This window comes from Fundulus heteroclitus, chromosome 10, assembly GCF_011125445.2.
Source record: "Fundulus heteroclitus isolate FHET01 chromosome 10, MU-UCD_Fhet_4.1, whole genome shotgun sequence".
Taxonomy (NCBI): domain Eukaryota; kingdom Metazoa; phylum Chordata; class Actinopteri; order Cyprinodontiformes; family Fundulidae; genus Fundulus; species Fundulus heteroclitus.
In genome coordinates, this window is record NC_046370.1 from 7,132,090 (window position 1) to 7,276,268 (window position 144,179).

Sequence of the window (144,179 nt, forward strand, 5' to 3'; positions counted from 1 at the left end):
TATTGTTTTGGAAAACATTATAACTATAATCATATTAATTCTCTTCTTGCACAAACTAACCTTTGATTGTGATGGGATAATATCATATAAGAGCAATTGACTAATTGTAATCGGGGTCACTGATGTGTGCGCTGTCCGCGGTGCTGAATTCAGCAGCACCAAGTCCCCAATTTTAACTCCGGACATGCAGACACTGTGTTCTATGTTTAAGGTTTAAGAAAACCAAACAACAAAATCACTTAAAATGGAAATAGGTAACACATTTTTATACCTGGCTGTCTTGGTCTCTTGCCGCTTGTTTCTGCAGTGCTGACATGGTTGCAGTTCAGTCCGGACAGGAGAAAAAAATTACTTCTGAGTTTGAGCTCAGCACAGTCCCTGCTTTGAAACATGGAAGAACATTTGAAGAGGGCAGGGAAGGGAAGTAAAGGAAACAAATAAATAAAATTAGGCCCCTCTGAGAAATGTGTCTATACCTAAACACTGTCAGGAAATGACTCAACATGCCTCCATTCTTCATCGCTTTGCAGCTTAATGCAATTTGCTGCATGTCCTTGAATTCCAGCTGCGTCCCATCGCTCACTGCCGCAACGAGGCATGCAACTAAACCACTCATGCTCATCATTCATTCCTAAAGAGACTGACATGTTTAGTCAACAAATGGAGGAAATGCGTATTTATTATTTGAAAGGTTCACACCTCAAGAAATGTATTTATCAATGAAATGATTCATTCTTTTCAATTTAATTAGTCAGTTTGATGCAAAGTTCGTATTTTTTTTAACATTTGTGTTGTAGTTTTGATAGATTAAACTAGAACGTGCATTCTACAGCAAACAAAAGTTAGATTTTTACAAACTGTGGAACTGATTTAGGAAATCTTTTAAAACTGAAACATCTCAAAAGGTGACATTTAACCTAGATGCAACACAGTTGCGATCTCCAAACAGGTCCTTCAAATATGAACTTTACTTTTAACTTCCAGCAATGATTAAATATATTGAAAGTAGTAAATGGTTCTAACAAACACATTACATAAATTCATTTGATGGGGTAAAGCTGGAAAACTGTGACCAAAGCCAGTCAGAATGTTTTTAAAGTTGTTAGGTTGATGAGATTCTAATGTTTTTAACTGCATGCACATGCGTAAGCAATGAAGTGTGCACTATTAGGCAGTACAAATTGGTGAAATAATTGCATTAGACTACTTATTTAAAAATAACAATCAGTCATCGTCCAAACTGCCATTTTCAAAACAATGGTTGAAGAAACTATAAAATAAAGTCGTACAGCCCGTTGAAAGTTTAAATGATCTCCAAAATTAAAGATATAACTTTGGAGCATTAGAAAGTTTCAAAAGAACACATCAGTTATCCTAAATCACAAAGACCTATAGTCTTTATTCTTCAAGGAGCAAGCACCAGACGGCAGTCTAAATATTTTTCAAAGTTTTGAATGTTTAAGCACACGCATGCAATAACGGATCAGTAAACATTGTTAGACAGCAGAATGTTGTGTACACCTAGGGCCTCATTCAGAAATTCTGATCAATCAAATCGTGAGGAAAAGAGGGGGGAAACACTTACTTTGTTTCCGCACCACTCGGGGCGTCCGAGGATTCGCGCTGAAGTTCGCATCATTGCCACCCACGTCCACGCCATCCAGCTCTCCTGTCAGGAGTTGGAGGGGGGGGGAAAGAACACCAACTTCGCCGCGAAGCTGCGGCTCCACATGAAAGCGCAGCTTGAAAAGATGCTGAAGGTGTTTGCGCTCACATACTCCCCTGAGGCAACAAACTCCTCCCATCGAAATCAATTCGTGGAACATATTAGCTGACAGCTCACCACCCCCCCCCCCCCCCACCCGCACCCGATCACAAACCGGATGCATGGAAAGAGGATGGAGTCGGCTTTCTGAGCTCATGACGGACCCACTGGTGGACAATGGTTTCCGTACCTTAAATACATTAATTTAGCACTTGTCCTTAAACAAGCACGATTAACTTTTGTGGAAAACAAAGTAGTTTGTTGCAGGTCTCCATATTTTATTTTACATGCTTTTAGTTTTTATAATATGGTTTCTGTGCGTTTTCTGTTTAATTCTTTAGATATAGATAACAAATACCAAGTCTCTGTTCCAACTCTGATTTTTTAAAAATATGTTGAGTTATTTTACTATCTCACTGTAGGTTTATGTGATGTTAATTTCAACTTGTTTAATTTCTCTCTCTGTGTCTGTCTATCTATCTATCTGAATTGAAAGACTTCTGCCGATTTGTTCAGACATGCGTTTTCAGTTAACCTGAAATAAAAACGAAACCACTGCTGTCACACAGATCCAGAGATTTTATTAAACCACAGCTCATTCAAATAAACACGTTTGTTCATTTTCACGACATTGTTGCTTTTCCGTCTTCACAAAATGCGCACACGCACGCACACATACGCGTAAACAAGTTTACATTGTGCATATATCCCCATATGTACAGAACCCATGTATCATGACACATTTACCTTGTAACATCAAATTAAATAAATGGCTAAAATAAAATAAGTCGCTTTTGGTAAATAACTCACATAATCTTCGATCTACGGAGGCCTTTGAATGTGCAAAACTAACTAGAAAATAATTCTCTATTTTTTGTGCTGAAGGAGGGAGAGAATGTGCTGCTTAAAGTTTGGTTGGTCCCACATATGAATTGAGCTTTTCACCTTTATTATAATAATCAGTAATATACACAAATTCAACAAGTGCTGATAAATCTCTCACAATAAAATAAAAAACAAAAACAAATCTCCTGTTGACGAACGTCACGTAGACTTTTTTGACACAATGATATCACAAGGAAGGAAGGAAGAAAGAAAGAAAGGCAGGAAGGAAGAAAGAAAGAAAGAAAGAAAGAAAGAAAGAAAGAAAGAAAGAAAGAAAGAAAGAAAGAAAGAAAGAAAGAAAGAAAGAAAGAAAGAAAGAAAGAAATACTTTGGCAATTGTCTCACACAATCATGATTTTCTTGATTGAGTGTTTCAAATAGTACATACATAAAAGTTTAAATCACTAGTTTAGGACCTTTCTGCCTCATTCTGGGTGGAAAACTCCACACTGCTGGGATTGTTTAGGTATATTCCGGAGCGGAGGACTGTTGCGCTCTGAAGGGATCGAACCCATTTTCGTCCACCGACAAGCAATTCCCCGCCGTGCTGTAGCCCTTCTTTTTACCCCTCACCTCCTCCATCTTGATGGTGTCGTACAGCCCCTGCGGAGCCTCGTCTAACAGGTTATCCCTTTCCGAGTAGGACGGCTTCATTTGGCACACGTTGCGCAGCAGCAGCAGCGCCGGCGCGTAAAGCACGTTGACCAGACCCATGCCTAGATTCAGCTGGACGAAGCCCAGGTTGTGCACGATCTGCCCGGCCACTATCGGACCCATTGCGTACGCGATCGAATACGAGATATCGGCGATGGCATAAACGCCGCCGTACACGGATACGTGACGCACGTCGACCAGGAACGCGAGTGTCGGCAGGAGCGCCGTGTCCACCAGCGCAATGCCGAAACAGATGCCGCACAGCGGTGCGATGAGCTGTCCGAAAGTTTTGCACGCAGGGACCGTGCACGAGCTGGCCCCTATGATCACCATACCTAAAGCCCCGTAGAACCACTGCAGGTGGGGGTTCTTTGCAGCCAGTTTAACAGTTATATACACACCGAGGATGTGAGGGAAGAAGGCCGGCAGCCAGGTGAGTCCCATCTCCCACTGGGTGGAGTGCATGGTGCTCTCCATCCAGTTGGCGATGGTGGGCTCCAGGAAGGCCAGCGGGATGTTGGCAACAGTGAGCGCCCCGGCCACCACGGCGATGTAGGGGTCGATCATGAGTCTGTAAATGGGGGTTCCCACCGGCATGTTCTCCCGAGTCCTATTGGAGAAGGGCTTGATGACCGTAAGCAGGAGAACGCCGTCCGCCAGGCAGACGGAGGCGAGCACGATGAAGGGGACCCTCTTCCCGGCGAACTCGTACAGGATGCCCCCGAAGGGAGGCGCCACCAGGCTCCCGAAAGAGATGAACGCCAGAGAGATGCCGAGCGCCCGGCTCCGCTCCGTCTCCTCCGTGTACTTGTCGGCGATCATGGCGAAGCCGGAGGTGTCCGCGAAGGCAGAGCCCAGACCCTGCAGGCTTCTGGCCGCGAACAGCGTGGCGTAATTCTCCGCGAAGGCGAAAATGCAGGTGGACACGAACATCACGGTCAGCCCGATGAGGAGAGGAATGTCGTATCCGACTCGATCTATGAAAGTTCCTGAGAGTGGGTTGACCAGGAGCTGCAGGATGGCTTTAGATGCGAACAGGACTCCGATCTGGATGTCCAAGTTGTCCTTGTTGCTTTTGTCTTGATTTGTGCTGTTGGCAGAAGAAGTGTTGGGGTGCAGCACCAGGTGGACGTGCTCTGACTGCTCGCTCTCCAGATCAGCAAGATAGTCAGGGATAATTGGCACGATGACCATGTAGAGCATATTGTCCAGCAGCAGAGCCACGCAAACAATCACTAATATGATCCGCTTCTGCTGGTGAGGGTCTTTCATCGCGGAGCCCAGCTGCTTGGTTCTCTCGCCCATCTCTGATAGTTTTACAGCGGCTGTTTTGGCCAGCCCGAACGATCCTCCTTCTCCATCCATGATGTGCTTTTTTCCTCTTCTTTTTCTTCTTTAACAGAGAAGAGTTTTAATTTAAAAAAATTAGTTGTGCTTCCAATCTTTCAGCGTCTTGATGTAGTGGTCTCCGTCCTCGCCTCGCCTGTGCGTAAAAGGAGAGGCGCAGGGGAGCTTGGCTGCCTCATCGGTGAAGATGGCTTTCTTCAGCTTCCTCCACTTGTCCTCATGCGATGCACTTTCATGATCTTCCGAGAAGTGACGTGGCTGAACAGATTCAATATCTGCAACTTTGCAGAGGATTTTGTGCTGCTATCTTCACATGGCAAAGTTTTCGATCTAGAGATTAATTTGGCTGCTTACTACCAGCATACCCTGTGACGCTCAAAGCAGTTCATGTCTTCCATCACCTGTGGCAATTTTCGTCTTTCCGCTCTGAGACCACAAATGACTTGGTGGCCATTGGTGTACATTAAGCCGCAGGTTCTGTGCTATTTCAGTCCTGTTTTTCTTCTACTTCTATCTCATTTTTTTCTTAAGGAGCTGTGACGCATCACCAGCTTGCCACCGAGTGGGTCCTTTCACCACCTGCCTTCTTTATGGTAATCCCGCTATCACTTCAACCAATGAGAGCAAGTAATGGACAGAGAGCAAAGACAGGGTCAGAAAGGAGGCTTTCTGGTGTCTGTGACTCTCGAAATCCCGTTTTCTACTTTTAAGGACATAAAGAACCACAAGTGATAATTATGAGATTCATCATTTCTATTTCAAGTCATCGTTTTTAGTTTCACGTTCACAATATGTGATTTAAAGTCACAATTCTTATTTTGGATTTCATGCTTATTTATTTGTCTCTGCAACTTATGACTTTGAAACAAATAATTATGAAATAAAAGTCAAAATAACAACTTTGTTAGTATTATCTTAGCATGCGGGATTCAGTGCCATAATAGTAAGATTTAATGTCATTTTGAGTATAAATATTAGATGTAAAGTCAAAATTACTTTTACTGAATCTCACATACCAAAACAATAGATGCTAAATAAAAATTTAGCAACTTACATAATTATATTTACGATTACAATTGGGTATCAAAATCATTATTTGAGCTATTTAGAATTTTTAAGCTTTTAAAGTCATATTAATCAAAACTTTGACTTTCAAATGAATTAATATGAGATCTAAAGTCATGATTATGAAATTCTATGATACTATTTGCACTTTCAAAGTAATTGAAATGAGATACAAAGTAAAATGTATAACTTTGAATGTCATAATGGAATCCAAAATTATACAATTGAATCGCTCATACCAAGATACTAAAAACTAAATCAGAATTTAAACTTCCAAATTTATAATTATGAGGTTTCAAGACACAATTCAATTATTTAGGTAAGGATATGATATATAATAAAAGAAAATTACACTGACTCTCTATGACACAAAAAAATCTCAAACAATTAGGTGCTTAGTCAAGATTTTAATTTCAAATTAATAATTATAACATAATTATATTAATTAATTAATTAATTCATTCATTTATTTATAAAGTACTTTAAAACATCCTAAAAAGGAGACTAAAGTGCATACCAATAAAATGATAACACTCCAAGGGTCACAGAAAACAAAGTACTTCAGTCAAAATAGAATGTTCTAAGGAATACATTTTCTGAATAAATGTGTCTGTAATTTGCTTTTAAACAGGAAGCCCGTGTAGAGACTGTAAAACCGCAGTGATGTGCGTACATCGGAAGGTGCTGAAAGATGGAGGGCTGCATTCTGAACAGCCTGAAAGTAGTTTGGGCTCAACTGGGAGACAACATCACAGAGAGCAGTACAACAGTAAGTCTGTAGCTAATAAAAGCATAACTGGCCCTCTTCAGATCAGGACAGTATAAAAAAGGGCTTTACTTTGGCTAAAAGATGCTGTGGAACCAAAGGCTTGCCCTGACCGCAGTGAATTTGATTTTTAAATGTAAGATTTTTGTCTAGTATCACCCATACATTTTAAACATTTTTCTTTAGATTACGAGTCTAAACACTGACACGTAAAGTGGTTTTGCCACCAAATAAAAGAGATTCACTCTGTTGTCTGTTAAAAAAAGAATTGGCCTAATCGCTGTTTGACAGCAGTAGTTTATTCAAGTAAAGAATGGAGTGCAACGGTGGTGCAAGAGTAAGATAGGTTGTCCTGTATTTGGCAGGTTGCCGGTTTGATCCCCCGCTCCTTGGGCAAGACACCTCATCCACATTCCTGCTGCTGGTGGTCAGGGGGCTCAGAGGCGGCGATGTATGGCAGCCTCACCTCTGTCAGTCTGCCCCAGGGCAGCTGTGACTGCTAACATAGCTCACCACCGCCAGGGTGTGAATGGTTGAATGATTGATTGTAGTGTAAAGCGCTTTGGGGTCGTTGGACTTGATAAATCGCTATACAAGCACAATCCATTTACCATTTCTGCAACCTGGTTTCAGCAACAAGCGCATCTGTAGATCATCTATGTAAAAGTAGAAGGGTAACATGGTGCTGAGTTATAATTGCTCAATATAAAGTGAAAATATAAAAGGACCAAGATTGGAGCCTTGCGGCATCCCAAATGAAAGAGAAGAGGTAAAGTTATTAATCATGACAGAGAACGTTCTATCTTACAGGTAAGAGGTGAACAACTTTTGTCTTTGAAAGCCATACATATATTTTCGAATCTCATAATTATGACCTTAAGAGCTGAAATCCTGTTTATGAAATACGGCATCTAAGTTTTTTTCTTTCAAGTGGAGGAAAAAGGCTTCTGTACTCTTCAATTTTATCTTATCAAATTAAAACACATCAACCCCATATGCTTTTAAAGTTTCAATACAATAACATAAATGATAAATAAGATTTCAAATATTACGCTATATTACCATTCTTATTTTTCCCCCCACAAATATTACCAAAGTGTGTGCTAACTTTACGCCGTTAGCATACCTACACGTTTAATTTTCAGAATACTCCCGATCGTTTGCAAAGAATTTACACAAATTTAGATTCAAAAACCCTACTTTGTCATTATATGAAAGACACATGGCTAATATAGATCTAATCTCTTTTTTTAATTTATTTATTGATTTTACTAGTTTGCCATACTAGTTTTACTACAGGCCGATGGAGATAGGCTATCATCAGATATTCTGCTTTTATTGTTTTCAGCTATATTATTATTATTATTATTATTATTATTATTATTATTATTATTATTATTAGATGTTTTTTATCTGTTTTGTTCCATACAGTACTTTGGTTAAAAAATAGTTTTTTAAATGTGCTTTATACATCAAATGGATACCTCGCCTCTCGCCCATTGAGAGCTGGAGATGGGCACCAGCTCCCCTCGCGGCCCCAACAGGGATAAGCATGTAGGAGAATGAATGGATGGATGGATGAAATAAAATGGATTTAGATTAATCAGAAAAATAGGCAAGAAGCCCAAGTTACCTCTGGAGGAGCTGCAGAGACAATCCAGGGAGTGAATCTGTTGACACAACTATTAGATGTGTGCTCTACGAATATTGCCTTTGGGAACACGTGGGACGAAGAAAGACATCGTTGAAAATACACACAAAAAACAATAAGATGTGTGGTTTGCAGTTTGGCATGAGCCATGTAAGGAACTCAGCAAACATGCAAAAGGTGTTCTAGTCAGAGAAGACCACAAGAGAGCTTTTTGATTTGCATGCAAAACACCGTGTGTGGGCATAAACTAAACTGTACACCCCCCAGTAAAACATGCTGATGGCAGCTTCATGCAGCGGGGAAGCCTTTCTTCAGCTGGGACAGATAAGCTGACAGATTGGAGAATGAACAGAGCTAAATACAGGACAGTCCTGGAAGAAAACCTTGTAAGGGCTGCAAAAAACTTGAGACCTGAGTCATTCCAGAACTACAATGGTTCAGTTCACATTTATTTGTTAACCTCTTAAAAGATACATTTTTTGGTCTATTTTCCAAAAACAAAATGCATACTCGTACTTTGTAAGGCATTTCTCAACTTGTACAACGTCTAAACTGCTAATGTTGTTATCAACTAACATACATGTCCTGGAGGATGATGTGGATGCGAAAATTTGCGAGTGATTTATTCTGGGCCTTGGTAGATGAGATTGAAATGCCCCCCAAAAATAATTTTCGCCTAAAAAACAACAGATGTTTACATACAAAACTTCTTAATTTTGCTATAAATAAGGAAATAAACACAAACTCTTTGTCAAAACACCCTTGTAAAAGAGATTCTTGATTTCAAGGAGTCTTATCTTGGTTAAATAAAGGATGATGATGATGATGATGATGATGATGATGATGATGATGATGATGATGATGATGATGATGATGATGATGATGATGATGATGATGATGACGACGACAATGATACATTGTAACTACAACATCTTGGTTACATCTAGTGCAAGTTTGACATCCACACAACAAGCAATTGATATATGTTAAGATTGGAACAAAATCCAGACGGAGCCCCATTGTTTTTGTCCCATTTTGGCAAAGTTTTTGAAATTTGGAACTTATTCTTGAAATTGAAAACGTATATGGTAGATACTTTTGTAGGTGTCTCAGATGAAGATCTGGACATATAGACTAATAAGCGTGTGTCAGTTTCAGTTAGTCAGCTACAAGGACGTTATTGTTGCTAAAGAGCTCAAGCTCCATTAAAATGGGGCTCGTGGGCTTAAGGGGTTAAAGTGGCCAGGTCAAAGTGGTATCAAGACATTTACAAGGCACTCTGAAAACATGAAGTAACTTTCAGATAAATGTAACAAAAGCTTTAGACCTAATCTTTATGTGCAGTGCACAATTCTACACCAGGATTGATATAAGGTACAGTATAAACACACTTTGCAGCTAATTAGGAGTCTCTCCAGGCCTGGGGTCCCCAAGGAACTTGGGTTTACCCAAAACAGGCTTGCAAATGCATCAGACCTCCCAGGTTTAGTAATGTGGAAACATAGTTTGCAATAATCTATTTTCTGAAAACACGAACCTTGCAATAATCTAAACTATGAAATCTTGAGGCCTTTATTTGAAAATTGTTTGTAAAACTTACTGTGCCCACATGATCCCATCTCAGAACTGGTTTAGATCTATTCAAAATGTGATGCCTACTTTTGCAACATGAAATGTTGAAGCTCATATTTGGACGGATGTCTATAAACTTTATTTTGAAAGTCTTAATTGCTAACTTTGTTGGTCTACTACTACTACTACTATCCATCCATCCATCCATTTTCCAAACCGCTTCTCCCTCATGGGGTCGCGGGGGGTGCTGGTGCCTATCTCCAGCGTTCTACTACTACTATTATTGTCTATATTTATTTTATGTGTCTAAAGGATGGTAATGGTATACTGTTATAAACTGAATGACTTAAGTTTGAATAAACAAGGAACATACTCAGTCCCCAAGACTGGATATATGTGGTTGGCACTGGTTGCAGAATTTCATCCTGATATATCTTTCTAAATTAATTGCAAGTGTTGCACAATTTAAGAGGTAGTGGACAGTCTTTGCAATGATATAAGATTTATTGACCAGAACCCTTGTTACAGCAAAGAACACAACCAACTGCACATTTCCCTGCTTTTTGTGTTACATGAACAGAAATCCTCATATTTGCCACAGATATTTTAAGATGAGTGTTCACTTGTACCACAATGTTGAACTCTACATTCAAAGCCAAAGAAATATAGCTACACAAATGAACAAAGTGACCTTGAGGAATACTTTTTCGTCTTCTTTCCATTCATTTGTCTCTCATCTGTTTCCATCAAACCCTATCTTTTGCATCTTCTTCTCTCACACCAAATACCTTAATTATCTCTCGAGTACACCTTAAGTAATACTAAATAATAAGAACAATATAGGAAGCAACCTGTGTACTGTTAGTCAGTTTTACTGATTTTGGCACCCTGGTTCTTTGGGCAGTTCACAATATGGATTCAAATGGAAGAGAAATAGGGTTGAAGCACCAATTTAGTTATTTTATTTAAATCTAAAGTAAAAACCATTTATGCTTTGCATGGTTTACCCTTCCTTAAACTCAGTAGGTTAACCATGCACTGTATATAATTATTACTTTAAACTGGGTGTTTGCAAGTAAAACACAAAATATAATGCTGGGAATGACTAGGTTTGGAAGTACTGCTCTGTATTTATGTCAATCTTACTGCCACCTTGTGGTGAACTTTAAAAGGTACATACAGCAAAACCTGGATGTTACTGTTGCTATTTCTCTTTCCATTTCCAATTAATGTCTGACCCTTCCGAAAAGACGTATTCATTGGATAACGTATCTGAGGTGTTCGTTAATTTGTCTAATGTCTGTCTTACAAGTCCAGATCTCAGCATGTGTGGTCTTTTAGGAGTTTAATAGGTGAATGGTTGTTGAACAGTATTTCCTCTTTAGCATAGTCAAGGAGAACATCTACCAGGTTAAAACATAACGTAATAATGTCTTTTAAACAGCTCTGTAAGCAAAAGATATCTGTTTATGCAAGATGCTAGGATTGTTTCCATTATTATTTTGGATTTGCGGCCCCTATGTGCCAAAACAACCAAACAATTATATTGCTGTCACAGTTAATTAATGTGGGATTAACTTAGTTTGTTTCGTCTTGTTTTGAGTGAGCTTAAGTGGTTAATTGGTGTGATTGGGATTTTTTATTGATTCTATGAATTATCCCCTGACCTGTTTTAGCCATTTTCACTTAGCACGTCCTTAGAAAATGTATCATTGATTTAGATTAATGGAAAAGTTGGGATTCTCAAGATCAACCGTTTTATCTACTTAAAAAGTTAAAAGAAGTTAAATGGCTCCAAACCCAGTTTTAATATTCTCAACAAAATATCTGGCAGATCAAATAGTTGGGTCATGCCTTTATTGCCAGAGTAGAACAACATTTACTGTTTACGAGACATTTCCTTCTCATCCTTGCAGATAACGATCTTTGGACTGTGTAGGTATATTGAGGGTCTGCTCTTCTTAGCTCTAAAGTATCCGCAACATTTCCACAGAGCATAGTTTCATGCTCTTGCACAGCCAGAAACTCATATGTTACTCAAATGATGAAGTAGACCATGTTTAGAGTGGGCTCTCCTTGTCATCATATGGCTTTTGAAGATTTAGTTATTTGATTATTTCTTTTCACAGATGTAGTTCACTGTTTTTGGACTGCAGTCAGTATTGACAAGGGCCTTAATTTAAGCAAAAAATCTGTACTGATAGCTGCTAGATCCCCATGGTAAGCAGAAGTGCCTCTAACTTGACTTTTTCTGTCCCATAATTAAGATCCGTAAAGAAATTTTAAATGGTTGTTTCTCTGCATGCAACCTTTACAGCAGAAAAGGTTGCATGCCGCGTCCTTCCACTGCTGCTACCCAGATGACTACCGGATTTGCCTGGCTCTAAATAATCCATGTTCCATCCATCCTGCATTGAATAGTCTTGTTGAAGTCAAGGCTTGGATGGCGATGAGTTTTCTGTGTTTTAGTTAAAGGAAAACAGAATCTCACCAGTTTTGTCCTCTCTCCATCAACTCTGTGCACCACAGAATTTATTGCCATATCCTAACTTTGGCCTATAAATACTCAAATTGTCTCGGCTTCTCTGTACCTTTTTGATTTCCTCCTGCCTCATCTCACTTCATAAACCTTTAGAGTAACAGGCAAGCTGCTATTAGTTGCTTTTTAAAAAAACTAGGCAGAAACTTAGAGGAGATTAGGCTTTTTCAGTGGTAGTCCCTTTAAATATTAGTCAGACATTTCTACTTCCTGTTTTTGAGTCTCTTTCAAAAACACATATTTTCCAGTGTTAGTTAATATGCTATTTTCAGTGTTTTTATTTTCTGTGTCTTTATGTCTTCTTTATGTCTTGTTTTGTACAGTACTTTAGGTAAACTTTTTTTTAATGTGCTTTAAAAATAAATTAGACTTGATTATTTTAACAATCCTGCCGTGCTCAAAGTCAGAAAACATTTTTCCTTTTGCCATCTTGGGATCATGAAAATGCCAGTGCTTGGCAAAAAATGACAAAAAAGCCAGATTTGTCTTGAGATTGTGACCTTTTTGACTTAATAATCAACACATGTTCTTTATGCTTTAAACTTTTGATCAGCTGACGACTGAAATTACAGTTTTCAACAGATTACCCCCTCTGTTTTTGTTTCTTGCTCCTCTTTCTTGTTTTTGCATTTTAGCTGTGCTAAAAAAAAACTTGGTAAGGATCAAATGGGATGGTAAATAATCATGATTTTCATATTTTCTCCCAGAAGAGGGCAGCAAAAACTCACTCATGATCATAAAAAAGCCTCTCAGGCTCAGCACACAGTGTGACTAATGGTGCAGGAAGGTGAGTCCATTTAGATTCCTACAACAATACGCACTAAAATGAAATGATCCAAATGGAAAGTTGCTCTTTATTGGTGCTGATTAATACTGAATGGCAAAACAGAAGCCGTCTTTATATCCATCTATTGTTATGTGTGCAACATTGGTATTGAAGACTAGAAAATGACAGAAAGAAACACCACTAATAAAGATAAAAATCATGAAAATCAACTAAACCCTTCCCTTATGCACATTTTTTTATTATCATTGTTTCTGTGGCATGTTGCAGTACTTCTAAAGCAGTGGATTATATTGAACGCAGCTCACAGTATTCAGTGGATTATCTGGAGCAGAAAAGGCAGCATGACTACACCAACTGGAGGATTAGTACGCCACTGGAAATAACTGCCCAATTTTACTAATGACAGAGGCTTGGCACTACAGCAGCCATTACATAAACCTTTATCTATATGTTTATGGTAAAGTTCCATGCTGCAGCTATGCCTTGATTTTTTTTCTACACAGATCTGTCAGATGAGATGCATTAAAGAGATACGACTGCATGGATAATCTCTGCTCATTACTTGGTTGAAATTGGCACAATCAAAGAGACAAGTGTCAGCATGATCCTCTGGGTCGAATTACTGATGAACCGTTGTAATCTTAATGTGTGGACAATTTCAGTAAGTGGTTTATTACGTAAGAAAAGAAAGACTTGTGTTGTTTTATGCAAATTGGGTCTAATCCCATAAAATATATGACAAAAAATACTCAACAAACAAACAAACAGACAAACAAACAGGCAAGCAAACAATCAATCAAACAAACAAACAAACAGACAAATAAACAGGCAAACAAACAAACAAACAAACAGACAAACAAACAAACAAACAGACAGACAGACAGACAGACAGACAGACAGACAGACAGACAGACAGACAGACAGACAGACAAACAAACAGGCAAACAAACAAACAAACAAATAAACAGACAAATAAACCGGCAAACAAACAATCAAACAAACAAACAAACAGACAGACAAACAAACAGGCAAACAAACAGACAGACAGACAAACAATCAAACAGACAGACAAACAATCAAACAAACAGACAAATAAACAGGCAAACAAACAATCAAACAAACAAACCATCAGATAGACAGACAGACAGACAGACAGACAGACAGACAGACAGACAAACCAGGGTTCTGTAACACATGACTGAGCTTCAGATAACAGTTATTTCATGATGTCTCTTTCTGGTCTGTGATATAATCGGATCTGTAACATGTTGTGTGATGTTGAAAGGACTAACAGTGACCTTTGTTCCTTTCCTAAGTAGCTTTCATCCTTGTTCTAGATCCTCTTCCACATAAGTAAATGCTTGTTGCAGAGATTTTACCAAAGGAAAAATTGCTGTTTATAGTAATAGCAATAATAGCAATAAAAATCATGCGTTTTACTCAAAAGCCCTGTTGGGTTGAAATCTGTATGCTGTGAGTTTCAACTGTCTTTCACAATTTCATGTCTAGTAACAAAAAATATATACTTTTTTCTAACCCTAGCATGAGTGAATTATTATGTCCTCACTTAGAATTTCAGCCAAGTGTTTTCATTCGTCTTTAGGTTTACAAAAAAATCCATTTGTTTTTTTTAATATGTATTTTTCAAAGCTTTTCTTTTTTACATGTCCACTTCTTCACGTTTTGGGAGTCCCTCTATGCTGCAACTGTCCTGTTAACTGTCAACTGGGTAAATGATGCAGTGTTCAACAAACACTGGTGAGTTTAGAGATAAAATAAGAGAATAAATCCCCTTCATCCCAAATTGTCAAAATGTCTGAATATCATAGTATCTCATATTTGCATGATCGTATCTTGCTGATACGGACATTCAGGAGCATATTTTAAATTATCCAGCAATAGCTAAGTCTAATTAGCAATTAAATGTGTTAAACTCCAAAAGTGTGAGTTTTAGTTCATTTTCCTCAGAATAATTATATGTCGGAAGCCTTGAATGTACAAACTCCTGCCAGTAGACAGTTTTTCATTTACTGACATTCCTAATTCCTATTTTATCTCTATGTTTAAAAAATGGTATTGGAATCAAAAGGTAGGATACATTTTTTATTGGCTGTTTGATGCAGCGTGTTGACACATCTGTCACAACTATCTTGATTGTTTGTCATCAAAGTTTTTTCATTTTTATATATTTCATCGTACAACCAACATCCTGCAAAGTTTGGTTTTATTTTACCTTTACAACTCCGATGTGAGGAACATTATCCAGTGACTTTCTTCAAGTGCATCATCCAGTTCTGAATTGTGAAGCAGAGGGAAAAGATACATGCTTTTCAAAATTATTTACAAATAATAATAAAAAATGTTGTTTCCATTTGTATTCAGCCCACATGTATCAATGATTTGCTATGTCCAGTGTTTCTGTGTCTCCCTTTCGCTGCTATTCCTCCTCCAAGGCATTTGGGGTATATCTCTACCAGCTTTACACATTCAGAGAAAAAATTTTGGTCCATTCTTCTCTAAAACTCAGCTGAAGATCAGTCAGAGTTGTTGAAGATAAATTATGAACATATATGTTTGGTAGAGATCCTCATGTGAAATTAGGATTGGACATTTTAAACACATTGACATCCTTTAGTTGATACCAGTTTTTCCTTACAATATTGTCCATTCAGCTCATCCATGGTCCCTGCAACTCAGACCATTCTTCCGTGTCCGAGGTAAAGAAAAGTATCCTCAGAGCGGGATACAGGAAGAGCTCAAGGGGATGCGGAGTGTTTTTTTTTTCCCTCTTCACATGCAGTAGCGTTGTGCATGAGAGCACTTTTGAAAACTGTGTCATTTTTCTCCCACTTCCTCGGACAACTGTGCACTACATTGTGTTGTCCTTTCAAACAAAATCCAATTAAAAAGAACTGAAGTTCAAGACTCTACTGTAACACTGTCATTGATCCATAATGTTGAAGCACTATCCATTAATAAGCTTATTTTGTTCTTTATTCCTACTCCATCAAAACAGGATGTTGATGGAAGCCAAATCCGAACCAGAACGTGTTGGTAGCTTAACAAGGTTTAACCTGTCTGTAACAAAAGTAGCTTTTGTGTGTGGCAACTATTTTTATCCAAGGCTTTAACCGAATTAGACCACTGCTCCACACCCACTTATTTCTTACCAGCGATCAGCCAATCGGGCTGCTTTTTACCAGGAATTGGGTGCTAATCTGTTGGATGCTTTATTCTTGTTGGAGATCCTTCATAAACTCAGGTGGATAAGGTGGAAGCTGAAGTTTCCGGAAGGATCTATTTCCGCCGAGCATTTTTCTTGCACAGCGATAAGTGGCTTATTTGTGTGCTGCGAGCATCTCCGATGCTGAGGAGTCAGTTCTGTAAACAGTTTTCCCGAGTCAGCTTCTCATTAGGGCAGCCGTTATTTAACAAGTTTGGTGTTTTCTTCAAAGATAGAGCTTTTCAGAAGTTCCTTAACTCAATAAACCAATGGTGCTTACAAAGGCTTAATAGGTTCAGCCCGTCAGGTACCAACATATGTTAAATAGAAACACAGCACTTTTGATCAAAAACCTACGTTTATTAGTTCTCCTAAATTGTAGAGAATCAATGTCCGATTTGATAGTGTGAAAAAATACTATCAACATGTATAGGACTTATGCTTTCCCTTTTGTAGGTGGTAGTAAGATGTTCTGGCTTTGACATTAAAAAAACCTGAGTGGCCCCTGAAGTTGGGATTTTAAGTGGCAGAGTCAATTATCTCTTAAAGGTCTAAAATGGGATGTTGGAATGGAGTCAGACTCAAATTGTTTAAGCTCCTAGTTAGAAAACGAGTGGGATGTGTGAAACGTCACAACCCTAACCACTATTATTACCAAAGAGTGCTGGTACCTATCTCCAGCTGTCAATGGGCGAGAGGCGGGGTACACCTGGACAGGTCGCCAGTCTATCGCAGGGCATATATATATATATATATATATATATATATATATATATATATATATATATATATATATATATATATATATATATATATATTTTTTTTTTTTTTTATTTGTATTTTTTTTTTTATCAAACCCTGACGTATCGCGTTCTCTATCTAAAGTTGAACAAAACTTTGTGTCACTGTATGATAATCTACAGCTCGCCAAAAATCTAAGTAGAAAATTTTCAGCTGGATCTATCACCAGTTTTCATGCATGCTACAGCCATGTTGGATTCGTATGTTTGAATTGTTGAGAGACTCATTTGGGATTTCTTCTTCACGGATCATTGCTGTTGATTTTTTGGCCTTGGGCCTGAAACAATAGAAAAGCAGCTCACCAACCTTAAAATCCATGGTGGCTACCTTGCACACGAAATGCAGTGATAGAGCTAAGAAACAGCTTTAATACCATTTCCAAATCAGATAAACAACCCCACACAGCATCTGTTTGTAAAAGTGTTGCCTGCCACGTTTAAATGCTTAAAATATGAAGAGATTTATTAACAGCTACGGCTATGTGCAATTCCCTGTGGCTGGCACCGATTATTCTGTTTGAAAAGCATTTAAAAAACAAACATAAAAAAAAACCTGTACGCCGCTTGAAGTTGTCACAGCCCTTAAACTTATTCATGATTTCTCCCAAAACCAGAAACCTTTTCAATTTACTTAAACACTTTGTGCTCGTCTATCACACAAGATCCCCCCCCCCCCCAAAACTAAAAGCATGAGACCGGGCTCCCACCAAGTCAATACTTTGTAGAAATACGTTTCAAAGCTGTTACAGCTGGAAGACTTTCTGGGTTTGTCCCTACCAGCTTTACAGACATAGAGAGTAAATATGTCACCCCTTGTTATTTTTTTGTTATTTGCATTTTTTCCCCCAGTTTGATTTAGGTCTGGAGTTTGAATGAGCCGTTCTAACATAAGAATCAGCTTTGATCTAAACAATCCCATTGTAGTTCTTGTGCGTTTAGCTGGTTTCCTGCGGGAATTTGGACATTTGTCTCAAGGATTTTCCTATCTTTAGTTCCATCCCTATTAAAATATGCATCGCTCACAGTTGTGCATATCCCCTCTTGGAGTGGTGAACTACTGTTTAGAGCAAGGCGCTTGCATTCTGGGAAGGCTAGAAGTTCCCTGGTTCAAATCCCACAGACCCTGAGCCCCAAGCAAGGTCTTTAGCCCCAAAGTGCGCTCTGGACGCCTTACAGTGGCAGTCCACTGGTCTCCAAGGGTGGTTTAAAGGCAGAGAAGAAATTTCATTTGAATGTTTGTAGTGTTTGTAGTGAAGATGAAGATTATTGCACACTTTTAATTTTCTGATTATGGATTGAACAGCGCTCAGGCAGATGTTCACATACAGGGATTCTGTTTTATGACCTAACCTTGCTGCAACCCTCTCCACCACTTTCTACCTGACAAGTCTGCTGTGTTCCTTGTTCTACATGAAGCTGTTTGTTACCTAATGGTCTCTAATGAAGCTCTGAGACCTCCACTGACAATTTACTGTTTATGCTGAAAATAAATTACTGCAGGTTGACTAATGATATGAGTTCTGACTGGTTACTTTGGGTTTATTTAGCGCTATCAGAGTAAAAAGGGGCTGAATGCAAAGACAAGACACACTTTTAAAATTTTCACTTGAAATTTATCTGTGAAAACCACGTATCCTTCTACTACACAGTTATATGGGTGTATGTCTATTACATGAAATCCCAATTAAATGCTTCAAAATGCTCAACATTAGCATAGAAATAAAGACTTTCCCTGACAGGTAACACCTTCCTCCAAGCTGAGCTTTGAATGCCGCATTAGTGCTGCACATCAGACGACTTCTCCTCCAATAGGCCGAACCGCCACCGACTGAGAGGATTTCAACTGCTGACGACCAACTTCTAGGTCAGAACACTGGGGTTTGTGTAACTAAGACTTTGGTCCGTTGCAGGTCATTTATAGCCCGGGTATATTGAGCCGCTGACAGACAATGACCTACGTAAGTAATCCATGACCGGCGAATGCCATGGATGTTAAAAAATAGCTAAAACTTAGGTGAAACCAGAAATAGTTTTCTAGGTATTCTATTCTGTATTTAAACCCTTTATTAGCTTCATCTTTTATTTTGTTCTTATAAACTAGTGCTCCCCATATTATTTGCTTTCAACCAAATTGGCTTAAATTGACTCAAAAGTCTCCATCTGCATGGTTTAAAACCTTAAAAAAAAAAAACCATTTACTTGGATTTAAAGTAGTGTAAAACAACACAAAGGTTCAACAACATCTACTAATTTATTCGTCTGTGAAGATGCGCTAATAATCAGATAGTTTGAGTAAAAAAGCGTTGAGACCAACTGTACCTCGGGTTCAGTGTAATTGCATAAGAGTCTTAGCACAGTAACGGCCTCCTCTCCTTAAACAAAAGTTACGTCAGCAGGTTTATCAGCTTTAAAACAACGCACACAGCAGACAGGCCGCAGCATTCCTTTACTGAGGAGAATGTGGATCAAAGAGTTTGAAGTTGCTTACTGAAGAAAAAAAAAAGAAGTATGAGCTGGGAAAGGAGCAAACCAACCATGGTCTAAATAAGGGAGAGAAGAGCAGGCGTGCAGCCATCTCAATGGCTTTACAACACCTTAGTGTGTTAGTACAGGGAGCCTATCATAAGAAATTACGGTTTTAAATGTTTATTTTGACAGAATATGTTAATTTCTTTTATTTATTTGGACTTCTTGATGTCTGGCTCGACAATCTTCTGTCCAGTGAGGAAGTTCCAGACGCCGCCTCGGTAGAACTCATTTCCAAACGAGTAGAGGAGAGCATTGAAGAACGGATTTGTTTTTGCGACAACCGGAAGCACCTGTAGAAAAAAAAATAACAAAAAATTGTTAGTAAATTGTGCGCATTTAGAGTAACAAAGAGGTTTACCAGGGCTCCCAATTTAATCTTCAAAACTATGAGATTTGCAAATCTTATTGTCCACATCCAAAAAAGGTCAATGGAGTGTGAAAAACTGTTACCACACCTCCTTCCTTATTCTGCTGACCAAAAAAAAAATAATAATAATTTCCGGAATTTTAAAGACTAAAATGTTTCTGATTTATATTCAATTTATATTCATTATATTTGAACTGCCTCCTCTAAAACGGATTTTATTGTCAGTTGTTGATCAGTTAAACTTCACAGGGGCAAATAAAATCCATTTATAATTTTTTTAAACACTGCTGATTTTGTCTAAATGTTGCTTTTTCTGTTTTTTTCTTAATAGGATCTGACCACATTCGTTTAAAAATTGAGAGAAAATGTACTTTAAATAGGCAAAACTTAGTTTATATGGCCCTGCTTTTAGAGTCATTAAAGAAAAGATCCGGATCTTCTTAGAACTTAAAAACGGATCAGTGTCCGTCTTTGAAACTGGGCCTAGCTTAGACGTCTTACCAACCACTGAACCTACTAATTCTTTAACTTTTACAGATGGAAAAATGGTATGAAAAATTAATCTGTATTTACTAAAGGATAGTTCAGTGGTTGCGATTTTAAAGTACAAGTGATAAGGAATAAACCACACAAATGGAGAAGCCAACTTCAGTATTGTGTCCTTTTATGGTTTATAGGACATAAAGATAACAAAACCAAATGAAATATTTTTTAGATACGCAAATGTCTGGAAATACCTTGAAATCTGAATCTGGAACAATGGAATAAAAAGTGTAGGAAGCTTGAAACTATATAGTTTCCTATATAACCTCTTGTTTGCTGAAACAATTTTTTCAGATATGAGTTTAAGTGGACTGAACCTTAAAAGAGCTTACCATTCGCAGTTTTGGAGAGACAAGCTTCACATTCTCAAAGCAGGCATAGATGCACATGAGGACGTAGGGCCCCCAACACATCAGCATTACCCTCAGAGGCAAAGCGGTGTTAAACTGGAAAATAAGTGCACCGTATTAAATGATTTGTGAAAGAGCAATTATGTGCAAGAGAAAAAAAACTTTATTTTCATATATAGTCATATAAAAAAAGTTAAGAAGAAACAGAGAAGAACCTTAAAACAATTTGACAAAAAAATGTTTAAATGGAAAAAGGTACTTCCGTAAAGTCTTTTGGAGGCATCCCTAAACAACATAAACAATCTCTTCTAGTATGAAGAGCCAAAAATGGGCGGAGTCAATCGTTTGAGTCACCCTGGCCTAACCATTTAAGTCCGACCAAAGTTTGGATTCCAATCTGCCTTCAACCTTCAGACGTTTTGCAACACATCAAATTATACACTTTCTGCTTATGTTTTGTGACTGCAATGCTTATAACCTTGAAATAATCCTTTATGATAGTGTAGCTATAGGAACCAGCTAAGCAAAAAGAACCAAAAAGAACCTATTCCATCTCCATAGGAATAAAAGCTTTTAAAATCGACCCTTTTAGACCTAAATTTGCTCATACAGCATGCAAAGGTGAGAACATGTGTTCAGATCTCAATCCTGCCTGAAATGTACATTTTCAGTTTACTACATGATTGTAGCACACAATGAGCAAAAAATGTTCAGCCACCAAAATGTGATTACTATGGATGTCACTGGATTAGATGTGACAAATATAAATGTGCCAAACCCCTTTAAATATGCTTAACTTAGTGTTTAACGTCTTTAATCAACAAGTGTAAATATGCAGTATATGAGCAAATCCTGACCAAAACCTTTTAGTCTCTCTCTGGCTCTCTCTCTCTCTGTATATCTATTAATCTATCTCCTCCTTCCTATTTGTCTCTGCCTAAACACTTTTCAGCATATTTTCAGCATATTTACCCTGTGATTATGAATCTTCTTGAAGTGTTTGTAGATGGAATCATAACATGATAACATGGTGATGGCTGGGAAATGTCAGGTAGAGTACCACCAAGCTAAGCATGTACGTAATGTAGTCCCTGTAAGAAAAAGGAGAAAGCAAAAGGATTAAAGCGAAATATTTCATACAGCTGCTGTTCAACCAGAGCGTTAGTCTCAGTGTATTGGGTGATTTCACATAACTCTACCTGTCTCCTCTGGTGTAGTCCAGCGTGCAGCACGTCCTCATCGGCTCAAAGTCGTAGACACCCCACCCCATGAGTGGAATGGCGGACCAGAAGATGGAGAGAATCCAGATGATGCCGCTCATCGTCACTGTCGTGCTCCAGAAGAGCTTTTGCCCTGTGCAAAAATATTAAGTCAGCTTGGATGCAAGTAATATGTTTGATTTTGACATTATTGGAATTCATTGTTGTTTTTGTTTTTCCTTACTGCAATACAGATTAGTCAAATAGCCTTTTGTCAATGACAAAATGGCAGAATGTTTGTCATTTAGTTTCTCTAATTAAATGGAATTTTAATGTACGTTCAAAGTATGTGGACTACAGATAAATCAAATAAATTTTATGCCATAATTAATGTTAAATCATTTAACATGCTACCCGAAAAGTCAGCGCTATATCTTTATTCAGAGTTTGTCACTGTTAAGACCTTATTATTTAACGTTGTCAGCTTAGTAGGATAAGGTGTAAAGATGTTTAAGGTCTAATTATTGTGTATTTTATCATCTGATATGCTAATCCTGATGTTACTAAGTTACAAACCCTGCTTTATACTATAGTATAAAGCAGGGTTTGTGGCTTAGTGAGCTAACTCCATGTTCAGTTTGGCACAAAACTGGTTCAGTAAGCAACACATGCAAACGGTATTTATTTAGCACCCTTTTATACGTCAGAAATCACAAAGTGCTTTGTAGCAAACACTCCTACATCTGACGGGAATAGGATTCTGATTGAAGTGGCACCGTGAATGATAGACTTCGATTAGAGAATCAGGAGACTGGAGATCCGTAACGGCAGCTTTAATATAACTCCAAATAATGAACATGGTCCATTACAGGCTGAGTGGCATAATTACATGTAAACCACATGTACATGTTGGGGCTCATGGAGCATATGAGTGTGGTTTTATTTATTACGCACATAAATATTTACCATGAAGCACTGACTTTCAGCATGTGTCACACTGTAAACGGTCCGGGCGGAAACAACGAAACCTGACTTCCTCTCAGTCTTTCTAACATGCTTTACAGTAAATCATCATAGAAATTCAGGCTGGAAACCTACCCTGCCCAAGTGCACTTCAGTGTTAAAAATAATTTCCTCTCCACTAACCTTTAGATATTTAAGAATATATGCAGCATAAGATAAAAAATAAAGAATATAAGACATTAAGGCATAGAGGCTGAATGTTTTTACTCATCTGAGTCAGATGAGAGGATGCATCAACTCTCAGGTCAACATATGTCCCTTTTCCCCGGGCTGCAGTAGACCCAGCTCTATTCCGGTCAGCCCCCTTTGTAAGCATTTTGATTACCACATTTTCATACTGAACAGGCTTTTTTCACCCCTGCTCAGGAGATTCTCAGTAAGGCTGAAATACGACATGAACATTGGGCTGTGTAAAATATTTACAATTTTGCATGTGAAGTTTGTAATAGTGATGTACCAAATGTGCCAGAGGTATGCCATAAGCAGCAGGGGAACATTTTCTTTTTTTTCTTTTGGAGAATAAATATATTTGTAGATATGCTACAAATGAAAAAACACATTGTTCAAGTAGACCATGTAGATCATATTCAAGCTGTTTTTCAGCTTGTTCATTGGTGTTTGATGAGTGTTTATCAATAAAACTCTGTACATTCTTGTAAGCACGCCACAGATTTTAGATTATGAAAATTCATCTTATCTATGAATAAAACCATGTATACCACTCGACTGAAACTTTGAAGATGGTGTTATAGCACCACAATTAAATGAAAATAATCCAGGCGGAAATAGACCTTGAAGGGTAAAGGACCACCATGAATGGAGTGGGTCAAACCGAAATATAGTTTTACCTATTTACAGACCATAAACCATGCCTGAAGGAAACAAAAGAAAAGAATAAGGACACTTCAGCTTTATACACACAGAAGGGTGTGGCGTATTTAATACCCTATAATCCACATCTGCGGACTCAGTGAGGCTTTCTCTCATTTTACCCAATGTAGGCTGTCATTTCCCGAGCAACTGCTATCTTCGTTCTTCCTCCTCCCAGCAGACAGAGGCCGTGAACTAAAATATATATAATAATTTTTGTCTCTTAAAAGTGTCTGGTTCAAAAATCTGTTCCCTGCCCCTAATTGAAGCACTATGTGTGAGAGGTTAGAGATGGCGGAGGGTCTTTGTTCCCAGTTCTACAAATCAAAGACTTTTTGGCTGTAAAAGGTTGGGTTTCATGAAAATACTTCCACTTCATCCCTGTTGGGGAAGAAAAACTATTGGGGAAGGAAATCCAACTTGATTGCACCTTCTTGTGCTTTAGTAGCAATTTAATTTCACTTACTGGTGCAGTACTGGTGATATCTGTCCCAAGCGATTGCAGCCATGAAACTGATAGAGGCCAGGACTGATATCATCCCCTGGAAAGCATGATAATTACAACCCTCTTGCCCAAATGGCCAGTACCTAGAAAGTATGAGAAAACACGAGTGTTAGCCCACTTAACTACATAATTTTGACACAAAGAACAGCAGAAGGTTTCTTAAAAGATTAAACATTAGTTCAAATCTCGCTTACTGGTGATCCACAAAACAAAGGCAGCTGTACGTCACAGGCATCGTAAAACCGGGGGATTTATTTAAACGCATTACATGCTATGAACCTAAAAGAAGAAAATGTTACTCTTGCACTGTGTTGCAAGACGATAATATTACTCAGTGTTGGATTTGGTAACATACAAAAACAAAGCAAGTACCTACAAAATCCTTTAAACAAAAAAAAAAAAAAAAAAGCTGAAATTTGACATCTTTAAAATATAAACTGGTGTTCAAGTAAGATTAGGATTGTCAATCAAATCCTGACCAAAACTCATTGACTATTTTCCATTGCATCCACCCCTCATGTAAAGATTTGTTATCCAGTTACTAAAACTCCGCAGATTTGCTTGCGAAAGCCCAAGCAAAGTGGATTGGTGACTGGATTATGAAGCACAGAAACTGAGTTGTTCCGAGCAGAACGAGCTCCAGTATTCAAACATTAAGGGCATTAAGAATGGCTGCGTTATGCGAGCTGTTTCCCCTTTTTTTGTTACCTGAGATAGCTGGCGTAAGCAGCTGTGAGCCCGTTCATATTCAGGCTGATGTCAGCCAAGGCCAGGTTGAACACGAGGAAGTTGCTGGGAGTTCGCATCTCCTTCACCCTGAGGAAGGCCAGGATGCTGATGCCGTTGAGGAAGAATCCCAGCAACCCTGAAGGGGTAAACAAGCAAGAGAGTTCCCTTCATCACAGCAATAATTATCGTCACAACCTTTTCATAACTGTCAGAATTGCACTGAAGCAACACAATATGTAAAACTGTGATCATATTTCAATGTGTGTACTGCAATAGTTTTCCAAAACACATCAGAACTGACCCTTTCCCAACAAAACCCGCTTTATTCCAGGCCCTTTGAAAACATCCTTTTAGATTAGCCATAACAACAATCGCTTCCCCTATACCACTGGCATGCCGAGTCATCAAAATATGAATACTTTTATGACCCTAAATTGCTGTGATCAAATAATCTTACCGTTTACCTCTTATCCTACCATATGTTTAGACAGAAGATATTCTTATTACCAGGATAATAGTTTGTTGATTGTTTGTTTGTTCAAAATTGGGGATGGAAAAATAACAGAATCATTTTCCCTTGGCTGAAGGTGAGACTATAAAGTCTGCATTCTGATTGGTTGACCAGCACCTTGTGATGACTCCTTCCCTGGAAGCACTTGCTTTCAGCTCCAGTGGCACCGCTGAGTTCTTAAGTAAAAAAAAAACAAAAAAAAACAGCAAGACGTTTTTCCTGACTTGTTCCAAAGACTTGTCAACCTCTTGATGCTTCTTCCTGCAAAGTTTTCTTTTCATCTGCAACTTGAAAATGTTGGTCTTTTTTGGGTCACCCAGAATCAAGAGTGGGAAACTATTCACAGGCACCTAAACAACAGAAAGTGGGGCAACTGTTCCCACATTTTAGAGATTGGGGAGGGGAGGGGCGGTGGGAGGGGGGGTCGTCTGAGCACTTTCTGCAGTCTGACAAACTCTTTTTTTATTTTAAGTTTTACACTTCTTAAAACTAAAATAGTTAACCTCCTTCCTCTCTAAATTGGTCCAGTTTCACTCACCCTGTGCCCACTGCCAGGTTTGGAAAATAGAAGATGCTTAATCTCAATGGGATCTGTCCAGTCAGACAGCTATGAAGGCAAAGGTAATTTAAACTGAGTTGGCTTTTTTAAGTGTTTTAAGAATGCATCTCTCTACCTCACCATAAATCAGGTAATTATACAACAGATAATTCTGTACGGCATCACACTATTCAGGTTGAGGCTGCTCTGACCCAAGCGTCGGCTGCAGCCAGCAGGAGTCAAACCTGTGTGTATTGTAATGAAGCTCTATTTGTTCAAACAGCGTCATCATCCTTTAAAACCTAATTCCTAACTCCTTAAATTGCCGTAACAAATCAGCATATAGCCAAGATGTCATAAATTAGCAGGTTCGTCCCCCATAAGTATTTCAAATTAGACCACAGATTTTTTTAAACTCCCTTTTGATAAAAGTTAATGAAAGTAAACTATACTCTGAATGCTTGATTTCTTATTTATAAAACTTAGAAAACAATTCTCCACTTACTAGTAGTAGCCTGTAGAATTGGTGTTAGTGTGTGTTTTTTCCCTATATACTTAAATCTTTAAAATAAAAAATTAAATGATTGGAAATAAGTGTGAATAAAATACATAGAATCCTTGATCACATTAATTGCTAATTTCCAGGGATTCTTCCCCATAATGCTTAAGGTAAAGAATGTATCTGAATGATTTGATCTATACAGTCATATTCAATAAATCAGAATATTTAAATGTTTACTTATGTTTCCAATGAAACACATTATACAGATCAAATACACACAGGTGTTTTGAAGCCTTTATTTTCTGCTAATCATGATGATAATTTTCTTTAACATTTAAGATTGGAATATTACATCAGACAGTTTTAAAAATAGATATAGTTTTAATTTTAAAAATGCAGGCTTAATCTGTATGATTTGATTCCAATTTGTATGATTTGACTGAATTTGACTTTGGAAAGTGTCTTTAGATGACATGTATCATGAATTGGCACTATATAAGTAAAATTTAATTGAATTAATCAAAAGTATTTTTGATTAATTTGTCATATTTAATCTGACAAACAGGCTTCATTGAAACATATATTGCAATTTATTGAATATGATAGTAGATTATGAAACTGATTATTTGAGTACATTGAAATCGTCTAATGTAGTTTATCAAAGCTACAATACTGCAATCACACTAAACATGTATTATGATATACTATGAAAGTGTTGAAGCATTCACCTTCAACAGACACTGAGCACTTTAACGTTTGTAGCCAAACATAATTTGAGAAAGGATATTTTCATTGCAATATTTAACAAGTATTAACAACCTGTTTTTGCAATATTGTGCGGCCCTAGGATATAAATTTCTGTTTTTCTTCTGATCTGACCTGACTATTTTAATACTGATAATTTTGACTTTCTTTCTAAAGAATAATGATTGTCAAAGAGCTAAAGCATCCCAATCTGCACTGTTTTCTTACCTGGCTGATTATACTGTAAATGACGAGGACCAACAGGCTCACTGATAGATCGTTGTTAGAGGTAGCAGTTTTGAATCCAACCTACATTAAGGGATTACAAGAGTATCCACATTTATGCCTCTAAGCATATGTTTCTAATGATTTGGAGATCATACTATTGCTCAACAAGTTTTTGACCAAATTGGTGCAAATCTTTTAGTTTTAAAACATGTAATAAACAGTAAAAAATAAATATATATTTTTTTGATTACCAATCAGAGTTGGTGAAGGAAAAATATTAGGCCAGTCACAGCAAATTGCATAGTAATCGATGCATCACAAAATTTCATGGACTTCAAATATTTCTAACAGATTTAGTGTTTACCAAACTTTTCAGGTTTTGGCCTACAAATTGAAAATGGAAGTGATTCGCAATACCATCATCTGATTGAGAATATGACCAATTGTGAGTATAATGAATAAACATGAGTTAAACAGAAGTAGATTTGGGTAAGTTGGCAATTTTTTAACGTCAAAACAATGAGTATTAACAGAAACTTTATGTGATAGCAAGATCATATTTGTATATTAAGAATTCTCATCTCGCCCTGCGATTGACTGGCGACCTGTCCAGGATGTAGGCCGCCTCTCTCCCTTTGATAGCTGGAGATAGGCACCAGCACCCCTCACAACCCCATGAGGATGTGTGTAAGAAAATGAATGGATGGATGGATGTATTCTCATCTCAAGGTAGATTTAAACAAGGTTTTATCAAACCACAACTTCCACAATAACCCTCGGTTATATAATTAACAGGAAAACTGTTAAAAAAACTAAAAATCTGGGTTTTTTGTGTTATTGTGAGATCTAGACACAGTGACATGCATTAGCAAAAAAGAAAAAAATAGGAAAAAAAAACAATTTGTTTAGGAGAGGGCGGTGCTGCCTACAATTTTACAGCCGAGCAATTGTGAGTCTTTTTTAATCAGCTTGTGTTCAAAATATAAAATATTTAAACGTAGATAACCTTAACTTTATTAATACAATACACAAAACAGATTCTTTCAAATATAATTCAGAATTTGTAACAACTTATTGTATTTGTGGGGGGGGGGGGGTAGCAAGCATAAACACTGGGTAAGAGGGGTTTGCCCAAGGCGCTATCTGTACATGAGCCGCCTCTGTACCTGCTTGGCACAACAACAGCTAATTTATGTCTTTATCTATGTAAGAAGCTACTGTTTTAGTATGTTCTCGCATTAACAGCTTAGATGTGTTTTCAACCACTTGGCTTGTTGCCGTTTTGTCTTTTTAAGTAGCCTGTCTCTTTAAATCTTACACAAAGGTCCAAACCTGCGCCAACTGCGCTGCGCACTTACCCCCAACGAGAAGCGCAGAGCCGAACGCAAACATGTCAAAGTCCGAGAATCCCTCCGGTAATGTATAGGCTCCCATGTTTGGATGTGCAAACTGAACTCAACACCCAAACTCAGTCCTTTTCCTCCAAGCAGCAACAAGCAAAACACCGTTTCCTTCAAGATGGCGCTTTATTATAAAGGCCCTTTCACGTGAAAAAGCATAAAGAGACTAATCTCGGTTAAACTCCCCCCTCCACTCTTGCAATCCTCGGAGGAATGTCCTAACGAGCAAAACTTCCAGCAAACTCGCTGCAACTTTTACTGATCGCATAAAAAAAGAAAGAAAGAAAGAAAAAAGGCTTTGGTCATATGCTGTGTAAATATTTGATCTGATGGCTGAGGAACGTCTAACAGATAAATGCCTTGTTTCTGGACAGAACTAGCCTTTCCTGTAACTAGTGTGGTTGTGTGAGTCTCTGTGCGTGTTTGCGATAAGGGGAAAATGGGAACCTGGGAAATGTTGTCCTTAAACAGCCATATGGACACACACTGTTCCTGTGGTCCAACTGGTTTTAGGGGAATAGTAAAAAAATAAAGGCTAATCCTTTTCCCAATACTTCACGCAAACAGTTTAACCAATGGCAAATAAAAACAAATAAATGAATATGGTCCAGAAATGCTGGGGGAAAGCCATATTTTTTGCTCGTTGTTACATTTAGCTTTTGCATGTTTCATTGTCATTTTGTTTATTTGTTTAAAAAGGCTCTCAAGACAACATACAGAAGAAAGGGTATATAAGATTATCCTTTTAAGATAGTCTGCTTTTAGTTTTGAATTTTAGATAGTGTTGTTCGAAAGCTTTTTCTGAAAAGATGCTGAAAGGATCATATTTTTGCAGCTTGATTGAATTTTAATTGATTTGATATATTTTATTTCATTTTTTTGCGACAGCCAGAGTTTCTGTTGTTATACATATGGGAATATGTGTTCTATATGTTTATATAATTTTTCTTTTTCGTCTGTTCGAAATAAAGAACCTAATCTAAATTTTTTTTTTTTTTTTTAAATCTTCAAAAATGAAAAGCAGTTTCTCGAGTTTGCCTCATTGCAACTTCCTGTTTAGTTGGCAGCATCTGAAGGTGTTAATTGGAACAGGAGCTGCTTAAGAGGTGCTTCTGGTTCCTTATCATGAGCACGAAAGGAGCCAAACAGCATCTCATGTAGAGAAAACGCAAAGGCTCCGACATGTTAATGAAGCTGAGGTTGTGCTTGTGGTTGTAAGTTTGTTTATGAATTGGCAAACCTGCAGATTAAATTTAAAACTGCAAAGTGGCTTTCAAAAATGTCTCACATTTGTACATCCATATGTTTTACCTGGATTTTATGTTAGAGCTCAACAAAGAACTGTGTGTTGTTGTTGTGAAGTGAAGGGAAACCAACTGATGGTTTAAAAAATGCCAAACTAAAAATCTGAAATGTGGTAGGTGTTTAATTTTCTTGTAGATATTAGCAACTAGGAGACATATCCACTAGCTTTGCACATCTACAGACAGAAATATTTCCTCGTTATTCTGGTCACAATGGCTCCAGTTGGCTTAGATTTATTGTGAAAATCAGTTTTCAAGTCTTTGTACAGACATTATGTAGTTTGGCTAGGCCAATATATTTTTAACAGCATAGTTAATGTCCAAAAATAAATCATTCTTGTCTTGCTGGAATTTAACCCAGCACCCTCAGTCGCAGTTTTTTCTAGCCTATAACAGCTTTTTCTCCCAGCATTACCCTGTGTTTAGCTTCATTCCTCTTCCCATCAACTCTGATCAGCTCTCCTTTCCTCCTAGAAGAAAGACATCCTAGAGACGGTGCTTTCAGGGTTATGCGCCGTGTTGTAACTCAACATTTTCCTGCCCACACAGCTCATAGATTTTCAACATATTTGTGGCAAAATGGAAACAGGACTTATTGTTGCCGTCTTTTCCCTTCTCTCCCAAGAAGGCCAGGTTTGTTAATGTTTGTGCTGTCAACAGGTTCTCCCACCCTGCATCGCCCTCTAGAGTTACTCTGGGCCTTGTGGCTGCATCTATGAACTGTACTCTTCTTTCCGAGCCTGCAGGTTTGGGTAGACCACCATGTCTATGTGGGTTTACGCCTGTGCCAGAGTCTTTCCGTTTTCATAAGGCGGATTTAACTGTGTTCTGGGAAGTTCCTCAAGCTTTGGACATTGTTTTTCTAACTTAACCTGGCTTTACCTCATTTAGGGTTCAAGGTAGCTGAACGCAAATGCAGCATGCACATTTTTAGATTTTCATCAGTAAAACAAACCCCAATGCAAACCACTCATTATCCTTTGCTATTTTGTGATTATCTATCATATATAATTCTAACACTTGGAGATGTGGCTCTGTGATAAAATGGAATAAAATAAAAGTTTCAGGGATGTGAGTAGCAAGGCACTGTGCAAATTATCCTGTGCCTAATATGGAACCTGTGTACTTTTCATGTAAAATGTCACTGAAGGCATTACGACGGCATGTTAAATAATTATCTGTTGACCAAACCAATCCTTAAAAAATAGGACAGCAGACGATTGTAACACTCCCTCGACGCAGCTTCAACCTTTTAAAATGTAACATTTGGCCTGAGTCTGATGGGTCTACTAATCTGTGTCCAGATTACTACAAACTCATTAACCATGCTGTAACAATGTGTCCCAATGGGTTTATCAACCCCTTTTTTTTTAAACTGCCCTCAACTGTGGGCCCAGACTTTCTTACATCTGCCGGAAGAGAGCCTAAGCATCGAAGCCTGTGTCGGCATCTGCTGCCCTGACTCTAGAGACAACAGATAATGCTGAGCTCTCCTTTGGAGTGTCCAATTCAGAAAATTATCTTCGCTATCTCTAATCCAAACAAGAGAACCGGCGAGTTTACCTAAAGCTGTGGGGGCTGTGTGAGGTCATGCCGGAGCATAAAGCAACTCTGTGAAAAATTTCACAACTTGTAAGATCCAATAACACAATCTGTTAAGCTACCGCAGCTGAGAGTGATGAAAGTGACCCTGGTCTCAGCGAGACTTACAGAGAATCAATGTAGTTGGCTTCTGGGTTGAGTATGCTGCTTTAAATCGTTAATAACTATAAGGTATTTTTTGTTATGTTGCAAATGTGCCTTTACTGCATAATCTCTTATTCTTATGTTTTTGTTTCTATTCTTTTTACTCTGTTGTGTATCTGCATGCTTCGATATGCGTTTCCCTTTACAGCTGGTACACCTGAATTTCCCTACTATGGGACAAAATGATATTCTTTGCTATTCTATGAATGAGCCGAGTTGAAACATTTTGATCAAAAGTTTACAAAATCAGTCGAAGTTTAATGCCCTACTGATTGTTTTGACACCTGAAATAATGCAGTCCTTATTGAAAGTGCCAGGTGGTCCATAAAGAAAGATTATCTAGTTTAATTTTCTAACTTTTCTTTACTTTTCATCATGTTACTACAAAAAGGTAAACTTAGAACAAAACCCATTGCCCCATTTGACCCGCATACCTGCCTGTGATGTATTTGGACCTTTGTTGCAGTCGGTCCATTGGCAAATAGTTAATAACTCCAAGATAATCTTTTCGTTTTGCAATGCAACAAAGGTTGCACTGTTTGTAGCTGTGCTGAAGCCCAGAGCTAAGTCGCTGAAATGAAAGTAGTTCTGTTTAACGGTGCTTTGCAAAAGTATTCCCATTCATTGAACTTTACGTTTTGACACATTACAACCACAAACTTCAATGTATTTTATTGGGATTTTATGTGATAGACGAACATAATGCAATGCACAACTCTGAAGAGGAAGTAAACTTTATTTTTTTATGCCTTAAAAATATGAAACATATAGTGTCTTTGCATTAAAACCCTTTGCTCTGATGGATTATGTTTCATATCTTTGCCTTAAATAAAAGGAAAATTATCTGTGAGGAATATTTACCAAATGACTATGGGTTTCCACGACAATATGGTTTCCACATGGGGCCCAGAAGGTTTGCTGTGCCCCTTGGTTTAAGTTCCCTTCCTCCGTATTTGTATTCATCACATATGTCTACTGTTTCTGTTACTGTTGCTTTGTTTCACTCTTTCACTCTCTCTCTCTGTGTGACTTTATCAGGTTTTTGAGAACATCTTATCATCTTGTCACTTCAGTTTATACAGAAACAGAAATTTTGTAAATTGAACTATATGTTAAATGTCATTCATTCAATGTTTAATTTTATCCCCCAGTAGTGGAGCAATTCTGACTTCAAATACTTGTTACTCGTCTTTAGCTCTGACGTTGAAGCCGACACCTTCAAAGGTCTCAGGGGTGATGTGGTGGTTCGGTGGGAACAGGTGTAAAGATGGAGGTTGACCTCTCTAGGACAGCCCCTGTTTAAAGAAAAGAAGGAACGAAGACGTCATAATAAGAGATGGTGACTGGATTATAGGATTTAAAATCCTGCCATGGTAGCCCTGTTATTAAACCTCCGGACCTGCAAAAAAATAAAAAAATAAATAACCTCAGGGACTTTGACAACACACGGGTCATTCAGAAACTATGTCACAAGCAGACACACTTTTACAAACTGCATAAAAATACATATATATGTACATCCTGTGGGAAGAATACCTGCACCCATCATTACTATGAATGCATTATCAACTTTATACCTCGTTATCTCTGTCCCGTTTGAATGATAACAAACAACCTAAAAACAAGAATTAGATGCACAATTTTGAATTTAGTTAGAATGTTTGGCAGATTGTTATTTGGCCACAGATAGTTAAAATTATCACATAAACACCAAGGAATGATTCATCCATGCTTGGTAATATTTGCTTAAATGCAAACTAGCAAGCTGTAACATGCCAGGAAACTAATTTGAAAAAATTCAATTTGAAATTTTTATTTGAAAAAAACAATTCTACCAACGTTAATGAGCACAAATCCAGCTAAGATGATACCAGAAGCATTTTGATGGCCACAAAAAGCATCTTTTCAAAATACAAATTGCTAAGAGGCATCCAAATATTATTGTAGTTGCATGAAGAGTATATTGAGGCAGTATATATCATTTTGACCTATATAAATTAGATGTTTTTTTCTTCTTGGTATTAATTTTATATCAAGAAATGAGATGCAGTTTATAAAAATATATTTCCAATAATGTAAATACGTTTAAAATATCTAATTTGTTCCTTTTAAACATGTGTTTCTTCATGTTTATTAGTGTGTGTATAAATGTGATAACTATGAGGAAAGGTGAGGCCAATACTCACTTTAAAGTGAATCCGTTATTATAGTTACTTCAAATTTTGCCCTCTTTTAGTAGTTTAAAATGGTCATAAATGCATTATAAGTGGATAAGGATACATTTCACCCACATGATTTCTTTATCAGACCTGAGTTCTGATACGTAAATAAGATAACCAATATAACTTTTCACCTCTCTTTACTCTCAACTGCCATCTAGTGGTCATTTATTTATTTGCTAAATGTTAAAACTAAAGGGCTCAAAAACCGTGGTATCATTTTCTATTATTTTAATGTCATTTTCTTTTACAAGTAAGAGCTCAACAATATTAATACTGACAACACTATTAATGTTTTTTTTTTTTCAAGGCCGCATAAAAACGTATGGTAAAAATCCTCAAAACTGCTACATCTGGTCATTATTTGATAATAGCTCATCACATTTAAGCAGTGAATACATCGTCTGGAAAGCAGTTCTGAAAGTGAAAAGCGTGCAGCCTATCAGCGTCCAGCAAAGAATAGCCTAATCGTGTGAATGAAAATAACCCAAGTCCTCCTCTAATCCCTGCCTATCCCTTTTTTTTATCTGTGGATTCAGAGCAGGCAGAGCAGTTGGAGCAGCGAGCCTGAGAGCCACCACCATGCACCTGACGTTCCCTTAGATCTCACTGACGTTCTTCAATTATTTGTAGTTTAGTGCCGTAGAGTTTTAGTTGCTTGCGCATAGGGGGAAACATGAGCCGGCACTTTGCTGCTGCTTTTGCCTTGGCTTTGGCTTTACTTCCTCTTCTGAGCACTTCATGTCCCTCACAATGCAGCTGCTTTTTTCACAAGTTGAGTGATGGATCAAAGGCTCGGTAAGTCATTTAACTTTAGTTCTCATTGGGAGCAGCTGAATTTGTATTGCATGCAAACTACTTTTACTGCTGCTTTCTACTGTCCAGTCATGCTGTGTAATAAACGATTACCCCGGGCTGCTCTTTAATCTCCTTTGCTTGCAACCGAACAATAGGTTACCACCTTTTGCCTCAGAATGATTGTTTTTTTAATTAAAATAGAAGCTTAAAAGATATCTGGTTTCTCTGCAAATCTCCATCTATAAGCTCCGCAAATCGACAATTATTCCTACGTTTATTTTCAGATTGAAAATAATCAGTTTTACTTGTTTTTTTTGTTTTTTTACAGGAGTGTGCTGTGTAATGATCCAGAAATCACTGTGATTCCCCCAAATTTCCCCTCTGACACATCAAAGCTACGTATAGAGAAGACAGCAATCACTCGCATCGCCAGCAGCAACTTTCACTACCTCAACAGTCTGGAGTTCCTCTGGATGTCATTCAATTCCCTGAACTCGCTGAATGCAGACAGTTTCCGGGGCCTCTACAACCTGGATGAGCTCCGGCTGGATGGAAACTCCCTCACTTCCTTCCCCTGGGAATCCCTGATCGACATGCCAATCCTGAGGCTCCTAGACTTACACAACAACAGGATCTCCTCCATCCCGGCCTCGGCCACCATGTACATTAAAAACATCACCTATCTGGATTTATCCAGCAACAGCCTCACGACACTTCCGGCGGAAGCTCTCACAATGTGGCTGAGCGTGAAGCCTTCCCAAGACGCGGAGTCCTCCAAACTAATTCTGGGTGAGGATACTGGAAAGTTTTCTTTTTAGAGCTACCCTCTTTGAGTCAGGGATTAGTCTAACTATAGGTATTCTCCGCCATCTGTCGAGGTGTTTTAGGTAATTCCGGCCTCAGTGATGCCTGAGCTTACGGCATTTGTTCACGGTTGCTTCTGCAGGTCTTCACGATAACCCATGGCTGTGTGACTGCCGACTGTACGACCTGGTCCAGTTTCAGAAGTCCCCCTCGTCGACCGTGGCCCTCATCGACACCAGGCTGAGGTGCGCCGATCCGGAGAGCCTGTCTGGGGTTTTCTTTATTGAAGCGGAGCTGCAGAGGTGCCAGGTCCCCAGGGTGCACACGGCCGTGGCTCGCGTTCGGAGCTCTCTGGGCAACAACGTCCTGCTGCGCTGTGGCACCGTCGGCGTCCCCATTCCGGACCTGTCCTGGAGTCGCGCTGATGGCAAGAAAATGAATGGCACAGGTTAGTTCAGACCTCTTACTTTTGTCTATGACTGAATATCATAGAGATTCAACTCCTTTCCTTATGGGTCAGCCTGTTTAACTCCTTGTATGTATTTGTTGGATTTTTTTTTCAGTTCAGCAAGAGATTTCCAAGGAAGGCATCATTTGGTCAATTCTGAGTGTGCCTGCAGTCTCCTACAAGGATTCGGGGAAGTACGTGTGCAAAGCCACCAACTTTGTGGGCACGGCGGACGCCATTATCTCCTTGGTGATCACTGATTCCATTCGGTCGGACGAACCAGTCGGCGGCATTTCCAAGAGAGGCAGCAGGAAGAAGCCTGGCGGCATGGGGAGAGCGGCATACCAGGAAAAACTCATCGCTAGATACGTCCCGCCGCCGACCAGTACTGCAGCCCAACCCATCATTGAACCTCTTAATGGCAAAGGAGTGACTGGGCGGTATGAAGTCGAAAGCTACAGCATTTCCGATGGGATCCCTCAAGGACAAGTCAAAGAGTCTTTCCCTGAGAAGTCCGGGGAGGCGGGTCAAGAAGGTCTGGGTAACTTGGTGGCAAATGCGTCCTCCCTACAGCAAGCTCCTGAAAAGAGGGTGGTGCGCTCGGTGAAGGTGATTGGGGACACAGATCACACCGTCTCATTGAACTGGCGTGCCCCCACCGCCACAAACACCACCGAATTCAGCGTCCTGTACGCTGTTTTTGGCGAGAGGGACATGCGTCGTATTAACGTGGGAGCTGGAAAGAACCGCATCACCATAGAAGGCCTTGTACCAAAGACAAAGTACATAGCTTGCATTTGCGTCAAAGGCTTGATTCCGAAGAAGGAACAGTGCGTAATCTTCTCCACGGACGAGGCGGCCAGCGCCAGCGGCACTCAGAAGCTCATTAATGTGGTGGTGATAACCGTGGCGTGCGTGATCGCGGTCCCCCTGACTCTGATTGTGTGCTGCGGGGCGATAAAGAAACGTTGCCAAAAGATGCTGGGGCGGCAGACAAAGGACATGCAGGACTCCTATGTGACGTTTGAGACGATCGGTCCCGGAGGCAAGGCTAAAGGGATGGAGGGCGAATACCTGACCAGGCTAAACCCCGATGAATCCAACAGGTTGCTGTCGGCGAGGTCCAGTGTTGATTCGGAGGCTATAGCGAGGACTGAAGGGCCACCTAATGAGTATTTTTGTTAGACCAGAGAAGACTCTTGGTCTCATGAGGATGCACTTTGTTTTTGAGTGATGTTTATGGAAAAAGGGACTGGACTGCTCAGACACTCAAAAACCTTTTTTAAAAGAGTTGCCTCTATCGTTAATGGACAAATGAGATTATTTTACAGCCTTTACAGGAACAGAATCAATAAGTTCTTTGACTGAAAGCAGGAAGGGAAAATAAAAAAGAAGCAGTTTTAACATTGTGTATTTATAAAAAAAAAAAAAAAAAACTTTTTATATATATTATGCACACATTAAATGGTTTCCACCCCTCCCCCCCCCCAACAAATTGTGTTGATACCCTCAACTCTCATAAACCCACTCAGTTATCATTTTTCTTCGTGAATGTAACGTCTGCTTTGTATTAAAATCTGAAAACATACAAGGAAAAGTTTAGGGAACCAACAGTCTTTTTAGTTGTTTTTTTTATGTCAGAAAGATAATGTGCCAGATTGGCTGTTGGCTCAGAAACCCAAACTACAGTGGATTTTATAACATGTAAACACTTGTCATCTCAACTACATGCATATAAAAACTGAAAATAAATATTTTTATATCGAACAATGCACATAAGCCTTTTCTTTGACATCTTAAAAAAAAGACATTGCCTGTGTTGTTCAGCAGAGAGTTAATAAAAACGCTAATTTGAATAGTTTCTATTAGACGGGTAGTTTAACAGCAGCTGATGTAGAGCAACATGAAGATATTTTGAAGATGGGAACAGCATTCAAATAAAGGGTGTTTTGTGAAGACCTTTTCCAAAAAGATGGATTAATAGATACATAATTTGAAAAGAAATGTGTAAAAGTTTCTTTCATACGATTACCAATTTGAAGGTCGATGAGGATCCTGTAGACTAAAACACTCTATATATCTTTCAATATAAATCTTCTCTCTGAGTTATGTATTTGTTGTCCACAAAACAAACGGTTCTGGTTTTGGACTCTTGACCTCCCCACCCCAAACAAGGCATTTTCTGGGAGTGCTCCAAAGAAAAAAAAAAATTTTTTTTAAAATGTTCATGACCTTGTTTTAAACTTGGTGAATATTGCCAGGTAACCATTAATTTAATCTTCCCAATAGGTCAAATTCTAAATTGTAGTTTAAAAATTGATGCATAGTGTTTGTTGTGCTTTGTACAGTTAAGTAGAGCCATTCCAGAAAAGCCAGCAGGATGAAACATAAAATATATATATTAGGAGTCCAACCAGATAAAATAAATACCAATTGAAGATCTTGGAACCCAACCTATTATGTCTTAAAATCATTAAATTAAGTTGAATTACTGAATGTTAAGGTGTTTAGAAATTAAGAGATTATCTCTATTACTCATCATCAGATTAATCTACTTGATTTAAAAAGCTCAGCAATTGAGGGCGAGTTATAAAACCTATATTGCTATTATTTTATCTACCTTTCCCACTTCTTTCAAAAGATGACTCGAGCAACCTGAAAGGCAGCCAGTGTTCAGATTATTGAGGTCAGATTACAGTCCTTTCCAGACATCTGTCTCTGTCTCACCGCAGCCCTCCCTCTGAGTGCTGTTAAGCCTGACCGGCTCTGGCCCACTTAGTACAGATGGGCCTCCTATTTATCATGTCAGAGCTGTTGCTTTGGTCGGTAACAAATAAATTAAATTAGACTGATGGGAAGGATTTTTTTTTAGGCAGCACCTGAAAGAAAAATCAGAATGTGATGAAAATAAAATGTGGCATAGCTATGAGTGAGGGGGCACATGTAGAACCTTTGTGGGATTTCAGCAAGCCAGACAATCTTTTTTGGAGACAAAGTAGACCACTGCTATAAATATACCTTTCGCTCGTCTCACATGTCACTTGGTGTCTTAAGCATTGCGTCAATGGAGATTAAGGTAATAGGCTTTCTTCCACGCAGCCGATAGGCATGTCTTGTGTCTTGCTCTTGCCGGCCTGCTTCACATGCTCATCCAGGAACATGGACGTGTTTTGTGGCGTGTTTGGTGTCTTCTTGGTGTTTAATATCATCGCCCCTGGATTCTCTACTTGTCCGCTGGGTTGCTCCTGCACTAATGATAACTTGGGAAGGTAGGCCATCGCTGAAACTGTAGAAACCTCTAATAGCTGCTTAGATCATAGTCGTGGCCTAGTTTTGAAAATAAATCTTGTGGAATTTTCCACAACATGTTTAATTGAAGGCAAATATCTCAAAAACTGAAAATATTGACTAACCTGAGAAGATGCTGCATCTACTTCATGACTTTTAAGAGATTTTCTTGTAAATGCTGTGCCGTGTATATCATTCTAGGTCCCTACTCTGTATGGAAACCCAAATGGGACACATCCCAGAGAACATCCCCAATGATTTTACGAAAATCCGAATTGAAAACTGCCACCTGACTGAGGTACCCCAAGGTTCCTTCTCTCAAGTCCATGCCTTAGAGTTCCTCTGGCTAAATTTTAACGAGATCACCCTAATGAACATCAAAAGCCTGGAGGGGCTCGGCAACCTCACTGAGCTAAGGCTGCAAGGCAACAAGCTGACCTTGGTACCGTGGACCGCATTTCAGAGCACACCCAGACTTAAAATTTTGGACCTGAAGAACAATCGGCTAGATGTGTTGCCTGAGCACGCGCTGAGACACTTGCCAGCACTGACCTACTTAGATTTATCCTTCAATAAGCTTAGCATCATATCAAAGGAAGTGTTCACGAATTGGCCTCTTTACCAAAAAGCAGAGAAAGCATGGGAGAAAGAAGGCCTGGTGTCCAACGTGGTTTTGGCGCTACACGACAATCCCTGGACATGTGACTGCCGCCTTAAAGGTTTCGTTGAATTCATCCGCGAGGTCCGCCCTCCTATCATCCTCATGAACTCCTACTTGAAGTGCTCAGGCCCGGCCTCCAAAGCGGACAAGTATTTCCATGAGATCCAACTGAAAACCTGTATGAAGCCGGTGACCTCTGTCGCTGAGTCTAACATCACTTCATCTCTGGGAGCAAATGCGTCTCTAACGTGCCTCGTCAAGGCCAGGCCACTTCCAAGCGTGCAGTGGACGTATCCTCTGAAGATTATTAGAGGATTTGCTTGTAAGTTTTGAGTTTTGAGTTTCAATTATTACAAAATGAAAAGATTTGTGTACTCCATTAATGATATATGTGTTGAAATTCATAAGTACTGTTCCCTAATCCAGACATAGGACACCTTTACACCAGCAAAAACACTTTTTTCTGGTTTGGTCTACTTTCACACTGCTCTTTTGAAAGCAGATCAAACCAGTTGGACAATGACATAAAGTTTCAACCGCTGTTAATGGGGAGCAGTATTGTCTTCAACATGCATTGATTGACCAGTAAGGAAAAACTATGCAGAAGAAATCAATCCAAAACGATGCAAATTTGGGGTTACTCTTTCCACTTTAGTTTTCCATGATAAAGGAAGCAGACTATAGGAGAAAACAAACTCTATTCCATTCATAGCAAACCAAAGAGATGTGGTGTGAAAACATTCTATATCTGGATAGGAATTTAGCTAATTCTAATCTAGCAATCTTCGCTGTTGTTTTTTTGTATCCTTGAAGCTACCACGACTCAGATAGACGAGGAAACCATCACGTCCCGGCTGTTGATCCCATCTGTGCACCTAGCAGACCGCGGACTCTACACTTGCATGGCCAACAACTTCATTGGTAACTCCTCGGTCGGCATCGCACTCAACATAGATTCCCCCAACTCCGCGGCCCCTCTTCCTCCACCTGTACCCATGTTGTCATCTGACGACAGTCCCCACATCGACATTCGCATTGCCAAGCAGACCATTTACGGCATCACCTTGGAGTGGCATGCTATGATGGACAACCCCGCAGAGACATGGTTCACCATCCACTTTGGTAAGTACGATTCACCCAAGAAAGAGATGATCTTCATTGGCCCTGGTATAAACAGCTACTCGGTCAGCGACCTACTTCCTGCAACCAAATACGAGGTGTGTGTCAGCCTCAAGAACCACCCACCCAGAGAGGGCCAGTGCATAGTCTTTGTGACAGGCAGTGACATTACTGAGCTGGAGCAGAGGGAGAGACTGATTCACATCATTGTCATCGTGTGCGCCATGATCCTGGCCGTGCCGGCAGGCATGTACGCATGCACCACGGAGGCCCGGTTCAGCTGCGTGGACCGCTGTGTGGATCTGTGGAAGAAGCACAGGAGGCGTGGCGAGAATGCAGAGGGATCAGAACGGCAGAACACCTTTGACAGCTTGCAGGCGGCCAGCGACGAAGCCCTGTGTAAGGACTCTGAGGAAAAACCAACAAAGAGGCGGAAATCTGAGGACAGGTGCAAAGGTGGAAGTGCTGCTTACCTGTACTAGAATCAAAGAGGGAAAACTACTACATCTTTATGTGAAAAATGTCCATCTTTCACTCCAGTTTGTGCCTTCTCTCAACCTTAGTCTTTGTATCAAGACTAAATTATTTTACCACACAAGTAATTTAGAATTTAATGATTTTGTGTAATGATTGCAGAAAACTTGAAAGGTTCAGATCTCTTAAAATTTCCCTTTTCAAATGTGAAAGCAAATCTAAAGTTGTCAACTGAACTTGCCTTTCTTCCCTGCTGTACGGGAATTTTCCTAGTACCCTTTATTTATATACACATGTATGAAAAGAAGTATTTATGAGTATTTTTTTTCCTATTTTTATATAATGCAGAGTAAGTTATAATAAATACTTTATGTATTCCTTTATCACAGGTACAGTATGTGGATCAACTCTATTATTATTGACTGTGTCTAACTTTATGGGTACTGTATTCTATTTTGTTATGAATAAAACACAGATTTTATTGTTTCTTTTTGCAGACTTCCTAAATGTGATGTAAGTGGTGTGCAGCATTTTTGATCTGGATTAAAGAAAAGACAAATGCATACTCAGATTGTTCAACATGATCATTCAGAGGATTTGTTGCATAAGCGGTGGTTTCATGAATTTATACATACACTATTAAGCAGATTGCAGTGATTTTCCAGCTGAATCCTAGTCAGCAGGACATATGGATATTTCCATTTAATGGTTGTGCACTGCAAATTGCTTGCTCAAATGCATATTAATACGTTAAACATAATAAGGAAACGCATTGCTCTCACATTCTCTCTTTACTCCTATGTGATGAAAAGGGGTAATTTCTGAAGGTCTGTTGTTTCCACTCATTTTGTTCTCCTCCACTTTCAGCATGATTCCTCACTCAATTCTGACTTTACTGCTCTGATTCAAGTTTATTTTGTCTGATTATGTGATCGATTACCCCTTAAACTCTGTCTTTAGCACTAAATCCCTGTGTCCTAACTAAGAAGTAGACCTTTAAAAAGAATACATTCTCTCATTTGTAAGTTAATTTAAAGTAAAAAAAATAAATAAAAAAGCTGTTGGTAAATTTCACAGTACATTGTTCTCTCCAAAAGAAAATAATAAAATGTATTCAATATCTTATGTAATGTCAATTTTTAAATCAGGACCAATTCTAGTTTTAATCCAAACTAAGTAGTATCTGGCAACATTTGGAAATGCCTTCGAATGTATTACCTAACGTTGTTGGTTGAATCCTCATTGAAAGCCAGAAAAACAATAGCTAATACGTATAATTTAAAGCAAATAAAGCAAACAAATGCTAAGTACGCTTTGGTGTATCTGGCATTAAATAACTGGTAAAATCCATTAGGTCCTGTGTAATATTAGAGTTTACAGTGGGTTGAGCGAGCATCTGGCAAATTTGAACACAACCTGCGAGTTTCGAATAAGTTATATTAATTAGCCATCAAAAACAACAACTTCTTATCTTAAAAAGATAAAAAAATTCCAGGTGCTTTACTATCCCTGAACAATATGAAGCTAAATCATTGTTCACAGTAGGGATAAAAAAAAAAAAGTAAAATAGGAATTAATAAACAAAAAAAAGCACTGGCATATAAAGGATGAAATTATTTTACTTTCTCTTACATGCTTTTAAGTCTCAAACTAAAAATCAAATCTATCACTAGAACAGGAATCTGCAGCCACAAAGGGTCTGGTTTTAAAATATTGGAAACTGCATAATATTATTAAACTGTTATATTAAAAATAACTTCAAGGAAAAAAAAAAAGACAAATAAGTGAGTCACAATTGTAGTACACACATATACATCCCAGAGTTGGGATGTATATGTGTATACTACAATTCACACATATACAGCAAGAAAAATGGCTTTTCTCCAGGTGCTTTCAAAATGTCCTCTAAATGGCTGTTATTGATGCTGTTAAACATGTCTTAGTGAAAAGAAAACTCATTTTAAATGGGAATATGAAAACAGCCTCAGTCGTATAATTGTTGTGACTGAAGAACCAGATGGTTCACATTTTTGGAACTTAGGAAGGTCTATCTCAGTCTAAAGTTTTGCAGAAAAAGTAAGCATAATCCAGTTAATTATTGGCTGTCTAATGCAACGTAGCTCTTAAGCTACTCTGAGTCTGTCTCTCATGACGATTGCATCCAAGGAGCGCAGCGGACGGTGCAGCACTTTTAGAGCTGACTGATGCAGACAGTCTTAAAATCCCCCCAATGTTTGCCTGACCATGGTTCAGTTGTGAATAATATTCTTGTCTGCATTGGATGCTGTGGTATGTTGGTCTATTTTTATATAAAGATCCTGCATAAATTCTTAAAGTATGATTAAGACGGAAATGCAATCCAACAACACCTACTTGTGCAGAAATTTAATAACTGCTGGGATAAAGGCTGTGGCCAGGCACCAGCTGCTGCTTAAACCACCTGATCTTGGAAAATGGACAGATATGTTGAAGGAGATTTTATAGAAGAAAATAATGATATTCTCACTCCAGTTACAGATGAGAACAAATTTTCAAAGCTATGGTCAAAATGGTTATTATATGTTTATGCAAACCAAAGGTGATACACAGAAACTCTGAATGTAAAAGGCAAATTTTATTCATTATTTCTCGTCGGTCTTTTCTAAATACAAAGCCTGGAATTATCAACAAATTGTCACAAATATTAAATTTAACTTTTGTTTCACCATAAATCACAACGTATAGAAATAAAACCCCGTGGGTCTGGTTTCTTTGGCCATAAGCCTTGTATGATCTTTGAGATCTTATCAAAGAGATGTTCTGCACATACTATATAAACGTAAAAATGATATTTTAATTATCTTGAAAGAAATTCAGTTCTACAGGTCTGAAACTGATTTGAACATGATGGTTATAATCCAATGTTTAGTGTTACTGTTTAACATAGCTTTTTCCTCCCCAACAACTGATAATGCATCAGCAGAAGACGGCTTGCAAAGACATTACTACAAAAATGTGTAACATTCAAATGCCCACATATACATCATGATTTCTTTTTAATTATTTCTTTCTCTAACAAGCTGTAATTTACCACCGCTTTTTTTCAGGGTCTCAAATTTAGATTTATTTTACCTTAAGCAAAATTCTGTCTTTTTTAAATCAAATTTGTATTTAGAAATACCCTTATCCACTTCATTGCATCGTCTTAAATGATTGTTTCACCCATTGTGTTGTACAAAAGTTTTAATTCACTTTTAATTGCTACATTGGTTTCATGACCAGACACATGTGGAATCGTAACAAATGAAATTAGTAATTAGTTGTAAAAGTTAAATGTTTGTGTATAGGGCAACAACCAGACCAAGCTGTTTCAGAGAAAGGACTGTATGCTGAATATTCCCGCCTAAAAGACAACATACCATTTGTTTCAGGGCAGTAAAAAGGACAGCCTCAGTAAGACTTAAAGACAGCAACATAACTTACAGACAAACAGAGAAGACAAAACACGAGCTGAAGAGCTTTGAAGCAGCAAAAACAAGTCTTGCTGGATGGTCAGATAGGACAAAGAAACCTGGCTTAAGATTCAATTGATTTTTTTCCCCCTTTTTGTTAATTGTATCAGTAACATAGTTTTTTAAGAGCCCTGTATCAACCATAAGGCATGCAACCATTTAGATCATTCACCAAAAGTCTTCGCCAGTTGAGGTCAAAACACTGCTGACAGTGTTTGAGTCAGTCATGCTGGTGTAATCATACGCTCAATTTATTTAAATACGGCCGAGAAATGATTACAAGTTTCAACGCTGAGGCTCAAAACAACACGGGAGGAAGAAGAGCCCTGAATTCTGGCCACAGGTCTTTTTTCTAAACTTAGACACACCCAAGAAGGAGGAGGTGGAGACGTTATCTGTTTTACGACATGTGAATCCTTGTGTGTCTTAAGAGTCTAACTAAATGCATGCATCCAATCCACACAGTACAAATGTTCCAATAGTCAGTCCCCCTTTGACCAATTCTTAATTTTAACAGCCAAAATAATGCTAAGCATTTAATGGACAGATGCTCAACACTGGACAAGAAAAAGACCCATAGGAGAAGCTGGAGGGGAAGATCCACCCGAAGGTGCCTAAGGCCTTAAATGTAAGGTGGCACCGTGGCAGAACCTTCTTAGATGCAAGATCAGATGTGATCAAAACTGATATGGTGATGATTGTACCCATTTTTCTTTTCCTTTAAATGTCGGGACTATTATTACATTTCTTTAAAGTGAACTCACATAAGCCTCAATATTCTTCAGGTTATCAAATAGGCTTCGATCATACACAAATTCTCTTAAATCTTTTAATCCATGATTTTATCAATTTTTTTTCACCAATTCATAAACTTTCATTTTTCATCATCCTAATTTGATTTATTATTTTAAAGCTGTTATTACTGTGGGTATTTCCTACTGGATGTTACTGAGTTAAATATTATTTCCTCCAAGTTTCTAATGTTTCCCCAAATTCTTCTTGTCAGGCAGCCAGTTACCCAATTATAATTTGTCTTAAACTCTATACTTTCAATTTAACTTAAAATGTTGACTAATTGTTCCATTGATTTTAAATAAACCCTGAACTCAAACACATTTGCATTTAAATCCTTAAACTTCTCCCAAAGTGGATTAAAGATAGCTCTTTGGAAAGGCAGGATTCAGCCTTTTGTTTGATTTGTGATGAAATGATGGGACTCAAGGATTTATGAGCTTTAATATAATTCAACATAGCTTAATACCACCAGGAAATAGTCTAACCACAAATGAGAACAAAAATGTGATCAAATTATGTTCAAATATTTATTTAAAATCAAGACAGTACAAAGACAATACAAATTTCTTCAAAGGACCAGGCAAGTTAAAGTCATATTTATGATATATAGTTCATCTCAACTTATTTAAAACAAGTATAAGTTCAGATCTACTCAGACACAAGTTATGGTTACAGCAATGACGTTTGCTATGCCTGCATTCAAAGGCATTTGAGATGGAAAATATCCGTGAGCGGATTCTAGATGTCTGACAAAGACGCTCCCGATAAACATCTATTTTAACATAGAAAAACCTCTCAGCAATATTGATGTAAGCTTGAGATTTCCAGTCATATGGCAAACTGTTATCAACAATTTTCAACTAATAGAGTTATACTTTGTTTTTTAGTAATATAGCTGAAATAATACATTGCTGTACACTTAAAATGGATGCATATACATTTATATAAAAGCATGTTTTTTTTCCCCCTAGAATTACTCAAGCAGGCTCGTGTTACTACAGTGGCACATTGTCTCAGGAGCAACTTCTCAGCTTCGAAGCGGCTGATGTAACACAGTAAAAATATCAACACACAGGTCCTTTAGCACTTTTTTGTGAAATATTACCATGTCATTTAGCTGCATGCTCCACTGAGCAAGAACACATCTTTCTGTAATGGGGATTTATCAGGTAAAAATCCTTTTTTTTTTTTTTTTTTTCTGGGCAGAAAACACTGCAGGTTTGTGAGCGTTACACTTTTCAGGATGTTATGCAACGGATGTATAGACACTAAGCCTCAGTAATCCTCTCCCAGGACAATTTACAGTAGTGCTTCTTACTGTTAAGATCACGTAATCCTCCTCAAGATGGCAGTGTGGTAAACTATCTGCGACTACACCACTGACTCGAGCTCTCTCCGTGCTTCTCTAAAACTAGGACAACGCAGGAGGCGGTGCAACCTGCTTCCTTCATGGTCTCCTGTTCAGACATAAATATCTGCAAACCGAAAAAAAAAAAAAAACAGTCCAATGGTAGGTCTTTCTATCAATCATCACAATGACTGCATGTAAGACAAGAGCAGAGAGCCATCAACAAACGGACCGAGCAACGTTAAACCAGAGGTTCTTGCGGTTCTGTTTAATAATACCCCTGGTTGTTCTCGTTGATCTTCTGCTCCAGCTTCATCTTCAACTCAGACACCAACGCAGAGCTCATGTTCCCCTCTTTGCGACGGCCGGATTTTGTTTTCTTTGAACCTTTGGAGGTCAGTGCACCAGATATGGTTGGGACCGCTCGGGGCCGCTCGTTAGCCCGTGCGTTGGACGGAGGTGGAGGGGGCAGACAGGGAGGGGGAGGCTTCAGCCGGGGGCTGCTGGTTTCCTGCGGGGGGCTGCTTTCCGGGTCGCTGACGAGGAACTTCTCCGCTGGGCTGGACAACTTGATGACAGGAATCTTGAATTTCCAAGTCCGCTGGTCCCTGGGCCGCCTCTTGATGATGCGTCGGGCGGGCATGATTCGGTTTGACTTGGAGTTGCGCATGTACATAACTGTGGAGATCAACACCGTCACTCCTACCAGGACGAGAATGATAAAAGCCAGCAAGCCCAAAGCCCTCAGAGGATTGTCCCTACTTTTCATTAAAAATGCTCCCATAGGCCCCTTGAGAGGAGTCTGTAAAAGAGCACAAATACAGTCAGGTTGAATCTGAAGCAAAAGGTTCGATAAAGCATTCTTACAGAGCATGTGAGCATGAAAGATGGACGCTGCAAAGCACTGACAGAGAAGGCCCAGGCAACACGTCTACCAATCAAGCAACAGTTTTTAACTCACGCTAAGTAATCTATTTTAACTGTGGTCTACTCTATGGATCTGCTGATTCAAGCCTACTACTAAGCACGGAACTAGATGTTTGGAATGTGTCTGGCAGTGCGCTGCAATGAGGGGTTTTATCTGATTTATTAGGACTAACAGGAACCGGAGACATAGAGTTCCTCACAGAAGATTGATCAGATGTAGGCAAATTTGTTGGCACTCCTGTTAAAGATGTGTCCTCTTAAAAAGGTTTTGTTTTATTATATTGAGGTTGCTTAATCTCACACCAAAAACTCTATCAAAGGATAAAAGGTTATGGACATAATGAATAAGGAAATAAATATGTCAAAAATGTATTTCTGTGGCAGAGGGATCCCAGAAAGTCATACTTGGTCATCCATAGCTCACCCTTCTGGTTTTCTACAAGATTTAGTTTGTAGGACTGGGAAACTCTTAAAAAAAATTATGATTTTATGTGTGGGGAACATATTTTGGATTGATTCGGTCACATGTTTAGGGTCACAATGCTTTTAAAAGCTTTCCAGCGGGGGCCACTGGACACTTTTTTTTTTTTTTCATTTCCTAGTGTTTCTGCGAGTTCATGATGACATCCACTCTACAAAGATTTGTCAGAACCTTTGGAAGAGATAGGCCCACAGCATCACTACCTCTCTACCGTACTTTAGAAAGATCATGATTTCCCCCGCTTGCTACAGTGAGTTTTGAAGATTTTCTTCCCTCCCTCAACATCCTGCTTGCTGATACATGCACGCTTGTTCACATGCTTTTATGACATGTAGCTATTATATAGAATGCCTGAACTTTTGGTGGCTGTTAAGTTCAGTTTGATCTGTCTTAGGTAGATTAATATTGTATTGATCTTTAACTTGTTGTTGCTCATAGTTGGTTTTGTTTAGTAATCTTTGCTGTGGGTCTTAAGTTTTGTTTTCCTCCTACCCAGCTGTCCTTCCATTCTTTCTATCCATCCCCTCCTCCTACGTTGTCTGGTTGACCTTCCAAACAAAAATCAATAAAAGTAACGATTGCAACAGGAGGAGCACTTTAAACTCCTGTTTTTGTTGAGCAAAATATGCTGAAGCAATGGGATGACTCACAATCATACTATACTTAATGTTGCCAGACAGGACAGGTTAAAAAACCATCAACAAAAACAAAGAAAAACATCCTGCTTACTGCAAATGGTGGCAAGATAAATATCGGTCATCTCCAGGATAGTGCCCAGTTCTCAAGAAAAATGGGCCGGTGCCACACTAATTAGAAGTTCCTTTTAATTATGATTAACTTTAGAAAATTAATTGGGAATTTAAAAAAATATCTCAAGTTACATTATTCTAAAAGGGTTTGTTGAGACCCCAGCAATTATGTCACAACTAATTGCATTAAAAGGGTTAGGGTCTTTATTTCAAAGACTTTTTTGGCAGTAGTTGGCCTTATTAAACCGGAACTTGACAGAAAAGAGGATGTAGAGAAAATGGGAAGACATGCTTTCTATTTCTTTTATACATTTTTGTATTTATATTTGTATTATTTAATATTTCTTATTTATATGTATTAGGGTCTGCAATAGACTGGTGACAGCTGGAGATAGGCACCAGCACCCCATTGCGACCACACAAGGGATATATGCGTTAGAAAATGGATGGATGGATGGATTTATTAGGGTTAGGGTTAGACTAATTTTAGAGTTAGGGTTAGAGGGTTAGGGTTAATTTTATACTTTCATTTTTTTATTCTTTAATTGTTTTTATATTGTTAAACCTTTATTATAATGTTTGTCTTTTGTTTTTGTCTTCTATTTTTACTTAGAGTCTTGCAATGAAATTTAACTCAAATGTACATTGTGAATGTGCAGCTGAATGACAATAATATCTAAAAGTCTAAATGGCCCAAGAGCGGAAATGTAACCCAGGACAACCACATCAAGGACTATAGCCTCTGTACACGGTGCTCCTGCTCTATAAACCGAACCACTCACCACCCGAAAGCAAGAATTTCCCCCCCTCAAATGATTCATTTATATTACATTAAAGGTATCATTTTTCTAAAATATTCAGTTTGAGATTAAACTGCTATAGGGTTAAAGCAAAGTTATTTTAACACTTCTTTATCTTTATTAAGAGTGCCAACAAATTTGTGCACATCAGTAAAATTGATTCTTAAAAATCTTTTTGTCAAGTCATGCCCTTTTCAAAGAAAATAAAGATAAATAAATAAGATAAATATAACAATAATAAAACCACAAAATATGTTCAAGTACTCTTTTACAGACAAAAACCAGCCAACCAATGTTTGGAGCTGAATCTTCAAGTACCGGTTGTGTCTCACTTCAGTCTGCGGATGACTTTGATATAGTTACTCTCGGGGTTGATTCTGGACTTTTTCACTGCGTTACAGTACAGGATTGTGGATATGCAGATGGTCAGAAAAATGAGGGACGTGATAATGCTGGAACAAATCCCGAAAACCGTCAGCGGACGCTTGCTAAGGCCCATGAAGTATGAAACCATTCGACCTTTGATCTGGAAAAAGCACGATCACAACACAGAAACAAAGCCAAAAACATGATGAAGGGCTACAGAATGAATGTTCTATGAAAACATGGTGGATCAGGAAAACACAAACGCATGTTTAGTGGCTATGTATGAACTTAAAAGGACACGTAACGTTCAGTTCATATTAGTGTTTTTTTTTTATCCAACAAGCAAGATAAAAACTTCAGGATGGAGCTGGCGGGCATGGCGCTTAAACAAAGCAGCATTAGCATGGCAAGGATGCTTTTTGCTTCATGTTTAAATGCGTGAATCTAGAGCTCAGGCATGAAGAAAGAGGCACTGGAAAGCATGCTGCGAGTTAGAACAAAAGCCTTACCGCCTCTGTGATGTCGATGTTGATCACAGCCGTTGTGCTGAAGGACGGAGATCCCCGGTCCCTGGCCTGGACCACCAGAGACCACTTGCAGTCCTTCTGCTTGGTGATGTTCTGCACGATCTCCATAGACTTGATGAAAGGCTTCAGCTGGATCTCCCCTGTGACTGCGTTGATGTCAAACGCGTTGTCGGGGTCGGCTGTCATGATGGAGTACTCAATGACGTTGTTGGGAGACTCTGCGTCCTCATCCATGGCCTGCGTGAAAGAACAGTTGTAGTGAAAACACTTAATTACATCTAGCTTGTAGCAAACCAACAGAGAGCATCCATAACTGTGAAGTTGCAGTTATTTTATCATTTTTTTATTTTTATTTTTTGCAAAAGGTGTGGCATGCATTTGCATTGAGCCCCACTGAGTCAATACCACCTTTCTTGCAATTATAGCAGAAAGTCTTTTGGGGTATGTCACTACAAGCTTTGCAAATGTAAGAAAAAAAAAATTCTGCAAAACAGCAAAAGCTCAGCCAGAGTGTCTATGAGCGTCAGTTGTCAAGTCTTGCCACAGATTCTCAGTTGGGTTTAATCCATGATATCTTTTTTCTGATGTTCTTCCTTTCTTAATGGCACTATTCAAATGGGAAAGAGAACAGAACATGCCATTTCCAATAATTTTCCCCTGGGATTATTAAAGTATGTCTGATTCTGATTCATTAAAATAGGCAGCTTTGTTGATCTTTACAAAAAGGAAAATGGCTACAAGATTGGCAGGAAAAAGCCTTTTCTGACCTGACATCAGAAACCTGAATGCCTTGAGTTTGCTCTGGTCGAACGAGAGTAAGATCAAACTTTTAGTTCACAAACACAACAGGCAGAACTATTGTCATTATGTGGGTCTGCTTGTCTTGAAGGAGATATATCAGGCAAAATCCACTTTTTTTAGCCCTTAAATACATTTTGGTGTGTGCTTGGAGTCTCTAGGAATGCAGAAAAGTTTAATGTAGTCTGTCCAGGTGCTAGATAAATATATTGATATTCTGTTTGGATCATATTTTTAAAGCCAATTAGTGTCCTCTATTTTCTATTATGTTTTTTGAACTATTGCGTCACATAATCTTCTGCAGAGCTGCTAAACAAGGTCATGGACTCCCAGCTAACCAATTTCACAAATCCTCCATTTTTATTTTTCACTGCGATTCTGTAGTCCAAATTCAAGGATGCTGAAGCTAGTGAAAATGTTTTTGGGTGCATTAACCCACACAATTCATTTCACCATTCCCCAGCAAACTGCAAAAATTGCCGAACGGGATGAAGTGGAACGTTTTGCCACCTGGAGGGGGGCGGGATGTGAAGTGGCTCATTTGTATTAAAGAGACGGCACCAAAACAAGTTGCTCTCAAACCCACCTCAGAACAGCGTTAAAGAGGAATTCAGACCAAAGCATTGCTGTTCCACTTTATATAGACCACAACTGGATGATTTCAATGTGAACAGGAAGGATTTTAAACCATGAGATGTCCCCTTTAAAGGCTCCCTGGAATGTTCTCAAAGTGCAAAGTGTTGTGGAAACTTTGAAATACCAGAAAATTTTCGGATACTGATTTCAAAATATTTAACCAAATCAACTTGGAAATAATTTATGGAATTAAAATGAACCTTCTTTCATGACCATACCAAAAAAAGGTAAAAAACAAAGCAACTGGAAGACGTTTTGCTTCCTCTCCAGGAAGCTTTCTCAATTCAAAAAGTCTGGAGTAATGTGGAGTAACACATTAGTTTTTTACTTTCTTTTGGTATGACTATGACCTGGATGACTGAGAATCTTCACCAGCTTCTTTCATGACCACTTCATAGCGTTTACTTCTGTATAAGCTGATCAGCATGGCGTACCTGCACTTTGACAGCTGTCCCAATGATCATGGTCTTCTCTTGGAATTCCTCATCAAACTCCGGAGAATGGTCGTTCATGTCAAGGACGGTGACAAAGACTTCAGCGATGCTGTACTTGCCTTCTGAATCTTCTGCCTTCACATAGAAGTTGTATTTCGACCTCATCTCCGCGTCCAGACTGGTCCAGGGCTGCGTGATGATAAGTCCTGTTGATGGGTGAATGGCGAATCTGCAAGCAAGATGAGTAACGGCATAAGTCATTGCAGCAGATGTCTTGTTACGTGTCACCATCACAAACCAGGGGTTTGAAGTATAAACATTAGATTTCACAAGAGAGCTGGTTTCTAAACCTTTTCACTACCCCGTTTGACATTTTTGACAGTGCAAGCAGAGCCGTAATGTAATTTATAAGCTTTTATGTTTTAGACCAAAGCAAAATTGCTCAGATTGAATGAAGGGTTAAGAAAGCTACAACTTACAGTGCCTTGAAAGTTATTGATATTGTTTGAACTCTTTAACATTTTGACACAGAACAACCACAAACACAAATGCATTTTATTAGTATTTCTTATTTATTAGCCCATCACAAAGGCATGCTTCATTATGAAGTTGAAAGACAAAAATAATACATAGTTTTCACGAGTTTTTTAACGAACAAAACACCTGAATCTTATCATTATCATCATTGAGTCTTTCAGTCACATAATTATTTATCTTTTGCTGCCTCTATAATGTTTTCTCCAAAGATTGTCCTGGATTTAATATCCATCCATCTGTCCATCATCTCTGACCAACTACACTGTTCCTGTTCAAATAAATTATCCACCATATTTCCACATATCCAAAGCACCTAAACCATGTGCAAGGGTTAAATTTCACAGAGGTGAACCTGATTCAATAATGAATTATAATTTAATAAGATGACTTCTGGTGACAACAGGTTGTATTCTATTCCAGGGTGTTGGAGTAAAGAGGTGTGAAAGAAAGGCATTCGGATGCATATTACAACCATATGTCCTCAACCTAAAAGAGAACTTCGTATTAATTCTTTTCGATGTAGAATTGCAGGCTTTCTCACACATCAACAAAAGATACATTAATTTATAGAGCAAAGTAGCTTAAAACAGATATAAAGTGACAATATCAATGCCATTTCTGGTCTATATATACCTGACAATTAGCCCGCATATCTCTGACTTTGGTTTTACTGTAAATGGTAAGCTTTCCAATATTTTGTATAGTGTGAAATCTGGATACAATTGGTATTTTGCAATGGAGGGAGTGTAGCATTTGGTTTTACAATCTGCAATATAACTTAAACAGGACAAAAGATCAAACATCCTGTTTAGAGTTGGGAATACGTCTTATCCGAAGCTATATTTTTTTCTGTGTTGATATGCTATATTCACATAAACTATACAGTGTATCTCTAGCTTTCTGTAACATATACATTATTTCCAGCTAATGCACACTGCAGATCTTTTCATCTCTCACAGCAGGTCTGGGGTGACTGTATGTCACTGACATGTTTGATCCAATAAACTACTCTACATTTTATTTAATGTATTTCCTTAAAAGGATCTTGGGGGTGAAACTGTGTAAATCCTGACTTGATTCTTGTTCAAGCAGCAGGCTATACTCCCACCTTGTTGCGACAACTCGTGTCTAACCAAAATTGCAACTTTTTCCCCTTAATAAAAATTGTGCCCTAAATTATATACGATCACATGGATGTTTGTTTCAACAAATGCAAAAGGGACTTTCAACCATGTTATCTCGTTGACTCTTCTACTTTTTCTCTGTCAGTGAAAATTCACAAGTTTCTTTGAAACTGATAACTTTCACACAATTAATGTTGCTGTCGGCAGACAAGCATAAATTCTCACCTTTCCCTTGCTGCGTGCTGCCTGGCTTTTCAAAGCTACCGTTTTCTGTGGCTCCAGCTGTCACATTGCTTGTTAATTGGCTCTGCCTATGTGAGATGAGGCCAGGATGACTATTTTTAACCCTCCAATCCAATTAGAAGATTAGCTAGCATCTTGCAGCCATTTTGGAGTAAGCTGCTGGAGCAGCAGCGGGGCCAGTAAATACAGGCTTTCCTGTTTTAGTCTTTGACCAAAAGTTGAATTCATAACTGTACTGCTGTTGCTGGGCTTCCCAAAAACTCTACGCCAAAAAAAAAAATGTTTTAATCTGTTTTGTGGAAACTAAATGGTCTTTTATTGAATCAGTGTAATGATAAACTGGCAGGAGTAAAAGGTTTTAACTTACAAATCTGATCCTGATCCATAAATTGCATATTTGACTTCCCCCCAGGAACCAGAGTCTGGATCATTTGCCTGGTAGAAAAACAAAACAGCACAGAGGGTAAATCCACTGGGCATCATGGACAAGACAACAATGTATAAGATATGTACACAATTAAATTGTTTATTCCAGAGTTTGCATGTCATATTGTCACATTATTTGGACACTTTGACATGATGCATGTTATGATTGGATGAATTTGACATTAACTGTGTTTTTATACATCTTTTTTTATTTTTCCTTATTAAAATAGACATTTTATTGAAAGTGTTGACTTATTTATTTAATTAACAACTGCTAAATGCAGGTTGACGGAGATTAAGGCGCAGTGCAGTGAAAAAGTATTTGCCCCCTTATGGATTTGTCCTGTTTTTTTTCCCTTTTCACACTTAAATGTTTCATATTATCAAACAAATGTCGGTTTTAGACAATGATTTAAATTATTAAAGGAAAAAAGCTGACTAAGCCGACATGGTAATAGACCTGGTAATATGTGAAAAAACAATTAACCTTAAATCTAATAAAAGGTTGTGTCGTTATGAGGCACCAACAGCCATCAAGCATTTGCAATATCTGGCAAGTAATGTTTTACATCACAGAAGAGAAATTGTGGCCTGCTCTTCTTTGAGCAATAGTTTTAATTCAGACACATTGAACATTAACGGTGTGTTTAAGGTCATGCTTTCACTTCTCAATCCTAACTCTGAGCCATTCAGAGGTGGACCTGGTGGTGCGCTTTGGATCATTGCCATGCTGCATAATCCAACTGCACTTGAGGTTCAGGTCACAAAATGCTGACCTGACATTCTTCTTTAGGGTTTTTTAACAAAGAGCAGAACTTATGGCTCTAACAATTACAGTAAATTGTCCAGTTCTTGAAGCAGCAAAACAGCGCAGGACAACGACACCACCAGCATGTCTGACTAACAATATTATTGTCTGTTTCTGAAATGCTGTTACTTAAATAGCACAAACAATGGCACACTGCACATGACAAACACGTCTGTCTCCTCAGTCCACAGAATATTTTCCCAAAGGTTTTGGAGATTACCAAAATGTTTTTGATTTGCTCTTGGGGTAATTTCGATAGTTTGACCACTGTTATATATTTTCAGCAAAATGGATGTTACTATGGTTTACTGGAGTCCGGGGTTACTAAATGATGACCAGACAGGTTCTATTTTTATCCATTTCATTGATCAACAGGTCCAGCATTAATACAATCTGGATCTGGCCAGTGAGACTGAGCTCCACTTTCAAAAATGTGGTAGAGGCAGGACTTAACAAGGGGGGTAATTAGTTTGTCACATTTGGCCAGGTTGGTTTCAGAAACATTTTGATTGTCTGCATGAAATAGTCATTTGAAAACGGAATTCTTCTTTTCAGTAAAAACCAGTGAGGGAGGAAAATGCTTTTTTCACAAGATTTTATATTATTAGTGGAGCTTTGATTTCTGCTAAAGAGTAGGATTTGAAGGTATGAAATTCACAAAAATATTTTTTAAGCTTTCTTCTGTAGCATATAGGTAGTTTCCGTACTTCCACAATGAAAGTTGTTTAAGTATTGGGGGCAGTTTGGCATATATAACAAGTCTATTTTTTTTTTGTTTTTATGTAATATTGCAATAGCTTTGGACATTACGATTTTTTATATTGTAAATATGGGGTTTACAGCAGACATTATCATCCATAATTCCTTCCAAAGACCTAGGTTAATTCACTGTTTTATTATAGCTACCAATCACCATAAGTCTGAACATATTTTCTGTTTACATATTGCTTAATATCACAAAGGTTTTGCTATAATTTAGTCATATTTTTCACATTTCAAACCATTTCTTTAAAAAGCTCAGTTCCCATCTTTATCAGAGTAATATTATCTAACGTCATCTGCTAATAATATAAATATTTATACTAATTAATACATTACACATATATTTTGGGTATAATACAAACAGGTTTGGGCCCAACACATAACCTTTTGGTGCACCACAAATTAAGCTTGGAGCAAAATTAATAAAAAAAATTCTGCACCTATTTGGCTTTGTGCAGTAGCAATTAAAATGCTATGACGGAGCTCAGGAGACGACTGTGCCAACATTTACAATAATCATCCTCCTTTTCTTTTTTAAATGTTGCTCCTGATATTATGATTCTTGAGTCTTAGGCTTTTGGGTTACACTTTTGTCTCTGTTATCTTAATTTTTGTGTTGATTGTGTTCTTTAAAGTTTTGCCTTATTGGTTCATCGTTCCTCTGTATTTTATTCTTTGCACGTTGGGTATTATTTTCTGTAAGATTCCTGTTAGCTGTTCCCCTTGGTTTAATAGTTTCTTTGTATCTCCGTTCAGCTTCATTCATGTTAGTCCCCTTTCCTCAGTCTCCTTCTGTGCTCCCTCTGCACCAGCTGCTTTACATTATCTCCTGATTAACTAACCTGCATTCAATGTCATTACCCACTTGTCCCGCAATATAGATGCTCACTGGTTCCCATTGTTCTGCGGATGATTTTTTATTTCCCCAATAAACTGCCTCATTCTCCATTCATTTGTTCATCTGCCCATGCTGTATCCTGGTTCTCTTTGTGCCTCAACATTTGCAGATTTTTCTATTTTCCTTATTTAAAAAAAAAACTTTGTTGCCAGTTAAATGTGCACTTGGCTCCTTCGCTCAACTGCCCAACATGACATCTGATTGCTTTTTATCTAATGAACTGGACTCATTAATAGACTTTTATTAAAGGATTGATGGGTTACATAATCCCTTTTGTCTGGGTAAAAACAGGGTTTAATCAGCAATGGACTCACTGTGACAGACACAACACTGGAGCCTCCAGGGGAGTTTTCGGGCACTCTGGCGATGTAATACTCAGACGAGAAAACGGGGACATTGTCATTCGTGTCCAGTAGGTTGATCACTATGTCAGCTGTCGCACTGAAACGCTCAGGAGTGTCAATCTCTACCGCCAGCAGCTGGAGAGAGAAGCAAAGTGATGGAACACGATGGTTTATAGCTTAATTGTTTAAACCAGGACAAAAAAATCCTTTGTCATGGCATTCAAATTTTTTATATACTAGGGTTTAAGAAATATTAATAGCATGAAACATATGGAAATGGAAGATTTTAAAAAAGCCACAGCAACATTATTTTTATTATTGAATTGCTCCAAAAATATTTATAGTGAAACTTATTCCTTTAGCCTTTGATTTAGATGCTTGCAGACACATTTGTAGTGTGAAAATGCTTAAAGTAAATTCTACTTTTACTGCAGCAGTGTAATCTCATAATCTCGATCAGTTAGAAAAAACTGACCTTTAATTTGAATACATTTATTTAATGGGGTGCAAAAAAAAATCCCATGAGAAGAATCTATTATTTTGTAACAAAGTCAGCAGCGGTAAGATTGTTGGCACTGCCAAAAAGCTCTTTAAAAGAAAGGTAAATTAGCTTTTTTTTTTAAACTTAAACTTTCCTTTTTTAAACTGATCAACGTTTCTAGAAATTTCTCATCAGTATTCCACAGCTCAGTGTTTCCCTGGGGAATATACATAACATGATTCAGAGACCCACGCCTTTTAGTCCCTGGCTTCTAGACTTTATCTTGGTATCAGACATCAGGAAGATGTTAAGGGACGCAGAGAAAATCTGCAGCAGAGTGGCATCTTTAAGTCACCGTACCATCATGACAGTCATCATACTGTATACTATATTCATGCCTTGTGATTATTTGGCAACAATGCTAAATAAAAGGCCTTTTCTGTCCTACCATCATAAATGAACACTGTAATTGGAACGCAGTGCTTTGATTGGATGAAACTAAGATTGAACGTTATGACAACGTTCCAGTTTGGCCTGAAACAAAGATAAGTAGGGTAGAGGATCTGTGATGCTGTGGGCCTTTTTTTCTCTCTCTCTCTCTAATAGATGAGAGACATATAAATTAAACTGGCATGGCATCTCTTGTCACTTCCTGTTTGAAATTATGGATTTTAGCTCTTGTCTTAATAATGCATCCTCACCATTAGGCCTGATTGGATTTTACTTTTGCCATTTCACTTGATTATTACCTGCTTCCCCATGGATAAGGTTGATCAAATTAGAAAGTTACCAGCTATTATAAAAATGGGTTTCATGGTGATGTCTTCAAGTCAGATAGGAATAGTCTGGACTATAAAAAGGGCTTTTCAGAAAATTAAATAAATCCTTTTACAAAGCAGTTTTGGCTTTATTACTCTTTCGCATGCACAAAAAGTTATATAACTCACTGAAACTGGATTGAAACACAAAACATCATCTCTTTAAGCAGAAGCATAACTTCAATATCTTAATAAAAATGAATAGTTCACTGATTAGGAGATTTTACCTTAAAAGATAAAGTCGGTCCCTTTTCATAGTCTATGCCAGACGTGTCCTCCACAATGATGGTCACCTGTGCTTCATTCAGGACCGTCTGGGGAACCACCCGTAGCACTCGACTGGGCCCCACCAGTCTCAGCTTAAATTTAGCGTTTGCCCCCTAAAACAGGAAGAAATGTCTAATGAACATAAAGCTGCAGCTGGCCGCATGGATAACAAAATATAGGATTTAAAGCTGCAGTAGAATTTAAAAAAACAATACTGATATAAGAGGGTAATTAGGGTTACATGACGCAACATGGAGAGAATAAACATGATGGCTAACAGATTTCCTGAATATCTTTTATTGCATAACCAGATGTACTTGAAATGGTTGGCAGATATTTATGTAATGCCGTACAATGAGGTATTACTGTAACTGCTGGTAGAACATCCAGCTCAGGATGAAAAAAAAAAATAAAAAGAACAGGAATTGATCCAATCGATTGAGAGAGATGTGAGGAATTTCGAGCTGAACTCACCTGATCCGAGTCATTGACTGTGATCTTAAAGCCTCTGAGGATCTCCCCAGCAGGAGGATGCTCATACATGGTGACCTCAAATTTGCTCTGGGGTCCATTTTCTCCATAAAAGGTCGGAGGATGATTGTTAAGATCCACCACCCGGACGGTAACCGTGGTAACATCGTAGTCCAACAGCTGATTGTTGGGTCCGACTTCAGATGCCTGGAGGTGAACACATGCAGGAGACAGTCATTTTACAGTGCTTTGTAAAAGAATTTGCAGCCCTCGAATGTTTCCATATTTTGTCACATTTCAAGCAAAATCCTTAACGTCTTCTTTTTTTAGATTTAGTTTGAGTGGCAAAGTTTCAGTGTAATTGTGGAGTCTTTTAAATATTTTACAAATAAAAATAGAAAAGTGTGGCCTACGTCTGTATTAATTTTAGAAAATATAACATTTTTTGTGATTCTTAAAGATCCTCGATTTTATTTCTATTTTTAAGTAGTTTTTTTACTAACTTTGTTAAACTTCAAGCATGTTTATCCATATTGCAAGTACAAACAAGGTCTAAATACATAGAACATAGTAGGACTTTTATGCGTCAGCAGGTAAGTTTACATCAGAGACAATAAAAATTGCATGTGGGGTTCCTCAAAGGCCAATCCTGGGTTCCCTCCTACTCTATATCTACATGCTCCCTCTAGCTCAGATCATAGAAAACAACAACATCAGTTACCATAACTATGCAGACGACACACAGCTCTACATCACCATGTCACAAGGTGACTATGAACCCATTCAAGTACTGAGTAAACGCTTAGAAGAAATCAATGCATGGATGTGCCAAGATTTTCTTCAATTGAATAAAAACAAAACCAAAGTAATAATTTTTTTCAACTATTAGACGATAGTAAAAAAGGGGGAAGCAGTGCAGTACCAACACTGTTTATAGTGGGGGTGGTGTGCTGCTGACCTCGACTCGAGACGTCGTGCATCGATGGACGGAATACTTCGAAGACCTCCTTAATCCCACCGACACGTCTTCCATTGAGGAAGCAGAGCCTGAGGACTCTGGGTCGGGTTCTCCCATCTCTGGTGCTGAGGTTGCCGAGGTTGTTAAAAAGCTCCTCGGTGGCAAGGCTCCGGGGGTGGATGAGATTCGCCCCAAGTACCTTAAGGCTCTGGATGTTGTGGGGCTGTGTTGGTTAACGCGGCTCTGCAGCATTGAGTGGACATCGGAATCCCACTCTTAAGTCTCCCTGGTAAGGTCTATGCTGGGGTTCTGGAAAGGAGGGTCTGTCGGATAGTCGAATCTCGGATTCAGAAGGAGTAGTGTGGTTTTCGTCCTGGCCGTGGAACACTGGATCAGCTCTACACCCTCAGCAGGATCCTGGAGGGGGCATGGGAGTTTGCCCAACCAGTCTACATGTGCTTTGTGGATCTGGAGAAGGCATTCGACCGTGTCCCTCGAGGGATCCTGTGGGGGGTACTCCGGGAGTATGGAGTACCGGACCCTTTAATAAGGGCTGTCAGGTCTCTGTACGACCGGTGTCAGAGTCTGGTCCGTATTGCTGGCAGTAAGTCAGACTCGTTTCCGGTGAGAATTGGTCTCCGCCAAGGTTTCCCTTTGTCACCGATTCTGTTCATAACTTTTATGGACAGAATTTCTAGGCGCAGCCAAGGTGTTGAGGGATCCGCTTTGGTGGCCTTAGGATTGCGTCTTTGCTATCCGCGGATGACGTGGTCCTATTGGCTTCATCAGGGCATGATCTACAGCTCTCACTGGAGCGGTTCACAGCCGAGTGAGATTGACAGGCGGATTGGTGTGGCATCTGCTGTGAAGCGGGCGTTGTACCGATCCGTTGTGGTGGAGAGCTGAGCCAAAAGGCGAAACTCTCGATTTACCGGTCGATCTACGTTCCTACCCTCATCTATGGTCATGAGCTTTGGGTCGTGACCGAAAGAACGAGATCCCGGATACAAGCAGCTGAAATGAGTTTTCTCCGTAGTGTATAGAGATAGGGTGAGGAGCTTAGTCATCCGGGGAGGACTCAGATTAGAGCCGCTGCTCCTCCATGTCGAGAGGAGCCAGTTGAGGTGGCTCGGGCATCTGGTTAGGATGCCTTCTGGACGCCTCCCTGGTTAAGTGTTCCGGGCACGTCCCACCGGGAGAAGACCCAGAGGGAGACCTAGGACACGCTGGAGGAACTATGTCTCTCGGCTGGCCTGGGAATGCTTTGGGATTTTCCCGGAGGAGCTGGCCCAAGTGGCTGGGGAGAGGGACGTCTGGGCCTCCCTACAGAAGCTACTACTCCCGCAACCCGACCCAAGATAAGAGGAAGACAATGAATGGATGGATGGACTATTAGACGAGCAATCAAAAGTTAGCACATAGCTTTAGCTAGGAACCACTGATTAGGCCTGGAATCTGGGTGTTGTGATGGACTCAAACCTGAACCTCCGAAAGACAATTACAAGGTTGGCTTTCTATCACCTGAAAAACATTTTAGATGTCCTTCCTATTATCAATCCAAAACGTCTGCATTTATTGACTTTTAGGGTTTAAAGTAAAGAAAATTTTAAAACATTTGCAAATGAGAGAGGGTGTATTTCAATCTATGGGATGTTGATATTTGTGAAAAACAGTTTTAAAAAAGCACATAGTTTCCAACCTAATGACATGGAAAATAAATCTACCAAATGTTGCTGGTGCTGGTCATTCTGGAAAGTCAATGCAGTTATTCACTGAAACTACTGAAAGACTGCATTTGTCATTTTATCTATATTTAAAAACATTAGTTCTTTATCATGTGTATTCTGTTATTAAGAGCCATTATGGAAGGTCCAAAAGGTCTTTTGCAGCTTCCACCTCTTCTTCCAGTATTGACCTGTATTTTCCTTCAATTCTATCCCAGTTACTGCTGTACAAAAGCACCACCAGAAAATGATGCTGCCACCGCCAAATTTCACTGTGGGGTTGGTGTGTTCAGAGGGAGTTAGTTTTCTGTAACGCATTTTGTTTCCGCTTTAGTCTCACCTGACCAGAGCACCTTCTTACACAGATGCACTGTATCCCCCAACTCATTTGAGGCAAATGGCAAGCTTATTGCATTTTTCTTGCTAGTCTTCAATAAAGGCAAGATTTGGGGAATGCACAACTAATGCAGATTCTCCCACTTGAGCTGTGGATCTCTGCAACTCCTCCAGACTTACAAAATCTGTTGAGGTAGGCAGGCGTGTCTTTGTAGGGGTGCAGTTGTGCCATGTTATTTTCATCATCATTAGATAGTTTTAACAGTGCTCTTTTGGATGTTTGAGCTTGGGAATTGTTTTTGTTTTAGATCTTTACTCTGCTTTAAACTTCTCAACAACTGTATTCTTGCCCTGGCAGTTGTGCTCCTTGGTCTTCAAGATGCAGTTATTTAGTTGAATTAATCTCAATTAAGTTGAGGTTCATTTGCAAGGCATTGCATGTCTGGAAGGAGGCCACACCTTAATAAATGATTGTGAGAAGAATTAAAAAGAAGAAAATTACCTTCACTTTAATCTCATAGAGTTCGTTTCTCAGCAGAGATGGAAGGGTTGCTAGAGAAATGCATCCACTGGTGCTGTTTATATCAAAAACACCATCACTTCCTGAAAAAAACGGGGATAAACGTGTATCAGATCAGACGTCAGAAACATTTTAAAATAGTAAACAACTTTGAACATATATTGTAATTCTACGTCCTTACCGTTCACAATGGAATAATAAATCGGGTTGGGGTTGCCTTGATCCCCATCTTTGGCAGACACTGTGTATATTTCAGAACCCTGAAATTGTAAGAAATTCATATGTGGGAACAAAATCAACAACCATTTAATTATTACAGCTCCATATGGAGAAAAAAGGTCTTACAGGGATTGAGACTTCATAGATGTATCCAAAGTATGGGGTTCCCACAAAGAATGGAGGCATGTCTTGGGCATCAAGAACATTGATCGTTACAGTGGCTGTGGAGGTCAGCACCTGGTGTTTCCCTTTGTACCTTCCACCTCCATCCTGGGAAAACAAGGCAGTGCAACAGTTACTAATGTATTTAGTCCAAATTAAGAACACATTACTTTGAAATAATACATAATTAGTTATGACTTTAAAAATTATTTATATGTAACCTTTTAATGCCTCACCCAACTGCATCAGAACCAGGACCAATCCTCCTGCTAGTTTGAGGTTTGTAAATGTTTTTTTTTTTTTTTTGTTTTTTTTGCATCATACACTACTCTTTCTTGATCTGTACTTTGTGTAAAGCTGTACAATATTCCAATTTTTCTCCATGCATGCCTTTGACACTTCCTGCATGGCACTTTGGTAAGATGCTACAGGCTGATGATGTAGGCTTATTTTTCTGTCACCAGAACCGGACACCTTGCAGTTCACCATGAGCTCCTCTAAATGCCAGATTATTCAACAGTCAAACATGAAACCATCAACAGCTAAAAGTTGATGCAGATTGGATCATGAGACGGTACAATGATTCCAAGCATAACAGCAAATCTGTCACAGATAGGCTGAAAAAGAAAAGAATCAGTGTGTTGCATTGACCCATTCAGGGTTAAGTCATTGAATATCAAAAAATGCTCAACTCTGCATTAAACTCTAATCTGTTTCAAAGCGAGGTCATTCAGAGAGCAGTGGTACTACTGCTGGTAAGTTACTGACTGCTGACATAACTCCGCAGAACCCTACTTTAAAAAAAAAATAGGAGTTGTACATTCTCTGAAGGGAAAACTACATATGTCTTTCTTAGGACAAGACACACACAAAAAAAGTTGACAAAACAACTTTCAGTAGATTAGAAGAAGCGCAAACCTATTTTGATACATTTATAGAAGCTCATTTGCAAAAAAGTTGTTGCATTAAATTATTTCCAAACTCATAAAAGTATAAATACATGTTTTATTTTGAGGTCTTTATTTTCACTTTCATCGTTTTCATCCCACTGAGTCTATAAAGGCCTGAAACTTTACAGTAAATGAACCACTGTGTCATTCATCTTCACATATTAATGTAGTGGCTGTTGGACATCTTGTATTGTAGCATTATTTTCTCTTCCTAAAGGCTCTTTTACCAAAACCATACATTTTCTTGATTACTGCTATTGTTTAAGTTATTATTACGTGTTATCGATTCATAGCATTTTATTAAACTTTTACTTAACAATTTAGCTTGAAACCTATTTTATTTGAATTTTAACTGGGAAAACGACTAATGCATCTATTATACTACTATTATGTTGAATATATAGTTCATCTGGGATTGAAATTGCCCCAGTTATAATTACAAAAAGACATTGAGGATTTAGGACCTGCCATCTACACAAAAAAAACTTGTGTTAAGAACAAAAAAAATATGTATATATAAGCTGTCACAGTATTCCTGTAAGTTAGAGTCAACAGTGAAGCTAATTAAAGCTTCCCGCATTCATTTTTCCTTTACAAATAATACTCTTCTGAAGAGTTTATTGCAGGTCGACTCTTGGACCTGTGTATAAATTTAAAGGCTGGTGCTTAGTTAGTGCAATACAATACCTGTATAAAACATGTGACTTGGATGTGAAATGTTGCTACGTTTATCGGCTCACGCCTCCTAAAAACTGTAAGCCCAATGAAAACAACCGCTCACCTTTGCCACTGCTGTCACAAAATACGTTGGCGTGGTCTCATAGTCCAAAGTCTCACCAGGTTTTACTCTGATGATCCCGCTGTGTCCGTCAATGGTGAACTTGGCAAATGGGGAACTCTAAAGATTTAAGGAATTAAACCGTTATTGGGGACATAAGCAACGAGAAGCAATCAGGCTAATGTAACAGATCGTCATTTGCTCTCTGCGGTTCATTTGACATTTGACACATGAACAATAACAAACACTTCACTGTCAGTATTTGGGCCTACACCAGATCTGAGCTCCTACAAAGCCCTTCGATGCTTTGCTCAAATGTAATTGAAATTTAATCCACTAAAGTAACGCCATTTCCAGACTGTTCTCTTTGGCATGAGATTAATCTTTCTCTTTGTTGCTGTCCCGTCACCCGTTTGCCCTTTTCATCCCTCCACATGGCAGCACAGCTCTCATGATGACAGCTTGACCTCTGCTCCTGACCCTAAATGTTAGGTTTATATCACACCAGCTGCTTGCATCACCATATGTGAAAGCATGATGCACATTTTTAAACTGAATAAAAAAATTAAATGAGCAAAAGACATGGCGATAAATTGTAACGGAAAACTTGGAAATGCCTTCAGAGGAGCCTTTGGAAACTGGGACATCGGGACCAATTTGAAGTGTTTGAGAGTTTATTGGTCGAAGGCCATGAAGGGCTCATGTGTGATCAGTCATCTGTAGAAATCAACTCAAAATTCAACCGGATGCCTCAAAAGGGGGCTGAGAGAGCTTTGATGGGGTTATCTTGGGTTACTTTCTGCACACATAAAAGCTTTCCTGTGTCCGCTGAAAAGATTAGAGCTTTTTCAAGTAGATATTAGGAGTGAAGATTGTAGATGCAGTAGTTTTAAGCGTTTGAAAGCCTTTGGGAATCCTTTATTTGTGGATACTTTATAAATATGATTCTTTTTTTTCCATGGTGGGAATTTACAGCTCAATAAATCTGTGTTTAGCTGTGCTTCCTTCCAGGATAGAAAGGTAAAACCTCCATTTAGCTTGTGCAACAGTCTGTGTTTTTCTACCTATAGAAAGGACTAATGGGTCAGTGATTTTTTGTTTAGTTGTTTCTCTTTCCTGCTAACATGCGCCATTGTTGCTATTATTTAATATTTCCTGCCAACAGAATCTATCACTGGCTAAGAGCTTCTATGTCTTTCCCTTGTTCTTTCAGCCGGACGCTCATGCTGAGGCAGATTTAAGAAAAGGTTTTTTTGTGTTTAAAAGGAGCGGGTTTCTGTCCACCTGCTGCCACGTGCTTACTCAAGAATATGGGATTATGCGCGTGAATTCATTGAACTAAATAGAAGAAATCTCTCCGGAGCCTGAAAATCTGATTTAGAGCCAAAGTAAATACAAGCAGCAGTGAATATCTCTTGTAAAGTTACCTGTAGATAATATGAAACACTGCCTCCTGAACCCAGGTCTTTATCTACAGCATGGACTCTGTAGATGCTAGTTCCTGGAGCAGTGTCCTTATGAAGAGAGAGAACAATCGCATTAAAAACAACTTTTTTGTCAGGTTTTATGTTTGCAAAATGTGAGGTTTTCAGCGAGCGTGTGTGTTTATTTGACACATTACCTCTGGAACATCAATTATAAAAGGCAGATTTTGAAATTCAGGTGCCTCATCGTTGGCGTCCGTCACAAACACTCTCACGGTCTCAATAACCTACAGACAATGAAAATAACAAATGCTCATTTGTGGCTGAAAACAGATTTATTCCTTATTGTAAGTCTGCACAATGTATGAAATTTTATGCACGCTTTAAGACTGCAGCCATTTCAGACGAGATTCAGTAATGTATTGTGTTCATTCAGTTTCCATAATTATTTACAATGCGTTAATACATTTTGTTTTCCTTCCGCCTCGCAATTTTTGATTTTTGTTAAACTTTGGTTCTAATCAATCACCAAGCACAGTTTTTTTTATTAACAATAGAGTCAATAACAATTTGCATCTTTTGTCAATTTGTATCCCCATTCTGTACCCATCTGCCATTTTTGTTCAAGCTACTTAATTTTCACACCCATAAACAAACCATTTCTTACCCTTTTGAATAAAAATTGCAATTGCAGTTTATTTCTTTAAGTCGTTACGTAATTTTAATCAATGTTGGAGGAAATAATCACAAAATTACTATTCTGATACATGTACATAGAGCCTTATGTATATTTAAATATAACTTTGTATTTCTTCCTGTAGATTTTTCTTATAGTATCATTCTGCACACTATTTGCATTAGGTGCAGTTCTTATCCCCCCGCTGGGCTCTTATGACAGATTATGACTTCTGTTAAGCCCAAATAACTCCAAGCAACCTCCTGCCAGTAAATATTAGTAAGTCATGTCAAAATATATTTCCTCAAAGTGATAATAGGATTCCAGGATTATTACTTTATTTTTAGAGTTGCTTCAGTTTGTGTTCTACCTGTGTTCCTTGGGTAAAAAAAAGCTATTTTAAAGATAGAATAAATATTATACATCAATATATTCTTTCGCCAAATATTTTCCTGACTCCCATTACTAGGTACAGTTCTTACCATATTAACACATTTTAAATGAATGTGTAACCACTTAAATGCCAGTTTTAGCAATAAAAGTCTCCATATCTGGTAAAGCCCATGATTGTAAAACATTGACAGCAACGTTGATTCTGATATTTACATGCACACAGCTGTTAAAAAAAAGCAGATGTCAAAAGGGATAAAGAAAAAAAATGGAAAAATTAAAATTCTCCCAAAAGACCAAATCTGACTATGTTTTGCAATTTGGCTAAATATAACCAAAGTTATAAGAAAATAAAAATCAACAGCACAGATGATGGCCTGTTGTTGAAAATGGGTTGAGATGTCTGCAAGGTCGATAGAAAGTGATGCCTGGTGAGTAGGAAATACCCAGTGGTGGCAGTTCCCTTTAGAACTGGAAAATTAAAAATAGCTGAGGTTTAATGCTAAATAGCTAATAGGTGAAATGATTAGCAGCACTAGTGCCACTACATATTAAGTGGTTATCCATCACGAGAACAAATAAACAAACAATTAACCAGAATCCAACGTGTTGTCACTGTGACTCAATTAAAGTGTACACCATAAATATAGAAAAGTATGAAACAAATAATATAAATTTGAATATAATAAAAAACAATCAGAAAGAGTGAATTAAGCAAGTTGAACCACTGTAAAAAAAAAAAGGTCAAAACCTACATTATTTAATTAGTTTCAAGTAGAAACAGCACTAGGAAAACTGCTGCTGTCTATTTTAAGTTAACAATATTGTGTAAACGACAGATGCACATTGGTGAAGGGAACCATCTCAACAGCACTTGTGCCAATTTTAACCAATCTATTACATCGTTTTAATTGTTTGACACAAATATGGAAAATTAGTGCCATTAGCACTCAGCGTTCATCACAATCATGAGGCGACATACTTGATGTTTTCACGACCCACAGCAAGTCCCCCAGGTTACCAAATGATAACCGAGTAAACAAAATCGACAAAAGAATTGAGTCAACACTCACTTTATTGCGTCCATCTGTTATGCTGACAGTCACTGAAATTTCATCTTGTTTCTGGAAAAAAAGATAATTATTATTGGTAATCTGTGCTGAAATGTCCAGTTTTTTGTTTTTTTTATAATTGAGTGCTTTTGTCAGCAGGCTCACCTCTCTGTCCAGCTCCTGAAGTAGAGTAACGTTCCCTGACTTGGGGTCTACCCTGAAATATTCAGTGGAGCCTTTTTCAAACGTCAGGCCGTATCGTACGGGATCCCCCTCCGGATCTGTGCCGTTCAGGATGTATACCTGAGTTCCTGTCAACCACACAAACCCAACACAAGTGTAAATAAAAGGATGCATGCAAGAAAAAGAGAACAAGAAGCTCCCAGTTGTTTAATGAGTAGCTAGGTCAGATCAGTCATACAGTGTCTCGCAAGTACTCCCACCCACTGAGCTTTTCTACATTCTTTCACACAATTGCAGCTTTAATGTGTTGTAAAGTAGAGGCAAAATAATTCCTGTTTTTTTTGTTTCTCACAGATAAAAATCTGAAGAGTCTGGTGCTTATTTGCATTTAGTCTCACTAAATCCATTTCTAGAACCACGTTTCCCTGCTATCACTGCTGCCAGTCCTTTGGGCTGTGTCTACAACGAGACCAAACATTTACCCATGCTTTGCAAACTAGCCCAAGCTTCACCCGACTGGATGAATAGTGTCTGTGAAAATCAATTTTTGATCGGATTTAGGTCTGGGCCAATCTACAGTATGTGATAAATGATTCTGTTGCAGCTCTGGCTGTCTGTTTAGGGCCATGCGGGTGAAAGCTGAACATCCTTTTGCAGTCTGAAACGTTTTTTCTTCCAGGATTTGCCTGCATTTAGCTGTATGCGGCTTCCCACTCTGGCCATCTTCACTCTCCGGTTGAAGGAAATGAATCCCACAGCATGAAGCCACCGCTACCATGTTTTATGGCAGGAATGAATGTACATTTTGCATGTAAGTCAACGAGTTTAATTAACTGAAAAGAACACCTTATTGACCCCGTTTGCTACGTATCCTACATTGTTTGTGACATCCTGGAGAGGGGGACATCGTCACAGTGCTCTCTTTTTACAATTTCACCAGTTCCTCACAGAGGCCAGATTTCTGGATGTATGGCTAATAGTTGTCTGGTCTACAGATTCTCCTAAACAAGTTGTGGATCTCAACGGCTCCACCATTGGTTCCATGTGGCTTTTGACTGGCCAATCAGTAAAGGTAGACAACGATGTCTTGGGAACCTTGCAGCTGTGCCATACTTTTTACATTGAATATTGCTCTATCGTATATTTAAAACTTGGGTTTTTGTTTTATAACCTAATCCTGCTTTAGAACTGAACCCTTCAAAGAACAGCTATATAAATACTCACATTAAACTTAGACTTAGACAACTTTATTTGTCATTTTGTATGCACAGAGTGCGTACAGAACGAAATTTTGTTGCATACAGCTTTGTGAATTGCAGTAAAAGTTAGATTACAGTTTTAGGTGCAGCAGAGATTTAAAAGTAAACATAGATTTAAAATACACTATAATTTTTTTTAAATGTAAACAATGCAGAAATTACACACAAGTGGGCTGTTTATTAATTAGGGGACATTTGAAGACAACTGTTTCAACTAGGTTTTGTTCATAGGTATCAGTAAAAGGGCCTGAATACAAATGCTTGCCATTCGCTTTGTTCAGATTTTGATTTGCAAAAAACCTCTTTCTTATGCATTCTTGTCTCGGGGGTACGAATACTTTTGCAGGGGACTGTATTGCCTTCTTCCCACAAGGCGCTGATGCACGTCACAATCCAAAAGGTATTACAGTGATTAGCTAGAGCGGCGTTACATATTCGAGAAATTTCCGACTTAGGAACTTGAAAACATGCGTCGAAGTTGTTCTGACACATAACATTATAAATCCTGACACAGATTACTCAGAGCTTAACATAAAAAAGGTGGAAATACTTGTTACAGAGGGGGGGAAAAAAAATCCCACATGGAACGTACCAACAGGCGTGTCCTCGGAGATGCTGAACAAGGCCATGTTCCCACTGGTGCTGCTGGGACCATTGTCATAGAAATATGGAGCATAGTCGGATTGCCCTTTATGACACGACACATAAATATGATGCTGTGAGTTATTCCAGGACAGAAGGAAAACATAAACAGAGGAGCTCCATACACTACATAAATGTGATAAAATTGTTACAAATCATATAGACTTTATTCTAGATTCCGCTGTAGTTGTCAAAAGATTGATAATTATAGACGTATAGACTAAGGATATTTGCTAAAAGGAGCAGAAATCCTATGCAAAAATAGGAAATATGTAGTTATATCCTGCCTGTACTATATTTCTATATACAAATATCTATGTAGATATACATGTTGGTAAAATTAAAACATAAAAATTGGAATGCAATGAAATAATGACATAAAAGCTTGATGATCAGGGGACTCTAACATGGACCTGCCCTCTTTGTATTAGAGGATTAAGCAGATAAGAGCAAGGCAAGAGGTCTTAACCACACACACACACACACAAACACACACACACACACTCACTCACACACACAATCAAAAGAAAAACAACCGCCTTACCCAAACTGTAGTGAAGCAGCAGCAGAAGCAGGAGTGCGTGCGTTTTCTTGTATTCCTTCATCCTGGCGCGGCGCTAAGGCTTGGCTGGCTCATGTGGAAGGCTTGGTGGAGGGAAAGCGAGCAGTGAGTGTCGTGCCCTTCTGGAGACGTCTCAGCAGGCTCAGGGAGGAGAGGCTGGGGTTGGATTCTCAGCCACTAATCCAGTGACGCATCCCTTCCCTTCACAGGCATCTTCTGCCTCACTATCTAGGAGGACTACAAAACGCAGAGATGGGAGTTCAGGTTTCGCTCGTCGTGGTGTGAAAATCACACTTGTGCACGCCCGTGACAATTTCTATAAGATTTTACCTGCACGAGCGATTACTGCTAATTCAGTTTCTGGCATGCAGTTCAGTTTTCTGACAGGATACTTTTGTCTTGGGGCGGCCAGAGGAGCATTTTGTCACATTATTGGGTGTTTCTGCCAAAGTTCATATGTAACGTTTAAGTTTAACATACCATACCACTTTGTGTATGAAGCACTTTAATACCAACAGAAAGGCTAACCAAAGCGCTGCACAATAAAAATCTTACTAATAAAAGGTAAACACAACAAAGACATAAAAAAAATCATTAAAAAGGTAACAACACATTTTTAAAAATCTATTAAAATCTCACACTGAGTTGAAGTAAAAGTCTGGTTTTTGATAAGATTTTATTACTAAGTTTATTACTAAGTGAAGGGGCTGATGTGCAAAGGCAAAGCATTCCCAAATATATGAGCTGCAGCAAAAAAGGCTATGTCACCTCTCACTTCTTTAAAACCACCAAAACCCTCTGGTCTGCTGATCTAAGTGAACAAGATGGTGCATATGGGTGAAAAAATTCAGGTAGGTAAAAAATATCAAAGGAAGTTAAAGAATTTGCGACAAGTAAAATATATTTTGAATGATTTTTTTAAGCAGCAGAAGTCAGTGAAGGAAAGGCGAAGTTGGAGAAATGTGGACATTTTGCCCGTACCAGTTAAAGATATTGTGAGTTAGTTACAATAGCATCATTCCCAGAAGAGAAAAGGGTGTAATTAGTTTTTATTTAGCTTATAAAGCAACAATTTATGGCTACTTTTGGACAGGATAGTATTGATTTTTGACAGACTGCATCTGGTAAAAGCAGTTTACGTCATTGTCAAGTTTTAGGGTAGGACCCTGAAGGTAGGTTAAAATAACACCCTATAAGCTTTAAAGATCTCAAAGAGCACTGCAGAATTCTGCATCTGAAAACTACCAACCTGCCAAAACCCGGCCGTCCATCCAAACTGAGAGGCCAGGCAAAGAGAGCTTAAAACTAAAAGCAGCCGAGTGGCTCATGGTAACTCTTAAAGAGGTGCAAAGATCCACAGCTCAGGAGGGAGAATTGACATGTAGCTACTGGTTATGCACTCTACAACCTGGGCTTTATTTAAAAAAAAAAACTATAATTGAAACAGAAAATCATAAAGACTCATTTGCAGTTTGCAAATGAAAATATGTGAAAGAAGGTGCTCTTCTCAGACGAGATCAGAACTGCAAATCTAACTCTGTACCTTACCTTGAACACACCATAACCACTGAAACATGCTGGTGTCATGATGCTGTAGAGGTGAGGTCGGGGTTTTTTTCTCTGTGTTTTTCCACTTGCTCCGCCTTTCTGTGCAGGTGATGTCTAGGAGGGCGGGCCGGCCTCTGCAGCACTCTCACATGAATCCAGTCATCTTATAAACCCTGCAGTGTACAGGATCCGTCGGATGGCTGCTCTGATGCGTGGCAACCAACCCTTCTTTCTGAGTTCCAATTTACAAGTTCCTTACTTTCATTACTGGAAAGACAGATTAAGCTGAATACATTAACACTGGACCGAAGGCTCATGTTCCAGCAGGAGAGCAACCAACGTTTCATGTGTAAAAATGGCCTGGGCCTAAATCTTTTGCTCTAAATGGAACAATTATTTTCATAGACAGTATCAAGCCAGAGTTATTTTGCAAAGAGCAGCAAAAATGTCTGCTGCAAAAGGTGGTTCTAGGACTAGAATTGGCTCAGGGAGTCTAAATGCATGGCCCACGAGTCAAGTTTGTAGTGACCAACAAAAAAAAAAAAAAAAAAAAATAGAATTGTGAAAATCCAAAAAGACCAAATTTTTTAATCACTACCTTAAAATGGTATTAAATAACAAAAAAAGTTTCAGTCGGAGCGTGGTGCTTTTCACCCTGCGTGCTTGATGACAGCCATGAACGTCATGCTTTCTATTTTCGTTCCACGTTTCTCACCTTGGCCGGAAGAGAGGGAGCGATTTTGCACCTTGTCTGAAAGTAGGAATCGAGCGAGTGCACAGTTTGGTGACGTCTCAGCAAAGTGTGTGAACCGTACTGACTCATGTTGAGGTGCAGTGTGTACCTTCTGCATTCACAGGTACATAAATAGTCTCCAGCTGAATATTAACTGGTAAGTAGATGAAACAGAGGAGGTGGAGGAACATATCCCCTAGAGGGAGGATTTTAGAAGTTGTATCAGAAAGAAAAAAATCAATTTTCTATGAGATAAAATTGCTCACCGTTTTGATTCGTCTCGTTTCAAAGTCATGTCTTTTAAAGGTGAATGCACATTAAGGAGTTCAGCTGTACGCACACCCTCAAGAGTGTGAGCCATGATAACAGCGACCCAGTCAGATGAGTCATTTCTTAACGTACTGTCAAGTTCAGATTCTTTTTAGCCCTAAAGTGAAGGCATCTGTTAGCTCTGCCGAGATGTGAGAGACTGCTGCTGATCCATTAGAGAGAAGAATGACGCAACGTTACATCCTAAAGCGAGGGGCAGGTCACTTTCACAAAAAGAACAATAAAGCTCCAAATGACGAGGAATCACTGCTTTATTAGACGTACTGCGCGTCATGTGCGGGAACAGGGTCACACCTCAACCTCAGCTCTAATTACATGGCCTAATGTTTATACTCAGCCCTCCTGTTCAACACCATCAGTCACGTTCTTTCAACCGCAGCCTCCCGACTCTGTTTATCCCTCCTCTTTTAGTTCTTATTTACCTCTCTCGTTCTTCATCCCCGTCTTGTTCATCCCTCATCCTTCCTGCATTGTCCTGCATCACTTGTCTCTACCTTGTTGATCGTGCTGGTGAAGGTTATCAGTCATCCAGGTCATGGTCGTTCCAAAACAGTTTAAAAAACAAAAACAACTGGACTTTTTTCCGAACTTTGAAGACGTTTCGCTTCCTATCCAGAAAGCTTTCTCAATTCAAAATATCTGGAGTAGTGCGGAGCTCCAAGCTTTATAGTACTGCCTAACAAAGGCCTTGTAACGGCTGAAACTGAAAAATTTAACTGAAACAGGTCCACCCCTTTAGTAATGGGGAATCATTAAGGTTGTTGTTGGCCTGTAAATTGAACCGAAACTGGTCCACGCCTCTGCGATGGGGAGTCGTTTGTAGGTCGTTATTGGCCAGGCCAATAACGACCTTTTATTAAGGGGGTGGACCTGTTTCAGTTCAATTTGCATGTTATCGAAGCCATTACAAGGCTTTTGTTGGGCTGTACCATAAAGCTTGGAGCTCCACACGACTCCAGACATTTTGAATTGAGAAAGTTTTCTGGATAGGAAGCATAACGTCTTCAAACTTCGGAAAAAAGTCCAGTTGTTTTTGTTTTTTAAACTGTTTTGGAATACCTTGTTGGTCCCTACCTCCTTCAATCCTCAATCTTACTCCCAGGGACCCTCATCAATACCTTCTTTACCCCATGTCCTTACCACTTTGATCTATTATCCCTCGGTCCTTCATCTGTTATCCTTCATCCTTACCTCTGTTGTCCAACATCATTCCGTCTTTACCCCTCTCGTCCTGTATTTTTACGTCCTCCGTCAATCATCCCGAGTCTCTACCACTTACCTCCTTACTTCCTTCATCCCTACCTTCTTTGTCTCACATCTTATCTCATTTATTCCATATCTTTCTCATGCTTATTTATTCTGCTCATCTCTTATTCCTACCTTTCTTTTATTTGTTATCCTCACCCTAATTCATTTAACCATTGTACAGGATCCTGCCCTATAGGAGCAATCCTTATCTCTCCAGATACATCTCCCCATTCTGAGTCTCTATCTGAGAAACTTCTCAGAGTTTATCATCAGTAATTTAAGTTCTATATTAATTTAAAGGGGACAGTGTGCACAAATTAACAAATAAACCGGCTAATTGCAAATGTACCTGTAAAAATCATTTATTCTGTGCTGTAGAATGGTCTTCCTTAACAAAATGATGACTATATTATTTATTTACTTCAACTATTCCATTTCTCTAAATTTGCAGCCAAAGTAATTGTGTTTAGACTAGGACATATTCAACGTTCTGCTATTCTTTTGTAACATTAACCAAAATAACAGTATGTAAAATTCACTAAAAGTGTTGGGAATCATCTAAAAGACAAACACACAAACACTGTGTCATTTGTACAAAATTTTTCAACTCTAGTCTAAAAGAATCAGGATGGCAAAGGTTTCAGATCCTGCTCTTTCTTTAGGATTGTTTTAAAATTTCTGTCTCCCAACAAAGACAAGCGGACACCAAAAAACCTTGGAACCAAATTAAATATTACATTACTGAATAATATATATATAAATAATAATAAAAAAATAAATCCCTGAAAGACAGGCATTTCCATCCCAAATCACACCACTTCCCCCTTTTCATCGCTGACATTAGGTTGTTTTTCTACATGGTACTTGAATCATTCCCAAACCATGATCACATGATCTAAGCGGGTTTAAAACGAGTCCTTGGCAGCTGCACGCTCCCCGTGCCCGCGCCTCTTCCAAACACCTGTACATTTACAGATGTTAGCATCTGCTGCAAGTGCCCTGGTTCGACGGTTTAATTTTAGAGGAGCAGCCAGCTGGTGGACAAGAGGATTACTACACTAAGCCTTTGTCATCTGCCGCTTCACACTGACTTGTTTGTGGGGAAGCGGGCTGCAGGGTGGACCCCTGATGGTCAATCAGTCTGGCACAAGCAGCAAAGAGTGTGGATGACAAATGTTAAAACAACCAAGTATTTATCTCTCAGATTAGTTGGCAGCAGCGGGGAGTTAAGAAAGAAACCACAGGAGATCAGAGATTAATTGTAAAATTGGGGTTTGCAGGTTGTCGAACGATATCAGAGTCCATCAAGAGGTTTCAAATGTCTAGATTTTTAAGAAACTGAACACCTTTTCATAAACACGTTTCCAAACATAACATGTCAAATAATTACCTGCAAAATCTAAAAGGGATTTTTCATTGAATTCAATTGTTTTTGTGTGTGCGTTTTGTCACGTGTCCTGTGACAAAACACACAGAGAAGCTGGTTGCCTGTATGTGCCAGGGCAGATTTGCTCTGCAGAAAGTACATCTCTAGATGGATTTCTAATTGTATTTGACTTTATTAAATATGGTAGGCAGGCCTATATATTTAAATATATAGGCCTGCCTATATATAAATAAAAAGGCCCCCCCATCTGTATCACGTATATTCTGGGGAATATAAATATATAATTATTTATGACAATTATTTTTGTCAGGATCAGGTGGCGAGTACAAAACCTGTCCTTTCAGTTATCAGGCTCCCCTCCTGTGGAGCCAACTCCCAGTTTTAGTCTGTGAGGCAGACACCCTGTCTACTTTTAAGACTACCGTACTTTTCAGACTATAAGGCGCACTTAAAATCCTTAAATTTTTCTCCAAAATAGATGGTGCGCCTTATGGTTTGAAAAATACGGTATGCTTAAAACTTTCCTTTTTGACAAAGCTTATATTTAGTGGCTTAGTTTACCCAGAGCTATCTCTGTAGTTATGCTGCAACATGCTTAGAGTGCTGGAAGACATCAGGGTCTATTTCTCTCACTCTGCTGAGTTCTCCTACTGTTCTTCAATTGGCATTGTTTATTTCAACTTTTGACTTTATGTTCTCTCTGTCTCTTCATAGTAGGTACATCTGGTCTGGCGTTGTTAGCAGTGACACCATCCAGAGGGGCAGATCTGCCATTACCATATTACACAGAAAGGATTCCTGGATCAATGTGTGCTTCTGTGCCTCTGCATTCTCAAACCCCCAGTCAGTTATCACAGATGACCGTTCACACCGACTCTGGTTCTCTTGGAGTTTTTTTCTTCCTGTAAAAAGGGAGTTTTCCGCTTCACGGCTGTTTCACGCTTGAGGGATTGCTGCAAAGCCATCGATAAATGCAGATGATTGTCCACTGTGGCTCTGCACTCTTTCAGGAGTGAATGCTGCTTGTCAAGATTTGATGCAATCTGCTCGGTTAAAATATTCAGAAATAATTAAGTTATTAGCAGGTATGTTTTTTGTTGTTATACAGCATTGGCTACTACATGGTACCAGTAGCCTTGAATTCCTCAGGGCTCCATCATAAGACCACTTCAATAGCTTTTATAATTAATAAAGAGATATGATTTAGTTGTGCTCGTAAATAGAATTATTTGCTTTATTTGAAATAAACAACTATTTTAGTTACCCTATATTTAAAAATCTATTCTATATCAAATCAGTATCCTAGGAAGCAACTGAAGCATAAATTAAACTGTAAAGCTATAGTAAAACCTACAATCCAGTTTATATTACTGAGATTTGTGACAATGCTTTTGTGAAAAGGTTTAGTGTATGCAAGCTATTAATTTTCACCCCATGCCTTGTTTGAACATTACTTCAAAAGAATCAACAAAGAATAAAACAGAAACATCCTGCAGAACGGTTATTTTTAAACTGTTTATTAATTGGTGTTGAAATAACTTCAAACTGAACATATGAACAAATGTCACCTGTTCGCCCCCCTAACTGAAGTGACATAACAGTGAATGTTTAATCAGAAACATACAGCAGTCAGTCATTCTTCCACTGATGTGGAATCAAGTTGGTTGACATGCGGTAGTTCTGCTAAAGTATATTTGAAGTTTGTCAGCAAAAATAAATAGAAAACAAAGTATGATACAAAAGCAGCTCATCAATATTACACTGACAGATTTAACAGATCTCCCAGAATAAACAAACGTTCAACAATCTAGAAAAGAGCGCCGTCTCAGGGTGTGATCAAAATGCATAAAATTCCCTTCTGGATTTTTACTGCCAACAGGCAACTCAGTCCCATTCCCATCTTCAAAATGCTTCCAAAGCTTTTATTATCATCTACCAGCCACAAATAACTTGTATTTAAAGGATAATACTCGTATGCAGACTGGAACCTTTGTTTAGATCTGTGGACAAAAGCAAAACTTGAGCGGATGTTTACTTCCTCTTGCCACCGCCGCCGCCTGCCAGAATCATCACCAGCCTCATGAAAATGTTCAGCGTGTCCATGTAAATCCCCATACACCTGTTGGGTTAATCCAAACATGAGATCCGCACGTAACACGTTACAAAGTGTACTCTGCAGGGAAACAAAAAGGAATTACTTACGCGTTTATGGGGTCATATTTCTGTGTGGCGTACAGTGGGTGTGTCTCCGCCCTCTTAATGACCTTTTGCGTGTCGTAGAGGAGGAACATGCTGAACAGAACTAGGCCTCCGTAGACGGCAACAGAATACAAGCCTGCTCCGAAGGCCGAGGTGGGTGGCAGAAACATGGACCCTGAGGGGAAAAAAATAAAAAATAAACATGTTGAAACGTCGCTCTGCTTCTGAAATGATCACTGAGAACTTACAAGTTTTACGCCAGACAACATAACTGTTGTACATACGGGGTCTTGCAAAAGTATTTCAGAGATTTGACAGGAGAATCTATTGCCAGGGCAACTATTAGTTATGCACAAACACACCCAAAAAAATGTGGCCCTTATGAAATGTTTGCAGTCACAAGTCATATAGCATGCATAGTAAACAAGTGGGAGAAGGTGATCTTGTTAGATGAGACCAAAACTGAACTTTCTTGCATATACAAAATGCGACGTGTGGTGAAAAATCAACACAGCACATCACATTCTAAACACCATCCCCGTGGTGGCACAGCATAAAGCTGTGGGACGTGCCAGATTCTGTGAAAGGAGCTAATTAATCAAGACTCAGACGGTTCACCTTCTAGTAGAACAACAACCCCAAACATACAGCCAGAGCTACAATGGCTGTATGTTTAGAGGGACTGAAGAAAAGTTTAGATTTGGAACGTCATGTATCAGTTTCCTTTCCCTTAACGATTATGTTTATCCATCACATAAAATCTCTGCAAATACTATTGCAAAGCATTGTAAGTGCAGGTTAACTATTTCAAAAACTATGTTAACCGTCATTTATTGAATACAAGATTAAACAAAAATAAAATCAGGGTGTCTGCACTAGGGGTGGGTATTGCCAAAGAAGTCCCGATTCGATTCGAATCACGATGCATCACGATACTTGAATTATTGCGATGCATCGCAATGCATTGTGATATTTTCACTAAAAATACAGCCATTACCAGTGGCTGACAGGCTGTGTATGATCTGGATAGTGTCTTTAATTGATACATAACTGAAAGAAACTGAATTCATACATAGCTGTATGCATTGAAATGACTTTTGGAGGTATTCCCATGAAAACAAATATTACTGTTACTGGAGTGGACACACTGACAAAAAGTGCTTAGGATTTATAAATTTTAAAATAACAAAATAAGGATAATCAGTGCCGTTTACATGGCCTCAGTGGTCCTTTAAACCAATGAAGTTGTATTCCACTTGTTTTGATGTTCGCCAACCATTCATGCAATTTTATTTATTAATTTTTTTAAACTAATAATCGATACTTGGCGTCAAGAATCGATGCAGTAGATCGCAAAAATTAGAATCGCGATGCATCGTCATGACGATTATTTTGCACACCCCTTGTCTGCACATTAAATCTCGTTACCGTTCCGAACAACACAATGTTTGGTCAGCTCGATTTGATTCGACGTACTTTGTGAAGGTGCAGAGCTAATGACTGTATTTAGATTATCAAATAGTTTGTTACATTTAACCAAGTGGACGTACGGGCAGCTTAGTTACACAAACCAAGGGGTATAATAGTTACTCTTCATATTAGCCAGTTTACCTGACCCTAGAACAGTGGCCTTCAATTCCGGTCCTCAAAGGCCAGCTTCCTGCAACTTTTATTTGTTACTCTGCTTCAACACACCTGAGTCAAATAAGCAGGTCATTAGCAGGACTCTGGAGAACTTGACTGCATACCGAGCAGGTAATAGTGCGTTCCATTAGTCCTCGGTAGTCAGAATTCTCGATCACTGGGTCGCAAAATTTAACTAGAAACTCGGTATTACGAGTCGGGAACTCTGTGCAACAGGATGGTATCCGACTTCTGTGTTCGTGATGGCTGCTACTCGCAGCAAGAATTACAAAAGGCAACAAGCTTAACTCACTAAATTTTAGTTACCATTATAAACCTCATCTGTGTGAGAGAGAGACATTTTAACTCTACTAACCAATAGAGGAGGCAAATACCACTCCAAAGCCGACAGCAAGAGGCCCTCCCATGTTGAGGAACTTCTCACTCGGCGCGCACATGGCCACAGTGGACAGACCTCCCACAATGCCTGCAGTGTACCAGGCAGCCCTGATCATCAGAGGTCCTCCCAGCAGAGTTAGTGGAGCGATGACGGCACCCATCACACCTTATCAGCAAAATAAAGAAAAGAAAGTGACCAAATGAGAATTACAAACAGCAGCATCAAAATAAATTTTTACCACATGTTACATGGGTGGGTCTACCTGAGCAGGCTAGTTAACCAACTAATATCCGTTTGTCTTGCTTGTGTTATTCTATTAGGTGCAGAACGGCACGAAAAGACAATATTCTGCTTTAAGAAAATGAAAACTACTTACTAAATTTAGTTGGTGATATATTCTATAATTTGGCTCTAGCCCATGTATCAAAATAATAGCAAGAATAAATAAATATTATAGATAAATTTACTATAGCTGTATTAATTGTATTTTAGTAGTTAAACAACAGTATAAATATGATTTGTTTTCTGTTTTAACCAAGATCAATTATTTCAAGTTTGCGATTTTATATGTTTATTTTTTGTAAATACAGTAATACAATGGATCCTTACTGCTTTTAAACATGGTGATCATACAGTTAGAATCTCATTTCAGCACACACCCTAGAGTAAACTGAACTGTGAAGGTTAAAAAAACAACAACATTTAATAGTTGTAATATTTTACTGCCCTCTAGCGTTCATATAATGCAACTACATACCAGAAATTACAACGTACAGTCGAGGCCAAAGGTTTCAAGGAAACCTGATTTTCACAAACTTTGCTGCTTTTGTTTTCATTGTGGTAATTTTTGTTGAAAATAGGTTAACAATTATGAAATTGAATGAATTATAAAGTTACTTAGAGTGGATGAAGATAATCTTTAACACAAAAAACATTTACATCTTATTTAAAGGGGGCATATCAAGAAAAAAAAACTTTTTAGCCCTCAAGTACATTTTGTTGTGGCAATTTGTCAAATTTTGTAAATCATAAGTTCTATTTATTTATTTTTTTTCTCTTGACAGATAGAATATATAGTTAAATTAGTTTGAACACCCACGGCCTTTAATGGAAAGTTTTGTTTTTTGGAACTTGGAATCTCTAGGAGTAAAGGAAAGCTGAATTTAATCTATCAAGGTGCTGCATAGATTATTTTAGATTCTGTTTGGGTCATATTTTTAAATTTATTCAGTTTTCTCTATTCTATATTACGTATTTTGAACAACTACTTGACAGCATTTGCTGCGGAACTGCTGAACAAGGTCATGAACTTCCGGACTAACAGTTTCGCAAATCCGCCGTTTTTATTTTTCCTCGCCGTAATTTTGTTGTCCCAGCTCAAGGATGCCGAGGCTACAAGTAGATAAGTGAAAATGTTTGGTTCTTGGGTGAACTAACGCACACAATTCCTTACACTGTTTCCCAGCAAAGTACAAAAACGGCCAAACGGGTTGAAGTGGAACGCTCTTCAAGCTGAAGGGGGGGGCAGGGTGTGAAGTGCCTCCTTTAGAAAGAGACAGGACCAAAACAAGTTGCTGTGAGGTGCACCTCAAAACAGGGACAAAAGACGGCTGTGGGTCAACTTAACAAGGAATTCAAACCAAAGTGTTGCAGTTCCACCTCATATAGTCCACAACTGAATGATTTAAATGTGAAAAGGCATTAACAAGCACAATATGTCCCCTTTAAAATCTGCCACGAAAAGTGCAGGCCACCATCATTTTAAAGCAACTCTGTGAAAGTGTTACAGAGGACAAGGCAACTAATAATTCATTCTGAGTGAATTTGAAAATCCGAATGGGTGCTTTGTATCATAATGACTTCAAGGGGAATGTTTTTTTCTTCTAAATGTTTTCCATTAATATAAGACTGTATCCAAATCAGTCTTCACCAAGAAGAAGTGTTGAATTGCTGCAAACAAAGCTTAAGGACACCTAAGACAGTCAAGTGCCAAGCAAATTTTCTAATTAGATCACCAACAATGCAGTGCTTGCTCAAAAATGGTAGCAGGCAGTTGTGTGCATTTTTGCACACATGGCAAGATGATGACTTTTGGACACAGGCAAGTGTCTAAAAGTGCTACCGTGAGTTCTGTGGCCTTTTGGGACCAAACCATTGGAATTATAGGTCAATAGTCACGAAACTGACTTTACAGTCAGTTAAGGACAACTTAACCCCATTCAGAACCTTCTGAGGCTTTGCATAAACCTATTGTATCGCTCATTGGCTATGTTTACATGCACAATATTTAATAATTCACAATCAGATTGAAATGTATTCAGATTAAAAACCAAAATAATAAGAGGTTTGTACCATTTATATGGGCACACAATCAATTAATCCTTTATATTCGCCTGGCTTTATTCAGAATAGAACCACTCTGACATGCGCAGTTATCAAATTTCCCAAAAATAAAAAAAAAAAGAACTGCCGTCTTTGATGAGTTACAGAGAATAGTAAACAAAGCAGTATTATACAAGTTTTTTTTTCTTCTGAGCTCCCAGGCTGGACTTGGACAAGATTTTAGTTACGGTTGAGTCATGACTGAATAAATAATAATTTTGAGCTCTTAATGTTTTGAATAGAAAGGTTATATCGGGAGCCCTGACAGTTTTGCTTCCCGACGCATTTCTGCCACGAAAAAACACGTAAATACGGCACGTTTAAGTTTGCCGCACATGCGCACTCCGGTCAGTTTGCTACATTCGGAATAACTTAATCCTGACAAGCGTTTCCATGCACGTTGATCGGATCATCAATCGGCATTAACCACCCCTCTCGTTTGGATTACAATTCCATTCCGATTGATACGATCACAATATTCCGATGGGCGTGTTTATGTGACGCATTTTTACTCAGATCGGCCCTTTATTCCGACTACTTTTGTCTATGTAAAGGTAGCTAATGAAAGCCTTTCAAACTTTTGGTTCACATAAACATCTAAAAAAGCTCCAACAAAAAGACAGCACCAATGTTTGTGAAAAAACAAAACTTCTGAAGTTCTCAAAACCTTTAAGAAAACAACATACTTTGTTTACAAACCTGCATGGAGCATCCAAGCAAGGTGTTTGGGCAATGGGCTGTGCTCATATGAAATGGACCGGACCAGCATCCCTGCTCCAATCATCGCTGCGAAAGTTGCTCCAATTGCCTAGAAAATAAAGAACAGTCAATAAATTCAACTTAAAATTAAAATGGACTAAATTTATCTCTGCTTTAAAACCCACCAGCCAGGACCCCCTCATCATCAGGCCCATCAGTGCTGGGGTCCTGCTAACAGCCACAGCCGACAGAGCCGTCAGGCCAATGCTGCCTGCAAAGTACATGTAGGTGGAATGGATTCTGTCCTTCACATATTGAGGCCAGATCCTGAATTAAGAGAAAAATAACCATTAGATCATATTGTACAGAATTTGAAATGTGCTACAGAGAAAACAAATTATATCTGTTCATAAACTTTCTCGTTACTCACATTGATTTCTCAATGGCGCCGATTTCACTGGACATGCCAAGACCATAATAGCAAAGAGCTCCAAGGCCCACCACTGCACCTCCAGCAAGGATCATTCTTCCCATGCTGTCAACTAGCAAACAACACATTAACAACTTCATATATATTTTTCAATAACGTGGTGCCATTTTCAATAATAATTTATATTTGTGTGAAGCAGTTACTTTTGATGGCCGTGTCAGTTGCTGGTTCAAAAGCTACTTCTTTCAGCTGCTCCCTGCTGGTTTTTGCACGGCGGAATCCAAATCTGGCTTTTGAGGAATATCCCTTTAGACATAAAAATTTAATTTATTTAATAAAAAGAAGCACTTACAGGTCTTTGTATCTGAAATGTAACTGTCAACTTTCATTTTTTATGTGAACAAATAGATATTAACAGCAAAGCATCTCATTTTATGTCTGCGTAGCAACTTGGTTATCTCAATATCGACACTATTCATGCAACTATAAACTGCAAAGAAAATGTTCTCAAAGTAAATTGACTGACTGTAAAAACATCTCCACCTGTAGACTTTAACACTTAAAAAACTCGCCGTACGTGTCATGGAAATAAAGCTGCGTATGAAAGTTCATAATGGCTTCAAACCTTTTATAAATATTGAAATAGCACATGCTATAATGATAACAGATTGACAATGCTTATTATGCTAAAGGCTGGTAAATATCTTTTAAATCAGTCAACAGATTGTGTATTGGTTTGAAACGGGTCTTATTTTTTCAAAATATTTCTGGTTAAACTACTTTAAAATTTAAAATCTGACTGAGTTTAAACTGAGAAGGGAGGTCTCCCTAACTCTGAAGGCTGAGTGATTATTGATTGCTTCCACTCTAAGAGTTTTGACGAGACAGTTTTTAAACTCAAATATATTTATTTTGAATGAAAAAAGATCTTTCTAATTTAAGAAATAACAGTATTATGTCATGTGGTCTCCTTTTGGATAACAGCATTTCAGTAGCATGATGCCGTTGCCATCGCGTCACATGACGTTCACTATTGACTATCAGACTACCTTACAAAAAAGTTTAATTTAAAATTAAATAATTAGAATTATGAAAACTGTGTGTTGTTTTCCTTTCACTTCACAACTATGCGCACATTTACGTCACATCCCAATAACATGAAAGGTTATGGTTTTAACAAAACAAAAACAAAAAAAGTTTAAGGGGTGTGAAATATTTGCAAGTTACTATATTATGGGCTTTTGGAGAAAAAACGAGTCCTCAAGTGTTTGATATTGTAAAACTAACTGGGCAGCAGGTTGACTTAAAAATAAAATAAAAATGATAATTGACTCACCTAACCAGTAAGATGCAAAACCCATAAAATAAATCACAATGTGATATAATATTAGCAGGGTTGTGTCACCTTATCCTTCAAATATTAAAACATCAAAAACAGCAAACAAGGAAGATAGAGGGACATTGGACAGAAATGTTTACCAACCAAGAGATTAAAAGCTTTACAATACCTGCTGAGGCCTGAGCATAGGTGGGCAGGCCTTCAAGGTGGGCGTTCTCAGGGCTGAGGAACCCTGTGACAGAACAGGACGGAGCCCGACCAACGGGAGACTCCTCAGGCACGTCAGCCTCGCCACCAACATGATTGGAATTTTGTTCTAACCTTTAATGACCTGAAAGGTACACAAAGATTTACAGTTTTAATAAAAATGTAGTTGTATTTTACATGTTTTTGATTAAACAACCTTAACAGGTTTTATATTTTATGCATTTGATAACGTTTGTCTTTATTTTACAATCACAAATAATCTTTGCATTTCTATGTTTACTACGTATTATTTTTACGTTTTTAGAATTTTATTGTCTTTGATTTTTTTTTATTTCATATGATTTCTTTATAGTTGTAATTATAAATAAATAATTCTAATTCTCTCTCTCGTTTTAAGTCTGCTCATCTATTATACCCATTGTGCAGGATTTGTGTCATAGCGATCTGGATAAAAAGAGCTCTGCAAATGTCCATGCTCTATTTAGACATGGAGTTTGCTTGTCGAACCCCAAAAAATATCTGTTTGTTGTGTTTAAGAAATGTTTCTTTAAAAAAAAATAAACTCACAAACATAGAAAAAAATACCCCAGTAGTTGATAAGCTGCATTTTCGAACTGTCACGATTGTTAAAGCAATTTCTAAGTATAAAGAGATTAAAAGCTGTTTTCCGAGGGGGTAAAAAAACAGAATCTATACAAACTATACAAAGATCAGCACATTTTGCAAGCCTGGAAACACGTGTTAACGTAACAAATCAGTTGATTCTTACGTATTTGACAACATTAAATAACAAACTAGCATGTTATTTTCAGGGGGGGGGGAAATCTAACGAAAGTCACTGTCTTCTCGAACCTCAAGTTCAAATGACTGCAACAAACCCATACCTAATTACGATAATATTCCCCGATAAATGAAAAACAAAATAACTCGCAACGCCAGAGCAAATTACGGTACTTATCTCAGTCAGCTAGCTAAGGTTAAGTAGCAACGTTTAACTGCGTATGGGGATGCCTGAAACATTTCTGAGATTAACAGAATTGCAATGGTGGAACTAAATAAACTACTTAACACACAGAGAAACATATCTTAATGTTTTAACTAATGTTTAGACAGCGCATTAACGCTCCTTACCGAGAGAAACGTCCGACGTTCACCTTTCGAGTTAGAGCTGCGCAAGTTTCTGACGCAACTGTTTTGCAACGCGCTGATAGATCTTCCGGAAGATTCTAGATTCTGCGTCATCACCGAGCGACAGACTAGACAAGAAATGTAGTTCAAAATTCTTAAAGGGGAGAATATTAGGATATGAAACAAGGTTGTGAAAAATAATTGAACGCTTTAATAGCACGACCGGTCCTCTATTTTTTCTTAAATCTGAAATAATTGATATGTATTCAAGAGGGACAGAAATCAGATTGTTACAACAACGAGCCCACAATTTTAGGTAATATATTCATGTAAAATAGTAAACGGACTGTATTTAAATAGCAGTTTTCTAGTCACACTGACCACTCAGAGGTTTACATTATAGCTACATTCGCTCAATCGCACACACATACGTTCAGACCACGTCTCGTTTTTCAAGCAGTGAGTCAACACACAACCTTGGATTACAAAACGACTTTACCTAGTAGATTTATTATTATTATTATTATTATTATTATTATTATTATTATTATTATTATTATTATTATTATTATTATTACCTACAAAGTAAATGGAAAAATATCAGAAAAAGTAACATTCTTATGGCACACTGTGTGTTGGAGGGAACAATGTTATGCATTTCATTTCCAATAAAAAAATTTAAAGTCCAGGTTCACTTTGAAAAAGGTCTGCCCAGAGTCGGTATTTTATTCGGCCAACATAAAAATCTAGTTTTGCTGTTACGCAGTTTATATCTGCATTAAACAAACAAACAACAAGTAAACAAAAGGCAAAGCAACAAAAATAAAGCATGTTTATGCTCATCATTTTACTATGGATAAAGTACCCTCGGTGAAACTTTTGTAACAGTTTTTGAAAGTCATGCTGAAATATAGTTACAAAACAACATTATGTGAGGTGTTTTGCATCATGACAGATGGCAATGCATGTGCACGATGGAATAAACAATATGCAGAAGTATTAAAGGAATATCGCACAGACATACGTAAAACTTGGCCGCATATGGTCTTCCAAATATGACCCTAATCACAAGTGGCGTGACAACAGTCAACGTCTTGGAGTGACCACAAACCTTTCTCACGAGTTTCCACCTGTTCTGTCCGAAGGAGTGAGCCAGAAATATTTAGGAAAGTACCGTGAGAAGATTGCGGAGGGACAGCCAACAATATTTTACTCAAATTACACCGTTTGAAATTCAAATCACTTAGAAAACATCTGAAAGAACGATTTATTTATTCTACACCCCAACCAACGCGCAATAATGCAGGGTGCAAATCTCTCCACTAGATGGAGCCCTCCTTGTTTTGCTGAGACTAAAATAATCAATTGGGGAAAAAAACTGGAATTTAAATCCAACAGGCTACATGTTATGTAAATCGTGGACTACAGATTAAAATATTATTTGGCACATATTGCCAAAAACACGTTTTCTGTGTGTAAAGATGTATTTGATGTGCCGTTACTCTGGTATGGTTCCATTAATACATGGAATCGTTGATGACGCTCCTCCTTGCTTGAAGCTCCGCTCCTCTGTAACCGAAGTTTATTCAGTGCGAATCAGCGAGCCGCAACTGTTGAGTTCTCTTTCATTTAGAGGGGGGGCCGCCCCCTCCAACTGCATCAACATGGTTTTATTGAATTGTCGTGATTTGCTCAACGGAACTACGCCAGATGCTTCAGGAATGGATCGTTGAAGCCGCATTTAAAAAAAAGAAAGTAATGGAATGAGTTTCTCTACGGAGTCGCACTTTGAGGAGAGGCTGAACAAGTGGAATGAACGCGGGACGACATCATAGTGCATCATAATGGTTGGTTCTTTAACAAGTTTGAGTTAGACTTTACTAATTGCAACCTGCTAAGAAACATTAACTTCAAATTACAATATACCTCAAGTAGTTAAGTCACCCCAAATAAGACACTTGTGACTTTTTTCAGGCTTCTTTTATCAGGACGGCATGATTTCAATTTGTTCTCATGAATTAGATGAGGATTACCAACGACTTCTTCTTCGTTCAGATTTATTTGTTTTTAGTTTGTGTTTTAGATGAATTCTTCCTAAATAATGTTGCTTATGCTATTATAAATGAATGCATGCGTGTGCTTTAAACGTGCTTAATGATTTTGCTGCTTTTTATTTAACACTCTATAACCTCAAAACCATGTCATTTTAAAGATGTGGCGAGCTTTTTTTTTTTTTTTCAACTTCCTGAATGATATCGAGTGCACCCCTTTGCCTTCTGAAGTCACCTAATCAGGAAATAGGGCAAACCTTTGTACGATTTGATCTCTGCATAAACACAGCTATTCTGTGGAGAGCTCAGAGAGCTGCTAGAGGAGATTAGTAAACATGCAGCATTGTGAACAGCAGGGTTAGGTTCTAAAACAATTGTATGAGCTTTCAACATCTCACAGAGTACTAATCACTCCATCATCTAGAAACAGAAAGATTACAGCAACTCAACATACAAATTGGACAAAGGGTAGCATTAATCAGAGAAGTTGCCAACAGACCCCCGGTAACTCTGGAGGAGCTACAGAGATCCCCAGCGCAGGTGGTGGAATTTGCTGACAGGAAAACTAATAGTCATGCTCAGTGGTGGTTCTAGAACAAATTTACAAAGGGAGCCAGGTCTGGGTCAGTGTTCTTTCACTGGGGCACAGATCAAAAGGATGAAACAAACAAACAAAACAGATCTAAAAGCCATTTGTGCCGTTAGAACTGCAGGTTGCAGACCCCTGATCCACCAGGTGAAAACTGTGATCTTATCTCATTATGGCTGAAACTACAAACAACGGAAGACTCGTTTGCAGTCCGCCACAAGGGATGAGACACAGGAAATACGTGTAAGAAACTGTTCTAGTTCACTGAAATCAAAATTGAACATTTGGCCTACATACGAAACAGTTTATGCGGCAGAAAGAAACCAGACCGTCCATGCTGTGAAACACGGTGGTGACGGCATCATGCTGTATGGATGCTTATCTTCAGCAGGTATTTTGGGAAGCTGCTCAGAGATGACGGGGATGTGATTGACGTTAAAAAGAGGGCAATTCTGGAATAAAACCATTCAGAAGTTGCAATTGTCTTAAAACTTGAACAAAGGTTTTCCTTACAGCGAGACAACGACCTCACACTTGCAACCAAATTTAAAGTCCATGTCAAAGCATATCTAGGTGTTAGAAAATGCCAGACAAACTGGCAGTTTTTGTGTGCATAACCATGGAAACCATGTATCATTTTCCTTTGTGTTAGTGTGTCGCATAAAAACATTTTTTATTTTATTTTCTAACATGTCCTGTCTGACAGTGTAGCACTAAAAATTCCTTTCTTAATGCCAATGAGAGGCCAACAGATTTACGGAAGTTAGTTTTAAAGAAGGGCGAGGCACTTTAGATGCAGCTTTCTTTGCTATTTATCTTGTCATGCTCTCCACTCTGGAGCAAAGCTAGACTCATGCTGTACAACTCGAAAAACCTAAAAAAGAAAGAGATATGCAAATATTTTTGTTTTAGTTACTTTAGTTATCATCTATTGTATTTACCAACTAGGCCTAAGTTTTGCTTTACATAAGGAAGGCTTACATAAAATATATATTTTACTTACATTGACAGCCTGTTCTGTGCATTCATTTGCCGTGCAAATACACCAGGATCAGCAGACAGAAAAAAACAAAACACATCACAGCAACTGAGCTTATGTTCAAACAAGAAGTCTCATTTAACATAAAATGTAAACGTTTGTACCTTTTGTCTGTGGCATTTTTAGTTGAAAACATGTTTGTTTTTTATTCACTAAGGTAGGTCTAATATATTCCAGAAATAGAAGTACCATTATATTGAATATATAATATCACTCCAGTAAAAGTAAAAAATATGGTGCAGTAAAACCGCTCCAAGGGATTTTTTTTTTCTTCAAAAATTTACTCAAAGTCTAACTGAGTGTTATTAGTTACTATCCACCTCCACTGACCAGGCTTTGCTGGCCAATACTGATTTCCAATTTTCTTTGAGGTCAAATTTAGAACAATTCTTATTATTTGTATTATTTTCATTCTGAAGATTACAACATATAAATGTGTTGTAAGATCCTCAATATAGGTTTTTATTTTGATTATTGATCCGTATGTGACCTGGAGATCACCAATAAGAGCAGATCATGGAAAAAAAGGCCAATTTCAGCCCTTTGCTGATTGACTAGTGCAATTCTGATAATTGTTTCAGATATCTAATGTATATTAGAGGTTCTTTGGATTTTTTTTTTGTTATATGCACTATTTGTATGCAAAACCAAATTGCTTTGTCGTACAGTCACACGCATAACAGGCCCGGGTGACTGGTGCTTAATTTGTCTCCTCATAAGATTTACATTAAATAAGAGGCAGCTATTAAAAGCATTTTGTAACAAGATGATAAATGGTGCACAAGCGGTTTTGTTACGAGCAGATGATCAAACGTGTCATATGCCTCAGTGGTTTGTGAATATTCACGAATGTCAGCCCAAGTGGGTTTTTTTTTCCTTTACACAGCAGATGCAATAGGCTGAGATAATTGGTGTACATCTAATTTACTATATAAATGACAAAACATCTGACTACTTATTTACTTGATGAATTGTTGAAGTTGGATTTTTTTTAAATCTGAAATTATATGTGGTGAAAATATACCTTTAGCTCTGCAGAACTATAGAGCTGTCAAAAAAACTGCTTGTCGGGTTTGTCAATAACTGTCTTCTTGTGTCTTTTTGGTCTGTTATTTAGCTCAGGTGCTGTCATTTAGTATATAAGAGACTGCAGGGCGTATTTGTCAAGATAAAATGGCAAATTCTCTCAAAACTGATGTCAGTTTTCTCGTACAAACTGTCGTTCTTCAGTTCAGATAGATTATGCTTGAGTTGCAACATCCAGGATCTTAGATGCTGATAGTGTGACGTGGAAATGACCAAGTAGTTTGTGTTCTGCCACCTCACCCCAAAAGGGTTCGGAGTCACTCCCATGTAAAGACCCCTTTGTGGTTGTGGCATGCTGCAGGGTGGTGCAAGACAGAGCAGACTTTTCCTACCAATGAAAGCACGTCTCAGTGCATGGTTCACCTTTTTCATTACACGCTGTTCCACATCAACAGTGCTCTCTCTCTCTCTGTCTCTACAGCAGCAGCAAAACTTCCTGTTCCCACTCAGAGAATTTCACAGTCACCGTCCAACCTTGTCCTGTGTTTAGACTGCAGTCATTCGGACCTGCCTCTGTGCTCAGAGATGGCTGGGGCAGAGGTCGCGAAGGCATGCGAGAACTGAAACTCCGCTTGTGTTAACACAGGAATCTAAAGGCACTCAAAGTTCAACTGGATTTTGAAAGTGACCCTGGAAATGCTTAGGTGAAATTGTGGGAGGTGGTTTCAAGTCGTAGTACTGATTTCCAGCAGTTTGTTGATGTGTCTCAAATTTGCTTTCATGTGGAGGCTGTTTCTGTCACAACCCAAGTGCAGAGTGTGGCTGTGGAAAAAAGAAGTGTAGAAATAAAAATAAAACATACAAAATAGCTTCACACAAGAAGATCAGGCAGGAAGCACAGGAACTGTATATGGCATGGAGAAATTGACAAGCAGAGTGATAGGGAATAAGGCAGAGAATGGAGGCAACTGAAAATCAGGCATAGCAACAGGGAGCATGACATCAATGGAAGAAATCAGCAAGAAACAGAAAAAAAACAGAGAGAATATATCCTGTGGCAGGGTGGAGAAATGGCACGGCAAACAGAAGAGCAAATCAGAATAAATGATAAACAGCTGGGACCACATGACATGAGAGCAATCAGAGGAGATGTGGAGCAGCTGGCAGAATGAATAGAGCAGGACAAAATAACTCAGAGAAGTATCTAACGATACAAAATGCACAAAGGATGAACTAAAATAATGATAATAATAATAATAGTAGTAATAATAATACATTTTATTTATAGATGTCTTTCTTGCAAAACAAACAAACATAAAAACAGATGTGTTATTAAAAATACAATTCAAAATACAGTTTAAATTACACATTGCAGTTGAGATTAGAGGGAGTATGCTAGTTTAAACAGGTGTGTTTTGAGTTTGGATTTGAAATGTGGAAATGAGTCTGTGTTACGGAGGTCAAGTGGAAGTGAGTTCACTTAATAAGATGGGCAGGCGGGACAATAAGATGAATGGAGGAAAAGGATATGAGGGTACGGACAGGTGTAGCAATGTAAAGAAGATCAGGAATATATGGAGTTGCGAGGTTGTCAATAGCTTTGAAGGTAAGGAGGAGTACTTTGTAGTTGAGATGATGTGTGATTTGTAGCAACTTGAAAAACAGAAACAAGAAAAAAAAAACCTCAAACATCTAAGAAACAATCAGCATAAAACGCTTGATTTACCGCCATCAACACTTCACAACCGTCCCTTGAGCCAAAATATTGCAAACCAAGGATGCCCCAAAGTAACTGAATACAAAATAACCGAATGAAAAAAGTTACAGAAAAGTTACAGAGCTCGTTCTGAAACACTGAGGGAGAAAAAAACACTCTTACCACAAGTTATGGATAACTTGTGGACCCGCTGTTCTGGAGTGAGCACACATCCACGATAAATGGGGCCAGTCTCTGTTTTAGACTATCTGTCCCCATTTAGCATGTACCTGGATATGTCCCTGATTACACTTTTTTATGAATGAGAACTAGGCCTAAATGTTGTTGACATGATACCAGTTTGGTCTCATGTCAACAGCTAGCAGTTCAATGTCCTTATGGCAGAGCATAATTTAAATAATTCCCAGAGTGGCACCATCTATCATTCACAAACACAGCCAGAGCCTTTTCTCTCTTCTTTCTGCTCTCCTTGGTTCTTTTGGTCAGGAGTAAATAAAAAACCTCCATGTTTATGTCTGTGTCCAGACTTAGCATAACCAGTTAGCATCACCAAGCAGCTCTCCCTGTAGTTTCTCTGAAGCCTGTTCCTCACAGGGAACATTGTATGGAACTCGGTAGGAGACGGCGCAGCCGAGCTACAGTGAGCTAACAGCTGATCTCGGGTGTAAACGATGGAGATTAAAATAAGAGAACAAAGAACAAAAAACAAAGTTATTCACAAAACGGTCATCTTCATAATGTGCACAAGTAAGATGAGAAAAAGTAACAGAAACACACACACACACACACACACACACACACACACACTTTTTTGTAATCTTTTCTTGTAAAGATTACAAGAAAGTCTGACTGTTTGGGGGGTAAATAAAGGAATATCTTAAGAATGATGCATAATAATGTACTGTTAGAAGTAGAACATCTAAAAATGCACTTTAAAGGTTCAGAACATTTAAGGAATACTGCATCTGTATCTCCAAACCTGGAACACAGAAAAGCAGTAAAAGGTCTATTTCAAATGTCTGTTTAGATAGGTATATAATTGCAGTTATAGTTAAGACAAATTGTTAAATTTGAGCACACAAAAAAATAACAACACTTTATATTGAAATAAGTTGACCCTCTATGGTTTTTTTGTCCGTTTGTCAGGATTGTGCTAAACTCTGAAGATCAGGGATCTTGGTCAAGCTGTAATTATGATAAAAGTAAAGTTTAAATCTTTGAAATATATGCAATATTTTAACAACTATATTCTATGGAATCTACTTATCTTAATTTAACTATCCAGTGCCTGCAGTCTAAAGACATAAAAGTCACGAGTGGCCTCCAGGTTTAGAGCACTCTAATTTATGGCTCTGTGACAACCAGGCCTTCCCTATCAGTTTCAGCACAGCACCGTTTTAGTTCTAGAAGTCTGGGACATGTGCAGTCTGACTACTCGGTTTAGTGGTACAAAAGTAGCCAATGAAGACCATTATTCGTAATATTTTTTCCCAGTGTTGACAAAGAAGAGAAGCCTGAACTTTGGATACCCGACTGCTCTGCTGCCTCCATCTGCGGGTGGTAGAGAGTATCACTTAAAGCCCGACAACCCGTGAGTTTTTTGGCAAGCAGCTTTGCAGGAGTGGGATAACAGTTTAATTGGAAAGATTGTGCTTGATTGCAGCCTGTCACTCATATTTTAGTCTGCACTCAGTTGTTTGTCTGCTCAGTTTTTTTTTAAAAAGAACTTCTAGGCATGACTAACTCATAAATACACTGTCTCCATGTGCCCCAGCCCTCAGTCTGGCATGGTGGGTGGGCATGTTTCTAAAATGCACTGGTGCACTTAAAGATAACAAGGACTTCCTCATGGCAAGGACTGGCTTATATCTGAGACTAACACACTCAGCTGTTTTTATTTTATTTCTTATCTTCCTATATAGGATACATTTGTGTCTTGGCAAATTATGGAATCTTACTTATTAGATATATATATATTTTTTTTTTTTTTTGCAAAGGAGGGAGCTACTCCACTATGCACAACTAAAACAATTAAGGGAGCATGCTTCTTTGAAACATGAAACGGCTTTGTGTAACTACTTATGTGACTCAGCATCACACAGCAGTTTTATGCATCTAGGCGATAGCATCAACTTCCCCTTAATAAGGGAATGTAACAAAAAGACAGAGCCATTGCTCATAGCTGTCTGTCTTCAGATGTGTAAAATGTCGAGCTGACAGGTTGATGTTGATTTAATTTTACAGGATGAAACATTGCCTACATTGGAGGACACAAACAACTGGAAGGAGCCTTAAGAAGGTGGCTGAGACTTGAGAGATTGGCAGAACCTATTAGGAACCAGCGTGTAAAATTACATCTAGATGCGTCCACCTCCGAGAATGAGGATCAAATACACCATACCCATCGTCTTCTTTGTGGCACTTGTTATCATTGAGAAGGAAAACAGGATCATCTCGAGGTGAGTCTATTGTTCTTGTGTGGTGAATCCGTCTCTTTGCCAATTTATATCCCCATTTTGTCCCTTACTACTTCCATTTTGCACAAACCATTTTGTACATATGTTCTTAAAACGTACTTTCATAGGTTATGGAGATTAGTGAATGTAGCAGTGATCAAATCTTTTGTCAAGTGTTTAACATTTAGAAAAAAAATCACCCTGTGATCTTGAATTGGGAGATTAGAACCCCTAACAAAACCAAGATAACTATAAGAGACTTCTTGTTATTTATCAGAATATTTTATTTGTTACCGCGTGTTGCCACTGCAAAATTTCTCTTTGGCTACTCCAGTTCACATTACAGTTCACATTACACATAATGAAGGCAAAAAAACTGACAAACATTTTTTTGTAGCGTTCAGGAAAGTCACAGATAAAGACAATGAGGTGGTATGGTGCTTATTGAGCAATTATGACTGAGGCTTTGCTTACAGCAATGTGCATTTAGATATTCTGAGATCATAGTCTGCAGTAGGCAGTAACATTAAGGTGTAACGTATGCTGGGCTAGTGGGGTGATTTAAAAGCGTTGGACTGCAGTCTCCCATCAGGGGGAGATTGCCCTCACAGCTCTTGGGAAGAAGCTGTTTCTAAGTTTATTTGTTTTGGCTTGTATGCTTCTGAAGTGTTTACTTGATGGGAGAGGGGCAAACAGCGCATTGCCTGGGTGGGTGGGATCAGTGGAGATGTGTCTGGCCCTTCTTTGGACTTGTTCTGCATAAATCGAGTCTAGATCCTGCAGACGGCATCCCCCAATCCCCTACGCTGTTCTCACCACCCGTGCTAAGTCTTTCGTCTCTTGACCTGTGCACCTCCCATACCATACAGTTAGGCCGATTCATAAAATACTCTCTATGGTAGCTCTATAGAAGTCCAGACATTTTCAGTTTTCTGAGGAAAAAGAGCTGTTGTTGGGGCTTCTTCACCAGGGTGAGAGGTGTTTGAAGTCCAGGAGAGGTCGAAGGAGATGTGAATGCCCAGGAACCTAATGCTGTCCACGCATCCCACCACCTGTATGTAAAGAGGAGTGTGTTCGGTTCTCCTGGACCTCCTGTTGTCTATTATTACCTCCTATGTCTCACTGGTGTTCAGGATCAGGTTGTTCCTGGAGCACTACTGTGTGAGATTACTGACCTCACCCCTGTTGTGGGGTGTAGACCCACTACAGTGGTGTTGTCTGCAAACTTCACCACTGTGTTTGTGGGGTGGACAGCAGAGCAGTCCTGAGTGAAAAGGGTAAAGAGAGCTGGGCCAAGGACACAGCCCTGTAGCGTTCCTGTGTTAAGGATCAGTGGAGCAGATATGTGTTTCCCTATCCTCACCACCTGGTGTCTGTTGGTGAGGACATCACTGATCCAGGACCAGAGAGGCAGAGATAATCCTATGTTCTGGAGCTTCAGAGCCAGCATGTCTGGTGGCACGGTGTTGAATGCTGAGCTGGAGTCCATGAAGAGCATCCTTACATAGGTGTCGGGCTGCTGCAAATGAGTCAGAGCTGAGTGCAGTGCTAACAAGACAGAGACAGCGTCCTCTGTGGAGCAATTCTCCCTGTAGGCAAACTGCAGGCTGTCCAGACCAGCAGGGATGGCGTCCTTAATGTACTCTAGGAGGATCCTCTCGAAGCACTTCATGATGACGGGGTTCGGAGCGATGGGACGATAGTCATTGAGTCAGTTATTATTAGAATCATAAAACCACAGTAGGAGACGATGTATTTAATTTCCCTTTGGGATTAATAAAGTATTTTTAATTGAATTGTATTGAATTGAATGAGTACACTATAGAAAATTACTTTTAAAAATGTATGCATAGTGTATATGAAATGTATTATAGTAGATGGCGCCATTCCACATTCACCTTCAACTGACCAAAACCTAAAAAGTCCAAAATATCAAAGGGGCAAAAAGAGCATCACCCTTCCATTTTAGTTTCTACAGTTCTGATCTTTATATCTCCATGACAGCAACTGCAAGCATAAGTTTAAACAATAAGGCTGTTTTTTTTTAACTTGAAAACTATGTTTTTCTACATTTTGCAGGGTGTCAGATAAGCTAAACATAAAGCAGACCCCCCAAACTCCTCTACAGCCTGGTGTTCTCTCACACTTGGTGCTGAAACAGAATGTTTCCCTCTCCACACTCAGCAAAAGTTTCAAGGTGATGAAACGGCGCCTGGAAAACTACAGTGAACACCAAGAGGTGGTAAAAAGGGGAAAGAAACATGTTCTCTTGTTGGCGACCACCAGGACTGGATCCTCATTTGTAGGCGAGTTTTTCAACCAGCAAGGTGACAACATGTTCTACCTGTTTGAGCCTCTGTGGCATGTGGAGAAGATGTTGACTCTGGACACTGGAGGCACCAATGCTACCGCGTCCGCCAAGGCGTACCGTGACGTGCTTCAGCAACTTCTCTTGTGCGACTTCTCCCTGCTGGAAAGCTTCATTGACCCACTCCCGGTGAACCACATAACCACTGGCCTCTTCCGCAGGGAGTCCAGCAGCTCTCTATGTGAGGAGTCGGTCTGCAGCCCTGTCATCAAAGGCGTTTTTGAGCGCTATCGCTGCAAGACGAGACGCTGTGGGCCCCTGAACCTGACCATGGCGTCAGAGTCTTGCCTTAAGAAGGATCACAAGGTCATCAAGTCTGTAAGGGTGCGCCAGCTTGAGAATCTCCGTCCACTTGCTGAGGATCCACGTCTCAACATCAGATTCATCCAGCTGGTTCGGGATCCTCGGGCCGTGCTGGCCTCGCGCATGGTTGCGTTTGCTGCCAAGTACAAGAACTGGAAAGAGTGGGCCTTGGGTGGGGACGGGCCCCTCGACGAGGATGAAGTAAGGAAACTGAAAGGCAACTGTGACAACATTCGTCTGTCAGCGGAAGTCGGCCTCAGGCAGCCCCCGTGGCTGCGCAATCGGTACATGCTGGTGCGATATGAGGACATCGCTCGCTTTCCCATGAGGAAGGCAACGGAGATGTTCAGGTTTTCTGGGATTCCTCTCACTGCAAAAGTGAAAGCATGGATCCTGAAGAACACTCAGGTTTCTAAAGAGACCAGTGGGGTTTACTCTACCCAGAAGAACTCCTCTGAGCAAGTGGAGAAATGGAGGTTCAGTCTTCCATTCAAGATAGCTCAGGTTGTGCAGAGAGCTTGTGGGCCGACATTGAAGCTGTTTGGATACAAGTTTGTAAGCAGCGAAAAGATGCTTACTGACAAATCAATAAGCCTGATTGAAGATAAAGTCTTCAGGGTTTAATACAATAAAAAAAGGATAGTTTTTACTTAATTATTTTGAAGTGAGGCTCGGTTAAGTAGCTATAGTTCCCTTAGCTGTAGTAAACATCCCAGTAAATTTGTTGGAAGAGGCAAGGGTAGCAGCCATTTAAACGCACAATGGTTAAGCTGATTTTAGCAGTATTAAAATCTCTAACGGAAAATGTTTTGATCTGTGGGATGCAATGGCATATTAGCGGATATTAACCATTCACGTTTATGTGTATTTTAAGTCATGTATTGTATAAGGTTGGAGTTGTAGTCTTTGCTTTTGTGTTTCTTTTAGTCAACATTAGTTGCTTCTTTTATGGTAATCTGGCGCCATTTCACGTTTGGTTCTCTTCACTTCCTGATTTCTTGTTGTTCCTGTTTATGGGTTTTATTGTCAAATTTTGGTTTGGTAATTTAAGTAATTCTCATGCGTTTGTCCAGTTTCCTGGCTTCTGCATGTTAGCCTCTGCTCAGTCATTCCCTTTTCATATGTTTCCCTCAGTTGTATCAGCCCTCAGGTGTAACTCAGCTGTTTCCATGAAATTAATTAGTCTCACCTATTTATGCACCCAGTAGTCACTCTCCCCTGTATATATTCTTCTCTGCATCCCACTTTCATTGCAAGTGTTGGCTGTTGTCTCCTCCTCATGCATTGGGTTTCCTTGTTTGTTTCTGTTCACCACCTTTTGGATTTTTATCTCTTCTCTGGACTTTGTTGGAGTTATTCTTGGTGACAAAATTCCTTTAAGTACATAGAAGCTGTCTATTTGTCTGTATTGCAGCTGTTTTTATAACCCAACAACTTCTCTCTTACTGCACTAAAGTTTCGCTGGCAGAGGCCGTATAACACCACACAGTTAGCTGATAAAAAATCTGCCAACATAATTCTCAAATGAGACCTACAACTAAAGGCATTGTAGTTCTTTTAATGCAAACAACATCAACCAGCGTCATGTTGGAGTAACACTGAAGTTGTTTGGAAATGAAAACATTAAAAAACTTGGGGAATATGTTTCCCGTGGAAGCACAGACGGTTGATATGCACTAAACCCATTGTGTCCCACAGTTCTTTCAAATTGCCAAGATAAACTAAAACTGGTAAATCCATATAGAAACCTACTTAGATTAGTTATAGGAACAAAAAGTAAAAATGACCCCCAGTGGTTAAAAATGGGACAGCACATTCACACAGTGCCTTTCACAGAGACTAGCCATTTACTCAACAGTCCGTTGATGCTGTGAAACCTCAATAAATTTATACTTACACAGAATAGGTATATGCTGTTGTATTCTGTTCTATATCTGCTCCCCTCCTCTTACAGGTTTCCATGTTTGCAGGCTGGTACTCTTTTGCCAAAATAAAATACCAAATGCTGCGTTCTGCTATGGGAACCCTGGGAACTCTCAAATGATTGGTTCATTAACCAGGATGTAAACATGGGCTACACACTGCACCGAAGTAGTTCCGGACCGTACCTCTAGGTTTGAAAGAAGAAAAATGTGACTAAGACATTGTTGATGTAGAGGACAGACTGTTTATAAAGAACATTACTTCCATCCCAGGTGACAAATGAGAATTATTTAGGTTGATTTTCTAATTAGTGTCTTACTTATTGCTCCTTTAAAGTATAACTCACCCTGATTTAAAGGCATAACTCGCCTCAAGACACATTTTGAAAAATGGGCTCCAAAAACACAGATGAGCTGTGAGCGTTTTAAGCAGAGCTCGCTGCTGCTGCGGCCATGACGAGGGAAAGTGACTTGTTGAAACATGGAGCGACCCTAACGTAGGGCTATGGTGATGAAAGCCTGTACCGTTTGAACCAATTGAAAAATTCAAATGCAATAGCCACTGTTGAACCCTTAGAAGGTAGCACGAAGACAATGACAAATATTGCAGAACCTAACAAGTTCACATAAAAATGTAAAAAAATTGCACAGTAACATCAAAGTAGCAGCCTTATGCCCATCCTTGGGGTGAGTCACACTTTAATATAATTTTCTGCTCACTGAGGTAGCATATAACTGATGGAGATATGACATCTCTTTACAGGTAAGGGAACTTTGGCTTGTATTTATTTTAAAACCTTATTTTTATGTGCTTATTTTTTTAATCTATTTATTTTTTTTATTTTTCCAATTTGCTGATAACTTGGCAGAACCGCACTTCAAAAAATCGCCAATATTCCTTTGAAATTTATTTGCATTGATTTTATTTATTGTGATCAGTCATTATACAACCGAGTTTGTGTTTTTATGTTGTTTTTTTAATGTAACACAGTTTGACGTCAATTAACAATTTTAAAACTATTAAAGCATGGGCATTTTTATTTATAACTTTGTTCACAGTCAAAGCTCAGTGAAATAGAGTTTCGTTTTTGCACTCCAACCTGTTGTGTCCATGCAATGCAAACTGTGCTGCAACCCTTTTTTTTTTCTGAAACTCCAAATGAGATAGTTGTGGCTTTGTGGACAACAATGAGCTGTTTAACTAAAACACGTCCAGAAACCTCTGTTGGTATTTCTTTGTTAAGTTGTTTCTGCAAGAGGAACAATAATTATGATTACACCAAAGAGTCACAAAGATGGAACTGCTTTGAATAACAATGGTCTTGTTTGAAAGAGTAAATACCAGTGTCTTGCCATGCAGTAGTTTATCATTTAACTATAGGGAAGACGGTCTCATACAAATGTTTTCATATATTCCTTTTTCCAAACTGTCAGAATGTGCTGTTCCTGTACCTATGCAGAAGTTATTTTACGAGTCTGTGTTTTACTGTTTTTAAGGTTACATTTGCTTTGTTGCCAGCTGTTTGAAATATTCTGTAGGTGTAAAGGATCACCTGAAACAGATGTCACCACTCTACTGTAAGCTAACATTCCAACTGCAGCTGGTTTGCAGGATTGTGCAAGGTTTGTTGACAGGCCTCTGTCTGTTGACACAAGACTCTTGGCAGGTGATGATAAGAAGCCACAATATCCTGATCTCTATTTATGTTCTGATGTTTGCCCTTTGTCTGTTGCAATAAATCAGCTTTTTAAATTAAGTGTAAATTTTATTTTTGTAAAATATAAAAAAGAAGCTAGATCTGATCTCCGATCTACGGGCCTGACAACAAGTAAGCGCGGATGTTTTTCTTCGACGCTTGCAGCTCCCATTAACACGTGGAGGTAGTATTGAATGAGAAAAGCTGAGATTTGCCTATGCGTGTTGCGTTAGTACAGAAGGCTACTACCTTTAATTAAGTTTTCGACCGATGATTAGCTCAGCAAAGAACCAAATGCCATCACGACAACCTGTGTATGACTCTTCCCGTCCCTCGGATTATTCACCGTCTAACTGCCTGATACCGCTGCAGTGTGTGTAAGCCAGCGTTCTTCACTGCCAAGCTGCTACCGGCTTATTCCTGCAGAGGGTCCTTGACTGTCACCAGTTTTCTTGTTTTAATAAACCTTTTAAAACACATGAAGTGTCTGGTTGAGTTTTGGGTCTGCCTCCTTGACAAACGCCACAGAATTTCTGCCTTAATCAATAAAGTCTGACGACTATGTTTTAAAGCACTGAATTCATTTATGATTGTTGGTTTTAAAACAAAATTACCAACAGAAGGGTGTAGAACACTAAAAGCAGTTAAAAAAAATCCTTTTATACAGTGATAAAGTGATGTGTCTACAATGATTTGAAATTTATGTTCATTTAGCTTCATACATTTCAAGCCTTTATTTATCTGGATTTCAAGTACTTTGGCAAGGAGCTAAAATTCAGTTTCTTAGATATTGTGAATATTACATAAGACTAATAAAAAGAGATTGAAATACTGGATTGGCCATCTATTTAGGATTAGATCTACCCACTGTACAGTATAGATATTGAATACTTGGTCAGGGCTCCTTTTGCATGGATTACTGCATCAGTGTGGTGGAGGTGATCTGCCTGTGGCTCTTCAGAGGTATTAGGGAAGCTTCAGGTTGAAGCAAGGACTGGGACAGTTTTAGCCCATGTTCTGGTGATTCTTTAAGCTCCGGGTACATTTGCAGTAGTATACACCTTGCGAAACTCACCCAAAAGTCTTGAGTGAGCTTTGTTTCACCATCTTTTTAAGGCTTTTGCATGAGCACCTTTTTTTAAACCACACTTTATCCTTTCACTCAACTTTCCACAGCAGCTTCTTTAGCAATAAACTCTTTTTGAAGGGTGTCAATCACTGTCTGCTGAACTGCTGAGTCAGGAGTCTTCTCCCACATTGTGTAGGATGGAAATAAAAATAAATCTTTTCAGGGAAACTGACTTCTTTTGTTGTCATTTAGTGTAAACAATAATCATTAAAATTAACAGGAAAAAACTATTGGAATATATCACTGTGTAAAATGTTAATTTCCATATGGGTTTTACTGTTTGAATTGATGGTTGAAATCATTTAACTTTAACATTCTGATTTATTTAAATGCACCTCTTGCTTATCCAAAAAATCATAAGTTTTGTTTTAAAAATACATGTGTTGTGGTAGTGGGTGGCGAAGGTAAAATAATATCCAGGAAAACAAAAGTAAAACAGAGTAAGTCAGTAAATGGGTAATTCATTGCACCAAATCATCACTATAAGTGGCTGCAAAGGAAACTCCTGACAGAGAAAGCCTTTTTAAGACCTTTTTAATGGAGTTTTTGTTCCATGTTTATTGATGCATGCTGCTGTTTTACCGCACAAATTAGACTAATCATTTTCTTTTTTAGATTGTTTGTGTTGGCAATAGCTACATAGAAACCACAAAATGATGCAGTCATCTATACACATTAATACAACTTTAAACTTTTTATACAAAACATCTTATTTCCTGTTGTGGGGGACCGCGAATGGTAGAGGAAATCCTCCCCATATGACAGCATCTTCAGTAGTTTCCTACCTATTTTAAGACTCATGCACTACAACCATAAGAGCAACTTGAGCACTTAAAAAAAAAATCAATTAATCTAAAAACAAACCAAGTGTGAAGGTACAACTAAATCAAAATGTATACAACAGTGAAAAAACTGGCTTTAAATCACTGTCCTTTTTAAACTGTGGAAAAGCAAATGTTTGGGCTTTCAGCACCAAGCTGGTAGCGCACTGCCGAGGCAGCTTCCCTCACTGCCAGTGTGTTTACCACTGTGGGCCCAGCTATTTAAATCTTCCAACCTAGCAATTACCCCAACTTTACATATAGTGTGGTCTAAGCCATTTTCGTCCACCTGACCCCACCCGCACACAGAACTGCAGCGTTTACACAGTCTTTTCTCCAACTCTAACCCTGTTTTTGTCTTTTTTACATAAGAAAATGATTTGTGTCTTAACATCCGTCCATTGCTGAACTTTACAACTTAACAGTAGCTAAACAGTTTTTTTTTTACTCAGAATAACAAATAATTTTCTGTTTACAGTGGTTGTGCTAAAAACACACACACACAAAAAAACAACAATTTATTCCAGGTATTTAGTATCAGGAAAGCAAATCTTGCAATAAGAGGTTCAGCATTCATAAACTCCTCTGCTGGTGTGACTTCATGTGGGATGTATTGAGGGTGGAGTCGCTACTTGGTTGGAGCAAATATAGAATAACCACTTTCCACTGAATTAAAGCCTTCTCAGCCCCCCTCCTCAGCCATCAAATGAGGGCATTTAGGTAGGCCACGCCCTCCTGCACTTTTATACGGCTCTCTGCCACATCAACCGTGAGCAGGCTGAAATATGCAAAACGCCCCAACCTCTGATAAACAGAGAAAATTGAGGTGATTCCAGCATGTCACAGAGATGCACATAAAACTTCTGCCGCTGCAGAAGATGATGATGGCTGGGGAGGCGAGATAAATCTAAATACACAGCAAATTATCACATACTGAGGAATGCAATTCATAAAGCTCAAGTTGCTGCATGCGATAATGAGCGACTGTGCTAGACGCAGGAAGAGAAATTTACACGCCAGACTCCCAGCAAGGAACTGAGATAAGTGGAGAAAATAGAGCAGTTTTAAACCCTAAAAGTAGAGCTTTGTTTTATTTAACTCCTTGACGGCAATTTTTACGGCATAAATAACTTCTGTTCAGCTTTGGCAATTCTGTGATTAAGTTACGTGACTGAAGCAATTATTGGTTGCTGTCACGTTCCCCAAGAAACGAACAAACAAGACCTGGGGGTTCAATGAACAGCAGATGTGCCAGATGTAAAAAGAGTCGTGAACAAACATGATCTTCACAAAGTTTTCACATCCCTTGGACTTGACCTCATTTGACACTCTGACGACCACAAACTTTGGTACGTTTTATTGGTATGTTGTGTGACAGACCGACACAAAGTAAAAGTTAAACTTTTACAAATCTATAAAGGGTGCTTGCTTTGGTGTTCAGCCTTAATGAGTCAGTAGTTTCTAGAACCACCTCATGCCCTATTTACAGCTACAAGTCATTTGGGGTGCATCTGTACCAGCTTTCCAGATCTAATGACTGAAACTTTATCTATTCTTATTTGCAAAATAACCCAAGCTCAGTTAGATTGATCTGTCAACAGTCAGATTTAAGTCCTACCCGAAATTTAGATAGGTGGGAATAACATCAATTTATCCAAACCTAGTTTAATCTGCCTGTATGGTCAGGAACGCTGGTGAACCTCCATCCCACTATCATAAGTCCAGGATCCACGATTGCTCTGTATTTAACTCCATCCATCCTCCTATTGGTGCTGATCTATGCTTCCATGTTCCTGCTGATGTTTAGCATCCCCACAGCATGATGCAGCCCACCAACATGGGTAGATGGTGAGTTAAGGGCGATGTGCAGTGCAGGTTTCTGCTGTATGCACCGTTTTGCATTAAACCCCAAAGATGTGGGCCCATCTGACCCGGACACCTTTCATATGTTTGCTGTGTCGCCTACATGGCTTGAGGTTAGCTGCAAACATGACTTCTCATGACTTTCTTTCCTCACTGGCACCAGATTTGTGGACTGCATAGCCAAAGTTATTATACTGACAGACTTTACCACCTAAACCCTGAATCTATGAAGCTCCACCACCTGCCTACTGGCTGCTTCTCTGAATAAAGCTTTTCTTGCCTGGCCAGCCACTCTAGGTGGAAAGCTGTGTCTTGGCAGGATTTTTAGTTCTAACACCCACTTTCTGTTTTCAGATGATGGTTTCACCAGTGCTTCCCGGGATGTTTAAACTTTAGGATATTGATTCACAACCTGACCTTGGCTCAACTCATAAAACGTTCAAACGTTTCTCCTCGACTTGACTCCTGTGTTCCTTGATCATCATGATGTGTCTTTTCTACTCATCTCTAGCGAAACACTGAGGCCGTCACAGCTATATACTCAGATTAAATTACACATTTCATTGTTTAGATGACCTCTGGATTTAATACAGGGGACCACATTAAAGGGGGCAATGCCACACTCTTCTTTTTACATTTAATAAAAAGTTTTGGAAAAAAGTTTAAGGAGTATAAAGACTTTCTAAGGCACTACATGAGTAAAGCCTGAAAGCAGAAACATGTTTGCACCTTTTTTTTTTTGTTCATTATCTATATGCTTTCTCATCGTCCAGAGAGACGGTTGCTGCTGTTTCATTGTTCTGAGTCACAGAAAACTTTCAAAATCACAATTAGGCAACATCAAACTCAAGATGTTGGGAGCTTTTCTCATTTCTCATCTACTAAATTGAAATACAAAAAAATTCAAGGTTACGTGCCGAAGAGCATCATGTTGTCCTTTTTTGAAGGACTTTGTTGTGGCAAACCACAGTGAGGAGGCTTTGGACAGAAAGGAAATGGATGCCTATTTGCTTGGCACTTAGACTCAGCAAAATGTAGGAAGGTGTGGGCAGAGGCTTGAGCTGTCTGACCATTACAGCCACTAAAATGTAAAAAAGACACAAAATGACAATAATCCTGACTGACTGTGGTAGCTAGAAATGCAGAAACGAGTTACCGAATATTCTCTGTCTGATGTGCTCGCTAAAAATGCACTCAATAAACATTGTTTTGGAAATGCCACTTCTTGGGTAAAAACTTGTACTTAAGTAAACTCAGTAAAAAAAACAATTTGAGACGAGGCTTTATGTGATGAGCTCTGGATTACAAATCACTTTAGAAGGCAAAATTCACAGTATTTTAGATTGCGGAAACTTGAAAATTGTAAAAACATACAGTCTAATTCAGAAATGTGTGAATTCTCCCTATATCAAACACAAGGCATCCACATTTTCCAAGTAATTTAATAGCATGCAAAAGGTTATATGTGAAGGTCTGAGGATTTCCTGGTAGATGGTCCTTGGCTGTACTATCAATGATGAAGGAGGTTTAAAATACTGTCAAATAATAGGAAATATATTAGAGTCTAGAGGAAAATGTATTACCGGTAATTATAAGATGGTGCACAGATTATACTATATTTTACTCCACATAGATTTCACAGAATGAGTCTGCTCAACAATAATTTCAAACAGAACCAGGAACCCTTATACATGCATTCTGGGAATGTAAACATGTTTTCCCTTTTTGGAAAATAGTATTACAACACATGGGAAAGTGGCAGGGTATGGAGACTATCAGGCAGTGAAACCTAATATCACAAACAAAAACGCACAGTGATGGAGATGGGGACGCTCACGGCTGCCAAAGTAATCCTCAAATTATGGGAGTACCTGCTTCCAATATTAATAACTGGTGGAAATTAATGTTGGAAATAACGTCATATGAACACATCCCGGCCAAGCTAAACAATGATACAGATTATTTTGAGAAATCCTGGCGCTGCTTTCTCTATTGCAATACTGGGACGATCAGATGCCAGAAATTAAAGGCTGTCTTGAGAAACTCTGGTAACTGATTTAATTTCATGTTTGTTTTGTCTGCATTTGTTCGCCTTTTATGTTATTATTTTGGTTTGATAAGTTCTGACCTGGCTGTTTTATGTTATTTCATTTTTTTTGTTATAATTCCTATAAAAAGTTAAATGACTAAAAAAAATGTAAAACAATGTCTGAATTTCATTTTGTAACATGATTTTCCAGTAACCAAAATTAGCAGTAGGTTAAGAAACAATAGATATGTTCATTTATAATTGCTATAGCGATGTGATCAGTGGGTTGTGTGCCGTATATGTCTACTGTAATAGTATCTTTGTTCAAGCTGCCAGAAATTAACCAGTAACCCGTTATTCACTGCCCAGAACCACCGTCGTTACTCCACGTAGGCCTTTGTCGTTTGGATATTTTTTTCTCTCAGACAGTAATGTTAGGATTTGTTCTTTTGTGTAAACGGTTTTCCACCAGTGCCTTTTTTTCTGAAACACCTCGTGACGTTTTGACCCTCATGCAGTCGTTTGTGAAACGTTAGGCGTCGCTGTGGCTGTCGAGCCCCTGCTTGTCAGAGGCCAAGTCTTGCACAAGGCCGCGTGATTTCCAAATCCCGTTCCTCTTTCAACTAGCCTCCAAGATGCCTACCAAGAAGTCCAAGACCAGGAAGCTCCGAGGACATGTGAGCCACGGACACGGTCGCGTTGGGAAGCACAGGAAGCATCCTGGAGGTCGTGGTAATGCAGGTTGTATGCATCACCACAGAATCAACTTCAACAAATACCACCTGGGCTACTTTGGAAAGGTGGGCATGAGACATTACCACCTGAAAAGGAACACGTCCTATTGCCACACCATCAACCTGGACAAGCTGTGGACGCTGGTGAGCGAGCAGACCAGGCTCAACTACGCCAAGAAGTCTGAATGCCCTCCGCCCGTCACCGATGCCGTGCGCGCTGGTTATTACAAAGTTCTGGGCAAAGGAAAGCTGCCCAAGCAGCCCGTAATCGTCAAGGCCAAGTTCTTCAGCTGGCAGGCCGAGGAGTAGATCAAGGAAGTGAGAGGAGCCTGTTTGCTGATGGCATAATGTTCCTTTCTGCTTGTTTTTGGAGAAATAAACTGTGTAAATGAAAAAAAAAAATGAAACAAATCAAATCATAATTTAGATGCTCTACTGGTTTCCCAAGGAAAATTAAGATACACTTTTTTTTTTACTTAAAAAGGAGCTACGACTCCCCAAAACGAGTCACATTGGCCAAAAATGGATGATGACGTTGCATATGAAGCAGCAGAGTGTGACTGTTAATTTCCTTAAACAGAAATGGGATCGTTTTGTGGACGAAAAAGAAAAAAATTCTCATGACAATATGTCAAGTGGACATGTAGTGGCAAGATTGGCAACACATAAAAGGACGGAGTGAGCACTCGCAATTTCCCCGAAAGATTGCTAGAAATATGTATGAGGCTCATGAAAATAAATACATCTTTTTTTCCCAAAGTTGTGAAAATATTGTAATTTTAGCTTCAAGAGAGGAAAAGCTTGCCTAACTCTCGCCAGATGGATGTAGTTCCACCGAGCTCCACATGGCGTGAATGTGTGAAACCGTGTGGAGCTTGGCGGAACTACATTCATCTGGCGAGAATCGGGTTAAGTGAAAGCACCAAAACTGAGGGATGAAGGCAAGACACAGGTCCTATTACGGTGACGATAGCCAACTCTAGTGGAAACAGCAGCCGCACAATGACCTTAGGTGCTATTTGTGTCTCCTATGTAATTACAAAGGGTGTCGTAGTTTCTGCGGAAAGCTTTATTTAATATATAATATACTAATATTTTAAACATATCTGTAAGTTTACAATACAAGTATAAGCAGGAGTGCTGAGGTTTGTGCACATCAGAGCAACAGTACAGATCAGAAACTACAGTGTCAGGGCTTGCCACAGACAGCTTTTAAATCCCTTGGTGCTGGTAAGTTACTGTTCTATTAGTTGTTCAAGTTACTGCTCTCAGACAACATTCCTCGTTATTTCAACTCACTGACTAGAAAAATCTAAATATAAATCAACCTTGAAGTCACATAAAAAGCGGGAGACCTTGCTATCCCTGTTTTTTCCTGTGAGATGACTGTGTTATCTACTGATGCCCGGGTTCAAGGTTCTGTTTCGCTCTCTGACCACTCTCAGCTGTATTCTTGGCTGCCTCGTACCTCTGTTTTGTTTGGTCATTTTTTAAGATACTTCTCTTCTTCGAGTAGGAAATTAATAAAGCAATGATGAGCTAAACACACTTGAAAAGCAAAAAAATACAACATATGCTCTTAAAGGTGTTAAACCTCAGGGATTTCCTGCCTCAATTTGATAAAGTCTACGACTTCTTTACTTAATTTTCCAAGTCGTTTTCATTTGGTTTCACCAGAACTGCCTTATCATATCATGACCTCAGTAAGCACGCATGAAGCTGCCAAGCCTTCTACTAAATATCTTAAAAAAACATATGGCAAAAGACTTGGTTACAAATTTAGACCTGCAATGTAGCTTTAAAATATGTCGGCATTTTTGTTTTTTTTGGGGGGTTTGGTTTTGTCAAAATAATGAGACATTTTGATACAGCCAGTCAGACAATGACCTTTCAGATGTGGGTGGACAAAGTAAAAAGCTGTGCTTAGGTCAGCAGAGTGTGCAAAGACAAAAAGATGTCTGTTTCGAATTCTTTTAGCTGCTTTTGTTTCCACACCTTTTAGAAAATTCCCCTGGGGAAGAATTCAATCCTGCAGACTACATGCTTTAATACGTGGGCCTCTACATTTCAGTTTACTGTATTTAAGTTTAGTAAGAAGATTAGATAATCTTCATAGTTTAAATACCAGGCAAAACACAGCAGAGCCTTTTACAAGTTTGTGGAGAAAAAAACTACACAAAAACTTCAGTCTTTTCTTCAATGAATACCCCCTTTTGTGTCAGAACCACCAAGCAAGAGTGAAAAGCCCTTTAGAAATAAATTTAGGGCTACTGAATGGATCTTTCCATTTGTCCCACTCTGCTGGCTTTGCTCCAAACAGTGTAAGCGTCTTTCCACTGGCAGCACTTGTCACAGTAAAACATGCGTTACAGTTTAGGGCTTAGAAGGAGCAGGAGGATAAGGGCTAGTTAATTAGAAGCATCATGCATCAGTCCAGAATCTCCTGAGTTCCCACAAGATTACCAATTATAGATTAATCTCCAGCCTCAACGGTTTAATGACAGACCTTTTCCTTTATGCCATGTGAGCACTAACCATGTGATCCAACAGCATCTCTGCCACAGATGACAAGATTCAGTAAAGATGGTAAAGAATGTTTGCAGAGCAAACCAGACTGACCGAATGTCCACAGATCAAGGACGGAGAACAGAGCCACGGTCGACTCCATCAAAAAAAGCATCTCAGTCCAGTTTTATTGTTAAACTGATTATTTTACATTTTACAATAATTTTGTTTTATTATTTTTGTCTTGCAATGATTGTTTTCTTAATGATCTATGATCCGAAATAGTTTGAAGCTGTGTAAGTAATAAGCATTTATATATATATATATATATATATATATATATATATATATATATATATATATATATATGCTTATTACTAAGTAAGTAATAAGCATTTATATATATATATATATATATATATATATATATATATATATATATATATATATATATATATATATATATATATATATATATACATATATGCTTATTACTTATACAGCTTCAAACCACTACACACACTGGTACTCTTACTAAACATGTATAAAAAGTCTTATCATATATTAATCTTTCATCACAGTAAAATTGTCATAGATCTCACTTTTGTTGGCAAAAACGAAGACAGAAAATGTGTCCAAGCATTTGCATCAGTCACCAAGGACTTCCTGTTTCAGTGAGATGTAAATATTCTTTTAGCCGTTGTCTATCTGTTCTGTCCCCTTAAGTCTCAAAAGCAGAAGTGTGTGGCATTCGCTACCAAGGTTGCATAGACTTTAACTACAAATATTGGTCATATAATACCAAGATTTTTGGCACTCAACGCCTGTTTTCGGACTCAAAAATGAAAAAAAAGGGGATGAAGTTTATCATTCCCACTGTAAAACACAACAGAGGATCTATAATGTGTTTCTCTCACAAAGGCTTGTGGGGAACATTGTGCAATGGTGCAAAGCCTTTTGGAGAAAAAACGGTTAGGACTCAAGACAATCTTGAACAGTTGCGCAAAAGGAAGGAAAAGCAACTCCTCTGTCTGCTACAATCAGATGAAGTAGTCGGAAAAAAAAAAATAAAAACAAAAATTAAGCTATAGGCTTCATCACAAAGCAGGAACGCCGGTCATGCTTACTCTGACAAATTTGAAAAATGCAACTATTCAGTGGCAATTTTCCCCACACTGAATAAAAATTTTTACATTTTGCAGCATGAAACAATGCTACTGTAATAAAAGACTAAATTACCTTTAGGCTTTTTACACATCTTTGCCAGATATTCCAATATGTGTTAACTGTACTGTAGTCAATTTTACTTTGCTGTGCACCACAAGAATCAAGAAGCTTAATTGTCATTTTGTTTAACCATAAGCAATTTTTTCGGTGAGGCAGACAACGGCTCAGAATGCACATAAATAAACATAACACAGACACACAACAATACATGACCTTCGTTGTTTTCTTATTACTTTTTAAACAAGTCGATTGCACTGACAAACCACATCACTCCCTGAGGGGCTTATGCGTGTGTATAGCCTTTAGCAGCAAATGGACTAATTTTCAAGTCAGAAAATTGGACAGGACTCTACGTACAATGGTATGCAATACATTATGTCACAGAATTACATTACATTGCCCGTGCAATCAACTTGTTTAAAAAAAATTATAAACTTTGCATGGATGTCTAAAGAGAAAGTCTCTGAGAGATTAAAGTGTACAAATACACAATTGCAAGTAAGAGGCAGTACAAATGATTTGATTTACATCAGATCAGAAACCTGTCAGCAGTGTGTTTTGACATGTAACAGATTATGAACTGGGCTGACGGTTTCGCTGATTTTCAGCAGAGGCGATGACTCTTATAGCTTGGGGAAAGAAGCTGTTTTTAAGCCGGTTGGATTTGATTGAATCATTTACCTGATGGAAATGGGACAAACAGTGCATTCCCCGAGTGGATGGGATCTGTGGCTATCCATCTGGTCCATGTCTGGACTTGTGCAGCGTAGACTGAGTCTAGTTCCTGCATAAAGCATGATCCCCTGTGCTGTCCTCACCACCCTAAATCCTTCCTCTCCTGCACTGTGCAGCTCCCATACCACTCTGTCACACGGAGACGTGAAATGCTTCCTGTGGCATCTCTGTAGAAGTTTTTTTAGCAGCTTAGTGGAAACTCCAGTCCGTTTCAATTTCCTGAGAAAAAAGAACCATTGTTGGGCCCTCTTCGCCAGGTCGGAGACATAACCTCTAACAAAGCAAAACTAGAAACTTACTTACACTTAAAGTGTTTAATAGCAAATAATTACAAACCCATTAAAATATGCACAGCCTTGAATGGTTGTCAGTCAGATACATCCAGAACATACCAAACATGAGTCTTGAGAATTAAATCAAAAATAGGACAATGTACAAACAAGACAGATCTTTGTTTTCTTTTCCCTTTTCTCTTTTCTTCTGTATATCTATGCCACCACTAAATACACCTTGTGTGAAACTGTCAGAGTCAACACAGGGAATTACAAGTCATCCTTCTCCACAGAGGCCACTCTTTCTGACTGCAGCAGTTAGAGGGGAACATTTTCATACCTTTTGGCGCTGCCATTTCTTAAATACAAAGCTGGTCTATTTTCAGCACACAAGCCTGTGGTCTTCTGTAGCTGATGGACTCAGATAAAGTGTGGGGGGAAATTCCCCATGGAGAAAGAAACTGTTAGGAGAAGGGGCCAATCCATCAGGTGGGCTAACATTTACCTTCTTTCATTGCAAGATTTATATCAAAAGATTGAGGTCCAGTCTGAACAGAGGACCCAACAAAACACAGCACTGTTGTTGGCATCCTAAGAACCGGCCATGCCTTTGCTATGAGTAACTTATGCTGGCTTGTAGCAGCAAAAATTATTACTGCGTTAAAAATAAACACACAGAGGAAAAGGGGTTTTATTTCTGGAAACAAGGTGGAGTTTTAAAATGTGATGTGCACCATTTGCTTTTTAGATGTGCATCAGTCATTTTCGACTTTGGTTCTTTTTAAACTGTACAAAACTATCTGTAAGAAACACTGGTTAGTATATTCATAGTTATGTAGGGAGATGTACTGTAGGTTACTGCTGAATCATGCACAGTAACCAACTACCAATTGTATTCCATCGCTTTGTATTCCTGTCCGTCCGTCTGTCTGCCCATCTGTTAATCTACAGATGAAAATGTTTACCTATTCCTCTCTGCAGAATGTCTCAAGTCCAGAGGGATTGGATGCAAGAGTTTTCCAACTGCAGATGTTGCCCTAGATTCTCAGTTGGATTTAGGTCTGGATTATGACCGGGCCATTCTAGCACAAATATAAAATGACCTTTACCATTTAAATTTAGGCCTTCCTGTTTAGTCTGTTTATGGTCTTTGTGTTACTGGTAGGTGAACCTCAACTCTAGTTTTAAGTCTTTTGCAGTCTCGAACAAACTCTCTTCCAGGTTGCCCTGTCTAAATTCTCATTAACTCTGGCAGGCAATCCAGTCCCTTTAAAAGAAAAATATACTCAGCACGATGATGCTATATTTGGCTATAAACAAGGTGTGGCCATGGTTTTTGTACTGTGCATAGCAGTTTACATGCTGATCAAAAAGCTCTATGTTGGTCTTATCTAACTAGTGCATCACAGAATTTCTTTCATTATTTTCAGACAATTTCTTTAATGAGTCGTTGATGTCAGTCAAGCAATTGTTGGTTCACTGTGATTCCCTAAAAATATTATTCAAAGTTTCTCTGTTGACTGCCTGACAGCACCAGTGTCATGATTATTTGGACACGTGGTGTGTGCTTTCCAAGTATTTATACTGATTTGCATATGTTTTTAAGGTTGGCGACAGGGAGGCCCCAGATACATGTGCAGGTGTGGCCAATTCCATGTAAATTTGGATACGTGTGTGGTGACCCTTCTACCCAGTTTCATACATATTGATTTTTCTGGTGCTCCGCAAGTTCCAGGATTTCTCCCTACCACCTATGTTTATTACAAAAGCTCCACACTCTTTTGTAAATAAGGCCCCTGGTTTCAAAGATAGTCCTATTCAGGAAGATTTTTTGGAATGTAAAGACAAAAGGCCTTTTCTTGTAATAGCAGATTTAAAGGTAAAAACATCAGATCAACCAAGGAAGGCATGATCAACAGAGCTGTAACTGAATACCCACCAGTGATTTAGCAGAAGGTTAGCAAGAGGTTGGTCATCAGTTACCCATCACCACGGTTTCCAAGGGCATCCCACAAAAAATCTCTTTTATCCCTCACTTGCATGTTGCATGTATCCCACACTACAAGCATGTAGTGTAACTTACCGTGCCATCTAGTTCAGAGGATTTAAGGAAGCACAACACAAGCACCACAATAACACATCAAATGATAATAAACATTGTAACTGGAAAACCTGCCTTTTTCCAAACTTTCAAAAGCAAATTTTTGGTAAACCCATTAGTTAAAGTGTGCTACTTAAAACCATTAACATTCAAACTGTTGTGAATCATGAGGAGGAGCGGTTTGCTTACACATCAGTAACAATAGCAACATTGCTATCAGGAGCTGGAACCCTGACCTTAAGCTTGTGTGTGTGACCCTAAGGGCTCATTGTATGATGTTTAAATTCCACCCAGTGTGAATGCCATTAGAGCAGCCAGCCAGATTTTGGATTGTATCCACTCTCATCTTGTCATTTTGACAACTGCATCTTGAATGAGTCTCCGCCTGGTCAGTATGTTCAGCGTAAAACTGGGAATAAGACTCTGGATAAGTGTTATGGGAACATGAAAGACGGCCCTACTGTCAGAGCCAGACATCCCCAGGCAATCTACACCATACTGTTATCCAACTCCTCACCGACTATGAATCAGCCGTTAAATCTCACAAACCTTAAGGTCACTCTGTTAAAGCGATTTTTCTGGAAGTTTCCCCAAGTCCCTTTTGGAATAACTGCGCATGCGCAAGACCTTGTTCTTCCGCTGTTTAGGGGGATGGCGTGAGCAAAAATCTCCCAAAATCCACTCTGGTCTTATTTCTTTCTACTGAGGCCTTCCTCTTCTTCTCATAAACATGAACGTGGGTCGCTTCTTGCGACTCTCAGCCATGCTCAAATTATATGGTGAGAGCAGCGGAGCTACAATGAATGGCTAACACTGAAGCTAACTGCTAAGCTAACCGGATACATAAACACTAGAAGTGCGCTATAGTTACCAACTATAGATTTAACGTGTGGTCTGCTGTTGAAATCAAAGAGTTGGCAGGGTGTTTTCTGTATACTTATTGGGACATATTGCAGAATGGGGATATTAACATTGCTGCAGAACCCGTCACATCTTAGATTTCTTTCTTTTTTACGTCTAGCTGATGAGAGCTGCTCAGCAGCTGTGCGAAGAACAGGCTGAACGTCATCTGTCCACAGCTGTATGTATAATCCTGGACAAGATAGTGAAGTTTTAAAAATATTATGAAGGGGTAGGAAAAAATACTTTAATAAGTTTTACTTTAACCCACTGCTTTTGAATACTAGTAAAAAAATACTCTGCTTTTCATTCTAACCACTCATTAGCTATGTTTACATGCACATCATTTCACGATCAGATTAAAATATATTTGGATTAAATAATCAGATCGTGCCGTTTATATGGGCTCACAATCAATTAATCCAATCATAATGTGCGTGTATATGCACCTGGTTTTATTCAAAATGGAACCAGTCTGACACTCAGTTATCAAATTCCCCAAAATAACACAGAAGAAGAAGTACTTCCGTCTTTGCTAAACAACAAAAAATAGTAAACAAAGCAGGATTATACGCGTGTGTTTGTCTTGTGAGCGCCCAGGCTGGACTTGCACGATGTTCTAATTACCGTTAAAACGTTACCAGTTTTCAGCTCTTTTATTTTTTCGACCAGAAAGGTTATATGGGAAGCCCCGACAGTTTAGTTTACTGATGTATTTCCGCCACTCTCCAACGTGGAAATACGTCACGTTTACGTTAGGCACACATGCGCATTCGGGTCAGTTTGCCATATTTGGAATAACTTGAGCCTGACTGTTTACATGGACGTCGATCGGATTATCAATCGGCATAAACCAACCATCTGATTCGGATTACATTTTTATTCCGATTGAGCTTAATTCGATCATCATGTTCCGATTGGCTTGTTTACATAACACTTTTTTATTCTGATTGGCCTTTTATTCTGATTACTTTTGTCTATATAGATGTAGCCACTGTAAACACTCTCATATCTTCACATAAATTAATTTATTCATTTAATGCCAGGAGGCTGTGGTATTCTATCGGCAGCATTACCACCATGGATGCAAAAATTATGTCTGTGTCTGCCATTAACAACATAGCAAGAACTAAGGAGCTAAATCATTTTTATCTTCAGTTTAAAAAGAATATTCATGGAGATTGTAATGATATTTTAGAGATTGTAATCTGGACAAAGACATCTTTTTAATTGATCTAAACGCCGTAAACAGGGTTTTTGAATCATTGCACACCAACAAAGCTACAGGACCTGACGGTATGGCAGCTTTTATTTTAAAGTTTTGGAAATAATCTATTGAAATTCCAGTGGCTAAGAAAGTATGCCCCCAGATAAATGATGATTTCAGACCAGTGGCTCATACCCAACGGTATGAAATTGCTGGAGAAACTGTCGATCAATGAGCTACAGATCGAAATGGAGCCACACCAAATAAAACGGAGTGCTAGAGATGCCATTTTAACTGTTATACTCCTGTTTTTAAAACATCTGGAGAAGCCCTCTGCATATGTAAGACTTTTAATTAAATTCAGGCCCATATCTCTTTGAAAACAACTGATGCAACTTAATATGAACCCAGTTTTAACCAAGTGGTATCATTCTTTCCTGTCTTTTAGGCCACATCAAGTAAAACTAAACTCTTTCTCCTGCTGCATTTAGCAACACTCGGGCCCCGCAGGCCTGTGTCAGTTCACCTTTTCTATTCAGACTTCACACTAATAACTGTATCAGACCCCAGCCAAAACAATAGGTTGTGAAATATTCTGATGACACTTGGTCTGCTAAATACAAAATCCACCCTAAAGAGCCACTCGTGTGCAGTGGATGAGTGTGTGACCTGGTGTAAAACCAACTAAATAAAAAGCTCAGGTTTTAACTTTGATTAAAACGGAAAGACGGAACAGATTGTTAGTACAACAGCTCCTCTCACTCCTCAACAACCGTTTGAACTTGAACAGACCATCATTGGACAGGCAAACTGTATTTTTTTTGGATCCTTTTCACATTTTTACTAAAATCAGGACAAAGGTACAGAGTTATTCTCTGCAAGCATAACATTCATTCCTTTCATTATCAGTTAAGGTTAAATGAACACTGCACAAGAATTAACATTTACAGAGGAATGTAAAGCTACCTATAAAACTAATTCCTCATTGGTCAGTTTAATCTTTCATTTATGTATATAGAGGTTGGAGGAGAACTTGGTCTTTTTTTCCCTCTAATCATGAGCATGCATTATTGTTTTAAGTAACATAACTTTTTATCATGTTTTTTAACTAACAATTATGAATGAAACATTGCCAGTAATGTGTGGGTTTTTTTCAGTGAACTGTTGTTTTAAATTATAATTTAATTTAATTTTAGTATTTATTATGGAAGAAAGATTTTATGTGAAGTGTATCCCTTCGGTTCAAGTGAAATTCTCCCAAGGGAGAAAACTCACACTTTGTCTTTAACTTAACACTGGTTACAGTCTATCCCTCCCCAGGGGATTATTACAACCCTATCAGAAAACTTCATTTTTTTGCTTAAACCACTTGACAGTTGTCAAAGGTTGTTGAATGGGAGCCTTTAGGAAAAGTTGTCCTGGTCTGGAGATGTTGACAAACTGAAGAGCAGTTTCTCACAGGATCAGGTGTGGGTCCATGCAGTGGATGCAGATGTGTAGGCTTTTCTGTGCTCTTCCTTTTTCTCTGTGGCTCGGGCACTCTCCTGCGTAGTTCCAGGTTGCTCTTTCCATGATTTTAAAAACTGCATGAGTCACCAGCAGCACCTGGAACAGCCTCTGCCAGCTTACTTTTAATGTTTCCTCCTCAGCATCTACACAAGGACCCAGTCACTTGGCTGCAGTTCGTGTAGAGGACACTGAGCAGAAAAGGTTGCAGAAAAACTTCCATTCTTCTGTAACACACACCATCACAGACAGAAGTAAGGCCTGATTACAGGTTCTATTCCCATAGCTTCAGGAACCCCATAGGGAATTTAAAATGCTCTCATAGATCAGAGTGGAAACACAAGCCATGCATGACTTCCAGCACTTTCTTTGCATAACTGCTAAAAGATTTTGTGAACCAGCATGCTGTTAATGTCATGATCTCCAGGTGTTAGATTTTCTTTTGTGTGTGTATTTTTAATATTTATTTGTTGTATTCCTTACAGTGGTGGGCACAGCTATGTAAAAATTAGGGTGGGCTACGAAGGATACACCTGACCCATCTTTCAGATCTGAGGAAAAAAGATGTTCAGAGAAGGGACTCAATCAGGAAACCAGTTAGGCATTTAATTAACATATTTTATATTTAGTTATTTTATTTAGTTTTTGTAGCTAGTTATTCATAGTTATTCATATTACTTGATCTGGTGTATAGCTCTGGTGGATCCTGTCAATTTGTTTTGCTACTGTCAAGCCCAGATTTCCCATTGTGGGACAATAAGTTCTAGTTATTGCAATGCATAAATGCACCTTGACTTCTGATGTGCAAACTTTGTGGTTATTTAAATGTGATGTTTGATCTTGATTGTTTATAATGTTTTACTGTTATTATTAATATGATTAGATATTCACTTATTTACATATTTTATTATGTGGTAAGGGTATTTTTGTGTTATTTTTAGACATTTTGTCAAATTATCTTATAACATAAAGACAGTTGTGAAAAATAATGCAATTTATTTTTTTGTAAGCTTATGTAAATCTTCAATGAAGGTGGGGACTCTGTATAGACATATATGTGTGTAAAAAGGCAGAAATAAGGAGGTTTAGTGCATGGCTTGATGGTTCAGATTTTTTTCTTGTGGTTGTACTTCCAAATTTTTTTTGATGCAATTATACACACAACTGATACTTTTTTTCCCCCATATTTCTTTTTCTTAAAATCTCTTAAAATCATAATTTCAACCTGGGAAGGAGATGTACCTTTGGAACTGACTAAGGCCATTTTGCCTTCTGAAATATGGGAATATCCTCTTTTATCCTGGTGCCTATCTACAGCGGCCATTGGGCGAGAGGCGGAGTACACCCTGGACAATTTTATTACCTAATTTTGATTATTAAATTGTAATGGGATAATTTATTACACTGCTTGAGTGTCTCATGAGATGTAGATTAATTTTGATTCATTTGAGCCTTGTGTCCAGGTGTGTGCTAATGCTGGTTTGCTGATGTCTTCTGGTTCCAGTCGTGGGATCCTGCCCGGCAACTTCAAGTTTGTGGAGGAAAAGTGAGATTATCTAAGCACTGTTATGGTGAAAATAACATAGGTTTATTAAAGAACCCTGTACAAGCTGAGAGTAAAGTATCTGTCAGTGTTGCTCTAAGAGTCAGTACAAGACAAGAGTAATGCTAAATATTAGACCGTGTAAGACCTAGCTTCTCGGGAAGTTAATATGATAAGCTGACTTCTTGTTTATCTATCTCCTGCAGCTGCAGAACTGGTCGACGACTTTCAGAGTGGCAAAGCAGAGAAACCGAGACCATAAATATAATAAAACAGAGACATAACATAAAAACAAAGTCACAAGACGTTAGAAACCAAATTTTACTTGGTTTAAGGACGCATTTTAAAAATTATTTTTATCACATGTAAAAAAAATAAAAAAAATAAATACAAAAATATTCCAGTTTCTGTGTAATTAAAAAACCTGTTTTAATATTACATCTTGTACTTAAGTAACCTGGGACCTGTTGCTTTTCTGAGCACGGTTGGTGATAATGTGTGGTTGGATGTGGTTGATACTAGTGTTGCACCGATACCAGTATCAGCCGGGGCGCCGATACCGCACTAAATTGGTGGTATCGGCGAGTACCAACAAATTGGTCACAGATACCATTTTGATGTTTGTATGTCACTTGAACGCAGCCTTCTCTCTCCCGACTAGTATTATACATGTTATATAAGTTCATAAAAGTTGCACTATTATGGCATTTGAGAGGCAAAAGTTTATTATACTATTGTCACCCATTCCAGGTAGGCAAAAAAAAGTTCTACTACACTCAGTAGTATGCAGTTCTTCATATATACACACACACACACACACACACACACACACACACACACACACACACACACACACACACACACACACACACACACACACACACAGATCAATTTCAAACAGATGGTATCGGTACGGTATCGGCCAATACTGCACAGCCAGGTTTCGGGTATCGGTATCGGGGCCAAAAAATGGCATCGGCGCAACACTAGTTGATACCCAATGTTTCAAACAGATAGACTTTAAACACAACACTACTCAGCTCACACAATGAGAGGTTAGTCTAGAAAGTAAAAGCAAATCTTTTTTAATGGATTTGTTTTTATTTTATTTTTTAAAGTTCCAGGGAATATGTGTGAGTCATTCTTTTGAATGGAATTTTAGCTGCTTTAAAGGGAAACAACCATTCAAAACAATTTTACCATAGCCAAGTGTACCTTTAGAAATGTACCTTGAGAAAGGATTCATACAGCTTGGACCTTAATCACAGATGCAATCCAAATGTCAGGTATGCGGTTCTCCTCATACCTGAAGATCACCAACTCCACAGTCAGTTCCGAATCCCAAGAGCCTTTCTGGCACTCCAGTCAACCGCTCCTCCTGCCAACCTCCTGGCATCCTTGGCACATGTCCACCAGGCCTGTCCAGCTGCACTCCCACCAGCACCTGCCAGTCACCTCCAGTCTACCACTAGCCATCATCTCTGTAAGTCAGCCACTGCATCTTGCCTTCCTACTTGTTGTCGGTGCTCAACCTCTTCTATTCCTTTTCACAGTCTGCGACCAGAGCCTCCCCAGTTGGTCAGTTCCAGCTTCTACACCTGTCCATTATTCATTCATCAATAAATCTTCATCGCTACACCTTTGTCTCCATGTTTTTTGCTTATGGGTCAATCATGGAAAGTGTAAGCATGACACCGAATGGAAATAAGCTTTAATCACCGATTGTCTCCAGGCAAATGTGACGTTATTTGAGAAATGTCCATTTAATGCTCTCTTTGCCCAACCTCTCAGTTTGGATGAACAGCAATCTTTTGGTAGGTTTGCATACTTTTTCTGTTTCTGGAAAATATATTAAAAAGTGTTCTGTGAAATGTTTAGAGCTTGCGATGTTGTTTAAAATCATAACCCAGCTGATCTCTATAACTTTAGCCCTGATCTGTCTTCTGTGCTTTAGGTCTTCATGTTCCTAATAATGTTACGAACGTGAATCAGGCAAACCCAGTATTCAAACCAAACAAGTGAGGTGAAGGCAAAAAACAGGATTTTAATAATGAAACAGGGACAGGCGGGCTCAATAGTCAAAAGGGCAGTCCAAAATCCGGTACACAAAAAGCAGTCCAAAATAGGCAGAGGTACAGACAGGGCAAAAGCAAGCTCGGATAACCATGGGACAGAGTCAAGTCGGTAAACCGGTAAATCAGTCAGACAGGGCAGGAAAAACAGATCAGGGAACAGGCTTGCTCAGAATCAAAAGCAATCGGGTTTGCATCAACAGGTCAAACAAGAAAGGAACGCTGGAACAAAACTCACCGTGGCTCGTTAATGATCTGGCAGATTGCAGAGGTTTGTGGCAGGACTATATAGGGGAGTGAGCAGGTGAACAGGAGTGAAGACTAATTATAAGTGAGCAGGTGGATCTAATCAAGACAAGAAAGCTGACAGATTGCTGAGGGGAGACCAAACAGAGCTGATAAAGTGACAGGTGGAAAACAGGTAACCTAAACAGAACAACATGTCTAAATCAAAACCAAACAAGACCCCAAAAGCAGAAACTTAACTAATAAATCTGATAACATAAACCAAGACAAAACCCAAATCGTGACAAATAAACTTTTGAGGCCTTCATAACAGCTGGATTTAAGCTGAAATTAAATTACATAGAGGATGATTTTTTTTATTTTTTATTATTTCTTCAACTCTGAGGACAATTCGTTGCCATGGGTTTTATTTTTTGGTATTAGAGAAAACAAAAATACACACAATGAATGGTTCAAGAAAATAAAAAATAAAAGATCGTCAAAGTGGACATATATAATATGGCTCTGCCTAGTTAGTGACTCTAAAGAAAATTCACTTGGAGAAACCTGTGAGAGCACAACCATCTCATAAAGGAGATAATTCATATGTTTGCGTTTTGGTTCCCTTCAAGCTAAACTGTAAACTCCCACTGCAAGCCTCAGAGCACATCTGTGGCTCTCACAAAAAAAGAGTCAAAACTCTGGGTTTACGTGCAAACTTTAAATAAAATCAGTCTACAACCTTCCATTTCAGCTACCCCTGGTTTTACCAAATCAGTGATTTAGGAACAAAAATACAGAAAGCAACTCTATGACTGAACAAACCCCAAGTGCTATATACAACAGCGTACCGCGGGACTGGAAAACATGCAAACAGTTTACCAGATAGACCACCGAAGGAAACCAATAGAACAGCTGCTTTGTTTGTGGCTATAACTCCTAAATTGTGAATTTTTTTTACAAATCTTGATGAAGCAGATTTTTTTTACCCCTGTTTAACAAATATGAAACCATTCTTTAATTCCTAGCTGAGAAATTTAAGATTTTCTCCTGCAGAGATTTTCCCCACAAGCAACCTCTTTACTTCTTTAAGGACCTCTGTATGACATCTTGATGATTTACTTTTTAGCAAGTTTTGAAGTTAATTTACAGTCTTGCAACTCTCTGAAGTGTAGTTGCGTTGTCAGAAAACATGAAAAATGATGACTCACCTTTTGTCCTGATTTTAGCTTTGGGCATAAACTGTGTGGCAGTCTTGCACCATTACCTAAATTTTAAAGTCACTCTGCATTTTCAAATGTTCCTATGTTGGCGCAGCTATTCCACCTATCAACTGGTCAAGGTTAGTACCAACTGTGTGGTTTGTTTTATGATTGCTTTCTGGTTGTCTATAGCAAAGAAGTGTGAGGAATTACTTCCCCACTAGCACTAATCCTCCATTAATGGTCAGCAAAAGCAACAGAGCCCAAGAGACTGGCAGTCAAGGTTTTCAAAGAGAAATCCGTTGTATGGATAGGAAAATCTAAACATATGACATATGTCAAATTAAAACTTTTTTGCAGGAGTCATCTCTCCTGCAACGGAGCAGAGGTTGAGGAAATATGAAGCTTGACCCTGAAGCTATTCATTGTTGGAGATGGGATGATCATTACTGTCTTTTCTGCAGGACTGAATGGCTGAAGCTGCTGGGGTGCTTTGTTCCATTGACTCTAAAAAAACAAGCACAGCTCTCCCTGGTGGCCTTTGCCTGAACCAACAGACCATAATCAAACCCAACTTAAAGCTTGGATAAGAATTAAGCCTGTCTGCAGTCTGGAGATGTTTATTGTAGACAGATGAATTGAACTGATAGACAAATTCAAGCCATTAAAGGGCACTACAAACTTAGGGCACTTACAAAGTTTGCCCAACCTTCCAAATCTAAATCTAAAATCCACTCTTGTGCTTAGGGAGTTTAATGACATTTAAATGGGTGATTAAGCATTTATACAGGGGAACGTCTGATCATATTTATGTATATATGGGTAAATTACAGCTAGATCAAAAAGCTTTGTATGCTCAAAGACCAGCACAGGAAACTTTTAAGATAAAAATATATTTTCAAATAAATTGCCTAAATTGTCTTCAAGCTACTGTGATTCTTTTTTCAGTACATAATACGAATATTCTAGCAGATGCACATGTTACAAAACAGCAACTATATATATATATATATATATATATATATATATATATATATATATATATATATATATATATAAAATTAGCAATAATCAGATGTTATACATTTTACTTATATTACCTTTTTCCAAAACAACAAAAAAAAAGACCTTTTACAGCATGAAAACTTTGCTTTCAAGAAGATACTTCCAGGCAATTTGGAACTTTGCAATAAAAAAGGCCCACCTCACCACCAGAGGGTGTATGGAAAATAAATGATTCAGTACAGCAGAGAACATACCAACTTTGTTAAAGAGGTAAAGGTCTCAGGAAATGTAAAAATTATACATCGGGTATTACCGTGGCAAAGTTTGAGGAATGTTTGAAATTGACCACTGCAAATTCCACCCATCTACAAGACTTGATGGGTTGGTCTTTATTTAGTGCGATCTGCTTTGTGAATCCAGTGCAGAAATAATAAACACAGCGTTTTTGAAACAGTTGCAGCAAGTGGAGGAAGTCACACTGCTTTTCTTAGTTTGAAATTTTCTCAATGTAAGAAAACGTTTAAAAAAGAAGACGCTTCTTTGGCAAATTATATAGATTTCTTCTAGATATTCTTCTAGATATATATAGATTTCTTATAGATATCTTCTTTTCTTTTCTTCTGCATGGAGATGCTGCAGTTGAGAAGTATCCGAGTTGATTAATTAGCATTCCAAAGGCAAAGATTTCTTCAGTACAAGTAGAGTTAATTGGAGCCGATATGAGGAAACCTGCATGCTTTTGCATTACTCAAGCCTTTCAGGATGAACAAGCACATCACTTTCACGTTGCTGGTCTTACAGGCTGCTTTGCAATGATCTAGCATTTGTTCATCTCATTCAGACGCCTCAATTAAATGTCACTGGCCGACATTTGTTACAGGAGGCATTGTACTGAGGTTGTTTGACACGATTGTTGTTCAAGTATGCAGCAAAGAAAAACTAATTCTGGACACCATCAAGATCGTATTTAAAGCCTGAACTTAGTTTTTAAACAATACTTTGAATAGACAATTCCACTATTTCATGACATATAGGTTCACATCTGCATGATTCCAAACTCTCTTAGTGTTATTGATTTATTAATGTGCAAAAATGAAGGATGTGTTGCTGGTTTTATTCATGCTACAAATAATAATATTTCTCTCAGGTTTGCAAACATTTTGATTGGTAATTTCTCGGATTATTTGTTCTCCTCTTCCAATATTTATGCTCTCTGTAATGGATAGCAGGTACCGTGGACATTCATTGGTCAAATCAAAAAAATGTTGAATCTTTAATCACTTAACCCCTTTGGCTAATTCATAATTCAGGGAACTGGGTTGTGAAGCATTCAAATTTTTCCTGACCACGCTCCGCTAAATGAAATGGTGTGGAAAGTGTGAGGTCATTAACCTGTTACTGGTATGTTCCCTCCTAATATTGGGGATAATGCATTCCAGCCAAGTGTGACAAAAAAGAGGGAGAACCCACTCGTTTCCAGGTAGGTACCGGCTCTTGGCTTTTAGGAAGCTTCATTTAGGGACATTAAGTTATGAAATGTTAATACATATATTAATTAGGAGGAATATCCCTTCAAATCTGGAGGAGATTTCCATTCTGCTGTATGTGGGCCTGAAGAGTAAGAGAGCAGGATTCCTGTTATCCTCCTGCAGATCAAACTCATTTTTATAGAAATGAGTTTGATCTTCAAATCCAATTTAAATTATTGACATGGTGTTATTATTATTATCATTATTATTATTATTTTTTGCAAAATTTTTGTGGTTTCTTTCTTATATTATTACCATCTGAGATTTTCAAAGGCATTTCTGCTTTACACCTGAAGGCAACGTTTTGAAACATACTTATTTTCCATGTGTGCATAAAATGTATTTTTCTTTCAATTTCAAATGATGGTGCTTGACTTCCAGATGTTCTGAAGAACCCCACATTACCAAATCAAATTACTTCACAACATAAAGCTCCTGACACCAATACTTACAGTAGGTTATCTACATATATTACAAAATGTGTTATATTTGTAACAAAGTATTTTCTTAAAAGAAGACATGCTTTTGAGTAAATATGTTGCAAAATATATTTTACTTTTACATTATTTTATATTTTAATTTTAAGAATTTTAAGAAAATCCAAATTTTAAGAGAATTATTATGTCAGACATTCTGTTTTAACACTCTTCAATGGGCTCCAAAATGCAATTATACAATCGGACCCCAAATATGCTTGGGTTGGCCCTGGTATTATATGGCATTTTGGTATTACTCAATTTTTATATATGTATATATATATATATATATATATATATATATATATATATATATATATATATATATATAAAATATTCCAGTAATTTAATTTAATTCAATTGCATTTAAATTTATTTATGTAGCGCCAATTCAATGTCATTTCAAGGCACTCTACAAATTGGTCAAAAAGTTTCCTTCCTAAGGAAACCCAGCAGGTTGCCTCAAGTCTTGACAAGCAGCATTCACTCCTCCTGAAAAAGCGCAGAGCGACAGTGGACAGTCGTCTGCATTGTTGATGGCTTTGCAGCAATCCCTCTAACTGAGCATGCATGAAGCGACAGTGGAGAGAAAAACTCCCCTTTAACAGGGAGGAAAACCTCCAGCAGATCCAGAACCAGGCTCAGTGTGAACGGTCTGTCTCGACTGACTGGGGGTTAGAGAAGACAATATAAAGAGTTTACTGTACATTCCTTTAACCTCCTAATAGTGCAGCAGGCTCAGCGGGCAGGCAGTTACATTAGACCAATAAAGCTTGTGCACAAACAAAAACTGTTTAGGTTTATGTGTCTGTATTCGATGCATTTTTGGTTAAATGTGCTCGGTCTACATTTAGTCCTGTAACTAGAGGTAGCTAGCATTGATAGAAAATGTACTCAAGTAAGAGAAACATTACATCAAAATACTGTTAGCCAATAAAAGCAAAATGTTTGGTGCAGTTCCGTTCACTCAAGTAAATGTAACTAGTTCCTACCCACCTCTGTAAATGGTGAACAGTACTGTTTGTGCAGATGAAGAATTAGGCTTTGAGTTCAAAATATTGAAATGTTGCATATACGTGTTCAAAGTTGTAATCAGTTTCTATTTTAGCTTTAAATGGGAATATGGTTTTACAAAAACAGCATGTTGGACTGAAGGAGATTTAAAACTTGTCATTTAGATCATAACCTAATTAGTCAATATCAATTATTTTGGTTTTACAATGGATGCCTTTGCTTTTAAATGCTTTTAAATGATTGTTTAGCTTAACCAATGTTGAAAGTAATTTTTGTTCAGATCTTGAGCCCCAGTGTGGTTTTCATGTTGATGTTGCAAATTACCACTAAACATTACTCTATAATACTGTAAGTGCCTCATTCAATGGATATCACAGAGGGATCATTAATCGTTACAGCTGAATTTATAATTTCATATACTATACACTGCTACAGTAACACCATACTGTTGTAGTTAAGACATTTCTTTGGTTTACATTTTGCTCATCATGCATGACTGAATGTTAGGTTAAAATAACCCTTTATTTTTTTGTATTTTGCATCTGCTGTCTATTGAGTCTTGCATAAATCTAAATGCACCGTATCTTTTTAGGACTTGATTCAGGTGATGCCAAAACTCCAGGCGCCTATTGATCCTCCAGTCTCTGCCGGATTTATTTCTCTGAGTCCATACAAATCTACTTTTTTCTGTGCAGCATCTTGTTCCAGAAGGGTTAATGTATTATACAAAGTGTTCAGATTCAGGGATTAGAACCCCCCCCCCCCCTCCAATTCCATCAGTCAATTCTCGGTGCTCTCCGGGGCATTCATCATTTTGACAGTTGCAGATAAGGCAATTATTTTCCTCAAGCAACTACAAAATGTAGACAAGTGCTTCTGTGACAGTGTGTCTGTTTGAGAGGGGGGAACACAAACATTATTTCAGCAGTCAATGACGGCACGTATTGCTTGCTACAAAGCGAATATCCTTTGTAACACAAAGGGAAACAGATGTCTGGAGTGCTTCATGTGTCCTAATTTTACATTCCACCGTTTCCTACAGTGAAATGAAGACTTGTTATTTTGGACTACCTTACATGTGTGTATGATAATAGCAATTAAATTGATGTAAAATTTCCAAAACATTGTTAAACTTCAGCTTTTGAATGCGGTGTAATTTAGTTACTCCCAAAAACTGAAACAGCAAAACCCAAATTTATTTGTAAAGGTATTGAGAGCAAAGAGAAATTGGGCTTTTGCTTTCAAATCTTCATTTCTGAACTGATATTCATTTGAACATGCCTTATATCAAATCCCACAGTCCTGAGATATGTTACCTGAGCGTGTGTTGAAGTTGAGTCTCTTCTCTCAGAGCCCCTGGGGGGCAGCAGAGGACCTTAGATTTTACAGCTGAAGCTGCTTATCTCTGACTTACGCCACTGTCACTTTACTGCAAGACTCAAGTCAGGGAGCATTTCAGGCTGCTGGTAAATCTTTCCAGGAGAAACGATAAAGTTTTACAAACAAACAAGAAAAGACTTGAGAGGAGCTTGAACAGAGTACAGACATGTGCAGCAAGGCCAGAGCTGAATGTTGTAACACTGTTGTAACAGAACTGGTGCAGCCTTTAAGGGTATTTAGAAGAAGTTTTGATGTCAGTTATTTGGACTGTATTTGAAATGAGGATTGGCCGAACAGTTTCAAGTTTAGAAGCCAGTGGGATTTGGTAATTTAGATGTTCAGCAACAAGACTAACAACTTTCAGCATGTATATTTCTGTATTTTGTGCTTTTAAACAGTGTAGCAAAGTGTTCATTAATAAGTCAAATGTCATAATGAATTAATTGAAAAACAAAATAATGAAATGGTTTTGCTCCTTTTAAACTGTGATTATAAGCAAGTTTTAAATACAAGGTGGTCATATTGGTTTTTGAGTTAGGAATTTAAATGAAAATCCTGACTTTCTCAGTCCAAGTTTAGACTTACAGAGACATTTCTTACTACCAGACAGAAGAAACCTGTTAAATCTGGAACATGAGAGTAAAAATGGAAAGCATAATTGTGTTTTATTAGGACTCTGTCAAGGTGGCCTAATTAGGAAAAAGTTGATATTCACTAAGATTGAACCTATAAAAGTTTTGAAATTTTTGTTCTAAACATTGGGTGTGCAAAGTTCGGCTCAGATGCCATTGGTTCAAGAATGGTAGAAATTTGTGAAAATGTACATCTTTCTTTTATTAAGGGAAACATCATGGACCGCTTTTCAGACCTACAATTATTTTTATTTTTTAGTTAAATTTTAAATATTTCATGTTTAATTTAGGTCTCAGCAGGTTGAAAAGAAATAAATTCAATATTAAATCATTGTGCATTTATAATGGAAGAAGGAAAAAAATATGGCCCCAGAATACTTTCAATAGGCCAGTTTTGGCCCATGTGGTAAAAAGTTTGGACACCGCAGATTTAGACCAAAACATTCATAAAATAAATCAATAAAAATCTAATGAAGAAATTCATAAAGAAATCTGAAAATATTTAAAAAAGAAGAACAACAAATACTATTAAGCTTAATATCGTTCAGATTCTAAAATATTGCACAGTGAAAGCTATTTTAAAACACTTTGAAACTAGAGTTCCTTGTTATATCCTTTTCAACAATGTTACATCCAGGGCCTGCCAAAGGTTGAATGTGGCCCTCAGCAGAATTTGACCAAATATTCAGAAAAGGTTTCCATACAAAAATCAGTCAATACTTTTAGGACAACCACATTTCAGTTTAAAAAACATATAGAAAGCAGAACATAGAATATATAAATTTTTAAAAGCACACAGGCTTGACTCCCTGATTTGAAACAACTACATGATGACACTTAATATAAAAAAAAATAGAGTAATACCAAAATGCCATATTATACCAGGGCCAACACAAGGATATTTGGGGTCCGACTGTATAATTGCAGTTTGTAGCCCATTGCAGAGCGTTAAAACAGAACGTCTGACATAATAATTCTCTGAAAATTTGTTTTTTCTTAAAATTCTTAAAATTAAAATATAAAATAATGTAAAAGTAAAATATATTTTGCAACATATTTACTCAAAAGCATGTCTTCTCTTAAGAAAATACTTTGTTAAAGATGTAGATGTCTCAGAAATATTTATATTAAAATGTATACATCTGCCATTTTAAGGTGAGGTACTGTATGACCCTCCCAACACAACTATCAAATGTTGAAAATGTTAATTAGCAGAAAACAAATCCATTACATTGCAAATTATTAAAAAAAATTATTAATTTATAAGTAAGTAAATAAGTTACCAGCTGCACAACTGTGAATTATCTTAACAGGTTTGCTGAAACTTAAACTAAAGAAAAAAAATCTTCTTCAGAATCTATCATTTAAACAACAAAAGTTCCATAAAGACAAAAAAAAAAAAAAAAAAAAAAAACAACATATGGTGCAAGATAATCATTCGGGAACCTAAATTTCAGTGTGTGCAAATGCAGGATATTTACATGCATAAATGCATGTATGGAATATTAATCAAATATCTGTACTACCTATGCCGAGCCAGCAGGTAGCGATAACTGTGAGAATTCATTTCAACAGAAGAAGAACCTGAACATACCTAAAATGTTGTTATTATGACTGGAGATCTTGTAAAAGAGCTGCTGCCCATGTTCTCTGTAACACCGTTTATCTTCTCTGCGTAGCCAACAACCTTTTTGGTTTCCAATTGAACTTAATGGATAAAGAGTGAGGACAAAGACAGACAGCTGTGTGAAAAAATATGGAAAAAAATACTGTTGCCAGAGTAGGCATAAAGAGAACTTTTATGTGAACATTTAAAAAGAATAATCTATCCACATATACGCAGTCCACACACACAGCAGAAAGTTTTAAAAAAAATCTTAACTTTGTAAACTTAGCTTAAATATTAATGAGTAAATGGAGAACAGAGACATCTGCTGTACAAAATGTTCATGTTAGCATGTGCTGGTCCTAAATCAGTTGTATGCAAAGATAAGCATAACAGGGTTTGATCAGTGTTGCCAAATGTTGCGAGAGAAACATCCAAAAGAAGAGCAACCTGTCACACTGGAAAACAGCGTCCATTCCTATATTTAATATGACTGTATGTATACAATGCTGTGAACTTGTCAGGGGGGATTGGTGTATGTGTGTACATGGACAAATATTTTTAACAGGATGTCAGTAACGCTGCAGCGCGAGCAAATCCCTTTGTAGCTCTTATTCATTGTCACTTATTTTATGGCCCAAATAAGCAACTTCCCTGCCTAAAACAAGCCCTGAGAATCGTGACTCACAAAATGTACAAGCGACTTCAGAAATAAACAAGCCGTAAATTGGTGGTAATAAGCAGACTTGGCAACACTGGTTCTGGCATAATGTCCTTTGTGCGAATTCAGGAGCTCTTGTGGGCCACCTGCTGGACTAGAGACCGTAAGCCGTGGCTTAGCTTGCTTATCCCTGGGGTCAGCTGTGGTCGTGTCTTTATGGTTTAAACGACTCAGCAAAAGATTCACTCCTGAATACTTTTAAACCTATTCTAAGGGTTTCTCCTAGATTTCAAACCACATATTGGCTGAACATAAGGGTAAAGAGAGCCGAAAAGAGAAGAGGAGGAGGATGACGTAAGGCTGAGCTCAGATCTGCCATCGGATCAAAGAGGCGAACTTGTTCTCCCATCGCTGTCAGCACGTTTTAATGACCGAGGTGTTCCTCCCTAAAAGATATTCCAACAAAGTGTCCGACGTAGATTCGTGGCCCAATCATTAACTTACACTTCATTTGTAGAAAAACACTGAGCTCACTTTACACAGGCAGGTTTTGGTCAAAAGTTGCTCCTCACTGAAACTAACATAGAAACAAATAAATATCATGCGTGATTAACCCTGATTAGTCTACAGCATTATTACAAAGCATTGTGGAAAATGAGAACAAACAAAAGCACACAGGGAACATCGCCATGAAGGCAGTGGCAGATAAAACGATCGATTCACATGCTGCATCTCAAACACGTTTGACAGTTTATAAGGATGCTGCTGCACGCTATCATCATAAGACGGTGAATACAGCTGGACTTTCCTGGTCAATGCAGGCTGTGTTATATAAGAGGAACACACAAGGAGTAATTAAAGCATGATAGAAAAAAAATGACAAACATGTTACTGCTTCAAACAGTAAAAACAGTGATTAGAAGACGGACAAAGGCTTCATGTGACCACCTGAGCTGAGCTACCGCGACAATAAATCACGCACGGAAAGAAGGCCAAGGCCTTTATGGGGAGTGCCACCCATATATTGACTGCACATCATAGCAGTCCTCGTCCTGTAGGCCGCATTATAAATCCTGTTTCCAAAAGATATACGATATGTTTGAAGTGTAAGAGCTGCCTCTATTTCCCCGACAAAACGGTTTCCGAATCGAAAAGAAACTCTCAAGTAAGCAGACGCACTTTTTTTTTTTTAGTAATACTTGTAACGGTTGAAAGCAGCTTACCTCTTGTTTTGTCATGCCTTCCTATGTGTCTGATAGGATGTGCGATGTATTTAATGAATAAGATGGCTTGTGCAGACTTCAATAGGGCTGGAGAAGTAGTTTCAAAGGCACAGAGAGAGAGAGAGAGAAAGAGAGAGCGAGCGAGAGAGATAGAGAAAGAGATCAGTTAACAGATGAGAAGAGCGAATTCAAGCTGAATCAGTGCTCCCCCCCCCCCCTTAAAACTGACCCCCAAAAACAAGTTTAATTTCCACCCAAAGCTCTAGTCTTTCAGTTAAAAATAAGTCGAGAGCCTCAAGAGTTATTTATGTATTTATTTGTATTGACAAGAAAAAAGAAAAAAAAAATGAGAAGGGTTCTATAGAATCCTAACTTTGCAGGTTTTAAATACATGAAAACATAGTTTGTGTTGTTAAAGCTTAAGGTAAAAGTAACTAGATCAGAAAGGCACAACCTACCACTAAACAACGTAAAATTGAAGCAATTCTATATAAGTGTACCAAAGGGGAAACAAATATCTGAAAGCTGCCAGCACCATGTTTTTGAGGAAAAAATGGTGTACAACAAAGGAAACTAGTTCAAGAAATTGTTTTTATTTTCTTGGAAAAGATCATGTTATCTGCGATTTTGCAAAATAAATAAAAGTGAAATTAACAAAAATGATAGTCACATACATTCGTACCAGGGTTATGAAACTGGATGAACGATTGCTAAATGTTGGGAAATTTACAATTACAAAAAGTAAAGAAAACTTATATATATATATATAAAATACAAGGTACTGGGATGACGTATATAAAAAGCTGATTGTTAAGAGTTTCTCAAGGATTTTTGACGTTAAGCTTTTTCATTTTGATTCCATCTTTGTTTAATAAATAATTGTAAGGTGGCATGTGAGGTGGGATGTTTTGTTCAGTTCAGATTTAAATCATTTTGGTAATTTATGCATGTTGAAGCAAAAAAGCTGTTATATGGTCAGGATCATTTTAATCAATCTATGAGATAGTTTGCATGGAGCACTTTTGACATAGCCAAACACAAAGGGCTTCCCAACACTTAATAACAATAAATATAATGCAAACAACAATGACATTAAACATGTAAAGTGAATAAGCAAAACAAGAAGCAGTAATGACCAAAATAAAAAATTATATGAAACATAGTACTGAGAAAATCTAACCCCATTTGTGAGGAAACACCAATGTTACATGGGAACAAAACTTTTTTAACAATTGATTTAACTTCTCCATTACTCTGAAAGTTGTCAAATTATGCTGGAATTAGACTGTGAGCGTAACTGTGCTACGTGCTAAGCTAACAGCACAAATGTTTGGGGGCAACATGAAGTTCACATGTGTCAGTGAAGCTGTAAACCACCCAGACAACAGACCTTTAGGTTAGTGCTAGCTGTTATTAGCTTCACGGACAGCCCGGTAACAGGGCTTAGTTGTCTTCTGGGCTCTCCCTTCGAGCTGGACTCACAACATTCCACTGCGCTAATGCATGCTGAAACAGCAAAACAATATACAAACATGTATTCAGTCTTTCTTGTCTATAAGTTCATATTTCAATTATATTTAAAGTGGTACAGGAGCAGGATAGTTTTCACAAGCCTTGAGAGCCCTCATGCTGCAATAGATGGTGATGTTTACTCACTGGTTCATGTTGGTCAACATGAATTACCATTTAAAATTGATATATGTCACACCTGACTACAAGTCACAGGGTCAGCCAAACTATGACGAAAACAGTGACTTATTGGCTGGAAAATATGGCCTACTGTACATGTGTACAACTGCAATTTATTCAACTACTTCTATAAAAAGGCGTATGTGATCCTATAATAAAATCTCAAGAAGCAGAGTTAAGAAACAGTGATAGTATCTAATAGGTTTGATTCACTTAAACATACAGGATGCTTGAAAGTCAAACTGACAGCTTGCTGTACTTTATGAAAAACAATTATCTGACCACATGGGGGCATAAATAAAGCATTGACATTTACTTCTCACATGGTAAGCTGATCTTTAAACGTTTAAGAAAAAAAACCTTGACCTTACTGCACAGACAGTCTTCAGAACAGCAGTGCATTAAAAGTGACACACACACTTCAAAGACATAACATGACTTGATATTCCACAAAACGTACTTAATATTCTTATGCTTGTATGATGCATCTTTCAATACACATACACCCCAACACACACACGTCCTAAAATACAATTGACCGATGATATTACTTGAACTACTTTTTCTGAGATTCCAATAAGTCAACTCTGTCCAGTGAAATTGTGTCGTCAACGGTATCAAAGGCTGCCACTAGTTCTGGTAACATCAGTACCGAAAGTTGGTTCTGATCTATACAGAATTTAATGTTGAGGTTAAGATCTTCACCAGTGCTGTTTCTGCGCTATGATTGGATCTGAAACCTGACTAATATCTTAAAATTTAAATATTCAATTGGTGATTTGATTAATTAAAAACATGGTTTTCTAAAGTTAGTAAAAATTGGTCACAAAATCTTAACAGTTCCGTTCGCCATGACTGTTGAATGGTAGGAAAAGTCAGACATTTGTAGTTTTGTCGATGTAGTTTGTTTTCTACTTTTATTGCCATTGTTTGAAGTGGAGTGCCACACTAATATATTTTAAAAGCTCTCCAGGTTCCTAGGTTATTTTTTAAGTCTTCACTGCTCAACTCTGTGTTTCATTTGTCAGACAGGAACACTCTGGCAATTAATGCCTATATATTGTCTTTGCATAAGGGAACATATTTACATTTCCACTGCACGAATGGTGCAGAAACTATTATTGTGTCTAGAGTGACTTATTGTAAGTTTACAGCCAGCGATCTGGAACACAAACACACCCATCCAGACAGAGCCAAACATGAGCACATGAATGCACATGCACCCACATACACCCACACACACACACCCACACACACACACACGTCCTTCAGAACCATTGATTCTGTTTTGAATAGTGTATTTTCTCCTCAGTCTAGATAGTCTTGCCACTGCCCGTGCCGTTAGTGCGCCAGGCATTTTCAAACTCTTTACATCCATTACATTCCACTAGGTAAATACCTAATGCTGGAAACATTTGTCAATGTATGCGCCTGGCTGAACAGAATAGATTATTGAAGGAGGCTGAGTAAAACACACTGCATTTCCAAGCAGCAGCATGCCAGTGACATTAAAAAACTTTACACAGGGAGCCTGTGGAGTTTGTCTCCCCCCCTGCAACAAAGTTTGTAATATTTTATGGGGGAAAATAAGTAGAAATGAAACCATTTAAACACCGTGAACCTGTAATTCTTACACCTTTATTTAATTTTATAACGGGAGTATATACAACGGATATATTTCAGAGAAATATTCTGCTCCCAAGTTCTGCACAGAAATTATATTTACCACTATCTTGTCAAATAAAGTCAGAGATTTAAAAATAACATGCTGTGAGTACAAAAATAACAATAAATAGAAAACCACATGTAAAAACCTATATTTAGAATCACAACTCCATCTAGTTTAAATGTTTGAAATAAAGATTTTTTTTTTAAAAGTTCTCCCCTCCTTGCTTTAATATTCTACTTGGTACAGTGAGGAGTCACTGCTTACCTGACCTCAGTAATCTCCTAAGCATACAAAGAAGTCAAAATTGCAATAAACGTTTAAATCAAATCTTGCCTTAACTATAAACTACTGAGGAAATGGAGTCCAGAAGGTTACTTTATCATATCTCTTTAATATTTATGTATGGCTTCCTTCATCGTTAACATCAATTATATTCTGCTGTTTTTCTTGGATGCATTTTGGGGCATCAACTAAAGAGCAAATTTGTTGATTAAATGGCCTCCAAGCAATATTTAACATTAGAAAATAACAGTGTTGCTTGACTTCCTATAAAAAATTGTTTAGAGTTAAACTTGTTTAAATTTGTTTTTCCGTCCGTTATAAAAGTTACTCCTTATGGTCTTAAAGAGTAACTTTCTCATTGTTTAAAACAAGAATATGCCCTAGTTTTACATTAATATTATTTTACAGATAAATTATAAAATAGATATTAGTAGATTTATAATACTCTTTAATTATGTACAATGAAAGAGGTCATTATAGGTTGTTTTAGTGCCATAACATGTATTTTTGCTTTAAATTAGGGGGAATAGAAAAGATAGATTGCCATATTCTCACCAATCTGTGCAGTTATTTAAATGCTTTTTTTTGTAATTTGGAGGGTAAACTAGAGTAAAAATGTAGTTATTTAAAGTTACAAAACCTACATTGATGTTCTAAAGCAACATTTTTGCTTGACTGTCCTGATAAATGGTTCGCATTAACACACCCTTTAGTTTTATGTTCCTTTCATTTTGACTGATGTTTATAACAAGGCTATATCCTACAATTTGTTAACATTAGTTTAGTTGTGAATTTAAAAAAAATACAGATGGTACAGGATAATTGTTTTCAATAAGTTACAGTTATTAATCATAAATACTTTCATCAGCACTGTATTAATCACAATGAGTATGAAGGGTGGATTTCTGAAAGCTGCCATGTTCTCACCTGCTCTATCTCTTGTTTTCTCAATCCTTGATTATTAGATTTTATTTTCTTCATCTAAATTCTCAGTTTGCTGCTTTATTGAATTCTTTTTTGAGCATCAATTAAAGTGGACATATGTTGATTAAAGGTGCTGTAAACTATATTAACCTTTAAACAACAGAAAATCCAATTATGTTCAGTTGAATGCTTAAAAAAATAACTATCAAACAATTCAGACAACTGTTTGAAGGTTTGATTTTATTAATTTTTTTAATGATAATTGCTATGTTTGTCTTTTGCAGTCTTATAATGCCAACCAAGATGTTAAATTCTGAATGCATTCCACATGGAATTGGCTCACTTAAACACCATTTATCACATTTTCTGTTTTTGACACTACATTACAATTTTTTTACATGCATCTGGCATTCACATAGAGAGCTTGTGAAACAACGTTTTGCTAAAGATTTACCTAATACAAACAGTTTTTATTGTACTACCTTTATCTCTTGTAAAGGTAGTACAATAAGGGTTTAAGCTTCTGTATTTCTGAACATAAATAAACAGTAATTTTAAATGTCCCTTCTGTCTTGATGAAATCTTTGAGGGAAACTTATGAAGCTTACTCCTTACCACAATCCAAAACCCTCAGGTTTATGGGGAGTTTCAAGGTGGATTTTTTTTTTCCAACTCAAATACTGTATGGTTTGGTTGTATTGGAGGAAAAAATTAACACACAAAAATATCAGTAATGAATGTAGCCAAAAATATGAGCAATGTCTAAAATCTGGAGTGCATAAGGAAATATATTGTTAGCTTCAAGTTTCTTGATGCCTTTCAAAAATGTTATCAGTAGAGTTGTTCATTAAAGTGACAGAATGAGCAAAACCATGTCTCTTGTTTGACCACATATTCATTGTATTTCTTTGTTACCGTAAAGTGTGACATGTATTCAATTTTTAAGCTACAATTTAAAATATTTCCAGAATTTGTCATGTTGGTCTTCGTGGTGTTAAATCTACTTTCTCTCCTTGTACCCTTTGATCAATTAACCACAGACTGAAGGGGGGAAACATGTTGCCATCCCTCTTGTGTAGGCTTCAAAAGAAACTCCGCTTCAGTCAAAGCATGGCTCAACTTTGAGAGTTCTAAAACATATTTCCATAGATTTGTTTCAGATCATTTAGATTTTTTTTTTTAACGCAACATACTTCACTGTCTTTCCCTCTTTGATCCTCACTAATTAAAAGAGAATAGGAATCTTGTGGCAGACCCTTTTCAGTAAAGATATACAATAAAGAAGCTGTGGCTAAGACCAGGCAGGGGTGATACTGGGTCCCTTATTTGAGAGGCATTTCCATTCATTCCTTCAATATTCTATTCCTGGTTCTGCTTCACAGGTTTGTCTTTTGTGGAGCGCTGAATGGGAAAGCGCAGGAGCGTCTCTGCTTCCGTTAATTAGAGCTTTATGCAAGCTTCCGCTTCTTGAAGAGTCAAAGTTTAAGCAGTGGGAGGAAAAAAAAGCAACCCTCTGTTGTTGCCTCAAACCCGGTTGTCCATCGCGACTTCAAAGACATTAAAAGGTAGGGCTGATCGCTGGGCTTGTGTGCCGGTTGCTGCCGTGGTGAAGCGCTCAAAAGAAGAACAAGTAAAAAAAAGTTTTTTTAATTTAAGAATTTGGTAGGTTCAGAAGATTTTCTGTGGTGTTTTTTTTTGTCAGTTTCTGTAAAATTCAAGAATTGTATTTTATTTATAAGTATTTACAAGTCGCTGTAATGACACAACTCTTTGAAATATGCATAAGTGCTGGCTATTTTCGGTATCAGTGAGTTGTTTAAAACCTCTTAGGAGGAAACAGTGAGCAGTTTTAAAGGAAACTGTATTTTCTGCACCGTGTCCCGACATATTTGCTGTTCTGTCAGGCTGAGTGTGTGTGTGTATGTGAGAGAGAGACAGACTTGAAGCAGGTAACAGGAAGGCTGAATAGAGAAGATGACAGTTGCTCTGTTTTATAATTTTGAGCGATACACGTCTGTCCCTCATGCAACCTGCTGGATTTGGAAATGTTGGCATCTTTTTGGAAATCCCAGTTAAGGTAAGACTATACATTCTTTATAAATACACAAAGGCACCCTTGCTTTTTTTTTTTTTAGTTATAGCTATGCTAACCCTGCTTATCCCTAACATAGGCTATTGAAGACACAGTTAAACCCTTTTTATTGTGAATTTTGTTACACGAATGCCTTCAGTATCCCTCTTGATTTAAAAAAAAAGGTTAATTACCCCTTACATCAGGGAGACTAGTAGAAATGTTTTAAATGCTTTCCGTCTATCTTTATAAACCATGTTTTTTTTTAAGGAGGAATTGGAATCAGCTGACACTAAAATTAGCAGGTTAGTGCTTTACAAAAAAAAAAAAAAAAACTGCCTGTGGAATTCAATGCATCTCTATTACTTGGTCCTATATTTCAAATGGCTCATTCTAAGGACTATTAGATGCATAGTGATTTTCCAGGACCCCATACAGGTCTATCTATATGCATGAAATTACCTACAGTTTGTGCAAGCTTAAATGATGCGCAGGAAGAGAAGGAGAAAAAAAAATAAGACTACATGGGGTTTGTTATGACATGTTGCTATGGGTGTTCTTTTATACCTTTAGATTTCCCCTTTGCCTCATTAGTTAACACACTTTCTTAGTCTTGAACAATACCTTAGCTTGAGATCCCCAGCAGAAATCCCCCCCGCTCCGTCAATATTTCCAGGGCCTGCAGCAGAGTTTCAGAGAGCAGGCCTTTCCCCCCTGTCCTAACAGCTTTAATACTTGTAATTATCTCTTGCTGGGGGAAGCTGGAAATTGGATTAGGGTGGTGAGTCTCAGCTGAATGAATTACCTCCATCTCCCCACTTGGTGGGCCACACGCTGATAAAGTGCGGAAAAACGGATTTGGATTCACCCTTAGCATTCATGGCTTCCTTGTGGAAAAATGAAATTTTCCAACAGAAGGGGCCAGCGTGCCAGCAGTATCTGTCCACAGCATGTTTCATCTGCTCCTGCTCTTCTGGAAATGCAATTACCTGCGTTATCGGGGCCTAAATGGTGACAGTTTGGCAGGGGAGCGGTTGCACCTGCCAAAGGCATCCTTCCACGCTGGTTTTTGTTGCATTCAGTTTTCTTTCAGTGTGAAATTGGTTCTCCTCATTCCCACCTGTCAGAAGTAAAACAATTTCTTGATTTGCTTACAGGTGATCGCTATTGTAAAAGAGAGCGAAGTATACAAGCTTAATTTTCATATCGCATTGAGTTTATATCACCAATTTATTCAGATTTAGATTTATAACTCACATCCTTCTTATACCAACAGTACATGGCACAATGGAAAAGTATTCAAACCTTTTCTTCTTTTTTTCTTAACATTGTGTGATCTCACAGCCAGAAACTTTCATGTATTCTAATGAGACTTTATGCGACAGTCCAACACAAAGAAGTGCATAGCTGAAGTGCAATGACAAGGACAATGGGTTTACAGAACTAACATGCATGCATTCATCCCCTTTAATCCAAGTGCCAACAAATGGCTTTGTAAGTTGTGCAATTAGTAGAAATCTAAGAGTGGCGAAGAGAAAGCCACAGCGAAAAGCCACAAGAAGTCCTGTTTGCAGTTTCCTGTAAGACATGAAGGGGGCACAGCAAACACGTGGAAAAAGACGCTCTCGTCAGAAGAACATTTAGCTGCATACCGCCATGAACACACCCTTCCCAGAATGATGTAAGGTAGTGGTAGCACCATGCTGTGGTTCTGGTTTCAGGAGGGACAGGGAAGCCAGTCATAGTTGATGTGATGATGGCTTTAGCTGCTGAAGGAAAACCAATTAGCAGCTCTAACACACTGATAGTGGGGTAAATTTTCACATTCCAGACCAGGAGATAAAATTAAATGGGTTAGATTGGGAGTCTTTAACCTGTGGCACTTTTGTTTTTAGAGAAATCACACCAGATGATACATTAGCATTGAATTTCCAGAACAGAATGACACTAAAGGACAAGGGAATAGATTTGCCTAATCTTTATTTTTTAGGCAGCAAACAAACTGCATTTTTTTCTTTATTTCCATTAAATATAGAAATTCATATTCAGGAAAATGTTTTCATTACCCTCATTAAAAAAATAAATAAATGATTGTCTACCTTAAAGTTGATAAAAAAAAAGTGGTTCTTTGATTAAAAAAAAAAACTCATTATAAATTTTTATAAAAGTCCTTGGAGGTTTTATGTTTATTATGTGGAAAAAAATAGTTATGTGGGATTCTCTTTGCTTTGCCTAAAGTACATTGATGCATTAGAATGGCCCAGTCAAAGTCCACATTTGCTTGAAAGTCTGACATAAAACATCAAAAATGTTGTATACGGATGCTCTCTGTCCATTCAAAAGGTTGCTCTACAAAATATTCACGTACGGATCCTGAATACAAATGTGATCCACATAATTGTGATTTGTTTGTAAAACATAAAAAAAAAAAAAAAAACATGCGTGCATCTATCACATGAGACCCCAGCTAAATACATTGGTATTAGTGGTTTTATTTGACAAAATGGAAAACTTTCCAGTTGTTATGAAGATTTGTTGAAACCAACTGTATTTGTAAATGTTTAACAGGGAAAACAAAAAAACTAATCAAAAGTGAACTGTTTTTCCCAACAGAAACCCCAAGCTGAAAGAATTGGAAACAAATCAGAGAAAAAGAAATTGAACAAGCAGCAAGACTTTTGTGTTTTTGTACTGTACCCATGTCCTTCACATGAATCACTGAACATAAATCTAAAATTGATACTAAATTATTTACCGACATCAACTCAGCTAATGCTCTACATGTGTTGTTTCAGAGACGAGAAAGG

General features: G+C 38.3%; 9 protein-coding genes across 13 annotated transcripts in view; 4 read left to right on the forward strand and 5 right to left on the reverse strand.

Moving 5' to 3' along the window:
• The window catches only part of LOC105918640 (choline O-acetyltransferase), a gene marked incomplete in the record, with an annotated part of 20,091 nt that extends 18,266 nt beyond the window's left edge, over positions 1-1,825 (reverse strand). Inside the window, 2 exon segments of the mRNA XM_036141861.1 lie at positions 272-309; positions 1,586-1,825. Of these exon segments, the coding sequence (XP_035997754.1) occupies positions 272-309; positions 1,586-1,805 (258 nt within the window).
• Positions 1,826-2,329: 504 nt separating this feature from the next.
• On the reverse strand, positions 2,330-5,234 carry slc18a3b (solute carrier family 18 member 3b). The gene has a single exon (XM_012854126.3). The coding sequence runs from the start codon at positions 4,667-4,669 to the stop codon at positions 3,113-3,115; it is 1,557 nt and encodes a 518-aa protein (XP_012709580.1). The 5' UTR covers positions 4,670-5,234; the 3' UTR covers positions 2,330-3,112.
• Positions 5,235-18,645: 13,411 nt separating this feature from the next.
• On the reverse strand, positions 18,646-29,492 carry rgrb (retinal G protein coupled receptor b). The gene is given in 8 exon segments (XM_036141862.1): positions 18,646-19,873; positions 20,826-20,939; positions 21,816-21,887; positions 21,889-21,934; positions 22,043-22,196; positions 24,402-24,523; positions 25,149-25,305; positions 29,051-29,492. Coding segments are annotated over 8 exon segments (882 nt in total). The 5' UTR covers positions 29,127-29,492; the 3' UTR covers positions 18,646-19,732.
• Positions 29,493-34,879: 5,387 nt separating this feature from the next.
• On the forward strand, positions 34,880-38,178 carry lrit1b (leucine-rich repeat, immunoglobulin-like and transmembrane domains 1b). The gene is made up of 4 exons (XM_012854116.3): positions 34,880-35,159; positions 35,488-35,948; positions 36,106-36,411; positions 36,527-38,178. The coding sequence occupies exons 1-4, from the start codon at positions 35,038-35,040 to the stop codon at positions 37,594-37,596; spliced, it is 1,959 nt and encodes a 652-aa protein (XP_012709570.2). The 5' UTR covers positions 34,880-35,037; the 3' UTR covers positions 37,597-38,178.
• A 1,317-nt stretch (positions 38,179-39,495) lies between these two features.
• LOC105918918 (leucine-rich repeat, immunoglobulin-like domain and transmembrane domain-containing protein 2) lies at positions 39,496-42,554 on the forward strand. The gene is made up of 3 exons (XM_021311318.2): positions 39,496-39,680; positions 39,901-40,682; positions 41,174-42,554. The coding sequence occupies exons 1-3, from the start codon at positions 39,520-39,522 to the stop codon at positions 41,959-41,961; spliced, it is 1,731 nt and encodes a 576-aa protein (XP_021166993.2). The 5' UTR covers positions 39,496-39,519; the 3' UTR covers positions 41,962-42,554.
• A 4,193-nt stretch (positions 42,555-46,747) lies between these two features.
• LOC105918878 (cadherin-related family member 1) lies at positions 46,748-72,512 on the reverse strand. 4 transcript variants are annotated; one of them, XM_012854057.3, is made up of 18 exons: positions 72,302-72,510; positions 71,708-71,803; positions 69,839-69,984; positions 69,695-69,745; positions 67,753-67,842; positions 67,559-67,645; positions 66,135-66,251; positions 64,368-64,511; positions 64,204-64,282; positions 64,005-64,105; positions 60,488-60,691; positions 59,974-60,126; positions 58,418-58,582; positions 55,577-55,644; positions 53,306-53,534; positions 51,420-51,674; positions 48,350-48,389; positions 46,748-48,265 (listed from the first exon to the last, which is right to left on the reverse strand). In XM_012854057.3, the coding sequence occupies exons 1-18, from the start codon at positions 72,360-72,362 to the stop codon at positions 47,856-47,858; spliced, it is 2,496 nt and encodes an 831-aa protein (XP_012709511.2). In that variant the 5' UTR covers positions 72,363-72,510; the 3' UTR covers positions 46,748-47,855. The 4 variants fall into 4 exon arrangements, with proteins under 4 accessions (XP_012709511.2, XP_012709503.2, XP_012709536.2 ...); XM_012854082.3 differs by lacking the exon at positions 46,748-48,265 and adding an exon at positions 50,863-51,070 and having other exon boundaries at positions 48,278-48,389; positions 72,302-72,512; XM_036141863.1 differs by lacking the exon at positions 46,748-48,265 and adding an exon at positions 50,835-51,070 and having other exon boundaries at positions 48,358-48,389; positions 72,302-72,512.
• Positions 72,513-79,066: 6,554 nt separating this feature from the next.
• Positions 79,067-88,079, reverse strand: ghitm (growth hormone inducible transmembrane protein). The gene is made up of 9 exons (XM_012854093.3): positions 87,976-88,079; positions 86,807-86,968; positions 85,502-85,604; positions 85,299-85,410; positions 85,054-85,195; positions 84,869-84,977; positions 81,764-81,952; positions 79,768-79,939; positions 79,067-79,684 (listed from the first exon to the last, which is right to left on the reverse strand). The coding sequence occupies exons 2-9, from the start codon at positions 86,936-86,938 to the stop codon at positions 79,597-79,599; spliced, it is 1,047 nt and encodes a 348-aa protein (XP_012709547.2). The 5' UTR covers positions 86,939-86,968; positions 87,976-88,079; the 3' UTR covers positions 79,067-79,596.
• A 1,478-nt stretch (positions 88,080-89,557) lies between these two features.
• chst3b (carbohydrate (chondroitin 6) sulfotransferase 3b) lies at positions 89,558-103,619 on the forward strand. 2 transcript variants are annotated; one of them, XM_036141864.1, is made up of 4 exons: positions 89,558-89,819; positions 95,889-95,985; positions 96,639-96,853; positions 98,930-103,619. In XM_036141864.1, the coding sequence occupies exons 3-4, from the start codon at positions 96,756-96,758 to the stop codon at positions 100,143-100,145; spliced, it is 1,314 nt and encodes a 437-aa protein (XP_035997757.1). In that variant the 5' UTR covers positions 89,558-89,819; positions 95,889-95,985; positions 96,639-96,755; the 3' UTR covers positions 100,146-103,619. The 2 variants fall into 2 exon arrangements, with proteins under 2 accessions (XP_035997757.1, XP_012709490.2); XM_012854036.3 differs by lacking the exon at positions 95,889-95,985.
• Positions 103,620-109,577: 5,958 nt separating this feature from the next.
• Positions 109,578-110,118, forward strand: LOC105918681 (60S ribosomal protein L27a-like). Its single transcript, XM_012853822.3, has one exon. It carries the CDS (start codon positions 109,618-109,620, stop codon positions 110,023-110,025), a length of 408 nt encoding a protein of 135 aa, XP_012709276.2. The 5' UTR covers positions 109,578-109,617; the 3' UTR covers positions 110,026-110,118.
• Positions 110,119-144,179: the final 34,061 nt, after the last annotated feature.

What these genes read in the sequence shown, in the direction of transcription:
- chst3b (XM_036141864.1), top strand. Translation starts at nt 96,756, where the DNA reads ATGCGTCCACCTCCGAGAATGAGGATCAAATACACCATACCCATCGTC. An exon ending in GAAAACAGGATCATCTCGAG is followed by an intron (nt 96,854 to 98,929) that starts GTGAGTCTATTG and finishes TACATTTTGCAG; the next exon opens with GGTGTCAGATAAGCTAAACA.
- LOC105918918 (XM_021311318.2), top strand. Translation starts at nt 39,520, where the DNA reads ATGTCTTGTGTCTTGCTCTTGCCGGCCTGCTTCACATGCTCATCCAGG. An exon ending in ACTAATGATAACTTGGGAAG is followed by an intron (nt 39,681 to 39,900) that starts GTAGGCCATCGC and finishes ATATCATTCTAG; the next exon opens with GTCCCTACTCTGTATGGAAA. An exon ending in GATTATTAGAGGATTTGCTT is followed by an intron (nt 40,683 to 41,173) that starts GTAAGTTTTGAG and finishes GTATCCTTGAAG; the next exon opens with CTACCACGACTCAGATAGAC.
- lrit1b (XM_012854116.3), top strand. Translation starts at nt 35,038, where the DNA reads ATGAGCCGGCACTTTGCTGCTGCTTTTGCCTTGGCTTTGGCTTTACTT. An exon ending in AGTGATGGATCAAAGGCTCG is followed by an intron (nt 35,160 to 35,487) that starts GTAAGTCATTTA and finishes GTTTTTTTACAG; the next exon opens with GAGTGTGCTGTGTAATGATC. An exon ending in GTCCTCCAAACTAATTCTGG is followed by an intron (nt 35,949 to 36,105) that starts GTGAGGATACTG and finishes TTGCTTCTGCAG; the next exon opens with GTCTTCACGATAACCCATGG.
- slc18a3b (XM_012854126.3), bottom strand. Translation starts at nt 4,669, where the DNA reads ATGGATGGAGAAGGAGGATCGTTCGGGCTGGCCAAAACAGCCGCTGTA.
- ghitm (XM_012854093.3), bottom strand. Translation starts at nt 86,938, where the DNA reads ATGTTGGTGGCGAGGCTGACGTGCCTGAGGAGTCTCCCGTTGGTCGGG. An exon ending in GGTATTTGCCTCCTCTATTG is followed by an intron (nt 79,940 to 81,763) that starts GTTAGTAGAGTT and finishes TTTTCCCCTCAG; the next exon opens with GGTCCATGTTTCTGCCACCC. An exon ending in AAATATGACCCCATAAACGC is followed by an intron (nt 79,685 to 79,767) that starts GTAAGTAATTCC and finishes TTAACCCAACAG; the next exon opens with GTGTATGGGGATTTACATGG.
- LOC105918878 (XM_012854049.3), bottom strand. Translation starts at nt 72,362, where the DNA reads ATGAAGGAATACAAGAAAACGCACGCACTCCTGCTTCTGCTGCTGCTT. An exon ending in TCTATGAAGTCTCAATCCCT is followed by an intron (nt 64,283 to 64,367) that starts GTAAGACCTTTT and finishes TTACAATTTCAG; the next exon opens with GGTTCTGAAATATACACAGT. An exon ending in CCAGTGTTGTGTCTGTCACA is followed by an intron (nt 55,645 to 58,417) that starts GTGAGTCCATTG and finishes TTTTTCTACCAG; the next exon opens with GCAAATGATCCAGACTCTGG.
- LOC105918681 (XM_012853822.3), top strand. Translation starts at nt 109,618, where the DNA reads ATGCCTACCAAGAAGTCCAAGACCAGGAAGCTCCGAGGACATGTGAGC.